Source organism: Salmo salar, chromosome 25 (genome assembly GCF_965601325.2).
Source record: "Salmo salar chromosome 25, fSalSal1, whole genome shotgun sequence".
NCBI lineage: Eukaryota > Metazoa > Chordata > Actinopteri > Salmoniformes > Salmonidae > Salmo > Salmo salar.
Genome location: NC_138315.1, coordinates 21,185,294 through 21,329,472, shown reverse-complemented (window position 1 = coordinate 21,329,472; position 144,179 = coordinate 21,185,294). Strand labels below are relative to the sequence as shown.

General features: G+C 46.1%; 1 protein-coding gene across 1 annotated transcript; it reads right to left on the bottom strand.

The window, feature by feature from the left end:
* Window positions 1-47,546: 47,546 nt before the first annotated feature.
* On the bottom strand, window positions 47,547-115,863 carry LOC106586293 (Krueppel-like factor 7). Its single transcript, XM_014173427.3, has 4 exons — window positions 115,344-115,863; window positions 66,348-66,990; window positions 60,869-60,992; window positions 47,547-54,186 (listed from the first exon to the last, which is right to left on the bottom strand). The coding sequence occupies exons 1-4, from the start codon at window positions 115,443-115,445 to the stop codon at window positions 54,135-54,137; spliced, it is 921 nt and encodes a 306-aa protein (XP_014028902.3). The 5' UTR covers window positions 115,446-115,863; the 3' UTR covers window positions 47,547-54,134.
* Between the last annotated feature and the right edge of the window lie 28,316 nt (window positions 115,864-144,179).

The following is a 144,179-nucleotide window of genomic DNA, read 5'->3' as shown; positions in this document are numbered from 1 at the left end:
TGGAGGTAATAGAAACTGTTCAACAGTCTGATGGTCTGGTGATAGAAGCTGATCAACAGTCTGATGGTCTGGTAATAGAAGCTGTCAACAGTCTGATGGTCTGGTGATAGAAGCTGTTCAACAGTCTGATGGTCTGGTAATAGAAGCTGTTCAACAGTCTGATGGTCTGGTAATAGAAGGTGTTCAAAGTCTGATGGTCTGGTAATAGAAGGTGTTCAAAGTCGGATGGTCTGGTAATAGAAGTTGTACAACAGTCTGATGGTCTGGTAATAGAAGCTGTTCAACAGCCTGATGGTCTGGTAATAGAAGCTGTTCAACAGTCTGGTGGTAATAGAAGCTGTTCAACAGTCTGATGGTCTGGTGATAGAAGCTTTTCAACAGTCTGGTGGTAATAGAAGCTGTTCAAAAGTCTGATGGTCTGGTGATAGAAGCTGTTCAACAGTCTGGTGGTCTAGTAATAGAAGCTGTTCAACAGTCTGGTGGTAATAGAAGCTGTTCAACAGTCTGATTGTCTGGTGATAGAAGCTGTTCAAAAGTCTGGAGGTAATAGAAGGTGTTCAACAGTCTGGAGGTAATAGAAACTGTTTAACAGTCTGATGGTGATAGAAGCTGTTCAACAGTCTGGTGGTAATAGAAGCTGTTCAACAGTCTGGTGGTAATGGAAGTTGTTCAACAGTCTGGAGGTAATAGAAGCTGTTCAACAGTCTCATGGTAATAGAAGCTGTTCAACAGTCTGGTGGCAATAGAAGCTGTTCAATAGTCTGGTGGTGAAAGAAGCTGTTCAACAGTCTGATGGTATGGTAATAGAAGCTGTTCTACAGTCTGCTGGTAATAGAAGCTGTTCAACATTCTGATGGTCTGGTAATAAAAGCTGTTCAACAGTCTGGTGGTAGTAGAAGCTGTTCAACAGTCTGGTGGTAAAATAAGCTGTTCAACAGTCTGATGGTCTGGTAAAAGAAGCTGTTCAACAGTCTGATGGTAATAGAAGCTGTTCAACAGTCTGATGGTCTGGTAATAGAAACTGTTCAACAGTCTGATGGTCTTGTGATAGAAGCTGTTCAACAGTCTGATGGTCTGGTGATAGAAGCTGATCAACAGTCTGATGGTCTGGTAATAGAAGCTGTCAACAGTCTGATGGTCTGGTGATAGAAGCTGTTCAACAGTCTGATGGTAATAGAAGCTGTTCAACAGTCTGGTGGTAATTGAAGCTGTACAACAGTCTGATGGTCTGGTGATAGAAGCTGTTCAACAATCTGATGGTCTGGTAATAGAAGCTGTTCAACAGTCTGATGGTCTGGTAATAGAAGGTGTTCAACAGCCTGATGGTAATAGAAGCTGTTCAACAGTCTGAGGGTAATAGAAGCTGTTCAGCAGTCTGATGGTCTGGTAATAGAAGGTGTTCAAAGTCTGATGGTCTGGTAATAGAAGGTGTTCAAAGTCGGATGGTCTGGTAATAGAAGTTGTACAACAGTCTGATGGTCTGGTAATAGAAGCTGTTCAACAGCCTGATGGTAATAGAAGCTGTTCAACAGTCTGAGGGTAATAGAAGCTGTTCAGCAGTCTGATGGTCTGGTAATAGAAGGTGTTCAAAGTCTGATGGTCTGGTAATAGAAGGTGTGTACAACAGTCTGATGGTCTGGTAATAGAAGCTGTTCAACAGCCTGATGGTAATAGAAGCTGTTCAACAGTCTGGAGGTAATAGAAGGTGTTCAACAGTCTGGAGGTAATAGAAACTGTTTAACAGTCTCATGGTAATGGAAGCTGTTCAACAGTCTGGTGGTAATAGAAGCTGTTCAACAGTCTGGTGGTAATGGAAGTTGTTCAACAGTCTGGAGGTAATAGAAGCTGTTCAACAGTCTCATGGTAATAGAAGCTGTTCAACAGTCTGGTGGTAATAGAAGCTGTTCAATAGTCTGGTGGTGAAAGAAGCTGTTCAACAGTCTGATGGTATGGTAATAGAAGCTGTTCTACAGTCTGGTGGTAATAGAAGCTGTTCAACATTCTGATGGTCTGGTAATAGAAGCTGTTCAAAAGTCTGGTGGTAGTAGAAGCTGTTCAACAGTCTGGTGGTAAAATAAGCTGTTCAACAGTCTGATGGTCTGGTAAAAGAAGCTGTTCAACAGTCTGATGGTAATAGAAGCTGTTCAACAGTCTGATGGTCTGGTAATAGAAACTGTTCAACAGTCTGATGGTCTTGTGATAGAAGCTGTTCAACAGTCTGATGGTCTGGTGATAGAAGCTGATCAACAGTCTGATGGTCTGGTAATAGAAGCTGTCAACAGTCTGATGGTCTGGTGATAGAAGCTGTTCAACAGTCTGATGGTCTGGTAATTGAAGCTGTACAACAGTCTGATGGTCTGGTGATAGAAGCTGTTCAACAATCTGATGGTCTGGTAATAGAAGCTGTCCCACAGTCTGATTGTCTGGTGATAGAAGCTGTTCAACAGTCTGGTGGTAATAGAAGCTGTTCAACAGTCTGGAGGTAATAGAAGGTGTCAACAGTCTGGAGGTAATAGAAGCTGTTCAACAGTCTGATGGTCTGGTAATAGAAATTGTTCAACAGTCTGATGGTCTTGTGATAGAAGCTGTTCAACAGTCTGATGGTCTGGTGATAGAAGCTGATCAACAGTCTGATGGTCTGGTAATAGAAGCTGTCAACAGTCTGATGGTCTGGTGATAGAAGCTGTTCAACAGTCTGATGGTCTGGTAATAGAAGCTGTTCAACAGTCTGATGGTCTGGTAATAGAAGGTGTTCAAAGTCTGATGGTCTGGTAATAGAAGGTGTTCAAAGTCGGATGGTCTGGTAATAGAAGTTGTACAACAGTCTGATGGTCTGGTAATAGAAGCTGTTCAACAGCCTGATGGTCTGGTAATAGAAGCTGTTCAACAGTCTGGTGGTAATAGAAGCTGTTCAACAGTCTGATGGTCTGGTGATAGAAGCTTTTCAACAGTCTGGTGGTAATAGAAGCTGTTCAAAAGTCTGATGGTCTGGTGATAGAAGCTGTTCAACAGTCTGGTGGTCTAGTAATAGAAGCTGTTCAACAGTCTGGTGGTAATAGAAGCTGTTCAACAGTCTGATTGTCTGGTGATAGAAGCTGTTCAAAAGTCTGGAGGTAATAGAAGGTGTTCAACAGTCTGGAGGTAATAGAAACTGTTTAACAGTCTGATGGTGATAGAAGCTGTTCAACAGTCTGGTGGTAATAGAAGCTGTTCAACAGTCTGGTGGTAATGGAAGTTGTTCAACAGTCTGGAGGTAATAGAAGCTGTTCAACAGTCTCATGGTAATAGAAGCTGTTCAACAGTCTGGTGGCAATAGAAGCTGTTCAATAGTCTGGTGGTGAAAGAAGCTGTTCAACAGTCTGATGGTATGGTAATAGAAGCTGTTCTACAGTCTGCTGGTAATAGAAGCTGTTCAACATTCTGATGGTCTGGTAATAAAAGCTGTTCAACAGTCTGGTGGTAGTAGAAGCTGTTCAACAGTCTGGTGGTAAAATAAGCTGTTCAACAGTCTGATGGTCTGGTAAAAGAAGCTGTTCAACAGTCTGATGGTAATAGAAGCTGTTCAACAGTCTGATGGTCTGGTAATAGAAACTGTTCAACAGTCTGATGGTCTTGTGATAGAAGCTGTTCAACAGTCTGATGGTCTGGTGATAGAAGCTGATCAACAGTCTGATGGTCTGGTAATAGAAGCTGTCAACAGTCTGATGGTCTGGTGATAGAAGCTGTTCAACAGTCTGATGGTAATAGAAGCTGTTCAACAGTCTGGTGGTAATTGAAGCTGTACAACAGTCTGATGGTCTGGTGATAGAAGCTGTTCAACAATCTGATGGTCTGGTAATAGAAGCTGTTCAACAGTCTGATGGTCTGGTAATAGAAGGTGTTCAACAGCCTGATGGTAATAGAAGCTGTTCAACAGTCTGAGGGTAATAGAAGCTGTTCAGCAGTCTGATGGTCTGGTAATAGAAGGTGTTCAAAGTCTGATGGTCTGGTAATAGAAGGTGTTCAAAGTCGGATGGTCTGGTAATAGAAGTTGTACAACAGTCTGATGGTCTGGTAATAGAAGCTGTTCAACAGCCTGATGGTAATAGAAGCTGTTCAACAGTCTGAGGGTAATAGAAGCTGTTCAGCAGTCTGATGGTCTGGTAATAGAAGGTGTTCAAAGTCTGATGGTCTGGTAATAGAAGGTGTTCAAAGTCTGATGGTCTGGTAATAGAAGTTGTACAACAGTCTGATGGTCTGGTAATAGAAGCTGTTCAACAGCCTGATGGTAATAGAAGCTGTTCAACAGTCTGAGGGTAATAGAAGCTGTTCAGCAGTCTGATGGTCTGGTAATAGAAGGTGTTCAAAGTCTGATGGTCTGGTAATAGAAGGTGTTCAAAGTCTGATGGTCTGGTAATAGAAGTTGTACAACAGTCTGATGGTCTGGTAATAGAAGCTGTTCAACAGTCTGGTGGTAATAGAAGCTGTTCAACAGTCTGATGGTCTGGTGATAGAAGCTTTTCAACAGTCTGATGGTCTGGTAATAGAAGCTGTTCAACAGTCTGGTGGTAATAGAAGCTGTTCAACAGTCTGATGGTAATAGAAGCTGTTCAACAGTCTGACGGTAATAGAAGCTGTTCAACAGTCTGATGGTCTGGTGATAGAAGCTTTTCAACAGTCTGATGGTCTGGTAATAGAAGCTCTTCAACAGTCTGGTGGTAATAGAAGCTGTTCAACAGTATGATGGTAATAGAAGCTGTTCAACAGTCTGATGGTAATAGAAGCTGTTCAACAGTCTGATGGTCTGGTAATAGAAGCTGTTCAACAGTCTGATGGTCTGGTAATAGAAGCTGTTCAACAGTCTGGTGGTAATAGAAGCTGTTCAACAGTCTGATGGTAATAGAAGCTGTTCAACAGTCTGATGGTAATAGAAGCTGTTCAACAGTCTGATGGTCTGGTAATAGAAGCTGTCAACAGTCTGATGGTCTGGTGATAGAAGCTGTTCAACAGTCTGATGGTCTGGTAATTGAAGCTGTACAACAGTCTGATGGTCTGGTGATAGAAGCTGTTCAACAATCTGATTGTCTGGTAATAGAAGCTGTCCCACAGTCTGATGGTCTGGTGATAGAAGCTGTTCAACAGTCTGGTGGTAATAGAAGCTGTCAACAGTCTGGAGGTAATAGAAGGTGTCAACAGTCTGATGGTAATAGAAGCTTTTCAACAGCCTGATGGTCTGGTAATAGAAGCTGTTCAACAGTCTGGTGGTAATAGAAGCTGTTCAACAGTCTGATGGTAATAGAAGCTGTTCAGCAGTCTGATGGTCTGGTAATAGAAGGTGTTCAAAGTCTGATGGTCTGGTAATAGAAGTTGTACAACAGTCTGATGGTCTGGTAATAGAAGCTGTTCAACAGTCTGGTGGTAATAGAAGCTGTTCAACAGTCTGATGGTCTGGTGATAGAAGCTTTTCAACAGTCTGATGGTCTGGTAATAGAAGCTGTTCAACAGTCTGGTGGTAATAGAAGCTGTTCAACAGTCTGATGGTAATAGAAGCTGTTCAACAGTCTGATGGTCTGGTAATAGAAGCTGTTCAACAGTCTGATGGTCTGGTAATAGAAGGTGTTCAAAGTCTGATGGTCTGGTAATAGAAGGTGTTCAAAGTCGGATGGTCTGGTAATAGAAGTTGTATAACAGTCTGATGGTCTGGTAATAGAAGCTGTTCAACAGCCTGATGGTCTGGTAATAGAAGCTGTTCAACAGTCTGGTGGTAATAGAAGCTGTTCAACAGTCTGAGGGTAATAGAAGCTGTTCAGCAGTCTGATGGTCTGGTAATAGAAGGTGTTCAAAGTCTGATGGTCTGGTAATAGAAGGTGTTCAAAGTCTGATGGTCTGGTAATAGAAGTTGTACAACAGTCTGATGGTCTGGTAATAGAAGCTGTTCAACAGTCTGGTGGTAATAGAAGCTGTTCAACAGTCTGATGGTAATAGAAGCTGTTCAACAGTCTGATGGTCTGGTGATAGAAGCTTTTCAACAGTCTGATGGTCTGGTAATAGAAGCTGTTCAACAGTCTGGTGTTAATAGAAGCTGTTCAACAGTCTGATGGTAATAGAAGCTGTTCAACAGTCTGATGGTAATAGAAGCTGTTCAACAGTCTGATGGTCTGGTGATAGAAGCTGTTCAACAGTCTGATGGTCTGGTAATAGAAGCTGTTCAACAGTCTGATGGTAATAGAAGCTGTTCAACAGTCTGATGGTCTGGTGATAGAAGCTTTTCAACAGTCTGATGGTCTGGTAATAGAAGCTCTTCAACAGTCTGGTGGTAATAGAAGCTGTTCAACAGTCTGATGGTAATAGAAGCTGTTCAACAGTCTGATGGTAATAGAAGCTGTTCAACAGTCTGATGGTCTGGTAATAGAAGCTGTTCAACAGTCTGATGGTCTGGTAATAGAAGCTGTTCAACAGTCTGGTGGTAATAGAAGCTGTTCAACAGTCTGATGGTAATAGAAGCTGTTCAACAGTCTGATGGTAATAGAAGCTGTTCAACAGTCTGATGGTCTGGTAATAGAAGCTGTCAACAGTCTGATGGTCTGGTGATAGAAGCTGTTCAACAGTCTGATGGTCTGGTAATTGAAGCTGTACAACAGTCTGATGGTCTGGTGATAGAAGCTGTTCAACAATCTGATTGTCTGGTAATAGAAGCTGTCCCACAGTCTGATGGTCTGGTGATAGAAGCTGTTCAACAGTCTGGTGGTAATAGAAGCTGTTCAACAGTCTGATGGTAATAGAAGCTGTTCAACAGTCTGATGGTAATAGAAGCTGTTCAACAGTCTGATGGTCTGGTAATAGAAGCTGTTCAACAGCCTGATGGTCTGGTAATAGAAGCTGTTCAACAGCCTGATGGTAATAGAAGCTGTTCAACAGTCTGAGGGTAATAGAAGCTGTTCAGCAGTCTGATGGTCTGGTAATAGAAGGTGTTCAAAGTCTGATGGTCTGGTAATAGAAGGTGTTCAAAGTCTGATGGTCTGGTAATAGAAGTTGTACAACAGTCTGATGGTCTGGTAATAGAAGCTGTTCAACAGTCTGGTGGTAATAGAAGCTGTTCAACAGTCTGATGGTCTGGTGATAGAAGCTTTTCAACAGTCTGATGGTCTGGTAATAGAAGCTGTTCAACAGTCTGGTGGTAATAGAAGCTGTTCAACAGTCTGATGGTAATAGAAGCTGTTCAACAGTCTGACGGTAATAGAAGCTGTTCAACAGTCTGATGGTCTGGTGATAGAAGCTTTTCAACAGTCTGATGGTCTGGTAATAGAAGCTCTTCAACAGTCTGGTGGTAATAGAAGCTGTTCAACAGTATGATGGTAATAGAAGCTGTTCAACAGTCTGATGGTAATAGAAGCTGTTCAACAGTCTGATGGTCTGGTAATAGAAGCTGTTCAACAGTCTGATGGTCTGGTAATAGAAGCTGTTCAACAGTCTGGTGGTAATAGAAGCTGTTCAACAGTCTGATGGTAATAGAAGCTGTTCAACAGTCTGATGGTAATAGAAGCTGTTCAACAGTCTGATGGTCTGGTAATAGAAGCTGTCAACAGTCTGATGGTCTGGTGATAGAAGCTGTTCAACAGTCTGATGGTCTGGTAATTGAAGCTGTACAACAGTCTGATGGTCTGGTGATAGAAGCTGTTCAACAATCTGATTGTCTGGTAATAGAAGCTGTCCCACAGTCTGATGGTCTGGTGATAGAAGCTGTTCAACAGTCTGGTGGTAATAGAAGCTGTCAACAGTCTGGAGGTAATAGAAGGTGTCAACAGTCTGATGGTAATAGAAGCTGTTCAACAGCCTGATGGTCTGGTAATAGAAGCTGTTCAACAGTCTGGTGGTAATAGAAGCTGTTCAACAGTCTGATGGTAATAGAAGCTGTTCAGCAGTCTGATGGTCTGGTAATAGAAGGTGTTCAAAGTCTGATGGTCTGGTAATAGAAGTTGTACAACAGTCTGATGGTCTGGTAATAGAAGCTGTTCAACAGTCTGGTGGTAATAGAAGCTGTTCAACAGTCTGATGGTCTGGTGATAGAAGCTTTTCAACAGTCTGATGGTCTGGTAATAGAAGCTGTTCAACAGTCTGGCGGTAATAGAAGCTGTTCAACAGTCTGATGGTAATAGAAGCTGTTCAACAGTCTGATGGTAATAGAAGCTGTTCAACAGTCTGATGGTCTGGTAATAGAAGGTGTTCAAAGTCTGATGGTCTGGTAATAGAAGGTGTTCAAAGTCGGATGGTCTGGTAATAGAAGTTGTATAACAGTCCGATGGTCTGGTAATAGAAGCTGTTCAACAGCCTGATGGTCTGGTAATAGAAGCTGTTCAACAGTCTGGTGGTAATAGAAGCTGTTCAACAGTCTGAGGGTAATAGAAGCTGTTCAGCAGTCTGATGGTCTGGTAATAGAAGGTGTTCAAAGTCTGATGGTCTGGTAATAGAAGGTGTTCAAAGTCTGATGGTCTGGTAATAGAAGTTGTACAACAGTCTGATGGTCTGGTAATAGAAGCTGTTCAACAGTCTGGTGGTAATAGAAGCTGTTCAACAGTCTGATGGTAATAGAAGCTGTTCAACAGTCTGATGGTCTGGTGATAGAAGCTTTTCAACAGTCTGATGGTCTGGTAATAGAAGCTGTTCAACAGTCTGGTGTTAATAGAAGCTGTTCAACAGTCTGATGGTAATAGAAGCTGTTCAACAGTCTGATGGTAATAGAAGCTGTTCAACAGTCTGATGGTCTGGTGATAGAAGCTGTTCAACAGTCTGATGGTCTGGTAATAGAAGCTGTTCAACAGTCTGATGGTAATAGAAGCTGTTCAACAGTCTGATGGTCTGGTGATAGAAGCTTTTCAACAGTCTGATGGTCTGGTAATAGAAGCTCTTCAACAGTCTGGTGGTAATAGAAGCTGTTCAACAGTCTGATGGTAATAGAAGCTGTTCAACAGTCTGATGGTAATAGAAGCTGTTCAACAGTCTGATGGTCTGGTAATAGAAGCTGTTCAACAGTCTGATGGTCTGGTAATAGAAGCTGTTCAACAGTCTGGTGGTAATAGAAGCTGTTCAACAGTCTGATGGTAATAGAAGCTGTTCAACAGTCTGATGGTAATAGAAGCTGTTCAACAGTCTGATGGTCTGGTAATAGAAGCTGTCAACAGTCTGATGGTCTGGTGATAGAAGCTGTTCAACAGTCTGATGGTCTGGTAATTGAAGCTGTACAACAGTCTGATGGTCTGGTGATAGAAGCTGTTCAACAATCTGATTGTCTGGTAATAGAAGCTGTCCCACAGTCTGATGGTCTGGTGATAGAAGCTGTTCAACAGTCTGGTGGTAATAGAAGCTGTTCAACAGTCTGATGGTAATAGAAGCTGTTCAACAGTCTGATGGTAATAGAAGCTGTTCAACAGTCTGATGGTCTGGTAATAGAAGCTGTTCAACAGCCTGATGGTCTGGTAATAGAAGCTGTTCAACAGTCTGGTGGTAATAGAAGCTGTTCAACAGTCTGATGGTAATAGAAGCTGTTCAGCAGTCTGATGGTCTGGTAATAGAAGGTGTTCAAAGTCTGATGGTCTGGTAATAGAAGTTGTACAACAGTCTGATGGTCTGGTAATAGAAGCTGTTCAACAGTCTGGTGGTAATAGAAGCTGTTCAACAGTCTGATGGTCTGGTGATAGAAGTTTTTCAACAGTCTGATGGTCTGGTAATAGAAGCTGTTCAACAGTCTGGTGGTAATAGAAGCTGTTCAACAGTCTGATGGTAATAGAAGCTGTTCAACAGCCTGATGGTCTGGTAATAGAAGCTGTTCAACAGTCTGGTGGTAATAGAAGCTGTTCAACAGTCTGATGGTAATAGAAGCTGTTCAACAGTCTGATGGTAATAGAAGCTGTTCAACAGTCTGATGGTCTGGTAATAGAAGCTGTTCAACAGTCTGATGGTCTGGTGATAGAAGCTGTTCAAAAGTCTGGTGGTAATAGAAGCTGTTCAACAGTCTGGTGGTAATAGAAGCTGTTCAACAGTCTGATGGTCTGGTGATAGAAGCTGTTCAACAGTCTGATGGTAATAGAAGCTGTTCAACAGTCTGATGGTCTGGTGATAGAAGCTTTTCAACAGTCTGGTGGTAATAGAAGCTGTTCAACAGTCTGATGGTCTGGTGATAGAAGCTGTTCAACAGTCTGGTGGTAATAGAAGCTGTTCAACAGTCTGGTGGTCTAGTAATAGAAGCTGTTCAACAGTCTTGTGGTAATAGAAGCTGTTCAACAGTCTGATGGTAATAGAAGCTGTTCAACAGTCTGATGGTCTGGTAATAGAAGCTGTTCAACAGTCTGATGGTCTGGTAATAGAAGCTGTTCAACAGTCTGGTTGTAATAGAAGCTGTTCAACAGTCTGATGGTAATAGAAGCTGTTCAACAGTCTGATGGCAATAGAAGCTGTTCAACAGTCTGATGGTCTGGTAATAGAAGCTGTTCAACAGTCTGATGGTCTGGTGATAGAAGCTGTTCAAAAGTCTGGTGGTAATAGAAGCTGTTCAACAGTCTGGTGGTAATAGAAGCAGTTCAACAGACTGATGGTCTGGTGATAGAAGCTGTTCAACAGTCTGATGGTAATAGAAGCTGTTCAACAGTCTGATGGTCTGGTGATAGAAGCTTTTCAACAGTCTGGTGGTAATAGAAGCTGTTCAACAGTCTGATGGTCTGGTGATAGAAGCTGTTCAACAGTCTGGTGGTAATAGAAGCTGTTCAACAGTCTGGTGGTCTAGTGATAGAAGCTGTTCAACAGTCTTGTGGTAATAGAAGCTGTTCAACAGTCTGATGGTAATAGAAGCTGTTCAACAGTCTGGTGGTAATAGAAGCTGTTCAACAGTGTGATGGTCTGGTGATTGAAGCTGTTCATCAGTCTGATGGTCTGGTAATTGAAGCTGTACAACAGTCTTATTGTCTGGTAATTGAAGCTGTACAACAGTCTGATGGTCTGGTGATAGAAGCTGTACAACAGTCTGATGTTCTGGTGATAAAAGCTGTTCAACAGTCTGATGGTCTGGTAATAGAAGCTGTTCAACAGCCTGATGGTCTGGTAATAGAAGCTGTTCAACAGTCTGGTGGTAATAGAAGCTGTTCAACAGTCTGAGGGTAATAGAAGCTGTTCAGCAGTCTGATGGTCTGGTAATAGAAGGTGTTCAAAGTCTGATGGTCTGGTAATAGAAGGTGTTCAAAGTCTGATGGTCTGGTAATAGAAGTTGTACAACAGTCTGATGGTCTGGTAATAGAAGCTGTTCAACAGTCTGGTGGTAATAGAAGCTGTTCAACAGTCTGATGGTAATAGAAGCTGTTCAACAGTCTGATGGTCTGGTGATAGAAGCTTTTCAACAGTCTGATGGTCTGGTAATAGAAGCTGTTCAACAGTCTGGTGTTAATAGAAGCTGTTCAACAGTCTGATGGTAATAGAAGCTGTTCAACAGTCTGATGGTAATAGAAGCTGTTCAACAGTCTGATGGTCTGGTGATAGAAGCTGTTCAACAGTCTGATGGTCTGGTAATAGAAGCTGTTCAACAGTCTGATGGTAATAGAAGCTGTTCAACAGTCTGATGGTCTGGTGATAGAAGCTTTTCAACAGTCTGATGGTCTGGTAATAGAAGCTCTTCAACAGTCTGGTGGTAATAGAAGCTGTTCAACAGTCTGATGGTAATAGAAGCTGTTCAACAGTCTGATGGTAATAGAAGCTGTTCAACAGTCTGATGGTCTGGTAATAGAAGCTGTTCAACAGTCTGATGGTCTGGTAATAGAAGCTGTTCAACAGTCTGGTGGTAATAGAAGCTGTTCAACAGTCTGATGGTAATAGAAGCTGTTCAACAGTCTGATGGTAATAGAAGCTGTTCAACAGTCTGATGGTCTGGTAATAGAAGCTGTCAACAGTCTGATGGTCTGGTGATAGAAGCTGTTCAACAGTCTGATGGTCTGGTAATTGAAGCTGTACAACAGTCTGATGGTCTGGTGATAGAAGATGTTCAACAATCTGATTGTCTGGTAATAGAAGCTGTCCCACAGTCTGATGGTCTGGTGATAGAAGCTGTTCAACAGTCTGGTGGTAATAGAAGCTGTCAACAGTCTGGAGGTAATAGAAGGTGTCAACAGTCTGCAGGTAATAGAAGCTGTCAACAGTCTGATGGTAATAGAAGCTGTTCAACAGCCTGATGGTCTGGTAATAGAAGCTGTTCAACAGTCTGGTGGTAATAGAAGCTGTTCAACAGTCTGGTGGTAATAGAAGCTGTTCAACAGTCTGATGGTCTGGTGATAGAAGCTTTTCAACAGTCTGATGGTCTGGTAATAGAAGCTGTTCAACAGTCTGGTGGTAATAGAAGCTGTTCAACAGTCTGATGGTAATAGAAGCTGTTCAACAGTCTGATGGTAATAGAAGCTGTTCAACAGTCTGATGGTCTGGTAATAGAAGCTGTTCAACAGTCTGATGGTCTGGTAATAGAAGCTGTTCAACAGTCTGGTGGTAATAGAAGCTGTTCAACAGTCTGATGGTAATAGAAGCTGTTCAGCAGTCTGATGGTAATAGAAGCTGTTCAACAGTCTGATGGTCTGGTAATAGAAGCTGTTCAACAGTCTGATGGTCTGGTGATAGAAGCTGTTCAAAAGTCTGGTGGTAATAGAAGCTGTTCAACAGTCTGGTGGTAATAGAAGCTGTTCAACAGTCTGATGGTCTGGTGATAGAAGCTGTTCAACAGTCTGATGGTAATAGAAGCTGTTCAACAGTCTGATGGTCTGGTGATAGAAGCTTTTCAACAGTCTGGTGGTAATAGAAGCTGTTCAACAGTCTGATGGTCTGGTGATAGAAGCTGTTCAACAGTCTGGTGGTAATAGAAGCTGTTCAACAGTCTGGTGGTCTAGTAATAGAAGCTGTTCAACAGTCTTGTGGTAATAGAAGCTGTTCAACAGTCTGATGGTAATAGAAGCTGTTCAACAGTCTGATGGTCTGGTAATAGAAGCTGTTCAACAGTCTGATGGTCTGGTAATAGAAGCTGTTCAACAGTCTGGTTGTAATAGAAGCTGTTCAACAGTCTGATGGTAATAGAAGCTGTTCAACAGTCTGATGGCAATAGAAGCTGTTCAACAGTCTGATGGTCTGGTAATAGAAGCTGTTCAACAGTCTGATGGTCTGGTGATAGAAGCTGTTCAAAAGTCTGGTGGTAATAGAAGCTGTTCAACAGTCTGGTGGTAATAGAAGCAGTTCAACAGACTGATGGTCTGGTGATAGAAGCTGTTCAACAGTCTGATGGTAATAGAAGCTGTTCAACAGTCTGATGGTCTGGTGATAGAAGCTTTTCAACAGTCTGGTGGTAATAGAAGCTGTTCAACAGTCTGATGGTCTGGTGATAGAAGCTGTTCAACAGTCTGGTGGTAATAGAAGCTGTTCAACAGTCTGGTGGTCTAGTGATAGAAGCTGTTCAACAGTCTTGTGGTAATAGAAGCTGTTCAACAGTCTGATGGTAATAGAAGCTGTTCAACAGTCTGGTGGTAATAGAAGCTGTTCAACAGTGTGATGGTCTGGTGATTGAAGCTGTTCATCAGTCTGATGGTCTGGTAATTGAAGCTGTACAACAGTCTTATTGTCTGGTAATTGAAGCTGTACAACAGTCTGATGGTCTGGTGATAGAAGCTGTACAACAGTCTGATGTTCTGGTGATAAAAGCTGTTCAACAGTCTGATGGTCTGGTGATAGAAGCTGTACAACAGTCTGATGGTCTGGTAATAGAAGCTGTTCAACAGTCTGGTGGTCTGGTAATAGAAGCTGTTCAACAGTCTGATGGTAATAGAAGCTGTTCAACAGTCTGGTGGTAATAGAAGTTGTTCAACAGTCTGGAGGTAATAGAAGCTGTTCAACAGTCTGGTGGTAATAGAAGCTGTTCAACAGTCTGGTGGTAATAGAAGCTGTTCAACAGTCTGGTGGTAATAGAAGCTGTTCAACACTCTGATGGTCTGGTAATTGAAGCTGTACAACAGTCTTATTGTCTGGTAATTGAAGCTGTACAACAGTCTGATGGTCTGGTGATAAAAGCTGTTCAACAGTCTGATGGTCTGGTGATAGAAGCTGTACAACAGTCTGATGGTCTGGTAATAGAAGCTGTTCAACAGTCTGGTGGTCTGGTAATAGAAGCTGTTCAACCGTCTGATGGTAGTAGAAGCTGTTCAACAGTCTGATGGTAATAGAAGCTGTTCAACAGTCTGGTAATAGAAGCTGTTCAACAGTCTGGTGGTAATAGAAGCTGTTCAACAGTTTGGTTGTAATAGAAGCTGTTCAACAATCTGGTGGTAATAGAAGCTGTTCAACAGTCTGGTGGTAATAGAAGCTGTTCAACACTCTGATGGTCTGGTAACAGATTTTTAGCTCTGATGCACCTGAGCTTTCTCTGTAGAAGTTTGTGAGGGTCTTAGGGACCATTTCTTTAGCCTCCTTGGGTTGTGGAGGTGCTGTTTTGCTCTTTCTTCACCACAATGTTGTTGTGGCGAGACCATTTCAGGACCTCAGTGATGTGCATGCCGAGGAACTTGAAGCATTTGACCCTCTCCACTGCGGCCCCGTCGATGAGGATTGGGTGTTCTCTCTTCTCTCCTGTAGTCAGTCCATGATAAGCTCTTTCGTTTTGGTGACGTTTAGGGAGAGGTTATTTTCCTGGCACCACTCCGCCAGGGCTTTAACCACCTTCCTGTAGGCTATCTCATCGTTGTTAATAATCAGGCCTACCACTGTTATGTCGTCAGCAAACTTGATGATTGAGTTGCAGTTGTGTTTAGTCACACAGTCATGGGTGAACGGGGAGTACAGGGTACATAAGAGTATCAAGGGTACCATGGCAACATTAATTAAAGACAGGAGGACTGGTAAGACATCCCACAGAAACAGACATATTGTGACTACTAGGTTCAGTGCTGTGCTCTCCTCTCCTCCAGCAGTATGTAGAAATAGAACAGTAACATCGGAGCTGAAGCTAGGGGATGGGTGGCTGGATGGATGGGAGGATGGACTGTTGGGCTGGTGGGCGGATATATGGAAGGCTGAATGGATGGGCGGATGGACTGTTGTGCGATTGAATGGACGGAAAGAACGACGGACAGGCTGCCGGGCGGACAGATGTATGGATGGATGGATGGAGTGATGCTGATTGGTTGTGGCAGCAAGTAGACATGTGACGTATAGAAGGTTCCGTGCCTCCCCCCTCCATCTCTGTGATGACTAGGCTTTAATTACCAACTCCTCTATCTGACGCTTTCCCAATAATTAGAAATATTCAACCTCCTTCCTCCGAGCCTGGTAGAAAGGAATACATTAGAGTCAACAATGAAATAGAAAGTGACCTTCAGGGCTGAAGGGGACAGTTGGCTTTTAAAAAGGAAGCAAAAAAGGCTATTGTCCAATACTGCTGCTTTGCTTTATTAGGGAATTGGAAAGTTAGAAATGTATTCAAAAACTTCCAGTAGCGATTGTAGGAGCCATTTTAGTGTCTGTGAGATACTGCAGTATCGGACTTTTCACTCTTTATGAAAGAATACGTTTTTGTTAAAATGTGAGTATTTCTGAATTTGTTTGCAAAAAGTTAAAGGTTTTCATCCAAGGACCCTTAATGGCCTGAAAAGACTCCGTAGGCAAAAGGTACTGTAAGTTCGTCGACATTAAAACGCTGACCATATCACAATTATACATTGTGCCCTGAGATGTGTGCCATACTGCCTTTTGCTTGTATAATGAGAATAATTCCTATAATCAAATGTCTCTCATGGTGAACTCAGGCATTCCGTTTAGGTTCATTTTAAAGTGGACATGACTTGCATTACACACACAACGTCAAATCAATCACGGCTCCTGCATCATAATCTCCACGTGTTCTAATCTCAATCAGGTCCCTCCTTGTCTCGTCCCACCTGGAGGATAAATCCATGTTTAATCCATGTTAGGGAGAGTTCCTGAATAAATGAAGTGATTAGTGAGATTAGCAGTGAACTAGTAGTAGGAGTGTGGTCGCTTTGGAAACCCTTCACTAGAGGGTTGAATGGCGGGAACCCGGTTACCGAGATTTACCGCCCAAAACCACTCCTTTTTCCCGGGATAAATAACTGCGAGAAACCTCTAAATTATAATAAATTATTTATATGAACAGCATGATGTGAAATGGAACTGTTAAATGATATGCCATGTCTAAATCTGGCTTCTCTAAGGCCTTCTCTCTGCTTTCTGAATGATGAATCATCAACGTTCAGGGTGGGGACAGACAGCTCATCTCAGTATGGAGCGCAGTTCAAAATGCATATAGACCTATCATCTCATCATGGTAAATGTTTTTCTTGTGACAGGTAGGCCTACATTTGCTGCAGCATAGCCTATGCTACAATAATATAAAGACCGAATATGCATCTAATTTACCCATCTCCATCTGGCTTTCACCTTGGTTTTTAATTGTAAAGTTTACATTTTTTAATGCAGCTGCAATGTTTTAAAACAGCCTATCACTTGAATATCATTGCTTTAAATCAGTGCACGGGAGAGCACTCTCTCACAGTCTTTCTCAAATCCATTCAAATTGCATCGCAATAGATAATCCTGTTCAAGATTGATATAGGCATATATACTGTATAGATATCCTAGCCTACCTCTTTCAGGTAATATTCAATGCAGTATTAGCCTTATATTTAACTAATTAATGATGGGTTAAGCATAATAAGCTTCTAATTTATAGCCTCGGTCTCTTGCACAATACGCATGAACCTGTGCTCCGCTGGCCTCTCTCCTTAAAAAACGCTCCTTAGTTCTTAAAAAAAAAAGATATATATATATATATATATTTACCTTTAATTAACTAGGCAAGTCAGTTAAGAACAAATTCTTATTTACAATGACAGCCTACCCTGGCCAAACCTGGGCCAATTGTGCGCCACCCTATGGGACTCCCAATCACTGCCGGATGTGATACAGCCTGGATTCAAACCAGGGATTGTAGTGATGCCTCTTGTACTGAGATGCAATGCCTTAGACCGCTGTGCCACTCAGGAGCCCAAATTAGATGCAGATGGCTTTCACTTCTCTTCAGGAGATTGAATGGTTATGGGTCTGAATAAATAACTGCTTTAGCTGACCGCCATTGCGTGTTCGCTCTTCTTTCAAACTACCAGTGTTCTATTGGCTTATTTATTTAACATTCAGCAAACAAGAGCTTACGTCCCTCTTCGAATATTTTATTGGTAAAAGAAATGCAATGAAAAAATGTCCAGTAAACTATTCTAGTCTAGCCTTTCCTGCATGGGACTCCAAATCCAGGCTGTATCACATCCGGCCATGATTGGGAGTCCCATAGGCCGGCGCACAATTGGCCCAGCGTCGTCTGAGTTAGGGTTTGGCCGGGGTAGGCCTTCATTGTATATAAAAATGTGTTCTTAACTGACTTGCCTAGTTAAATAAAGGTAAAATAAATAAAATATATATTATTGTCCTATATTATGCAAGCGTGTCATTAGAATGATAAAGATAAGGACAATTAAACATATTTTATTGAAATGTTTTTATTTTTAATTTTATTTAACCTTTATTTAACTAGGCAAGTCAGTTACGAACAAATTCTTATTTACAATGACGGCCTACCAAAAGGCAAAAGCCCCCATGTAGGGATGGGGGCTGGGATTAAACATTTAAATAAATTAAATTAAAATATAGGACAAAGCACACATCACAACAAGAGAGACAACACAACACTACATAAAGAGAGACCTAAGACGACAACATAGCATGGCAGCAACACATGAAAACGCAGCATGGTAGCAACACAACATGACAACAACATGGTAGCAACACAACATGGCAGCAGCACAACATGATAGCAGCACAAAACAGGGTACAAACATTGTTGGGCACAGACAAAAGCACAAAGGGCAAGAAGGTAGAGACAACAATACATCACGCAATGCAGCCACAACTGTCAGTAAGAGGGTCCATGACTGAGTCTTTGAATGAAGAGATTGAGATAAAACTGTTCAGTCTGAGTGTTTGTTGCAGCTCGTTCCAGTCGCTAGATGCAGCGAACTGAAAAGAGGAACGACTCAGGGATGTGTGTGCTTTGGGGACCTTTAACAGAATGTGACTGGCAGAAAGGGTGTTGTACGTGGAGGATGAGGGCTGCAGTAGATATCTCACATAGGGGGGAGTGAGGCCTAAGAGGGTTTTATAAATAAGCATCAACCAGTGGGTCTTGAAGCATCAATAGAGAGCAACAACAGAGAGAGAAAGAGGAGGTAGGCCAACAACATTAGGATAAATATTATGAAAGGTATGTCAACCACTAATTATACAAATAGGCCCTATTATATTTCAAAATTAAAATCAGGTTTTCTCCCTGCATGTTCTCTCCCTGCTTTATCATGATTTGAAGGAGGTGCATAATTCCAGTCCTTATAATACAGTATAATACAGTACAGTAATACAGTTCACACTCAAAAAGATTAGCCATAGATATAGCTAGCTACATCTATGGGCTTTTATGTTTTTATGTTGGGCGTAATGTGTAGTAGCCTATATATCATAAATGTATTGGATAACGGCACAATCATTTTGGCTTTTTTGGGCTTGGGCTCATAAAATGTCTTTAATGTAGGGCTTATAAAATGTATTTAATTACATCTCATCAGGCTCAGGTAGCATCAGACCAGAATTGTTGTTCAAATCTCTCATCAAATCCAGACATAGGCCTATTTATATGCTAAAGTGGCTTCCGGTTTGGAGCGAGCAGCCGCACCACGCTTCGCTCCACAGGTAATATTACACTTCACTACATTACAACGGCTTGATTTGTTTGATCTGAGCAATTCTTCTTAGCTAGCTACATAGCCGTCTTTGTATCAAAGATAATTGTGTAGTTTAGAGTAACTGAGTAATTATCGAGGCTAGCTATCTTCGTCCTCCTAACGTAGTCAACACTGCTAGCTGCTAGCTAGCTAGTCATCACTGCTAGCTAGCCAACTTCTACCGACTAGCAGCACTGCAGAAACTATTACATCGTAACGACTTGATTAGTGTGGTGTTAGTGTTAGTTAGCCAGCTACATAGTTGTCTTTGCTGTCTCTGTATCTAAGATAATTGTGTAGTTTGAGTTTGAGTATTATCGAGGTGAGCCAGCCAGCCGCGACGCGGCGCCAGACTTACTCAACACACCTAGTCATCATTAACCCACTGCCAGCTAGCCAACCGTTACCGACTAGCAGCGCTGTAGATACTAATACTTTACAACGGAACGATTTGACTAGTGCAGTGTTACCTAGCTAGCTACTTAGTTGTCTTTGTCATAGCTTGATAATTGTTAGCTAGCCAGCCATCGAGGTTAGCTAGCCAGCTATTTCCGTCCCCCGCGACGCCATTTTTCCTAACCCAGCCAACTATTACCGACGAGCAGCATTGTTGAAACTAAATACACTACAAGGAACGTCTTGATTAGTGTTATGTTAGCTAGCTAGCTACAAAGTTGCTTTGTATCATGACAAGGTGTAGTACTGAAACTACCGAGGTTACCTAGCCAGCTACACGTTCAAAGTCAACAACGCAGCCACTGCTAGCTAGCCTACTCCACCAGCCAGCAGTACTGTATCATTTTAGTCAATAAGATTTTTGCAACGTAAGCTTAACTTCCTGAACATTCGAGACGTGTAGTCCACTTGTCATTCCAATCTCCTTTGCATTAGCGTAGCCTCTTCTGTAGCTTGTCTACTATGTGTCTGTCTATCCCTGTTCTCTCTCCTCTGCACAGGCCATACAAACGCTCCACACCGGGTGGCCGCTGCCACTCTAACCTGGTGGTCCCAGCGCGCACGACCCACGTGGAGTTCCAGGTCTCCGGCAGCCTCTGGAACTGCCGGTCTGCGGCCAACAAGGCTGAGTTCATCTCAGCCTATGCTACCCTCCAGTCCCTAGACTTCCTGGCGCTGACGGAAACATGGATTACCACAGATAACACTGCTACTCCTACTGCTCTCTCCTCGTCTGACTACGTGTTCTCGCATACCCCTAGAGCATCGAGCCAGCGGGGTGGTGGCACTGGAATCCTCATCTCTCCCAAGTGGACATTCTCTCTTTCTCCCCTGACCCATCTGTCTATCTCCTCATTTGAATTCCATGCTGTCACAGTTACCAGCCCTTTCAAGCTTAACATCCTTATCATTTATCGCCCTCCAGGTTCCCTTGGAGAGTTCATCAATGAGCTTGACACCTTGATAAGTTCCTTTCCTGAGGATGGCTCACCTCTCACAGTTCTGGGTGACTTTAACCTCCCCACGTCTACCTTCGACTCATTCCTCTCTGCCTCCTTCTTTCCACTCCTCTCCTCTTTCGACCTCACCCTCTCACCTCCCCCCCCTACTCACAAGGCAGGCAATACGCTTGACCTCATCTTTACTAGATGCTGTTCTTCCACTAATCTCATTGCAACTCCCGTCCAAGTCTCCGACCACTACCTTGTATCCTTTTCCCTCTCGCTCTCATCCAACACTTCTCACTCTGCCCCTACTCGGATGGTATTGCGCCGTCCCAACCTTCGCTCTCTCTCTCCCGCTACTCTCTCCTCTTCCATCCTATCATCTCTTCCCTCTGCTCAAACCTTCTCCAACCTATCTCCTGATTCTGCCTCCTCAACCCTCCTCTCCTCCCTCTCTGCATCCTTTGATTTCCTCTGTCCCCTATCCTCCAGGCCGGCTCGGTCCTCCCCTCCTGCTCCGTGGCTCGACGACTCACTGCAAGCTCACAGAACAGGGCTCCGGGCAGCCGAGCGGAAATGGAGGAAAACTCGCCTCCCTGCGGACCTGGCATCCTTTCACTCCCTCCTCTCTACATTTTCCTCTTCTGTCTCTGCTGCTAAAGCCACTTTCTACCACTCTAAACTCCAAGCATCTGCCTCTAACCCTAGGAAGCTCTTTGCTACCTTCTCCTCCCTCCTGAATCCTCCTCCCCCTCCCCCCCCCCTCCTCCCTCTCTGCGGATGACTTCGTCAACCATTTTGAAAAGAAGGTTGACGACATCCGATCCTCGTTTGCTAAGTCAAACGACACTGCTGGTCCTGCTCACACTGCCCTACCCTGTGCTTTGACCTCTTTCTCCCCTCTCTCTCCAGATGAAATCTCGCGTCTTGTGACGGCCGGCCGCCCAACAACCTGCCCACTTGACCCTATCCCCTCCTCTCTTCTCCAGACCATTTCCGGAGACCTTCTCCCCTACCTCACCTCGCTCATCAACTCATCCTTGACCGCTGGCTACGTCCCTTCCGTCTTCAAGAGAGCGAGAGTTGCACCCCTTCTGAAAAAACCTACACTCGATCCCTCCGATGTCAACAACTACAGACCAGTATCCCTTCTTTCCTTTCTCTCCAAAACTCTTGAACGCGCCGTCCTTGGCCAGCTCTCTTGCTATCTCTCTCAGAATGACCTTCTTGATCCTAATCAGTCAGGTTTCAAGACTGGGCATTCAACTGAGACTGCTCTTCTCTGTGTCACGGAGGCTCTCCGCACTGCTAAAGCTAACTCTCTCTCCTCTGCTCTCATCCTTCTAGACCTATCTGCTGCCTTTGATACCGTGAACCATCAGATCCTCCTCTCCACCCTCTCCGAGCTGGGCATCTCCGGCACCGCGCACGCTTGGATTGCGTCCTACCTGACAGGTCGCTCCTACCAGGTGGCGTGGCGAGAATCTGTCTCCGCACCACGTGCTCTCACCACTGGTGTCCCCCAGGGCTCTGTTCTTGGCCCACTCCTATTCTCGCTATACACCAAGTCACTTGGCTCTGTCATATCCTCACATGGTCTCTCATATCATTGCTATGCAGATGACACACAATTAATCTTCTCCTTTCCCCCTTCTGACAACCAGGTGGCGAATCGCATCTCTGCATGTCTTGCAGACATATCAGTGTGGATGACGGATCACCACCTCAAGCTGAACCTCGGCAAGACGGAGCTGCTCTTCCTCCTGGGGAAGGACTGCCCGTTCCATGATCTCGCCATCACGGTTGACAACTCCATTGTGTCCTCCTCCCAGAGTGCTAAGAGCCTTGGCGTGACCCTGGACAACACCCTGTCGTTCTCCACCAACATCAAGGCGGTGACCCGATCCTGTAGGTTCATGCTCTACAACATTCGCAGAGTACGACCCTGCCTCACACAGGAAGCGGCGCAGGTCCTAATCCAGGCACTTGTCATCTCCCGTCTGGATCATTGCAACTCGCTGTTGGCTGGGCTCCCTGCCTGTGCCATTAAACCCCTACAACTCATCCAGAACGCCGCAGCCCGTCTGGTGTTCAACCTTCCCAAGTTCTCTCACGTCACCCCGCTCCTCCGCTCTCTCCACTGGCTTCCAGTCGAAGCTCGCATCCGCTACAAGACCATGGTGCTTGCCTACGGAGCTGTGAGGGGAACGGCACCTCTGTACCTTCAGGCTCTGATCAGGCCCTACACCCAAACAAGGGCACTCCGTTCATCCACCTCTGGCCTGCTCGCCTCCCTACCTCTGAGGAAGCACAGTTCCCGCTCAGCCCAGTCAAAACTGTTCGCTGCTCTGGCACCCCAATGGTGGAACAAGCTCCCTCACGACGCCAGGACAGCGGAGTCAATCACCACCTTCCGGAGACACCTGAAACCCCACCTCTTCAAGGAATACCTGGGATAGGATAAAGTAATCCTTCTAACCCCCCCCTTAAAAGATTTAGATGCACTATTGTAAAGTGGTTGTTCCACTGGATATTATAAGGTGAATGCACCAATTTGTAAGTCGCTCTGGATAAGAGCGTCTGCTAAATGACTTAAATGTAAATGTAAATGTTTATATGCTTTTGAATGACATTTCCGGTATTGGTGGGAAATATCGGGTTACCCGGGAGAAAAGTGATGTATTCTGGGGATGGAACATTTGTAAAATACCTGGAAAATATTCAACCCTAGTCTGAACACATCTGAAATGATGTCCTATTCCTATATACTGTAGGGTGCCATTTAGGACCAGCCTGGTTATTTCTCTCTCCTCACACTGCTCCATACGTCCTGTCTCAGACCAGTAGTGGTATAGCTCCTCACACTGCTCCATACGTCCTGTCTCAGACCAGTAGTGGTATAGCTCCTCACACTGCTCCATACGTTCTGTCTCAGACCAGTAGTGGTATAGCTCCTCACACTGCTCCATACGTCCTGTCTCAGACCAGTAGTGGTATAGCTCCTCACACTGCTCCATACGTCCTGTCTCAGACCAGTAGTGGTATAGCTCCTCACACTGCTCCATACGTCCTGTCTCAGACCAGTAGTGGTATAGCTCCTCACACTGCTCCATACGTCCTGTCTCAGACCAGTAGTGGTATAGCTCCTCACACTGCTCCATACGTCCTGTCTCAGACAAGTAGTGGTATAGCTCCTCACACTGCTCCATACGTCCTGTCTCAGACCAGTAGGGGGATAGCTCCTCACACTGCTCCATACGTCCTGTCTCAGACCAGTAGTGGTATAGCTCCTCACACTGCTCCATACGTCCTGTCTCAGACCAGTACTGGTATAGCTCCTCACACTGCTCCATACGTCCTGTCTCAGACCAGTAGTGGTATAGCTCCTCACACTGCTCCATACGTCCTGTCTCAGACCAGTAGTGGTATAGCTCCTCACACTGCTCCATACGTCCTGTCTCAGACCAGTAGTGGTATAGCTCCTCACACTGCTCCATACGTCCTGTCTCAGACCAGTAGTGGTATAGCTCCTCACACTGCTCCATACGTCCTGTCTCAGAACAGTAGGGGTATAGCTCCTCACACTGCTCCATACGTCCTGTCTCAGACCAGTACTGGTATAGCTCCTCACACTGCTCCATACGTCCTGTCTCAGACCAGTAGTGGTATAGCTCCTCACACTGCTCCATACGTCCTGTCTCAGACCAGTACTGGTATAGCTCCTCACACTGCTCCATACGTCCTGTCTCAGACCAGTAGTGGTATAGCTCCTCACACTGCTCCATACGTCCTGTCTCAGACCAGTAGTAGTATAGCTCCTCACACTGCTCCATATGTCCTGTCTCAGACCAGTAGTGGTATAGCTCCTCACACTGCTCCATACGTCCTGTCTCAGACCAGTAGTAGTATAACATCAGATCAGGACAGGCAGATTGGATCTGGAGGAGATAAATGAGAGTAGGTCTCTAATGTGCTTCCACTGGGTGATGCTTGGCGTGTAGACATGGCCAGATGTAGAGATACTGTCCTTAATCACTCACACACACACACACACACACACACACACACACACACACACACACACACACACACACACACACACACACACACACACACACACACACACACACACACACACACACTGATGCTGTTGTTAATCTGGCCAAGACAGCCTGCCACAGATCTGACAGCACATAGTGATTTTTGTGTTACCTGAAAGGCAATAAATAGGGTCTGTTCAGGCCAGCTACCTACGTTGAGTTTAGACACCGCCGTTGACTAGCTCTTCTCCCATCTCGCTTGCTCTCTCTCAATCTCTCTCTCTGCCTGCACCCCTCCCTCTCTCTCTCGCACTCGTTGCCTTGGCTAAGGCAGCAGTTTCTCCAATAAAATGATTCAACACTGACTCTGTATGACCCGCAGTGGAATTGAGCAGCAACAACCTCACAGCTGCATCGCCAAAGCCATAGGCCAGGGAGATGCTTGGTGTCCTGTATGCTATTGTAGGCAGGTACACCATTAGTGGCATCAGTGGAGTAGTGATATTCATGTGGAGTCACGTGACAGGCTGATAAATGTTGTAACGAGATGAGGGCGTTGGGAAGTGACCCTGTGCATGTGTGATGTTTATCCTCCCACACCATCTCCTGCATCACAACAAGCTGAGTGGAAAAGAAAGAGAGGGGGGGGTTAAGGTTGTAGACAGGCCAGGTAAACAGACATTATTATTGCATGTGGTGCTCTCTGGTGCATTACAACCCACTGCAGTGCAGGGAACCTTCTTCCTGGCACACTGGTGAGGAAGAGCTGGCACGAGGGACACTTGGGGCATACGGAGAAAGGGGGGATAAAGCCCAAGCTGGACTCTCAAGGCTTTTACCACACACACGCACACACACACACACACACACACACACACACACACACACACACACACACACACACACACACACACACACACACACACACACACACACACACACACACACACACACACACACACACACACACACACACACACACACACACATACATACGTACATACATGAAATTAAGCATAATTGCAACTGACAATCCGGCCCCCCTCCACTACCCTTCACCACCCAATCTGTCCTGGGTGTCTGACTTGAAAGAATAGCAGGTGGGTTGTTTTGGTTGAGCCCCATATGTGGGATGTTGAGAGGAAGAGATGTCTCCTCTTCCTCTAATCAAGTGTGCCTGAGCACACACAACAACAACATCCACTCTGCAGGCAGGCAGGCAGGGGCCCGTGTGGGCCATCTGTGGGACTGGGAAGGGAGCAGGAGTAGAGCGGGAGGGGGGACGGGGTTGCCCGTTCAAGGCCTGACACAGACACGCTGCATGGTGGCAGGGGACGGCCTGGTCTCCACCTGTCCCACTGGCGGGGCCTGAGAGGTGACGGAGAAGAGAGCGAGGAGGAGGGATAAACAGAAAGAGAGAGAGGGAGGGATAAACAGAGAGAGACAGAGAGAGGGAGGGCTAGGAGGGATGAGGAGAGGCTTGTAGGAAGAAGCCTGAGGCGGGTGTTGAATAGGATATGTAGAAATAGGAGTGAGAGTGGAGGCTTCAGATAATAAAGAATAGAATCATTTGGAGACATTGTATAATTATTTTCTTAAAAGGATCAAATGGAAACTGCAGAGCTGGAAAATGTGCACAGAGAAGAGGAAATGGTATGTTTGTTATCAAACACAGAGCTACATATAATACACCACATGGCACCGCATGGCAGACCTACATTGTACTTCCATGATGCAAAGCGGGCAAGCTCGACTGCAGTGATGGAGCATATGAGTAAGGGAGGGGTGTTTGTTTTCGCTCAGCCTCGTGAAGCCGTAGCCTAAGCCCCTTTGTCTTGGCAGTCAGGAGTCACAGGGTTAAACCCACTTGCCAAGTCCCTGCAAGCCTGGGCTGGGCGGTGCTGGGCGGTGCTGGGCGGTGCTGGGCGGTGTGGGCCCCCCTGCTACTCCCCTCCACTGCGCCTCCCCCTGCGTCTCCTCATCCCTCCTCTGCTCAGCCCAATTCAGATGTCATGTGTGTATTCTCCCCGGATCAAAGGGAGGTCACGTTAATTAACAGATTTCACACTCCTCTGCCAGCAAACACCCCCGTCTGTCCTCTCCTCCTTTCCTTCCCTCCCCTTCCTCCCCTCCCTTCTTTCTCTACGCCTCAGATTCGACGCAGTGTCAGAGAGGCATAAGACATGTTAATTACTGGCTCTTAATAAGCAAAAAAGGAAGAGCCAATCAGAGCACTCGGCTAGGGGTCGTAGATGAAGGTCACGGCGGGGCCTGGCCAGTAGGGGTGATCCAGGAGTGACAGAGGTGATCCCCTGCTTTCATCCATATCCTCCAGTGAGGGTGTTGGGTCAGGGATCCGATCACCTGGTGGCGATTATGAAAGGAAACTCTTGACTCTTGCCTCTGGGGGGGTATGTGTGGTGAGCAGTGTGTGTGTGCATGTGTGTATGTGTGCGTGCACGCATATGTGTTTGTGTGTGTCTATGGAACCGATAAGTGGTCGAGGAATGTGTAATTTCGGAAGATGGTCCTCCCCTCCTCGATAGCCTCCTTTTGACGATAAAGCACAAGTGTATCCTGCCGCGGAAGATGTCTGCCACACCACCTTTGAATCAGATGTTGTATTGTAAGAGGAGAAAAGCATGCACACATTTAAAACTATATTCTACTTATCCTTTTATCTATATGATGTCTTGCACAACTAACTTCATTTGTTTTATCAATTTACACATTTATTTTGGGATCCACCCATGTAAACAGAATTTGCCTGATGATGCACGAGTGGAGAAAGAGCTTCTCATTTCATACAAGAGCATTTTCGTCCATGTTCACTCTCCTCGCCGCCTCTCCTCAATTACATTTGACCTTTTTCAAAAAGAGGCGAGGGAGGACAGAGGAGAGAAGACGCAAGAGTTGAGCAAATCTAATTGAGAAAAGGCCTATGATCTGCACCTGGTGCTCCTCTCCTCCAGATGCTGCCTGGGCTGGGAGACACCTTTGAAGGCACACCAACTTTGGACCCCAGCCCAAATCACTGGAGTGGCTGGATGCCTTTTGAAGAGTTCCCTCTCAGTCCCATCACTCTTGATGAGTGCACACAGAAGAGTCTCCAGTCTCCCATCGCTTCTAGACGTCCCAGGGTCCCAGCGTTTGGCATGGGCAGTAATCGTTTGTTATTAGTGACACGCCATGTCCCACGCATACACAATCAGCAGAAGGCAAGGGCAGAGGACACAGAGGACGCGAGGAAAGTGAGGTCTTGCATATTACTGACTGTCTGTCTAGCTGGCTGGGCAATAGACACGAAACCAGACATTGTGGGGCGTGTTGTTCACAGGCACCCAGTCTGCATGATAATGGAGAAAGTTTGGACTAGAGAGGAGAGGAAGCGGGGGAGGAAAGGAGCGAAGACGAGGGGGTGTAGAGGGGAGGACAGAAGAGGAGGCGGGGTAGAGGGGAGGACAGAAGAGGAGGCGGGGGGAGGAAAGGAGAGGAGAGGAGGGGGGAAGTAGAGGAGAGGACAGGAGAGGAGGCAGGGGGAGGAAAGGAGAGGAGAAGAGAGGAGGGGGAGGAAAGGAGAGGAGAAGAGAGGAGGGGGAGGAAAGGAGAGGAGAAGAGAGGAGGCGGAGGAAAGGAGAGGAGAAGAGAGGAGGTGAAGGAAAGGAAAGGAGAGGAGGGGGGAAGTAGAGGAGAGGACAGGAGAGGAGGCAGGGGGAGGAAAGGAGAGGAGAAGAGAGGAGGGGGAGGAAAGGAGAGGAGAAGAGAGGAGGCGGAGGAAAGGAAAGGAGAGGAGAGCTAGCAGTCAGTCCTGTTTCCTGCATAAGTATAAGGCCTCCATCTCCACCCTCTGGGCACATAGGCCTTTACATGCCTAATAGTATTCCACCTCTGCCAGAAAGAGAGAAACATAAAAATATATTCTAGGAATTTGGCTCCTGCTTGGATTGTGTTGATAACAATCAAATGTTGTCATCAGATGTGATATATTATGTTTTCACCAATTCATGGAGGATAGGCATGCATAGCTGGAAAGTGATGAGCATTATCTAAATATCTACTCCTCATCGCCATGTATTTCACAGGATGTTGGCATGCCATTGGCTGGAGCTACATAATCCCTCTCCCTCCCTCCACCCAATCCAGTGTGGAATCTGAGGTCAGAGATCACATTATTTTTACCAGGGTTCAGCCTAGAGGACTATGGGACGGAAAGGCTGTCCCCCCATAAACACATTCCATTCCATTGATTCCATAGCCGGCAACATTCATTTGGACCATAGAAACTGTATATTTCTATGAGTATATTTAAATGCACAATAATAATTTGATGTTAAACTGATTATGGCAGTAGGCTGAGTATGGCAATAGTCATGTAAACACCTTACTCTGCTTATCTTAATCAGGTCAAAATCAATGTAAGCATACACCGATTAGAAACACCTGGTTTTCTGAGCAATCTTTGTAATTATTAGGACCTGTAAAACAGCTTAATCGGCATTCAAGCGGTGTATTTGATCTGTGCGTGTGCCAGCCCCGGTATGCGCGGGAGAAGTAAGTCTGGAAAATCTGAAAGTATGTATCTTAGAAATAGTTTTCACATACAAAATTTATGTTTGAACTCAGAATCAAATAGGCTTCGCAAAAATAACATGGCCACTGTGGTAGGATGTTTATTTTGATTGGCATTCATCAAAAGTCCCATCGAGTAGCCTGATTTCAGATGTGTCCGTGTAAACAGGATTATAGGGAAATACTTATTCTTGCAAAGCATGTCAACTTTTTAAATGAACTATATATGAATCTGACTATCCATGTAACCGTGCTCAGGGATTTGGATCTCTCTAGGGTTGAATATGAACCAACATGAATGGAAATTGGTGACGGATGCAGTAAAGTGTTTCAGAACCATAAATGACTTACAAGAGGGTGGGACTGACTTATTTGTCTGTAGAAACTTCAACCAATGAATTCAAATGCATGCTTCTCTGTTATTGATCCGGAAATATCCTGTCTGTAATTAACTCACAATAAATCAATGGTAACTTTGTTCAGCAGCAGGCTAGCAGCACAGAGGTCAGTGTATTCAACCAGCAGGTTCACACCTGCCCTTCAGACAACCAATCACCAATCCATGCCTTCCACAATCCTTAGAAAGAGAGAAGAAGAAGAAGAAGAAGAAGAAGAAGAAGAAGAAGAAGAAGAAGAAGAAGAAGAAGAAGAATGGAATGGAAGATGGAGAGAGAATAAACAACAGAGAGAAGTAGTAAAATTGAAAGAGTTCTGTAGGGAACACATTAATACCCCTGGACCTGGATTACCCATCACCCCCCAGGATGGAAGGTTGGTGATGGGCATAGATCATGACTGCAGCTTCATTAGTGTTACACTCCCTACTGCTGTGTGTGTTACACTCCCTACTGCTGTGTCTGTGTTACACTCCCTACTGCTGTGTTTCTGTGTTACACTCCCTACTGCTGTGTTTCTGGGTTACACTCCCTACTGCTGTGTCTGTGTTACACCCCCTACTGCTGTGTGTGTTACACTCCTTACTGCTGTGTGTGTTACACTCCCTACTGCTGTGTGTGTGTTACACTCCCTACTGCTGTGTGTGTGTTAAACTCCCTACTGCTGTGTCTGTGTTACAACCCCTACTGCTGTGTGTGTGTTACACTCCCTACTGCTGTGTGTGTGTTAAACTCCCTACTGCTGTGTCTGTGTTACACTCCCTACTGCTGTGTGTGTTACACTCCCTACTGCTGTGTCTGTGTTACACTCCCTACTGCTGTGTGTGTTACACTCCCTACTGCTGTGTGTGTTACACTCCCTACTGCTGTGTGTGTTACACTCCCTACTGCTGTCTGTGTAACACTCCCTACTGCTGTGTGTGTTACACTCCCTACTGCTGTGTGTGTTACACTCCCTACTGCTGTGTGTGTTACACTCCCTACTGCTGTGTGTGTTACACTCCATACTACTGTCTGTGTGTTACACTCCCTACTGCTGTGTCTGTGTTACACTCCCTACTGCTGTGTGTGTTACACTCCCTACTGCTGTGTGTGTTACACTCCCTACTGCTGTGTGTGTTACACTCGATACTGCTGTGTGTGTTACACTCCATACTACTGTCTGTGTGTTACACTCCCTACTGCTGTGTCTGTGTTACACTCCCTACTGCTGTGTGTGTTACACTCCCTACTGCTTTGTGTGTTACACTCCCTACTGCTGTGTGTGTTACACTCGATACTGCTGTGTGTGTTACACTCCATACTACTGTCTGTGTGTTACACTCCCTACTGCTGTGTCTGTGTTACACTCCCTACTGCTGTGTGTGTTACACTCCGTACTGCTGTGTGTGTGTGTGTTACACTCCCTACTGCTGTGTGTGTTACACTCCCTACTGCTGTGTGTGTGTGTGTGTTACACTCCAAACTGCTGTGTGTGTTACACTCCCTACTGCTGTGTTACACTCCCTACTGCTGTGTGTGTTACACTCCCTACTACTGTCTGTGTGTTACACTCCCTACTGCTGTGTCTGTGTTACACTCCCTACTGCTGTGTGTGTTACACTCCCTACTGCTGTGTGTGTTACACTCCCTACTGCTGTGTGTGTTACACTCGATACTGATGTGTGTGTTACACTCCATACTACTGTCTGTGTGTTACACTCCCTACTGCTGTGTCTGTGTTACACTCCCTACTGCTGTGTGTGTTACACTCCCTACTGCTGTGTGTGTTACACTCCCTACTGCTGTGTGTGTGTGTTACACTCCCTACTGCTGTGTGTGTTACACTCCCTACTGCTGTGTGTGTGTGTGTTACACTCCAAACTGTTGTGTGTGTTACACTCCCTACTGCTGTGTTACACTCCCTACTGCTATGTCTGTGTTACACTCCCTACTGCTGTGTGTCTGTGTTACACTCCCTACTGCTGTGTGTGTTACACTCCCTACTGCTGTGTCTGTGTTACACTCCCTACTGTGCAGTGTGTGTTACACTCCCTACTGCTGTGTCTGTGTTAAACTCCCTACTGCTGTGTCTGTGTTACACTCCCTACAGCTGTGTCTGTGTTACACTCCCTACTGCTGTGTCTGTGTTACACTCCCTACTGCTGTGTGTGTGTTACACTCCCTACTGCTGTGTCTGTGTTACACTCCCTACTTCTGTGTCTGTGTTACACTCCCTACTGCTGTGTCTGTGTTACACTCCCTACTGCTGTGTGTGTTACACTCCCTACTGCTGTCTGTGTTACACTCCCTACTGCTGTCTGTGTTACACTCCCTACAGCTGTGTGTGTGTTACACTCCCTACTGCTGTGTGTGTGTGTGTGTGTGTGTGTGTGTGTGTGTGTGTGTGTGTGTGTGTGTGTGTGTTACACTCCGTACTGCTGTGTGTGTGTGTGTGTGTGTGTGTGTGTGTGTGTGTGTGTGTGTGTGTGTGTGTGTGTGTGTGTGTGTGTGTGTGTGTGTGTGTGTGTGTGTGTGTGTTACACTCCATACTGCTGTGTGTGTGTTACACTCCGTACTGCTGTGTGTGTGTTACACTCCCTACTGCGCTGTGTGTGTTACACTCCCTACTGCTGTGTGTGTTACACTTCCTACTGCTGTGTCTGTGTTACACTCCCTACTGCTGTGTGTGTGTTACACTCCCTACTGCTGTGTGTGTTACACTCCCTACTGCTGTGTCTGTATTACACCCCCTACTGCTGTGTCTGTGTTACACTCCCTTCTGCGCTGTGTGTGTTACACTCCCTACTGTGCTGTGTGTGTTACACTCCCTACTGCTGTGTCTGTGTTACACTCCGTACTGCTGTGTGTGTGTTACACTCCCTACTGCGCTGTGTGTGTTACACTCCCTACTGCTGTGTGTGTGTTACACTCTCTACTGCGCTGTGTGTGTTACACTCCCTACTGCTGTGTGTGTTACACTTCCTACTGCTGTGTCTGTGTTACACTCCCTACTGCTGTGTGTGTGTTACACTCCTTACTGCGCTGTGTGTGTTACACTCCCTACTGCTGTGTGTGTTACACTCCCTACTGCGCTGTGTGTTACACTCCCTACTGCTGTGTGTGTTACACTTCCTACTGCTGTGTCTGTGTTACACTCCCTACTGCTGTGTGTGTGTTACACTCCCTACTGCTGTGTGTGTGTTACACTCCCTACTGCTGTGTCTGTGTTACACTCCCTACTGCTGTGTGTGTGTTACACTCCCTACTGCTGTGTCTGTGTTACACTCCCTACTGCTGTGTGTGTTACACTCCCTACTGCTGTGTGTGTGTTACACTCCCTACTGCTGTGTGTGTGTGTGTGTGTGTGTGTGTGTGTGTGTGTGTGTGTGTGTGTGTGTGTGTGTGTGTGTGTGTGTGTGTGTGTGTGTGTGTTTGTGTGTGTGTGTGTGTGTGTGTGTGTTACACTCCATTCTGCTGTGTGTGTGTGTGTGTGTGTGTGTGTGTGTGTGTGTGTGTGTGTGTGTGTGTGTGTGTGTGTGTGTGTGTGTGTGTGTGGTGTTACACTCCGTACTGCTGTGTGTGTGTGTGTGTATGTGTGTTACACTCCATTCTGCTGTGTGTGTGTGTGTGTGTGTGTTACACTCCGTACTGCTGTGTGTGTGTTACACTCCCTACTGCTGTGTGTGTGTGTGTGTGTGTGTGTGTGTGTGTGTGTGTGTGTGTGTGTGTGTGTGTGTGTGTGTGTGTGTGTGTGTGTGTGTGTGTGTGTGTGTGTGTGTGTGTGTGTTACACTCCATTCTGCTGTGTGTGTGTGTGTGTGTGTGTGTGTGTGTGTGTGTGTGTGTGTGTGTGTGTGTGTGTGTGTGTGTGTGTGTGTGTGTGTGTGTGTGTGTGTGTGTGGTGTTACACTCCGTACTGCTGTGTGTGTGTGTGTGTGTGTATGTGTGTTACACTCCATTCTGCTGTGTGTGTGTGTGTGTGTGTGTGTGTTACACTCCGTACTGCTGTGTGTGTGTTACACTCCCTACTGCTGTGTGTGTGTGTGTGTGTGTGTGTGTGTGTGTGTGTGTGTGTGTGTGTGTGTGTGTGTGTGTGTGTGTGTGTGGTGTGTGTGTGTGTGTGTGTGTGTGTGTGTGTGTGTGTGTGTGTGTGTGTGTGTGTGTGTGCATCTGCTATGTACCCCAGCTCCATACTGTACTATGGAGCCAGAGAGCGGATAGTCCGGCAGGAGAGAGTTGGGGAGACGAGGAGAGAGAGGCCCAGGAATCTATCTGCCTAGCTGCCATGGATGGAGCTCCAGGTGTATCAGCCTGGTTGCCTGGGAATTATGGAGGCAATTAGGCCGGCTCACATCTCCAGGCAACTGGAACCGGATCAGCAGCCAGCCGCCCACTAATTGGACCATTGTCTCTAAAGAAAAAAGAAAAAGGGGAGAGGCAGGGAAGATAAGTGTGGGAGATTAATGTTTGGATAAAAACAGATCTCAGAAGGCTGCTCAGTGCCCAGTCACTGCTTGGGCTTTTATTTATTTAATAAAGGGTGGGATCTGTTGATTAGTGTTTGGATGATAATGGGTCTGCGTCCAAAATGGCATCCTATTCCCTATACAGTGCACTACTTTTGACCAGGGCCCGGATGGACAAGTGCACTATGAAGTGCACGTCATGATTTTGGATGCAGACTGGGTGTCCTGAAACTGTGCTGTGGGTCCTGATTTTGAATGAGTGTTACAACGTCCCAGAAGGTTGGTCTGTATTCCCAGCCTTCCCATTCCCTGTCTGAAACAACACATAGTCTGACAATGGAATAATGGAAAGAGCCTCTCCCTCGCACTCTGCTCTAATACCCTCCTCTCACTCCTCCAGCTTTGGAAAATTCCTCAATGGGCAACAGACAGCTCCTTTATTTAGGTTCACATTCTGCCCATAGGCCAACATCCTAAAGTTGTCCTGCTTTGCTTTTGTGGTGAATGGAAAGTCAGAGGATGAGTCATTCTGGGACACACTGAACTCTCCAGAGAGAGCAACTGGGGAATATCTGTGTGTGTGTGTGTTGTGTGTGTCACAGAGAGTGTCTGTTTCTCTCTCTGTGTGTGTGTGTGTCTGTGTGTGTTTGTGTGTCTTCTTGTGTCTGCATGCCCACTCACGTCCATGCGCGTGTATAAGTGTTGGTGAGGGAATGTCACAGCGAACCAGGGGGAGGAAACCAGGCCAACTGTCATGGGAGAGGGGGCGGTCAGACTTGACGTTTTGTCAGTGTACCGCTCTCTCTCTCTCTCTCCTCTCTCTCTCTCTCCTCTCTCTCTCTCTCTCTCTCTCTCTCTCTCTCTCCCCCACTCCTTCCCTCCTCCTCCTCATCTCCTGGGCTGGATGATAACAGACACATGCCCCTCCCAGGCCACTCTGAGGCCACCACACTGCCACGTCTGCTTTGGTCACTGACTACAGCCTACAGTTAACTGCAGCTCGTCTGGTTATAAACCCACAACATGGACATTTTGTGTGTGTGTGTGTCATCCATCCCTATGAGGCCAATGACCATGTCGACAGCCCTGTAAGCTTTCCTAAAAATCGGGACAACCTCTAAACACGGGGGGAAATGACTGCCACAAGCGAGCCACATCAGAACCAATGCTTTGTGGTTTCACAGTGCAGGTGAAAGAATAATGTTTGCAGGGAATGATTTAGACAGACGTGCCCTTTAAAAGTGTTTACAAAAGATGTATATTCTGAGCTTATAGTACTTGTCCAGCCTTGTTGTTTTGGTTTCATATTCAGTCATTACTATGACATCACTCCAAATGCAGTGTTAAAAGGCAAGGATGGTATTTTTCTCATTACATAGGATTATAAGCATTTTCAAGGTCCTCCCCAGCAAACCGGGAACATTCCCACTTCGTTTTCTTTCCAACATTAAGATGATAAAGTCCCATGTTTTTGATAACAAAGTTTATAATAAAAAAATAATAATGAAATATCCTTGGAATGTTCTCCTTGCATTCACTAAAATGTTGTGCAAAACATCTTGAACAACCACCACATAACATTCCCCAAAGTTAGGTTTCCAGGTAATGGTTTCCAGGTAATGTAATAAAAATTTACCAGCAATGTTTCCCAGCAAACCAAAATTGAAATGTCAATAATGTGCAAAGCTGTCATCAAGGCAAAGGGTGGCTACTTTGAAGAATCTCAAATATAAAATATATTTAGATTTGTTTATCACTTTTTTGGTTACTACATGATTCCATTTGTGTTATTTCATAGTGCCTTCACTATTATTCTACAATGTGTAAAAACAGTAAAAAATAAAGAAAAACCCTGCAATGAGTAGGTGTGTCCAAACTTTTGACTGGTAGTGTATTTTCTGATGTTCCCACATTGTTTTCACGAGGCTGTTCCCGACACCTAATGAAACATTCTGGGAACGTTTAAAGAACAGATTAAATGTGTTCTGGGAACGTTCTTGTAACATCAGTCGAATGTTCTTTTGCACCCTAAAAGAAATATTGTTGAATCATCTGCACAACTGGAAAGTTTTGTGTTTTGGGAACATATATTTTGTGATGTCCCCACATTGTTCCCACCAGACTGTTCCCACAACCTAATGAAACATTTTGGGAACCTTTAAGGAACAGATTAACTGTGTTCTAGGAACGTTCTCGCAACATCAGGCACATGTTTCTATAATTCTATAATCATCATCACGACTGGACAGTTTTGGTGTTATGAGAACATTTTGCTTATATAATCAAGCATGGGTAGCTGCAGCCAGATATGGCGACCGGGGTATGGGTGAGTGAGTGTGTCGAAAGGAGTGGGTAAATGGAAAGTGTATCATCTAATTGGGCAGATTTGTTGCCTCTCAAGACCGTTTTGCGTGGCTGATTGGGCTGCACTACGAGTCGATAGTCAGCCGACTGGCAACAACACCGGGACACAGCGCCCTTCGCTCTGTCTTGACAGGAAATACTGTCTGGCAGCTGTGTGGGAAGTAGCTACCTAGTAGCCAATATTAAGGCGATAGTCACAGTAAGCACACGCATACAACGCATGAAGCAACACTACACCCATCATCAGTACTTTTAATCTAAAATTATAACTGAAAATGTCAAATGATTTGTGTAAAACTTACAGTGAAATACAACTCAGACTCATCCTCTGGCTTAAAAACACAAGTCCAAACTCTGGCAGTATTGTAGCTCAATGTACGGTAGTTGCATGGTAAGAAACAAAAAAATAAACACAGCTCAATAAAAACCGTCTAACCTATAGAAGAGAGCCTTCGACACTCCTTTCCACACACCCACTACTTTCCTTTCCACACAAATAATCCCAAACTGCTCAAATATACATGTCACACTGTGTGGAGTGGTCGAGTTGTGATTAGCCATTGTGTAGAACTCCTTCCCTCAGCTGCACACCTGTTTTAATGAGACCCCAATCAGGACCTTGAACAATGCCATTTGAGCCAGAGGCCTTGAGTCAGAGGAAACACGTGCAGTCATCCCCACGTCTGTGTGTAGTCATCCCAATGTGTGTTCCCCCTCTTCCTCTTCCCCTTCCTCTTCCTCTCGGCTCAGGGCCTGATAAGAGAGAGAGAGGAAAAACACAGGATGAAAGACAAGGCAGCCAGCCATGGGGGTGCAAGGTTTTCCAGCCACGTGGACTACAACCTCTATGGAGCACAAAGGCATATTGTTCTCCTCAGAAACTCAAGGAAGCTGCTTTTGTGATTTTGTCAGGACATTTTCCTTAGCTGAGGAGAAACGGGGCCCTAGGTAGAGGTAGAGTGCCTGTGCAGTTTTATTGGTCTTGTTTAATGTTTTATGATTACGAGCTTGGAGCATGGGAATAGAGGGAGGGAGAGAGGTCTCAGCCTTTTACAATTATTTGCATGGGATGGGGGGCACACGACGGCCTTTCAAGTGCTGCATCAAAGGAGTGTGGAACATTTGAAACTTGCCTTTGAGTAAAGTTGATAGACCCAGAACCACTCTCTGTTTGATTATACAGTATAAGGGACCCAAATAAGAACAATTTCAGTTAAACTCGGAAGTGACGTGGTACAATAATACAGACTGAAAACTCCCTCAAATGAAAAGATGTGTTTAAATTCAGGTCAAATACATTTACACAACAACTTTTGATCCTGTATGTAAATGCTGATGATTACTATCAATGAGGAAACACAGGAGGGAGAGAGGGATGGAGAGTAAGAGAGAGGGGAGAGTGAGAGGGGAGAGCAAGAGAGAGGGGAGCGTGAGAGGGGAGAGCAAGAGAGAGGGGAGAGTGAGAGTGAGAGGGGAGAGCAAGAGAGAAGAGAGAGGGGGAGAGTGAGAGGGGAGAGCAAGAGAGGAAGGGAGAGTGAGAGGGGAGAGTGAGAGGGGAGAGCAAGAGAGAGGGGAGAGTGAGAGGGGAGAGCAAGAGAGAGGGGAGAGCAAGAGCAAAAGCCAAAGAAGCAGAGCGATAGAGAGAGAGAGAGAGAGAGACACAGTGACACAAAGAGAGAGGCAGGCAGAAAGAGGCTGATTCCAGTAAACAGTGAGCCTGAATTGATGTTCAGTGAGATGGAAGAAGAGAAAAACAAGAGGCTGCCATTCGAGATAAGCCACTGGGTTCCTCCTCAGACCTCTGTATGTTTACACTGAATTATTTAAGGCCTACAGTACAGCCAGCTGCTATAACAGCAGCCAAATCACGTGAATGTGGACCAGCCACAAAGAGATAGCCATGCAAGCACCACTATTGGCTTTTTGAATCTCAATGATAGCGCTATAGCGCTCGTCAGCAATATCACAAGTTGGCTATTTCATAGAATGTGTTGATGATAATGTTACAATGTACCGGATTAGATGTCAGTCCGAAGAAGATGTTGTTTTAAAATGAGAGGCCGTGGAGTGTTGCTTGAGGGCTTCTCTGTTTGGTAAGAGGATTGTGAAAACAATATGTGTGGGTTGTGAGTAGCCTATAGTGTATTGTCAGGGAGAGAGAAGGGAGAGGGGCGGAATAAATGGTTGAACTACCTTTCACCCATAAGATTCTTAACTTTGAATATTGAAATTCGCTTCATGGAGCCTGTGGTAATTTTGTATTTTCACTGACTTTTAATAAAATACATTTCCTTATTGTTGTTGTCGATGGGGCATCACTAAACCACTAAAGAGTATGGGGTTGAACATAAACAAGACAATGGTCATTACAGAATATTTCAACCATTCCTGCTAGTGCTCGATCTTATATTCTCCACTACAGAGGGAAGGGTCAGAATGCGGCTACAGTTCATCCCTAGACCAGTGTGGGAAGCCTGTACATACTTCCTACTTTTCAGCCATCGTCCAATGATCCTCCGCAGCCCACATCCCACAGCCATATTGTTACTACTCTAACAGTTTAGGAAATGGAAGATTGAGCAGCTGGTTTCGTAAAAAGGTTCCTAGAGGGAAGAGGCAGGAAGCATATGTGGGAGAGAGGGTAGGATGTGTGTGTGAGAGAGAGGGAGGGAGGGAGGGAGATATTGTTAGAGAGGGAGGATAGAGAGATAGGATTGGTAGAGAGAGAGTAGAAACACAGAGGTAGAGATAGCCATGCAGAGTGTGCTAGAGTGTGTGTATTTTACCATTTGACCCTTTGAGTACCTGTAACAGGGAGATAAGGTAAATAGAGCATTGTCTCTGGCCCTGTAGATAGCCACTGTAATTGCCTCATTTATCTGTGTGAGTTAGACTGGATTTACACAGGGAACTTTTTCCCAATGCTCTCCAGCTTAGTGTGACCCTTCACTGGCCCTTGGTCCTCTGGAGGTCTGACCTCTGACCCCTGGATAAATAGGCCAGTCTTTAGAGCAAACAAACCTTTACAGATAATACCCTTTCCTCACTATCTAGCCAAGCCGTACCATGTTGTGTGATCTTCACTACTCTTTCCAGCACATATTTTTTACTATAATGTTCAGCATTTCCAGCAATAATTTTACACAAACCGTGCTATATATATATGCCAGTGGACTATACTGTATGTACACAATAAAACAAGCTGAGCTGGCCCAATAACATAGATTCCCAAGATTTTCCTCTTGTTGGGCAATAACCGTGATTCTGATATCTGCTACAGACCACTTCTTTGTAAGCAGGCTGAGGGGTAGAAACTTGAGACAAGGATTCAACATATGAATAAGCGAACGAGCCCTGACCACCTCACTAAGGAGGCTGTTTGGTCGTTTAGGAGGCTCACTGCTGGAACCGGCTCAGAGTTCCTCTCAGACAGAACATGCATTTGTTGAATAGCTCAGCAGCTAAACAGCCATTTAAATTTGTTCAGCACAGTCTCTCCCTTTGTCTCCCTGCTTGTGGGCTTCAGTTTTACATTGGCTTGTTACAGGCTGCTGCCAAACTCAACATGGACGCCGCAGCCAAGGGTTTGTGCAGAGGGACTCAGATTAAAGGAGAGGAGACACAGCCTTACCCAGTTTACCACTACTCTGGGGTATGAAAACATAATCATATAGCCACAGTGGATTGTAACCATCCCTTTGTAAAGAGCTGTGTGTGTGTTCAACATTTTGTATGTGTGTACGCAGGACGAGTGTGCGTACGGTATGTGTTTATAGGTTTGCGTGAACTGTTCTATGCGTGTGGGATGACCAGATGGTTAAATGTTTACGGGGCAGTATGCTCCTGGCTGTAGTGGGATCAGGACATTACATCCTGCCATTCTTAGGAGGGTCAGGGGAAGTCACAGTGGAAGGGACAGGGGGGCCTGTTGTGTGTGTGAGCAACTGAGTATGAGTAATCCACACCTGGTGCCATCCATGCCTGTTGGCTTGAATCAAAGAGAGTACATTTTGTACATTGTCATTCTGAAACATACATTTTTTTGAGTGAGAAATGTGCGTCTGAATCTACCAAAATGTTCCAGTTTTTTGTTGTTGTGTTAGTTGATTTGCTGTCCACTGACCTCCAGAATCAAAGGGTCTGGTGCAGAAGCACATCCCACAGCACTGTAGAGGAAGTGAAGTTCAGGATGTATTTAGTTTCCCTCTCATTCATACCCAACTAGCGAATGGCAATGGGAATGGGGGATGAGCACACCGGGCATCCTCCTCAGTAGAAGGCAGAGGGATGTGGAGTGTTGTTGGAGCAAACAGTAACTAAAATAACACATTTGCACTCATTTCCTGTTGCCAGAGGGGCCACTTCCTGTGTCAAGCCACATATGACACATGAACCTCTCAACCCTCATAACCCTCCATGCGCCCCCCCCATACTCCATACCCCATACCGCCCCACCTCCCCCTCGCAGCTTGCTCCCTATGTAGTGAATATTATCTTCCTGTGTTTAATGCATCTGCCTCCTCCTTATTGTGTCACTATTTTTTACCCAGCTTGCTGTAATATTTAGAGAAAGCAGAAGGGGGAAGGTCAGCAAAATACAACTATCCATCTTGCTGGGACTGAACATAGCAGCATGGCAGGAAGACTGACTACTGTATGGATTGTGGTGTGCTCATTTTTTCTCAAATGGAATTGGAATTTTACAGTACAGTGGAATACAATATAGAGCACATGGAAGTTCTACTATGGAATCAAAATGCCAGGAAGATATCAGTAGGGAATTTCATATTTTATATTAGAACTAAAACGATAGCTGAGTCTGCATCAAAAATAACCTCCCATAACTACATGATAAGTAATCTCTGCAAGTAGACCTATATGATGAATGCCTCTCCTCCTACTATGATTCCCTTTTCCGTCTATTCCCCCTTTCCTAGCTATATCCCCCCTTTCCTAGCTCTATCCCCCTTTCCTAGCTCTAACCCCCCTTTCCTAGCTCTAACCCCACTCTCCTAGCTCTATCCCCCCTTTCCTAGCTCTATCCCCCCTTTCCTAGCTATATCCCCCCTTTCCTAGCTATATCCCCCTTTCCTAGCTATATCCCCCCTTTCCTAGCTATATCCCCCCTTTCCTAGCTATATCCCCCCTTTCCTAGCTCTAACCCCCCTTTCCTAGCTCTAACCCCCCTTTCCTAGCTATATCCCCCTTTCCTAGCTATATCCCCCCTTTCCTAGCTCTAACCCCCCTTTCCTAGCTCTAACCACCCTTTCCTAGCTCTATCCCCCCTTTCCTAGCTATATCCCCCCTTTCCTAGCTCTAACCCCCCTTTCCTAGCTCTAACCCCCCTTTCCTAGCTCTAACCCCCCTTTCCTAGCTCTAACCCCCCTTTCCTAGCTCTAACCACCCTTTCCTAGCTCTAACCCCCCTTTCCTAGCTCTAACCACCCTTTCCTAGCTCTAACCCCCCTTTCCTAGCTCTAACCCCCCTTTCCTAGCTCTAACCACCCTTTCCTAGCTCTAACCCCCCTTTCCTAGCTCTAACCCCCTTTCCTAGCTCTATTCCCGCCTTTACTAGCTCTATTCCCCTTTTCCCAGAGATGAGCTCAAATTTTTGCAGACCTCATATATTCTACGGTTTCTCATGGGGAATTTTCTTACTCCCATCTTCACTGTTTTGTGTTTTATTTCCACCATTCTCTGGATGAAGTCTTGTGGGAGGAGCGCCTGGAAATGTTTACAACTTCTAGCAGCAGACGCAGATAGCTCTGGGAGTTGTGTACACACACACACACACACACACACACACACACACACACACACACACACACACACACACACACACACACACACACACACCACACACACACACACACACATACACACACACCGCATCAGTCTAACACATAAAGGCCTAGGAGGTCTCTTTACTGCGAATTATGGATTATCTCCTTCTATCATCTTGCTTAATTAAATTACCTGTTTTTTTAATCAGCCATCCACCACAGGGCTTAGGCATGTTAAAATAATAACCGCTGTGTCGTAATTTCACTTTAACCAACACACTAATTTTAGGAGTGTTATTAAGCTGTAAAAAAGGCATGGGGAACATATTTCATGAACTAATTTAGCTGTGGTCATCATCCTACTGCCATCCATTTCCATTGTTGTGTTAGGGGGGCTATAACATGTTGAACTTTAATCGATGCAAGGTGTATTTTTTAAATAGAATGATGATGATTCAATGCATGAAATGCTTCAGCTTAGGTTTGGTACATTTTCTTGTTCAAATAAATAATTAATACATTCCAAAAGTCTTGATACAGTGTTTGCATTCAAGGTCAGGATTTGATATAAGGAATTATACCGTGACATAGTGGGGGTCAAATGTTTTTTTAAGGGACCTCCAACAGTAAGTGTGCACACACTATTACAAACACCATAAGTGAAATGACATTCATCCTACAAAGTGACATGTATTCATGGCTGCCAAGGGAAGCCAGCCAGACTTCCTAAAAAAAATGTCACAATAAAAAAAGAAACAAACTTATTTGGGTCTATCTGTCCTTCCTTCAATTGGTAAGAGGCTGAACCTATTTCACCAGAGAAAGCATCCGAACGAGGCAAACAGTGCCCCTCTGTCTTAGTATCTGTAGCCCATGTATCTCGTACTCTCTGGCCAAAAAGTGTATGACATGTCATATTCTTTTTGGCCAGACAGCATCAGACACATGGGCTACACATACTAAGACAGAGGGGCACTGTTCACTCACTTTGATGTTTTCTTCGGTGAGATTGATGGTCAAAACTATCTATATATTCAGAGACCACCTACCAGATCTCAGAATGTCTGTGGGGGGGGGGCATTACAGTTTATGCTAGACATTACAGTTTATTTCGCCTGCATAGTGGACACTACAGGCCTGTACTGGACAATGAGGTTTTGTGGGTCAGGGGAAGTTGCTGACATGGACCTCCAGAGAGATATCTGGGAATATGCAGCCAGCCAATTCATCACATTTCTGTTTATTCCTGGTGGGAGAGATGATGAGTCAGTAGCAATAGGTTTCTGTATTACAGTCACAACACAGCAGCTGTGTTGAGCAGTGATGAATAAGATTAGAACCTGCTTCTTCACTTCGTTTTATCGCTCACTGTAGCTGGACAAGTTTGGATTAGTATGCTTGGAAATGTCACACCCGATCAGCGATGACCATTCATTGTTTTGGATCAGAACCATGTTATGCCAAGCAGCTCTTAGCTCTCCTAAATGTATATTTCAAGTTAAATGCGTGCAGGATGTTTTAATATGCACATACAGTTGAAGTCGGAAGTTTACATACACCTTATCCAAATACATTTAAACTCAGTTTTTCACAATTCCTGACATTTAATCCTAGTAAAAATTCCCTGTCGTTGGTCAGTTAGGATCACCACTTTATTTTAAGAATGTGAAATGTCAGAATAATAGTAGAGAGAATGATTTACAGTGGGGGAAAAAAGTATTTGATCCCCTGCTGATTTTCTACGTTTGCCCACTGATAAAGAAATGATCAGTCTATAATTTTAATGGTAGGTTTATTTGAACAGTGAGAGACAGAATAACAACAAAAATATCCAGAAAAACGCATGTCAAAAATGTTATAAATTGATTTGCATTTTAATGAGGGAAATAAGTATTTGACCCCCTCTCAATCAGAAAGATTTCTGGCTCCCAGGTGTCTTTTATACAGGTTAGGAGCTTGAGATTAGGAGCACACTCTTAAAGAGAGTGCTCCTAACTGCAGCTTGTTACCTGTAAAAAAGACACCTGTCCACAGAAGCAATCAATCAATCAGATTCCAAAATCTCCACCATGGCCAAGACCAAAGAGCTCTCCAAGGATGTCAGGGACAAAATTGTAGACCTATACAAGGCTGGAATGGGCTACAAGACCATCGCCAAGCAGCTTGGTGAGAAGGTGACAACATTTGGTGCGATTATTCGCAAATGGAAGAAACACAAAAGAACTGTCAATCTCCCTCGGCCTGTGGCTCCATGCAGGATCTCACCTCGTGGGGTTGCAATGATCATGAGAACGGTGAGGAATCAGCCCAGAACTACACGGGAGGATCTTGTCAATGATCTCAAGGCAGCTGGGACCATAGTCACCAAGAAAACAATTGGTAACACACTACGCCATGAAGGACTGAAATCCTGCAGCGCCCGCAAAGTCCCCCTGCTCAAGAAAGCACATATACATGCCAGTCTGAAATTTGCCAATGAACATCTGAATGATTCAGAGGACAACTGGTGAGTGTTGAGACCAAAATGGAGCTCTTTGGCATCAACTCAACTCGCCGTGTTTGGAGGAGGAGGAATGCTGCCTATGACCCCAAGAACATCATCCCCACCGTCAAACATGGAGGTGAAAACTTTATGCTTTGGGGGTGTTTTCTGCTAAGGGGACAGGACAACTTCACCGCATCAAAGGGACCATGGACGGGGCCATGTACCGTCAAATCTTGGGTGAGAACCTCCTTCCCTCAGCCAGGGCATTGAAAATGGGTCGTGGATGGGTATTCCAGCATGACAATGACCCAAAACACATGGCCAAGGCAACAAAGGAGTGGCTCAATAAGAAGCACATTAAGGTCCTGGAATGGCCTAGCCAGTCTCCAGACCTTAATCCCATAGAAAATCTGTGGAGGGAGCTGAAGGTTCGAGTTGCCAAACGTCAGCCTCGAAACCTTAATGACTTGGAGAAGATCTGCAAAGAGGAGTGGGACAAAATACCTCCTGAGATGTGTGCAAACTTGGTGGCCAACTACAAGAAACGTCTGGCTTCTGTGATTGCCAACAAGGGTTTTGCCACCAAGTACTAAGTCATGTTTTGCAGAGGGGTCAAATACTTATTTCCCTCATTAAAATGCAAATCATTTTATAACATTTTCGACATGCGTTTTTCTGGATTTTTTTGTTGTTACTCTGTCTCTCACTGTTCAAATAAACCTACCATTAAAATTGTAGACTGATCATTTCTTTGTCAGTGGGCAAACGTACAAAATCAGCAGGGGATCAAATAATTTTTCCCCCCACTGTATTTCAGCTTTTATTTCTTTCATCACATTCTGAGTGGGTCAGAAGTTTACATACACTCAATTAGTATTTGGTAGTATTGCCTTTAAACTTTTTAACTTGGGTCAAATGTTTCAGGTAGCCTTCCACAAGCTTCCCATAATAAGTTGGGTGAATTTTGGCCCATTCCTCCTGACAGAGCTGGTGTAACTGAGTCAGGTTTGTAGGCCTCCTTGCTCGCACATGCTTTTTCAGTTCTGCCCACAAATTTTCTATAGGATGGGGTCAGGGCTTTGTGATGGCCACTCCAAAACCTTGACTTTGTTGTCCTTAAGTCATTTTGCCACAAGTTTGGAAGTATGCTTGGGGTCATTGTCCATTTTGAAGACCAAGCTTTAACTTCCTGACTGATGTCCTGAGATGTTGCTTCAATATATCCACATCATTTTCCTCCCTCATGATGCCATCTATTTTGTGAAGTGCACCAGTCCCTCCTGCAGCAAAGCACCCCCACAACATGATGCTGCCACACCCGTGCTTCACGGTTGGGATGGTGTTCTTCGGCTTGCAAGCCTCCCCCTTTTTCCTCCAAACATAACAATGGTCATTATGGCCAAACAGTCCTATTTTTGTTTCATCAGACCAGAGGACATTTCTCCAAAAAGTACGATTTTTGTCCCCATGTGCAGTTGCAAACCGTAGTCTGGCTTTTTTATGGCGGTTTTGGAGCAGTGGCTTCTTCCTTGCTGAGTGGCCTTTCAGGTTATGTCGATATATGACTCGTTTTAATGTGGATATAGATACTTTTGTACCTGTTTCCTCCAGCATCTTCATAAGGTCCTTTGCTGATGTTCTGGGATTGATTTGTACTTTTCGCACCAAAGTACATTCCTCTCTAGGAGACAGAACGCATCTCCTTCCTGAGCGGTATGACAGCTGCGTGGTCCCATGGTGTTTATACTTGCGTACTATTGTTTGTACAGATGAAGGTGGTACATTCAGGCGTTTGGAAATTGCTCCCAAGGATGAACCAGACTTGTGAAGGTCTACAATTTATTTTCTGAGGTCTTGGCTGATTTCTTTAGATTTTCCCATGATGTCAAGCAAAGAGACACTGAGTTTAAAGGTAGGCCTTGAAATACATCCACAGGTACACCTCCAATTGACTCAAATTATGTAAATTAGCCTAGCAGAAGCTTCTAAAGCCATGACATCATTTTCTGGAATTTTCCAAGCTGTTTAAAGGCACAGTCAACTTAGTGTATGTAAACTTCTGACCCACTGGATTTGTGATACAGTGAATTATAAGTAAAATAATCTGTCTGTAAACAATTGTTGGAAAAATTACTTATGTCATGCACAAAGTAGATGTCCTAACCGACTGGCGGAGTGGTTGAAAAACGAGTTTTAATGACTCCAACCTAAGTGTATGTAAACTTCCGACTTCAACTGTATTTCCCCTCCATAGGCAAAGGGAAGTGGCATTGGAAAATGTTTTTTTAATGGCTGGCTGTAAAAGAATGTCAAGTGGGCGGTTGATGCGTAAGCAACATCATAAACCATGTGGTCATGGCACTTAACAGGAAGACAACGGCGTAGCTAGAATGTCAGAGACGTGAAGACCTGACCTAGGGTGCCTCCCAAATGGCACCCTATTCCCTATATAGAGCACTTCTTTTGACCAGGGCCCATAGGCCTATTTGGGATGCAGACCTACTGTTGAAACAGCCGGCTTGATGACAGTGTCCATTTCAATTAGGGAAATTAGCAATGACTGAGAAATCTGACAGCAAAATCTCCTCTCTCACCAAGGGACATTTACTGAATTGATATGCTGTATAAGGCCCCTTTTCTTCTACATAATTGCTCCCTAATTATCCATTAGTTATTCGATTACCCCTTTTAATCTGTAAGTCATGGGAGCGGGATGGGCTGGCTCTGTAAATGGCAGCTCAGGCTCAGTCATTGACGAGTTAGTAACTGCCCTAATGAAGGAATATGCTACTCACACACTGAACCCCTGAGAGACATTTTACATGTTGGCGGGCCATAGATATTCATGAGATTCTCTAATTTGTAATAATAAAGCTTGGAATTGCCACCAAAGTGGGGGAAATGGTTCTATGGTTATGGCGGTCGCTCTCTCTCTCTCTCTAACGACTAAACCTTATTTCTCAGTCAGCCATTAGCTAGTCAGAATAATGTGCTGCTCTGCACAATGGAAGTGGCTTCAGCACCGGTGCAAGGAGCCATTGTTAGGCTGTATTACTCATTCTTAGATATAGTCAGAGGTCTTAATAATGAGACTCCGCTCTCAGAGAAGATATTGGACAAAGGTTAGGAGTTATACTGTATGGGAGCAGTGAGGTGTCTCTACACTAAAGTATATTAATGATTATTTGTTGTCGGTCGTAAACGCATGCAGCAGAAACACAAAATGCCAGCCAGAACCAGATTCTACCATTTATTACACATACTGTATTACATTCTTAAATAAAAATGCTCCACTGAACAGTTCTTGCATAGATATCTTACAATACCAATTTAAAAAAGAATTATGAAACAGACCAGTAACAAAAATAAAGTTTTCTTCTTCCTTAATAAAGAACATTACCATACTAACATCATATAATACAAATAATAATATTTTTCAACACTTTGTACAGCAAAAATAAAAACAAGGAGAAAAAGAACCCAAGAGAAAACTGAAAAGGAAATGACCATGACAATGACAGGAGGAAGGGAGGCAGGAGGGGTGAGGAGGGAGGGAGGGAAGGAGGAGGGGTGAGGGAAGGAGGAGGGGTGAGGGAGGGAGGTAAGGAGCAGGGGTGAGGAAGGGAGGGAGGGAGGGAGGGAGGGAGGGAGGGAGGGAGGGAGGGAGGGAGGGAGGGAGGGAGGGAGGGAGGGAGGGAGGGAGGGAGGGAGGGAGGGAAGGAGGAAGGGAAGGCGGGCGGGTGGGAGGGAGGGAGGGGTGGAAGAGCAGAGGGTGAGGGGTCAGGGTCTGGTAGGAAGGAGAGGTGATGCTGTTGTTGGCATTATAGGGCCCCTGCAGAAGGAGTAAATGACAGAGAGGTGACGATGGAAAAGGTGTTCCCACTGTGTCACTGGGCTTCCATAGACTTACCAGGTGTAGAGGCTGGACTGGGACTAGACTACCTTGTGGAGGCTCAGCCGTACTGTAGACGGTCTGAGAAAAGCACTGGTGGGTTTAGTTCTGCTCTACAGGCTGAGGTGTGTTGTTGGCTGGGTGGGTGCCCCAATAGAAATATAATTAGATTGGAATTTGAGTAATTCTATTTCTATGTGTGGCCCCTTGACTGAGGATAGTTATTTCAGCTGCACATCCTGGTTCTGTCTGTCTGGCCATGAGACTCTCCACTTAGCAGATGGTAAATAGAATATAAAGTAAAGTACACTAACTCACCTCCTGAACTTGACACATGTCCAACACCTCAGGAAGACAAAGCCATAGAGATGAATCAACATTTATCAAGATGTACCCTCCTCTAACAGCACATGTCAGAGTGTGATGCCTGGGCCCCAGAGTTGGATGGATAAGGATTGGGGGACAAAGGGAAAGAAGGGGTGAGGTGGAGGGATACAGAGACAGGGGGGAAGAGTTTTGTCAATCCCTTATATACTGACATATCAAATATGGACAAACACAGCAGATACAGACACACTCCCTGATGCAGATGTACAACAAAAAGAACCATGAGTTTGGACATCCCAAACAGGACCAAATGAGGCACCTGCTACATGGCAATGAACAGAACCCCTTGAACCATCAAAACAACTGTCCAACATTATCTTACCATGCCCAGTTGCCATTGGCTGTTTAATGACAGTAGAAGGCCTAAATCATGCTAATAACCTATTAGTTTGATTGGCTAAAAACTAAAAATGAGCTACCTTATTGGTTCTTGTGGTTAAGTGCATCAGGAAGTGTCACAACATGTTATGTGGATATTTGACATTTGAGTGCTCCAACAGACTATGCTAGCATTAAGTAAGTAGGTACACTATGGAGTGTGCGCAGTAAGTTCATGTAGTGAAATGGTATGCTTGAGAAGATAGAACAACAGGAACATTAAAAGAGTGTGTGAAATGTATGTAGGAGTCGAAATGCTTAAGCACTGTTGCCTAGTAGTGCACAATACCCTTTAAGTTCCACCTAAAGTGTTGTGGTTAAAATGGGTCTACAGTAGGTCTAACGACTAATGTCTAATGTCTATGGACATTCTAGTGGCCTACAGAACTGTTATCAGACCTACTGTAAACCAGTCACTACCCATACGAGCTCATTGAGTTGAAGAGCTACTAATGTATCTATCTACAAAGCTGCCAGAAGCCTCACCAAAGTGACAACCCTACCTCATGGGGACCGAACGTGTGAGGCTTCAAGTTTCGGGAATGCTTAAGGTAGGTGTATGATGCAATCGTTCTTGGGATGGTTTTCGCAGGCAACAGTTAACCTAACATAGACTCGACGGTCCACCTCAGACATGACAGTTTGAAATATTACACTCCACTGTACTATTTTGCACTGTACTAAGAAGCTAATTGAACTAAGTCTACATTAGAATTGGTAGGCTGCTAGTTAAGTCACCCTTGAATTGGGCACCCTAAAGAGACTACCCAACCATATTTTACAACCATGAATGGACCATGAGATCGGCCACACTGAACATCAGACAAGAGATTGTAATGCAGGAAGAAGTTGGGTCAGGGTTGGGGAAGGGGGGGAATAATGGTGGAATAGTAGTGGACAGTAAAACGAGGTCATTCTTTCTCTCGCTCTCTCTTACTCTCTCTCTATTTTCATTCACAGCAGTTTACTTGTGAATCTGCAAATCTTTGGGCGAAAGTGTATACGTGTGCATTCAGCGTTCCTGCAGTTGATTGTGCATGGATCACTTCTCTGGGGGTTATAGAGAGAGGGAGAGACGGAGAGAGGGATAGAGGGCTATTAGAATGGCACGTGTAGAGTGCAGAAGGAGGGGGTGTGGGGGGTTGAGGGGATCTGTGTTGTAAATAGCTATAAGGGCCTGTAGGATTAATCATAATCTCATTTTAATCGCTAATCCATGAGATAAAAAGCACAGCTAATTTCATCATCATTTGGTTAATCCCTGGGGTAAACATTTTTTTTCTCTTTGTCAAAAAATATCTCTTCAATTTCGATCACTTTCTCAAATAAATATATATCTCTCTGGCTTTACGATAAGCTGCTGCTAATGTATTCTTGTTTGTTCTGTGGCAGATTCCACACTGGTTTCGTAACAGTACTTTGGACCGTTGAAATTAAACCATTTTGGCTCGCGGTCCCTGATGTTTTTTCCCCCAGATCTGTTTCCCTGTGACCAAAAGTCTTTCTCATTAGTGGAGTGCGACTGGAGAGACTAAAGGAGCCTCCACAGAGTAGCCTGCAGCGCTAATGCTAATCAGAGCTGTGGGATACTAGTGGCCAGGAAACTATACAGAGGAGCATATCCATGTCAGCAAGCAGTGTTTTACCAGGCGAGGGAAAGGGAAAGGGGCCTAGCTAGCTTCTTCTGGTGAGAATGCCACAGGACTGAAATAGAATAGGACTTTTCATTTGAAGTGGGGTTTTAGATTTGTCAGTGTGTACGCAAGAGGACTAAAGTTGGGCTAATTTGGATTTAAACTGTGTGCTGCTATCTTTTTAGCATGCAGGCCTGTTACGGGCTAAATTACCATGACCATTGTGTCTATTTCCTGTTACCCAGCAGGCTTTGCTGCAGTGGAAGCCGTAGAAACGGCTACAACCAGAAGTGAACGTCTACTAGAACGTAAGAGTGCTTGAAGAGTTTTCATTTTTTTGAACCTATTTGAAGTGCCAGTGAAGTGCATGGTGTATGGTTTTTGAGTTTGAGTGTTTGTTTTTACATCATTCAGCTCTATGATCCCAAATGAATGTGATTTGAGTGGTTCGTAAAGAAAATAAAATGTCAGAAACAAAACTAAAACGAATACATTATTGTCAGCTAATGTTAGACAGATTATAAGCTCCCCTAAAGTGAATGAATCAACCAACATACAGTACAATCCCAGTCTCCCACACTGTTAGTTTCAAACTTGTCCACCAGTCTACTGGTAGTAGTATTCTTTCTCACAATGCAGATTAGATTCACAATGTACCCTAAGGATGTGCCGTGCTATAGCTCGCATTGGGACACACACAGACATACCATTGCAATTCCGGCAAAAAGTGCCACAAACAAACCCCATATGATTGTACGTTGAAAGGGGGGTGTGGGGGGGGGGGGCGTAATAAAAACAAATCCCCCTGCATTTCTCAAATTTTGGCATTACCTTGCATCATCCACCGTGGCAATAAAAAAATAATCACTGTAGCGTTAAAACAAAACAAAACAAGAAGAAAGAAGTTCCAACTAAAAAGTGGAAGCAAAACACAAAGATCATCGTAATCTCTTGTTTCACTTCGTCTTTTTGTTGCCGAGACACTGTTTTTGTGTTGGTAGAGAAAGAGCTGCTGCTGCGCCAGTGGTGCCAATAGGCCTGGTATGGAGGCGGCCAGCTTCCCAGATACCGGTGTGTTCTGTTCCAGACCCTGCCTGGCTCGAGGGTAGTTCCATGCTGGATGTTTTTGGTATTGATTGTTCGGAGCTCCACCGGCCCACCTGAGGGCAGCTCTGGGATCGTCTGTTAGATTCTGGCATGGCTGATACATAAACGTTACTATAGAGACAGTAATGGCATCTTCTCTGATAAAGCAGCCATTACAACTGATGTGAGGAGGCCAGGGTGGGTATGTATGCAAGAGGGGAAGGAAGTCGTACAGTAATAGTGATAGTATTAGTGATAGTGGTGTTGGTATTAATGCCCTGATTGCAAGGCTATGTAGGACTTCATAGATCTGGGGCATACAGGTGAGGAATCTGGTCCCATGGTGTAGAAGCTGATTGTTAACATACAGAGACTGAGAGACCTAGGCCTGATTTGTGGTGATTGATTGAACATGAGAACAAGCTTGTTTTCTCATTTCAAAGCCATTACCTCCAGCGGAATAAGATCGTCTTTTACAAAACAACAATTGCAAAAAAATCTTACTGAGAAAAATTTGGAGCAGAACAAATAATTCCGGGAAGCGATCTGAGTGTGTGTGTGAGAGGCTGCCATGCAGTGTTTTGTTTTCCAACTCCAACTGTTCATTAACTAAATCATTATTTGAGTCTTATCTCAAAGAGGAGACATGAGCAAAGAGACTGTTCTGTGTGTCGGTGTATTTGTGTCTGTATGGTGTGAGTGTGTGAGAGACAGATTTTTTTGATTTTTTATTCAGTATTTTATGCCGTTTTTTTTTCCTTTGTATTCTTTTTTTCAGTTTTTGTTGTATACTTTATGAAAAAAAAGCACAGATAACATTGAAAAAGTCAGTGCAGACAATGGATACGAAACAGGCAAGTCTCTCTGGGCTGATGAGGCCATGTTGTCCTTTCTACTACCCAGAGAGTTGGGTGTCTTTAGTCCCAGGTTCATGTTCAGTAGCCTATCAGGTTCCTAGTCTCCCAAATAGGGTGTGTGGTCACAGCAGACCAGCCTCCCAGGCCCCTCCCCCGCCATACTGGAGGAGATAGGGGGTTCCAAGGTGTATTTCCAGAATCCACACAAACAAAGCAAAAATACAATTTCCAGTTTTATGTTGTGTTTTGGCCCTGGCTTGGTGCTGATGCCTCGAAGGTCACGCCAAGGTTAGTTTTTAGTATCACACAGGAGAAAAACACAGAGTGGAAAACAGAGGTCCTTCTCTTTCATTTCAGGCCAACAATACAAATCCTTTTTCTTTCAGAGTTTCTTGTCATTTCTTTTTCTTACATTTTTATCTCCTTAACTGTCAGTGCTAAATAGCAGGTACTGAGTTTAGCCTGTGTTTATGGGCCGGGGTGCGTTCGTTCGATGTTCCTCCCTTCCTGCCATATGTGCACATTCTTTCTCGTTTGTACTTAAAATGTTTTCGTTTTTTTCATTCAGTGAATTTTTAAGAAATTTCAGCTGAAAGAAAACAGACCATCATTCTTAATAATAATAATAATAATTAATTGTCTTTAAAAAACAAAGGCAAGAAAGTGTCGCTGCGCATTTGTTAGTTGTTGCCTGTGAGGTGGCAGGAGTGAAGCTGAGAGAGAAGAGCAGAGCGCCTCCTACAGGAGAGCCTGAGAGATCCACAGCAAGGTGCCTGTGGGTCACAGAGCTCACTCATTATCAGCAAGTGTCAGACCCTACTCCCACAGACACTGGCGGATTGCCCACTAGTTCCATTGGTCTCCCTCGTCTCGCTATTTTGGCATTGTTGTTATTTCACACGGTATAGCTTGCTGAGGGTTGACATATAGCTGCAGTTTGTGGGTTCTTATACAAGAGACAAAAAATTGGGATGGGATTGGGAAACAGCACACCAGAATAAAATGGTCAATAGTTATTGTTGGTTTGTGAAGCCCATTGTTACTTCTGCAAGTCACTGACGTTTGGCGTGTCAAAGTAAAGCAGTTCATAATTCTGGGTGAACCATTTCCTTTCCCAAGTTGCTCCATAGTTTAAATGTACAGAAAAGAAACAGTGGAGTGTAAATGGGTCGTAACTGGATCAGCGGATTGGTTTGGCAGTGTGTGAGTTCCCAACCCTGATTGGACAAGGCGTGGCTAATCGGATGATGTGATAAAAGAGAATTGGTTGTAGACTGTTGAGTAGAAGTGTGAATCATGGAAGTGTGAATAAAAAACAAGCTGCTCCTCGACTCTTTCACTCCATCACTCCATCCGTCCTCGGCTACCATCCGTCCGTCTGGAGTCGTGGCGTCCGTCTCTCCAGCGTGTCATCTCCCATAGTGCTTTGCTCCTGGTGTCAGGTCTTAGGTGGGTCTCTGCGGGCAGGGGCAGCCTCTGGATGGTGAGAGCCGAAGCTGCTGTGTGGTTCGTCTTCCATCCTGCCTACTTATTCTCTCCTTCTATCTCTCCTTCTCCCTCTCTTCTTCCTCGCTCTCCTCCTCCCGCTCCCTTAGATGTGCCTCTTCATGTGCAGGGCCAAGTGGTCCGACCTGGAGAAACACCTGGAGAGAATGAAAAAAAGAGAGGTTGTCAAAATCTACTCAATAACAGTTGGCATGTTAAATGCATGTTACATGTGCAACCAGAGGAAAACAAACTCTAGACCACCTTTACTCCACACACAGAGACTCATACAAAGCTCTCCCTTGCCCTCCATTTGGCAAATCTGACCATAACTCTATCCTCCTGATTCCTGCTTCACAAGCAAAAACTAAAGCAGGAAGTACCAGTGACTCGCTCAATAAGGAAGTGGTCAGATGACACAGATGCTACACTACAGGACTGTTTTGCTAGCACAGACTGGAATATGTTCTGGGATTCTTCTGATGGCATTGAGGAGTATATCACATCAGTCACTGGCTTCATCAATAAGTGCATCGATAATGTCGTCCCCATAGTGACCATATGTACACACCCCAACCAGAAACCATGGATTACAGGCAACATCCGCACTGAGATAAAGGGTAGAGCTGCTGCTTTCAAGGAGCGAGACTCTAACCCGGATGCTTATAAGAAATTCTGCTATACCTTCCTGATGAACCATCAAACAGGCAAAGGATCCATACAGGACTAACATCGAATCGTACTACACCGGCTCCGATGCTCGACGGATGTGGCAGGTCTTGCAAACTATTACGGACTACAAAGGGAAGAACAGCCATGAGCTGCCCAGTGACATGAGCCTACCAGACGGGCTAAATAACTTCTATGCTCGCTTCGAGGCAAGCAACACTGAAGCATGCATGAGAGCATCAGCTGCTCCAGACGACTGTGTGATCACTCTCTCCGTAACCGATGTGAGTAAGACCTTTAAACAGGTCAACATTCACAAGGCCGCAGGGCCAGACGGATTACCAGGACGTGTACTCCGAACATGCGCTGACCAACTGGTAAGTGTCTTCACTGACATTTTCAACCTCTCCCTGACTGAGTCTGTAATACCTACATGTTCCAAGCAGACCACCATAGTCCCTGTGCCCAAGAACACCAAGGTAACCTGCCTAAATGACTACCAACCCGTAGCACTCACGTCTATAGCCATGAAGTGCTTTGAAAGGGTGGTCATGGCTCACATCAACACCATTATCCCAGAAACCCTAGACCCACTCCAATTTACATACTGCCCCAACAGATTCACAGATGACGCAATCTCTATTGAACTCCACACTGCCCTTTCCCACCTGGACAAAAATAACACCTATGTGAGAATGCTATTCATTGACCCAAGTTCCTTGGTGTCCACACCACCAACAAACTATCATGGTCCAAACACACCAAGACAGTCATGAAGAGGGCACAACAAAGCTTATTCCCCCTCGAGAGACTGAAAGGATTTGCCATGGGTCCTCAGATCTTGAAAAAGTTCTACAGCTACACTATCGAGAGCATCCTGACCGGTTGCATCACCACCTGAGATGGTAACTGCTCGGCCTCCGACCGCAATGCACTACAGAGGGTAGTGCATACGGCCCAGTACAAGGGGCCAAGCTTCCTGCCATCCAGGACCTCTATACCAGGTGGTGTCAGAGGAAGGCCCAAAAAATGTCCAAAGACTCCAGCCACCCTAGTCATAGACTGTTCTCTCTGCTACCACACAGCAAGCGGTACCGGAACACCAAGTCTAGGTCCAAAAGGCTTTTTAACAGCTTCTACTCCCAAACCATAAGACTCCTGAACAGCTAATCAAATGGCTACCCGGACTATTTGCATTGTCACCCCCACCCCCATTTTTACGCTGCTGCTACTCTCTGTTTATTACCCATGCATAGTCGTGTTTACCTCTACCTACATGTAGATATTACCTCAATTACCTCGACTAATCTGTGCCCCCACACATTGACTCTGTACCGGTACCTCCTGTATATAGCCTCGCTACTGTTATTTTATTGTTGCTCCTTAATTATTTATTATTTTTCTATTTGTCTCATTTTATTTAAAAATGTTATATTACATTTTCTTTTTTTTTTTTACTTCAGTTTAGTTAGTAAATACTTTCTTAACACTTTTTTTCTTAAAACTTCATTGTTGGTTAGGGCTTGTAAGTAAGCATTTCACTGTAAGATCTACACCTGTTGTATTTGGCACATGTGCCAAATCAAATTTGATTTAATTTTGATCAATAGACAGTAGGTACAAATGGTTACGCATTCAGATAGGTAATCGGAAGTCTGAAAGTTCCATTTCTGCATGACTGATCTGTGCCTTTAGCAAGATGGATGCCCAGATTTGAAACAGTACAGGACATCCAGATGTTGGCTGGATCACTGTTGAGGTTGGAATGGACACTCAGATAATCTCTGTAAAAATCAGTGATAAGTTACCATGCTAGAATAGACTGTGCTCTCCTGCTGCTGATCTGAAATGACAAACACTTGCAGAGGTGTATATGAAACAGAAAAAAATGTGGATAATAATCAGTGTTTAGTGATTCTAGATCAGCAGCTAGTGTATGTGTGAGAAAACAAGGCGCTGTGTAACACAGACGGAGTGAGGATCAGACACACAATGACAAAAAACAACATTTATCCCTTAAAAATAACAAATAATAAACGACATCTCGCTTCATTTTTCTCACATTAGCGACTGAACGCTATAAAATGAGGACATGCCAAATCAGCAACAGGATTGCTCCTTCTCTTTCGTTTATTAAAGAGCATGAGCGATAATTCTCCAAAACGCAGCCACAAATCAAGATCCCTGATTTATGCAGTTCTGCGACTTATACCACAGCTAGAGGTGAAATACTATCGCAGAAACCCAAGCCCTTATTAGTTATGCAGCGTTTGAGTCATGGCAGAAGAGGAGGGTGGAGGGAGCAACGGCCCGTAGGCCTGTTTCGGTACTAATCGATTAAGCTCACTGGTTACTGCTACTGTTGAGGGTGATACATAACAGCAGACAGGGCGAATATACGCCACATGTCCTTTACTTTTACGGGGCTGTAAGGGTCGATTATCGTATTACACTCATGCAAAGCAATAAAATGAATCACAACAGATGTGAATAAAGCAAGCTGGAAAACAAAATGCGGGAGAGTGAACTGAGGAATGAAAAATTCAATTTGCCGACGGCTGTATCCATTATTAATTTGTCCACAGACAGCTCTACAATGTAAATCCAAAGGAGGTGTCTCTCTCTCCAGACAGCCATAACTAAGACGCGTTATTCCACCAGCTAGCCGTGGTGTAGACAGGTGGTGGGAGAACACAACACAAGATTTGGTTATAAAAGAGAAAGCTGCACTTCAGTCCTTCTCTCTCTCTCTATCTGTCCACCTCGTCTATACCTTTCCATCAACCATTATAAGTGACACTTTGGGATCATAGGGCAGACCAGATGCAGGTTGCAATTCAAGACTTCTGACAAAATCTTTCATTTACTGTCTTCTCTTTTTCAACATCTCTCTCTCCTTCCCTCACACCTTCCTGTATTAGCTCTCCCTTCTTCCCTTTGAACTGTCTATGTTGTACCTGTCTAGTCTATGTGTGTGTCTGCTAGAGAGGGCCAGTGGGGGCTGAGTAAGTTCCGCTGGACAGATGGCCGTCCGAGTCACTGTCAGGGGCCGCCACACCAGCTGGTACGCCCCTGTTTCCCCCTGCCGTACCCCTCCGCCCCTCTACCCCTGTGCCTCGCCCTGCAGGGGGTCCCAGCTTGATTAGGCAGGATTAATGACGTGCCTGTCTGTGAGTGTGTGCGTGTGTGCACACGCAATCATGTGTGTGTATGCGTGTGTGTGTGTATCAGAAAGGCTCCGAGAGAGGCTGAGAGCTCAACACACTGTATTTACTGTTAAACTTCCTCCCATTCTGATGGAAATGTGGTAACACAGCAGTGAGTTCCTCCTGGCCCATCTACTATAGCCAGGCATTCCCTAAGGTGCCTGAACAGGCTGCCTCACAGAGGGGAGATCAACGTGCCTGTTTAATGGTCGCGTCACTCACAAAACGCTTCAAAGGCCTAGCAGAAGACTGGGTTGAGTTAACCTCTGTGTCAGCCTGCGTCCCAAACGGCGCCCTATTACCTTTATAGTGCACTCCTTTTGACCAGGGCCCATGGGGCTCTAGGCCAAAGTAGTGCACTATGTAGGGGATATGGTGCCATTTGGGACTCAACCCCAGTCTACAGTTTGAATAAAACTGTTGACTGAGACAGAAGAGGGACAGATGCTTAATGCATTATCATCCATATTTATCTTATTCTGTTTCAGAGAACAATGTAAACAAGGAAATCCTTTGGATGGGATTTTAAGATCAGGGCTTTATCAATCATAAAGACTTCACAGTTAGTGTTCCAAATCCAATGCATGTTTCCTTTGAGCCTGATGGTTCAGCCTCAAACACTGGATGTGTCCAAAATGACACCATATTTCCTATATCGTGCACTACTTTTGACCAGAGTCCTATGGGCCCAGATCAAAAGTAATGCACTATATTGGGAATAGGGTGCCATTTGGGATGCACACACTGTCATCTCATTCACACTCAATGTTTTGGCAGCCATTTTACAGCAGTGTCCCAGTGTGTGTGTGTGAAATACTACTAAGACATAATCAGCAGATGAGTTATAGATATTGATCCAGCCAGCACCACTCCTGGTGTTCTTTATCACACACACACACACACACACACACACACACACACACACACACACACACACACACACACACACACACACACACACACACACACACACACACACACACACACACACACACACAGCAGTGCTGCTCCTTGCATTTCCTTCCTTCCTTCCCTGCTTTAATTTATGTCTCTTCGTTTCTGTGCCAGAGCCGTGTGTGTGGGAGTATTTGTGGGTGTGTGTGTGCATGCGTGTGAATATACAGTGTGTGTGTGTGTGTGTGTGTGTGTGTGTGTGTGTGTGTGTGTGTGTGTGTGTGTGTGTGTGCCAGCAGAACATGCATAATACACTCCAGTAAGATTAGTAGACTCCAGCAGTGTTCTGGAAGGGGTTAGGTATAAAACCCAAACTAGAGGAACCAGGAGGGTCCAATTAGAGTCCCCTTGGGCCTGAGGAAGCACGTTTGAGTGTGTGTGTGTGTGTATGTGTGTGTTTGCAGTGGGCGTGTGTGTGTGAGAGAGAGAGTGAATGTTTGTGTTTGTGTGTGTGTGTGTGTGTGTGTGTGTATATATGTGTGTGTGTGTGTGTGTATATATATGTGTGTGTGTGTGTGTGTGTGTGTGTGTGTGTGAGTGAACTGGTTGCCTGCCTGAATGGCTGGCTTAGCTCACATCCAAGAGGCTGGAGGCTGTGTGTGTCTAAAGTAGGCCTGGCATCTGGACCTGTCAATTATCCTAACAATAGCAGGCCTGCTCCAAATAGCCCCATTGTTAGCCAATAGCCAGGATACATTCTGGTAATGAGTGTTGGAACACGGATTTGATGATGCACTCCCCCTGGTTAGTCAGTGTTGTGGGCTTGATTGGGGCTATGGTGCATTATGCACAGTGGCTATGGCTGGTCTTGGATCAGTGTTTAGGCTTATAGTGGGGTGGATTTGCGGAGTGTGCGTGTGCGTGTGCGTGTGTGTGTGTGTGTGTGTGGAGGAGGAGGAAGGGAGGTGGTGGGCTGTGTAAAGCGGTCCCCTTCTGCAGGGGGATTGCAGCTTGCGTGTGGAAAAACCGGGGTATCTGTCCCAAATAGCACCCTATTCCCTATACAGTGCACTACTTTTGACTAGGACTCTGGTCAAAAGTAGTGCACTATAAAGGAATAGGGTGTCATTTGGGATTCAGTCAGGGTGACGGCTTCCCGCTATTGTCACCTGACAGCTTATCACTCAGAGCTCCACGTTAATATACATGTGCCCTCACACACACACACTGCTGTCTTCAGACAAAGGGCTGCCTTTGTGTCTCCAGCAGGACAGAGAGGTCTGATGAGTGTCACACTGTGGTTGCTGTTTGAAAATTAAAGAGTGCCTCTGTATGCCCAAGCTGGTTCATGTTTGGTCGATGTCTCTCTCTCTCTCTCTCTCTCTCTCTCTCTCTCTCTCTCTCTCTCTCTCTCTCTCTCTCTCTCTCTCTCTCTCTCTCTCTCTCTCTCTCTCTCTCTCTCTCTCTCTCTCTCTCTCTCCTCTCTCTCTCAAGTTACTTTTTTATTCTATTACATAATCATCTCCCTTTTAGGCCACTATGTTTAATTTGTGATTTGAATGGGAGTGCCATCAGCAGCCTGGCTGGGGCTAGGGCAGCAGGGGAGAGCAGAGAATGGCCTATTCACAGTAGTCATTTGGTAATGGGCATCACAGGACTGGCCTGTGACTGAGTTATTCAGCAGAGACTGGAGCAGAGCTGGTGCTAACTGCTAGCTGCCAGGGAGGAGAGGAGAGCCAGTCTGTAGACTAGAGTGCACATGCACATGATGAAGACAGAGAGTGAGGGAGCGCTGGGGCTGTCCAAGGGGACATTACAGTAATGACTTTCATTTATGTAGCTAGTTTTTTCTCCAACTCAAAGTACTTTGCATTCTATGGGAGTAATTCATCTCGTCTTTCCTTCCACCATCAATACTGTTCAATGTGCACAACTCACAACTTGAGAGATAATTTGTTTGAACATACACGTGTGCATGTGATTGATCGTGCGAGAGCCACGTTGTCATATCTTCTCTACTGGGTCAGTGATGTGAGTGCTTGTGTGTGTATGTAATGGATGTGGTACTTACCTGTCGCAGTGGGTACACTTGAAGGGCTTGGCCCCGGTGTGTTTGCGGTAGTGCCTCGTCAGCTCGTCGCTCCGGGCGAAACGCCACTCACAGCCCTCCCAGGAGCACTTGTACGGTTTCTCACCTGACAAGACAGACAGACAGAGAATGGAAAAAAAATATGATTACTTTTGCAGTTACATTGACTTTCTGTTTTTGTGGTAGCAATAGTGGATACCATTAAGTTGCTCTTATACAATACCTGTGTAGTTATACTGTAATGGAACATAATTGTGCAGCTTTCTAAATGACATGTAGGCTACTGATAAGTAAAGCGGTGCTGTCTGTATGATTGACACACCTGAGTGTATTACATCATCACCAGTGTGAGATGAGATCCTCCCAACTCATTTGCTGGTGTTACCCAGTGTGAGATGGGATCCTCCCAACTCATTTGCTGGTGTTACCCAGTGTGAGATGGGATCCTCCCAACTCATTTGCTGGTGTTACCCAGTGTGAGATCCTCCCAACTCATTTGCTGGTGTTACCCAGTGTGAGATGGGATCCTCCCAACTCATTTGCTGGTGTTACCCAGTGTGAGATGGGATCCTCCCAACTCATTTGCTGGTGTTACCCAGTGTGAGATGGGATCCTCCCAACTCATTTGCTGGTGTTACCCAGTGTGAGATGGGATCCTCCCAACTCATTTGCTGGTGTTACCCAGTGTGAGATGGGATCCTCCCAACTCATTTGCTGGTGTTACCCAGTGTGAGATGAGATCCTCCCAACTCATTTGCTGGTGTTACCCAGTGTGAGATGGGATCCTCCCAACTCATTTGCTGGTGTTACCCAGTGTGAGATGGGATCCTCCCAACTCATTTGCTGGTGTTACCCAGTGTGAGATGGGATCCTCCCAACTCATTTGCTGGTGTTACCCAGTGTGAGATGGGATCCTCCCAACTCATTTGCTGGTGTTACCCAGTGTGAGATCCTACTAACTCATTTGCTGGTGTTACCCAGTGTGAGATCCTACTAACTAGTTAATGTACCTGTGTTACCCAACCCAGGATTACACACCAAGGGTTTTGCATCAACCAATCATAGACTCCCAGAGCTCGCTAAACAAATTCTTTCAGCGATGCCGTGTTAATTCATAATCCTAAAACTAAAATCACCCAGAAAAATTAAACAGTTTTCTCCCCTCCCCTCCCCGCCCCGCCCACGCTTCTCCTCTTCCCTTCTCCTCTTCCCTTCTCCTCTTCCCCCTTGGACCCCCTGTGGAGAGATCTGAAATTCAAATGAAGTTTCTCTCCAGTTGAACAGATGGGAGAGGGAGATATCTATTGTTCACAAGCTGTAGTTTTATCTCCCTGATAGAAAGGCCCTCCGGCAGGGGTTCTTTTACTTTTTGGGATGGGAAAGGGGGGGCTGTAGCGGGTTGCGGAGGGGGTGCCCGGACCCTGAGGACCAGGTTGTGTTTGGATGGGCCTGGACCTGGCTGGTGGAGGGTAGGAGGGGGCTGAATCCCGCCCCGGTGCTGCCGAGTGCTGCTGCTGTGGTTGATTCAGATCTGGGAGTGGTAACGATAATTGGGGTCTTAATGACGCTTAATGGGAAGTAATACCGTACTTCCAGTCAGCCAGCTGCGACCGTCTTCCCATATCACCGTGTCCACCAATCTTCCTAACTAGACTAAAGTACCATTAGAGTGAAATGTACGCGTCTCAAACAGTAGAGCAGCGGTACGTTCAAATCAGCGGCGACAGTGGAAGACAGAGGGCACAGAGGGTGAGGATAACGGAGGGTACCGTAGGGTCAGAGAGGCTGTGCGTGGAGGGGTGAATGGTGGGGATGGTACTCCACAGGACTTGTTGACTCAAGTCATTTATTCTGCTACAAAAAACCTGCTACAAAAAGTGTTGATTAGCAGAAGAATGTCTGATTTCATTGGCAAAAGTATATTGGAGGTGACCCCAGCAGTAGACGGTAAAGGATGATGTGGTTTTGTTTGACATAATCTCAAAGCGATGTGGAATCTGCGGAGACCACGATGATGCAACTGAAAGTAAAGGATGACGTGGCGGAGGAGAGAACTGAGTGATGTGAGATGATGCAACGCACCTCCCTTCATCTCCTCGATTTCGCCCCTTCATCCCCCACTCCCCCCATCGTCCATGTTGTAAGATGAGAGGGAAGAGAAAAGGCAAATGGTCTGTGAATGATACCTCCAATCCCGTTTTATTTCACATGATCTTTTCTTATTCTGTTTCCTTTTTCTTATTTGATCCATTGTCTGTGGTGAGATTGTGGAAGTGTGACAGATTGCAGGGCAGAAACACCTCAGGATCACTTGCTGTGCTTTTCTTTCCGTGTTTTGAATATTATTCAAATCAGCAGAGGGCATTTTGGGTACTGTCTAATGACCCAGTACTGGCTGCTGTTAGAGAGAGAGTGTGCATCCAGAATGGCACCCTATTCCCTATATATTGTATACTTTTGATCAGAGTCCTATGCGTAGTGCACTATATAGGGAAAGGGTGCTATTTCGGAGATAGCCTGGGAGAAGGCAACACCTCAGCACTGTATCAGCAAACACCACTTTACAGCCAGATTCCACTCAACACACTCCATATCACACTCTTCTACCTCTGGGGTGAACACATGAATGCAACACATTCTGAACATCTGTCTGCCTTTTCCCCTTGATACACTCATAAACATTTTGCCAAAAGACCTGAGGCTTTTTATTTGCTCATTCTCCCCCACTGTGTAAAACCTGTAGCAGATGATATCCCTAGACAGTGTTGCCTTGTCATGAGAGCCTGTTAGGCAGGCAGGCAGACAGGCAGGGATGAAGGCAGGCAGACAGGCAGGCAGACAGGGAGGTAGGCAGGGAGGCAGACAGTCAGGCATGGATGGAGGCAGGCAGGCTGGCTTCAAGGACCACTCTCTGTCATTTTGGAGTCTTGAGGCCACAGGTGCAAGACAGCAAACGTTTCACACCCCTTCCTCAGTAATTGGCCAAAGCTCCCCCTCCTCTCCTCCTCTCCACTACCATCAGCTCCTCCTCTTTGCATTAACCCCCCTCCTCCCTATACCTCCCTCCCCCTCTCCAGACTTGACAGAATGAAGCAGGGTCGGCTTGGACCCACCATCACGGCAACTACGCCAGCCAATTATAACTTGCCGAGGCGAGGATGCATGATGGAGTCGCCTAGCAACCGGCCGAGAGAGAGAGAGTTTGTGTGAGAGAGACAGAAAGAGAGAGAGTAAGACAGAGAGAGAGAGAGTTTGTGTGAGAGAGACAGAAAGAGAGAGAGTAAGACAGAGAGAGAGAGAGAGGCGTGCAGCCGCCTGAATCCGCTAGTCATGGACACTCAGCGCCACCAGCCAATTATGGCTCTGCTCTGGATGAGTGTAATACAGTTGCCAGGCAACCCAAACCCCCAAAAAGGGAGCAGGTTGGGCTGGGTGGTAGCTTTTTTGGGGGGTGGGGGAAGAGTGTATTTGGGGGGTGGGTGGTGTTAGGGGCAGGGGTAGTTGGAATGGGCAGTACTGTGTTAAAACAGGCTGAGACTGATACCAGGAGCTGCAAATAATCAGCCATTTACGAACTCTCCTCTCGCCTGTTCTGATATGGTCTCCTAGCAACGCACCCCCCACCTCATCACCCACCTCTCCCTCCCATCAGCATCACAGGTGCCTGTGTGCTGCAGTTAATTACATTTCCTTAGTCAACTGGAGATAGAGTGTAGAGCCTATTATGATCTCTCAGCTGAAGTTACAGCAGACAGACAAACAGACTGACTCAGACAATTATGGCCCATTTCACATTTACTAGAGTTTCATCCATGCAGCAGCTCCCGTCTCCCTAAAACAAAGAATCCATTCCCAACACCAGAGGAGTGAAGATAGGAAAATAGTGGGTGGGTTTCTGTTCTGACTGCTCACATTCTAGAACAATGTTCAACCTATAGAATTAGAATCACTAGAATTAACATTTGTTTAAGTCATTCTAATTCTATAGTTATTCTAGTCATTCTAATTCTATGGTTATTCTAGTCATTCCAATTCTATGGTTATTCTAGTCATTCTAATTCTATGGTTATTCTAGTCATTCTAATTCTATAGTTATTCTAGTCATTCTAATTCTATGGTTATTAAACCTCAGTGAAAGGCTGTGTGTTTCCTTACCAACTGTTATTGATGGGGCCATCCAGGAGCATGTCATCCTCATGAAGCAAGGGCCCCCCTTAAATCCTGCACTAATCTTAATCTCCCTCCCTGTGTGTCACTGATGTATGGACATAATAACCAAAAAGAAGGATTAGGCTAATTACTGTACTGTGCCGCTCTTGTCTTGTAATGAACATATCGGGGCTGGGGCTACACAGCAGCATGCTGCAGCATGTCTTAAGGGTGTTGTTTTCTCTTCTACCCTTCTCTTTTTTTCCCCTTTCCCTCCTCTAATTTTTTTGGGTGGTGGAGGAGGAGGGGGGGGGGGGGGGGTGAATGAATGGCTTGCATCAGCTCGCTGGTGATTAGCATCGCTAGCGCTCTAGTGGCAGCGGTGAAACCTGCCGAGTCAACAGCAGGCCTCAGGAAAGGATTAGCGTCGCTAACACTGATGCTAACGCTACGGCTAGCGCTAACCTGATGCCAACACTTCTCTCTCTCTCTCTCTGAGGTTCACTGGGAGGGCAGCGGTGGTTAGATACTCCAGGCTGCAGTAGACATGGCTGAATTAGCCATTTAGACCTGTCAGTCTATCAATCCATTGGCAATTACCGTACCACTCCCCCCGCTAGCAGCTTGTGGATGGAGAGACTGGACTGGTTTCAGTAAGAGACTCAGAGTCACTGAGGTGAATGAGAGAAAGAGAGAGAGGCTGCACTGCAGAGCTAAGACCTATGTATTTTTAGCCCATTGGAAGGATCTCACAGGGGGATGTAGAGCGATAGATCAAGACTGCTTCTGTGTTTCTACTTCACAACACTGGATTGCAATCCTTGCACTCACACATATCAAGCTGAGCACTTATACTGAAACAGAAGATGTTTTCAGGCAAAGTTGAAACCTAAACCTATATTCTCCCAGGGTCTTGTGTTAGGTGCATGGTGCACCTGTATAATTGTAGATGCATGGTCCTTGGTCAGGTTAGACAGTGTGTTTTCAGGCAGTGTGTTTAGTGCATGACCTGGCCTTATTGGCTGTGTACCCTTGTAATCTCCACCCGGCCACCTCTCAGAGCCTGAGAGTTCCTCTCTAGGTTTCTTCCTAGGTCCCAGCCATTCTAGGGAGTTTTTACTAGCCACTGCGTTTCTACATCTGCATTGCTTGCTCTTTGGGATGTTTGGGGTTTTAGGCTGGGTTTCTGTATAAGAACTTTGTGACTGCTGATGTAAAAAGGGCTTTAGAAATACATTTGATTGATTGCATGGTGCATGGTGCATGGTGCATGGCACATAGTGCCCATGGTCAGGCATAGGTTCTGTCTCACCTGTGTGTGTCCTCTGGTGTGCCTTCAGGTGGGAACTCTTGGTGTAAACCTTCCTGCAGCCGTTGAACTGACAGCGATGGACCCTCTTCTTGTTCTCTGGGATATCTCCCCCCTGCGACCCAGCCCCCTGCTCGCTGTCGCTGTGCCCCCCCCTGCTGGGCGGCGAGGGTAGAGTGGAGTGTGTGGCCACCAGCTTGGCCGCATTCAGACCAACCTTCTTGGCCACCAGTTTGAGCGTGAGCGTGCCGTCGGCTGTGGCGGTGAGCGTCTGCATGGGCTTGACCAGGTGGCGGCCCAGCTCCGGCGAGGAGGGCGGTGTGAGGGAGGTGACGGCACTCAGCTGGGCAGCGTTGACCCCGTTGACCCCCTCCTTGGTGGTCTTCGCTCCAGACTCTTTTCCGGGGGCCTTGGTGTTGTGGGGCTGTGGGGCCTGTAGCACCTTGGGGAGGGAGACGAGGAGGGGAGGGGTGCTGGGCTGGTCGGGGAGGCTGGGGAGGAGGGGGTCCAGTGGGTCCATCAGGTCCTCGTCACTGTCAGCACCCTGCATGAAGGTGGGCGTCAGGAGACAGTCGAGCTCCTCGTCAAACAGCTCTGATAGACGCTTGGGCTCCGTCTGCAGGTACCGCTCCAACTCCAGACAGGTCTGTAAGGGTGAGAGAGACACGGTCAGAAACAGTAACAGTACAGGAGAGAACACTCATCCCTAATCTACACATATTATTCAGAGACGCTCCGTCTGCAGGTACCGCTCCAACTCCAGACACTCAGTCAGAGACACACGGTCGGCACGGCCACAACAGCCCCACCACACTCATCTCTAATCAATACATACTGTTTCAGACCTCATACAAAAGTACCGATTTGATTAGCCTCATATGAAACAACTGATCCTATCAACCATATACACTCTTAGAAAAAAGGGTTCCAAAATGGTTCCCAAAAGGATAACCCTTTTTGGTTCTAGATAGCACCTTTTTTTCTAAGAGTGTATGATAACCTGTCAGTGACTCAGCAGAACTCAAACAATCTGACACAGCCACACACTCTATATCATAAAACCACTGACTAGATACACATCCAGCTCTGCTAATCTATCCACCATCACACATCATCATAATCCCAGCATCCTATCATCCCTCCACCCAGTATGGTCGAGTGGTCCAGCCTCTCCAGTGTTGACCATGTCACCTGCCCCTAGCTGAACCCAGAGAGGGGGATTATTCTCTGATTGAACTGTGCTGGCCTTACTCTTTCCCTCCGCTCTGCTTTACAAGGGGGAGAAATTAACCAGCCATGGAATTTTTATCATGAGAAAGAGGAAGGGAGGGAAGGGAGGGGGATACATGCAGAGAGGGGGGTAGAGAGAGAGGGAGAGAGATAGGGATATGTTCAGAGACAGGGGTAGGGAGAGGGGGAGAGAGATAGGGATATGTTCAGAGACAGGGGTAGAGAGAGAGGGAGAGAGATAGGGATATGTTCAGAGACAGGGGTAGAGAGAGAGGGAGAGAGATAGGGATATGTTCAGAGAGAGGGGTAGAGAGAGAGGGAGAGAGATAGGGATATGTTCAGAGAGAGGGGTAGAGAGAGAGGGAGAGAGATAGGGATATGTTCAGAGAGAGGGGTAGAGAGAGAGGGAGCGATATAGGGATATGTTCAGAGAGAGGGGTAGAGAGGGAGAGAGATAGGAATATGTTCAGAGAGAGGGGTAGAGAGAGAGGGAGAGAGATAGGGATATGTTCAGAGAGAGGGGTAGAGAGAGAGGGAGAGAGATAGGGATATGTTCAGAGAGAGAGGTAGAGAGAGAGGGAGAGATATAGGGATATCTTCAGAGAGAGGGGTAGAGAGAGAGGGAGAGAGAGGGATATGTTCAGGGAGAGGGGTAGAGAGAGAGGGAGAGATATAGGGATATGTTCAGAGAGAGGGGTAGAGAGAGAGGGAGAGATATAGGGATATGTTCAGAGAGAGGGGTAGAGAGAGAGGGAGAGATATAGGGATATGTTCAGAGAGAGGGGTAGAGAGAGAGGGAGAGATATAGGGATATGTTCAGAGAGAGGGGTAGAGAGAGAGGGAGAGAGAGGGATATGTTCAGAGAGAGGGGTAGAGAGAGAGGGAGAGAGATAGGGATATGTTCAGAGACAGGGGTAGAGAGAGAGGGAGAGATATAGGGATATGTTCAGAGAGAGAGGTAGAGAGAGAGGGAGAGAGATAGGGATATGTTCAGAGAGAGGGGTAGAGAGAGAGGGAGAGAGATAGGGATATGTTCAGAGAGAGAGGTAGAGAGAGAGGGAGAGAGATAGGGATATGTTCAGAGAGAGGGGTAGAGAGAGAGGGAGAGAGATAGGGATATGTTCAGAGAGAGGGGTAGAGAGAGAGGGAGAGAGATAGGGATATGTTCAGAGGGCACAGTGTATACCAAACCCTCACCTCTCTCTTAAACCATACCCTACCAGAAAATCTCATCTTCAACACACACATACTTTCTCTCTCTAGTGTTTATTTTCTGCTATGGCTTCATTAGAATGAGCAAACCTTGCCATGAGGGAAGAGAGAGAGAGAGAGAGAGAGAGAGAGAGAGAGAGAGAGAGAGAGAGAGAGAGAGAGAGAGAGAGAGAGAGAGAGAGAGAGAGAGAGAGAGAGAGAGAACACGACTCACTAACTGTCCACTCAGCACATTCTTCATACTGGTTCTACAATTCTGTTGAGCAGTCACAGTGGTCAGTTTAGATATTAGATTGTTCCGTTTGGCATGTCACAGCTAAAACACTTGGGCAGAGGGAGAGGGGAGCAGTGGAATGGAGTCAAACCTTCCAGCACTTTAATCCATGTCATCAGTGCAAATTATAGCTGCCTTACCTCTATTATGTTAACTTCAGAAACACTGTGACATGGTGTATCTAAAGGCATGCTGCACTTCTGGCTGCTCTGTTCCCCTGTGTTTATAGTCAGACACATTTTTGTTGGGCATCTGTTGCAGGATGATAAGCTTTGCTTTGCTAGTTTTACTTCTTAAAACGTCTTCTTTTTTCCTACGGAGGCACATTTGCATATGAGCATATATCAAAGAGATTTCTTCGGGGGGTGTGAATGTGTTCCAAACTCATTTTGTCTGATAAGCATTGTGTAGATATAGTGCGACGACGCACTAAAAAAAGTCCTTTGTTAACGCTGCCTGACAGTTGTGCTAAGACAAGGCTTTGGGCGATTCCTTTGACCAGCTCCTTGCTATGATTTGTGAACACTTTTATTCTTTCTTAGTAATTCTAGTGTAATACAATCTGCAGTCAAGCATGGCCAAGGAGGGCCATTGTATTTATTCCCCTTTAAATTGGATCAATCATCACTAATGCATGGTAAAAGCAACACTGCAGGTAAGCCTAGCTGTGGTCCTGCTTGCCAAATGACCATTGAGTCAGTTGGAATAGCTCTTTAAACATTGTGCTGCCTTCTGAGTACATATTATCCTCAACTGTGACTAGGCCCACAGTATGGTCAGTGGCAGACACCTCAGGGGCTGGACAGGGGGAGGTGATATCACACACAGTAGGCGTGTCCAGTAGGAGAATACACTACCTATGACATTTCATGTATGACCTTTACGTTTTTTTTTCATATGCGATAGGAAAGGTAACACACACACACACACACACACACACACACACACACACACACACACACACACACACACACACACACACACACACACACACACACACACACACCACACACACACACACACACACACACACACACACACACACACACACACACACACCCTGCAGGGGGATAGATCAGTGCAGTGTGGGAGCATGCTGGCTCATGGCTTTGGCAGCTAGCGTGAGTAGAGGGGGCTCAGTCACCTCCATTCCCCAGTTCCGTCCCACAACATACGGATAAAGGTCATATCATACCGTACTGCTCTCACCGTGCTGCTGCTCAAAGGACATTAAACCCTGCATGGCCATGTACTAAACCAGGCTGAGAATTCATAGCACTATACACTCCTTAAAAAAGGGTACCAAAAGGGTTCTGCGGCTGTCCCAGGTATAACCTTTTTTGGTTCCAGGTAGAACCATTTTGGGTTCCATGTAGATCCCTCTGTGGAAAGGGTTCTACATGAAACCCCAAATTGTTCTACATGGAACCAAAAGGGTTCTACCTGGAATCAAAATGGTTTATCAAAGGTTTATCCTATAGGAACAGCTGAATATCCCTTTTAGCTTCTAGATAGCACCTTTTTTTCTAAGAGTGTAAAAATGTATAGATCTAATATGATAAGATTTATATAGAACTGGATCAATCATTATAATACTATTTATTGGGAGAATAAAGTGGGTGGTTAGGTATAGGCTACATTGTTGTAGATATTGCTGAGAAGTATGCTAACTGTCTCTATAGACTTCCAGTCATTGCTCTAACGCTAGTTAACAATGGCTCCAGAAACTACCTTCAACTTCCTTCAAACTGCACACAGAGACAACCTGCACGGAGAGGCTTAATTGCCAAAATGTCACACTATCCCTTTAACAGTGACAATGTTATGTTAAATAGGTGTGCCATGTTTTACAAGGCTGCATTAGTCACATACAGTATTCTCAGAAAACACCAGTCAGAGGAAATACAATGACCAGAGGTTGTGTGTGTGTGTGTGTGAGTAACCATCCCCTAAAAGATTAAGCTACCACCTAAAGCACATACAATACAATACAATATAATACAATACACATAGAACAACAATATAGTTGGAGGTTTTATCTGGTCACACTGCCATGGGGTTGTTAATAGTTAATAGTTAAATACACTACAGGAGAATATAATTGGTGGGAAAAGAACCCAATTGCCATACTTGAGTAAAATTTAAGACACCTTAATAGAAAATGACTCAAGTAAAAGTGAAAGTCACACAGTAAAATACTACTTGAGTAAAAATCTAAAAGTATTTGGTTTTAAATATACTTAAGTATCAAAAGTAAATGTAATTGCTAAAATGTACTTAAGTATCAAAAGTAAAAATAATATAATAAATCATTTTAATTCCTTATATTAAGCAAAGCAGCTGGCCACATTTTCTAGTTTTTTATTTATTCACGGATAGCGAGGGGCACGCTCCAACGAGGACATCATTTACAAACCAAGCATGTGTTTAGTGAGTCCGCCAGATCAGAGGCAGTAGGGACGACCAGGGATGTTCTCTTGATAAGTGTGTGAATTAGACCATATTCCTGTCCTGGTAAGCATTCAAAATGTAACGAGTACTTTTGGGTGTCAGGAAAATGTATGGAGTAAAAAGTACATCATTCTCTTTAGGAATGTAATGAAGTACAAGTAAAAGTTGTCAAAAATATTAATAGTAAAGTAAAGTACAGATACTCCAAAAAACTACATAAGTAGTACTTGAAAGTATTTTTACTTAATTACTTTACACCACTGGAGAATAGCAGCGTGAGGACTACATTTCTACTGTTAACATTAGTTTTATATGAAGCACCTGTTAAAAGTGTATTGAATGTGTGAACAGGTCTATGTTTTCTCTCCTCTCACACTGTGACTGGGCCATAGCTCCCACAACGTTTGAAGCTCTATCTCTTGATGCTAAACTGATCTCTCTCCTCCGCTTTCTCTCTCTCTCTCTCTCTCTCTCTCTCTCTCTCTCTCTCTCTCTCTCTCTCTCTCTCTCTCTCTCTCTCTCTCTCTCTCTCTCTCTCTCTCTCTCTCTCTCTCTCTCTCTCTCTCTCTCTCTCTCTCTCTCTCTCTCTCTCTCTCTCTCTCTCTCTCTCTCTCTCTCTCTCTCTCTCTCTCTCTCTCTCTCTCTCTCTCTCTCTCTCTCTCTCTCTCTCTCTCTCTCTCTCTCTCTCTCTCTCTCTCTCTCTCTCTCTTTCTCTCTTTCTTCTCTGCTCTCCCCTCTCCCCATCTCCCCTCTCTCTCTTTTCTCTCTCCCTACACAGCATGCGTTGATGAGTAATTAGCCACTCAAACGACCCAGCGAAGAGATACTCTTTATTCAGCTAATTTGCTGATGGGAAGCCTGTGTGTGTGTGTGTGTGTGTGTGTGTGTGTGGGTTTTCATCTGTGTATGTATAAGAGAGAGAGTGTGTGCAGAGACTGGTAGCCTACGTGCCAAGAGTTTTGATTTCACTGCAGAAAACCTCCTCATTGTGCCTTGAGGGGCTATGCTGTATAACTTAGAGAGAGGTGCCATCTCAGAGAATACAGTTTGTCCCCTCAACCCCCTTCTTCTATTTAGCCTGTACTGTATCATACAGCCTTCAGTGCAACTGGCTGTTTTCAATGAGCCGGAATGGAGTCTGTCCGTAACGGGCCATCTCCCCTCCCCTCTGGTGTTCATAACAATAACCAAGGGTGCTGTAACTCCGCCACAGCTATTATCCACCCCCTCCCAACAAACACACACACACGCTCCGAACATCATAACCATTCCTCTGTAAAATTGGGACTGCACCCTTGATTCATTGCTGTTTATTTTGTCGGGAGCGTTAGGGAAAGCGTTAGGAGGGGTTTGAGTGTTTCTGTGGGAGCCTGCGGTACCTGCTGCACCATTAGCTCTGTAACGACACCACAATTACTGAGGCTGAGGCAGCCCTGCCTGTCAGAGGAGAGGAGCGCTATCAGGATGGGAGGAGTGACAGATGCTTGCCATCAACACAGGAGACGTTTCAAATCTCTATCGCTTTGCCTTCTCCCATCCTCTATTCCCCAAATGACCTAACCTCATCAGAGACTTCTGTCCATCTTTACTAAGACAGAAGGAGATATAGAAAGAGGGAGGGAGAGAAATGGGACAGCGAAAGGGTGGACAGAGAGAGATGGAGAGAGGAGAGAGTGAGAAAAGAGGGTGGAAGGATAGAGAAAGACACAGAGAAAGGGTAGAGTAAGGGATAGGGCTTTACTCTCCCAGTAAGAGGTAGATGCTATCTGTCCCAATGACATTTAGAGCATCTCTGTAGCAGAATAACATCCCAGTCATCTGGTCTGGAGCCCACACGTCTCTGAAAGGATTTCATGGATTTGTTACCCTCCCTCCCCTCTCCTTCTCTAGCAGGGGATCGGTTTACTATGGAGCGCCTGTGTGTGTGTGTGTGTGTGTGTGTGTGTGTGTGTGTGAGTGTGAGTAGGAGTGTGGCTTGTCATGGCCCTGCCTGACGACCAGCGGTGTGGCTCTTGCCTGCTGTTTGATGATGTGTGCGAGATGTGATGTGTGCGTGTCTGTGATGCTGGAGAGAGTGACAGTGGAGGGGCCATCAAATCAAATCAAAATTTTATTTGTCACATGCGCTGAATACAACAGGTGTAGACCATACAGGGAAATGCTTACTTACAGGCCCTTAACCAACAATGCAGTTCAAGAAATAGAGTTAAGAAAATATTTACTAAATAAACTAAAGTAAAAGATAAAATAAAAATACAATAAAATAACAATAATGAGTCGAGGTAATATGTACATGTAGGTAGTGGTAAAGTGACAATGTATAGATAATAAACAGTGAGTAGCAGCTGTGTAAAAACAAAGATGGGGGGGGGGTGGGTACAATGTAAATAGTCCTGGTAGCCATTGATTAGCTGTTCAGGAGTCTTATGGCTTGGGAGTAGAAGCTGTTAAGAAGCCTTTTGGACCTAGACTTGGTGTTCTGGTACCTCCTGCTGTGTGGTAGCAGAGAGAACAGTCTATGACTTGGGTGACTGGAGTCTTTCACAATTTTTTGGGCCTTCCCATGACAGCGCCTAGTATATAGGTCCTGGATGACAGGAAGCTTGGCCCCAGTGATGTACTGGGCCGTACGCACTACCCTCTGTCGCACATCATGGTCAGATGCCAAGCAGTTGCCATACCAGGCGGTGATGAAACCGGTCAGGATGCTCTCAATGGTGAAGCTGTTGAACTTTTTGAGGATCTGAGGACCCATGCCAAATCTTTTCAGTCTTCTGAGGGGGAAAAGGTTTTGTCGTGCCCTCTTCACAACTGTCTTGGTGTGTTTGGACCACGATAGTTCGTTGGTGATGTGGACACCAAGTAACTTGAAACTCTCGACCCGCTCCACTACAGCCCCGTTGATGTTAATGGGGGTCTGTTTCGACCCTCCTTTTCCTGTATTCCACGATCAGTTCCCTTGTCTTTTTCCCATTGAGGGAGAGGTTGTTGTCCTGGCACCACACTGCCAGGTCTCTGACCTCCTCCTTATAGGCTGTCTCATCATTGTCTGTGATCAGCCCTACGTCTGTTGTGTCGTCAGCAAACTTAATGATGGTGTTGGAGTCATGCTTGTCCACACAGTCGTGGGTGAACAGGGAGTACAGGAGGGGTCTAAGCATGTACCCCTGAGGGGCCCCAGTGTTGAGGATCAGCGTGGCAGATGTGTTGTTGCTTACTCTTACCACCGGGAGGCGGCCCGTCACAAAGTCTAGGATCCAGTTGCAGAGGGAGGTGTTTAGTCCCAGGGTCATTAGGGATGAGATTATGGCACTATGGTGTTGAAAGCTGAGCTGTAGCCAATAAACAGCATTCTCACTAGAGGTCGACCGATTATGATTTTTCAACGCCGATACCGATACCGATTATTGGAGGAGCAAAAAAAAAACTGCCGATACCGATTAATCGGTCGATTTATATATATATATATATATATATATATTATATATATATATATATATATATATATATTTGTAATAATGACAATTACAACAATACTGAAGGAACAATGAACACTTATTTGAACTTAATATAATACATAAATAAAATCTATCTAGTCTCAAAAAAATAATGAAACATGCTCAATTTGGTTTAAATAATGCAAAAACAAAGTGTTGGAGAAGAAAGTAAAAGTGCAATATGTGCCATGTAAAAAAGCTAACGTTTAAGTTCCTTGCTCAGTACATATGAAAGCTGGTGGTTCAATATTCTCAGTTCTTCAATATTCCCAGTTAAGAACTTTTAGGTTGTTGTTATTATAGGAATTATGACGCGTCGACTATTTCTCTCTATACAATTTGTATTTCATATACCTTTGACTATTGGATGTTCTAATAGGCACTTTAGTATTGCCAGACTAATCTCAGGAGTTGATAGGCTTGAAGTCATAAAGAGCGCTGTGATTAAAGCATTGCTAAGAGCTGCTGGCAAAAGCAGTAAAGTTTGAATGAATGCTTACGAGCCTGCTGTTGCCTACCACCGCTCAGTCAGACTGCTCTATCATATATCAAATCATAGACTTAATTATAATTTAATAAACACAGAAATACGAGCCTTTGGTCATTAATATGGTCAAATCTGGAAATATCATTTCGAAAACAAAATGTTTATTCTTTCAGTGAAATAGGGAACCGTTCTGTCTAAACATAAGTCTAAATATTGCTGTTACATTGCACAACCTTCAATGTTATGTCCATAATTATGTAAAATTCTGGCAAATTAGTTGGCAATGAGCCAGGCGGCCCAAACTGTTGCATATACCCTGACTCTGCGTGCAATGAACGCAAGAGAAGTGACACAATTTCTCTAGTTAATATTGCCTGCTAACCTGGATCATCCAGTTTATTTTCCAGTGATTGCACATTGGCCAATAGAACAGATGGTAGAGGTAGTTTGCCGACGAATTCTCACAAGGCACCCCCTGTATATCTGTCTTTTATTCACACGAATGACGGGGATTTGGGCCTGGTTTAGGTGAAGCAGTATATCCTTCGCGTCAGACTCATTAAAGAAAAAATCCTCGTCCAGTTTGAGGTGAGTAATCGCTGTTCTGATTTCCAGGAGCTCTTTTCGGTCATAAGAGACGGTAGCAGCAACAATATGTACAAAATAAGTAACAAACAAACAAACAAACAAACAAACAGAATAGCACAGTAGGTTAGGAGCCGGTAAAACGACAACCATCCCCTCCGGCGCCATTGTATGGTGAAGAGGTTGTGTTGAAGCTGGGATACTATGTCAGTCAAGGAGGCCAAAGGGGAGACGACAGCTGAAACACACACACACACACACACACCACACACACACACACACACGGTCTCCCCATCCAACTTCATCAAAGCCCTGGGGTTTCTGACATTTAGAAGATCCAGTTACAGGGAGAGGCAGTAGACACAGTGCTTTAGTGTGTGAGCTGAGCGCATGGTGTGTGTGTGTGTGTGTGTGTGTGTGTGTGTGTGTGTGTGTGTGTGTGTGTGTGTGTGTGTGTGTGTGTGTGTGTGTGTGTGTGTGAGCGTGTGTGTGTGTGTGTGTGTGTGTGTGAGCGTGTGTACTTTTGCTGCTTTAATTGAAAAGCTGGTCGTAAAACCAGTGAACTGGAGGCCCTTGGAGGCTGATTTCTTACACAAGACAACAAAAGAGTAGAAGGAGCTCAATAAAGAGGTGAATGGCAAATGGAAAGACACGTGTGTGAAAAGTCAACACACATCAGCTCTGTACAATGCTGAGTGGCAAAAGAGATTCCCTTTGATCTGAAACAAGACTCCCTGACCACGTCCCGAATGGCACCCTATTCCCTATAGTACACTACTTTTGTTCACAGCCCTGGTCTAAAGTAGTGCGCTCTGAAGGAAATAAGGTGCTATTTGGGATGCAGAACTTCTTTCAGGGGAGACCAAGGCCTGGCAATGGAAGAGTTTGTTCTGTCAGAACATCAATCTCAACAAAGAGATTTGGTTCTGTGTTCAGGAGGGTCGAGAGAGCAGACAAAACAAGAGATAAGCATCTGAACAGGACGTACGTTACTCCCCAGACCTTTCAATGTCTGTTACCTTTCTCGTTTTATACACCAAATAGGTTTTAGAGCCCCTTCTCTCCGCAGCTACTGTTGGAACTGAAACAGCCCTGGGATGGATGAGGAACATTCTTCATATAAAGCAGTAACACAGAAAATATTACATTTAGACCACAAAACCCAAGCCTTCTTAATGTCCTGAGGCACAGCTAGCTTTTATTGCTTGGGATATGTCCCTGAAATGGCCCCCCTGATCTGCCCAGGCCACAACCCTCCCCTATGCCCAATCCCCCTACCCCACTGGCCTCCTCCAATGAAATTTTAATCAACAGTCTATGATGGAGCGGGGCCACTCAGACACTCCCGCTGTGTGATTGCTCTGCCCCCCCCCCCCCTCCATCATCTCTGCACCTGTGTCAACCCCCTCCCCCACTCCTTCTCTGCCTCCCTCCTTACAATACATACAGTAGCCCCTCATTTCCCCCCCCCCCCCTGCCTCCCCTAGCTCGCCCCCCCCCCCCCCCTGCACACGTCCTGACACATTCTCTCACAGCAAAGCAATTAGCATGCGAACGTCACCCCCCCCCCCCCCACACACACACTCTGCCCTCACCCCCCACCTCTACTCCTGCCCTGATCCACTGCCACCTGGGCAGACTAATAAACATAGGTTATAAAACTAATGAATAGCGCAGGCAGCAGCAGATAGACGCATCATAGTGCAGAATAAGGAACATTTAAACAGCTGTTAGTGGAGACAAGGCAGATATGCCCTTTTAATTTGGGGGATAATTTAATCTCGTTTCTCTTGGCCCCTGGCCACTGGTGCGTGGTTTGTGCATGCACGGGGAGCGGGGATTGGGTGGGATACGGAGTGATACGATGGCTGGTTGGAAATGAACGTCTCCTCTGCCGTCACGCGCCAGACGGCCCTTCGCCAGGGTCATTTGTCAAGTCATGCGCTTGTCCTCCAACATGCAGCATTTATCGAGGGTGTAAAAATTATGTGCTTACTTTCCACAATCCATTGCTGCAATTCCCACTGACAGCAGAATTGGCTGCAGAGCCAGAGCAGAGCACTCACTACTACCACAATACATGGTGTGAGTCCCACATGGCACGCCATTCCCAATAGTGCCATAGTAGTGCATCATGTATGGAATAAGGTTCCATTTGGGGTGCAGATTAGGAGTCCATCTCCTGTTTGAGTGTGTTTCTGGGTTAAAACCAGAGAGCAAGGCCTCGTTCAACCCACCAACCACACATTCACTACCTCCGCATTGGACAATTCTGAGTGCCCTAACAGAATAAAAGAATGAATACTTGACTTTTTGAATGTTGTTGACTTCTACAATACATATTTCCGATGTTTAATGAAATCTCTTGGAGAGGCCACTTGTGAATATACTAGCCTACAGCACTTATGGCAGAGGTTTAATAAAAGCTATTTAACATTACTCTAATATACACAGAGAACACCCAGATGTAGGATTGCATGGCATATCAGCATTACATCAATGCAAAGGCAGCAGATATCATTTCTAATCCTAACCCCAAATTATATAGAATTTACACACAGAAATATTCTGAAAGATCAACATCTTGATCAAGTGACAAACAAACAACCACCTGTCAAGGTCTTTGCCTCCTGATATATTATGCCGTTCTGCCTGGCCTGCACTGTGTACTGTAAGACAATCACGCCATCATGCATGGCCCCAGCCAAATCAATAGGAGGAAGAGAGAAAGAGAGGGAGAAAAAAAAGTGGCGTGGTCCCAGTTACCAGGATGAGAGAGGAAGAGAGGAGGGGAGTGAAGAGGAGAGATAAGGGTAAGATGAGGGACAGCAGCCTGGTCTCATAGACTAGACGTAACATAGTAAATGAAATTCCGGGACACTCAAACTACTATGATATGTTATGTTTGGTATGGTTACATAAGACAGATGGTTACTGAAGGCAAACAACCGAAGTAGGGTGATTGGTCAAGGTGGATGGGTGGGCGTATAACGCAAACATCTAGCAATCCAAAGGTTACGAGTTCGAATCTCATCCCGGACTTTTTCATTTTAGCTAATTAGCAACATTTCAACTACTTACTACTTTTTAGCTACTTTGCAACTACTTAGCATTTTAGCTAACCCTTCCCCTAAACTTAACCCTTTAAGCTAATCCTTCCCCTGACCCTAACCTTTAACCTAACTCCTAAACTTAATCCAAGTTAATTTGGGGCTCCCGAGTGATGCAGCGGTTTAAGGCACTGCATCTCAGTGCTAGGGGTGTCACAACAGACCCTGGTTCGATTCCAGGCTGTATCACAACCGGCCGTGATTGGGAGTCCCATAGGGCAGCGCACAATTGGCCCAGCGTCGTCCGGGTTTGGCCGGGGTAGGCTGTCAATGTAAATAAGAATTTTTTCTTAACTGGCTTGCCTAGTTAAATAAAGGTTCATTTTCATTTATTTTTATAAACCCTAACCTTAACCCTAACCCCTAGCCTAGCTAATGTTAGCCACCTAGCTAGAATTCATAACATATAATACGAAATGGGTGATGGAATCCACAAATTAATACAAACAGTACCATATGAAACGTAACATATCATACTAAATGGAGTGTCTTGGATTTACCTATAGAATAATACGAAATGCTCTGAGATGAGGTTGGGGAGAGAGGAGAAAAGCACCTGACTGTGAGTGAAAATCAGGAATTCACAGCCACATTTGGCAACACCTAAAAATATCCCACTGCTGACACCACCTGCTGCAAGCCAGGCCTCTCTCAGGCAATACACAGAGGTGTGTGTGTATGTGCAAGCCAGGCCTCTCTCAGGCAATACACAGAGGTGTGTGTGTATGTGCAAGCCAGGCCTCTCTCAGGCAATACACAGAGGTGTGTGTGTATGTGCAAGCCAGGCCTCTCTCAGGCAATAGACAGAGGTGTGTGTGGGTGTATGTGCAAGCCAGGCCTCTCTCAGGCAATACACAGAGGTGTGTGTGTATGTGCAAGCCAGGCCTCTCTCAGGCAATACACAGAGGTGTGTGTGTATGTGCAAGCCAGGCCTCTCTCAGGCAATACACAGAGGTGTGTGTGTATGTGCAAGCCTGCGTGTGTGCGTGGGTGTGTGATTCTGTGTGTGTTCACGATTCCGTGTGAAAATGTTTGATATTGCGTGTTTGTGTGTGCATGCATGCATGCATTATTCCATGTGCGTGTGCATGCGTGCAATTGTGTGTGTCTTATTACACGTGTGTGTTATTTCCTATTGCCTGCCCTGCAGCCAGTGCATAAGAGGGGAAGTCAAATGGCCCGGCCACTGAGAGAGCAGAGGGTTGTGGGGGACACAGGAGAAATAAGGAAGAGCGATTGCACTCAGAGGACTTCGCCCTATTAGTGGGCTAGCATGAGCTCTGGGTGAATTATGGCCAAGCAGCAAATAACCCCCAGGCCATTCCAGTGTGTGTGTGTGTGTGTATGTGTGCTTCAGTCATATTGGCTTAGCTAGTGGGCTCAGTGTGACCATGCTTAGAGGGGGAATCAGGAATCAATACATCACTGTTATCCCCCCAATTCACTACGGCTGGGCCTGGGTTCATTTCTTTTGGATTCGCTAGTTATCTAAATGGTATTGTGAATTGTCTGGCAGTGGCAGCCATGCTTGGGTTGTGATTCCGAGTAAGGAATGTCTGGTGTCTGGTGTAGTGTGTGTTAGCGATGTGATCAAAGTGTTGTAGGTATGTAGGAGGACAACGGTTGGAATTTGAAATGCCACAGAGTAGGATGTAAAAAAAATATATATATATTTTACAAATCGATATTTGGAGTCAAATATCAATATAATATTATCCAAAAATGTAACTGTATCGATTTCCCCCCCCCCCCCATCACTACCACCGAGTAGGAACTGGTCTCATCTGGCGTGACATAAATGATGTCTGACCTGTTTCATCTCTCCAGATTACTCCTTTGTCTGGCAAACATGCAAAACATGATAAAGCACATTCATTCTATTCTCTCATTCAAATGATCAACCTCAGATCATTGTCCATTCATTTCTGTCCACCCATAGTACATACAGCTTCAGTAAGACTGTCTGATACATAGATATATTGTCTACGGTCTAATATCTGCCATCCAGATCAGCTCCGCATTCCAAATGTCTGTTTACAACATCAGTGATGTTGTGTGTGCCTGGCCAGTACAGTCAGTGGACTAGAGTTCAGTTTAAACACAGGGCTTCATCCCTCCTTAGATGTGTGTGTGTGAGTTTCTCTGTACAGTCATGTGGACCAGAGTTCAGTCTACACACAGGGTGCTGATCCCTCCTCAGCCTGGATGTGGATGTGGCGAGGGGTGGCTAAGGATCAGGTCTGCTCTACATCTGTATCCTATCCCAGCTGTAGGTCTGAATGGGAATCCCCCTATTCCATCCTTTATCTGAGTGACTGGTTGAAGACTATGCACTATGCACACAACCCTTATTTAGTCACTCACTATCTGCATTAATTGACCATGAAAGTACCCAATAAATACACAGTTAGTGTTCTTGTAATCTGGCTAAGTACTTTACTCGTAGGCAGATAGTTAAACTCAGCTCTGGGGTTGAAGATTAGGGAGGACAGCAATGCATTCATTACTGTGCTTCAATATTTACTTTTGCTTTCTTGCTGTCTATCAACACCAAGAGGGAGATATTATTTTAGTCCCTCATGGACCCTCCTCCATTCCTCCTTTCCTCCTCTCTTCTCCTCCTATCCTCTCCTGTCAAATCTGTCTTTCTTTGTCTCCCTCCTGCACATTGCCACCAGGCTTCTGTCTGCTCTCCCCTCCTCCTCTTCCTCCTCCTCCTCTTCCTCTCTAGTCTTTGTCCCACGTACACACGTGCACCCACCCACCCACCCACCCACCCACACACCCACACACACACACACACACCACTAGGCTAGCTCCTCTGGGAGCGGGGAGAAAACAGACGGACAACAGCTCACACAGAGATGAGGAAAACACAGTGTCACCATCGCAGCGTGTTGGTTAAAGCCATTCACATTTTTAAGAGAAACAAGAGACAACGTCTTGACTTTGTGACGTTGTGAATGTGGGTGTTCTATCAGCCTTTGTTTTAGAGGAAACTGAGGAGATGCGTTGATATCCAAGATGATTGCAGGGTCAAGTGAAACAGTAGTGGGTGTGGAAAGGGTTGACATATTGATGAAATGAGTAAATTGTACATTATCCTTGTTGTACAATACTTAAAATATTGGAATAACCAGGTGTAAAAGGCTCCTTTTTTCCTTCTTTAAACACACCGAGTTGTTAGAAGTGGTGGTGAGATCCCGTGTTAGTGAGAGTGGTAGTGAGATCCCGTGTTAGTGAGAGTGGTAGTGAGATCCCGTGTTAGTGAGAGTGGTGGTGGGATCCCGTGTTAGTGAGAGTGGTGGTGAGATCCCGTGTTAGTGAGAGTGGTGGTGAGATCCCGTGTTAGTGAGAGTGGTAGTGAGATCCCGTGTTAGTGAGAGTGGTGGTGAGATCCCGTGTTAGTGAGAGTGGTAGTGAGATCCCGTGTTAGTGAGAGTGGTAGTGAGATCCCGTGTTAGTGAGAGTGGTGGTGAGATCCCGTGTTAGTGAGAGTGGTAGTGAGATCCCGTGTTAGTGAGAGTGGTGGTGAGATCCCGTGTTAGTGAGAGTGGTAGTGAGATCCCGTGTTAGTGAGAGTGGTGGTGAGATCCCGTGTTAGTGAGAGTGGTGGTGAGATCCCGTGTTAGTGAGAGTGGTGGTGAGATCCCGTGTTAGTGAGAGTGGTGGTGAGATCCCGTGTTAGTGAGAGTAGTGGTGAGATCCCGTGTTAGTGAGAGTGGTGGTGAGATCCCGTGTTAGTGAGAGTGGTGGTGAAGTTAGTTGTGGCTGAGCTGATGTCTTGTGACACATCTTGGCAGGACATACGGGCTGCAGCGTTCAGGTTCATGAAATAAACCAGGCAGGTTTATTATGACATCAGCACTTATCAAGCCAGGGGGAGAGCAGGGCTGAAACACACACACCTCAACCTAAATGTTAATGACACAGCACAGCACAGCACAGCACAGCACAGACACAGACACACACACACACACACACACACACAAACACACACAAACACACACACACACACAAACATTTATCGAGATAGCGCTGCCATAAAAGTCATTTCTAGATATTACATTTTCCTGGAAAACCTCACAGACCCCTGCATAACCCCACCATCCCACCATCTGTATAACCTACACCATCTGTAGTCTATAATAATTCTACCCCATGGAGAAAAAGGATAATAAAGATGATTATTTTCAATATTGTGCTTCTATAAAATTCATCCCCTCCCAGGGCAGAGGAACAAAGCAAGGCTGATTCTATTCTGTGGTTGTCTGATAACTTTCTGTCTGACATAACCATAACCCCAGCCGTGAAAATTGTATTTTCTAACTCCCCACAGGAACACGCCAAACTGAATAAGAAACTTCATGTATCAGACAGTATCCCGGCTTCCCCTCCTGAATGAGGCCTAATGAAAACCCTCTGCTCTGGGCTCTGATGGGGAGCTGAAGGAGAGCATTTATGTATAGTCAATAATGAGGTGTGTGTGTGTGTGTGTGTGCGTGTGCGTGTGTGTAAAGCAGTGAAATATGTAGTTAATAGTGAGATATAAGGCAGCATTCCAGCTAGGGGCCAGCTAGTCAGATCTCAGATCTCTGAAGGGACAGGCCTACAGCTACATCAGGGTGGAGATGGTGCTGGGAACACAACGGCCTGCTCTGTAGTCTGTAATGTGACTGGACTGAAGGCTCTTTGATCAGTGGGACAACAACATGTGTTATCATACACAGAGGGATTATTGTATACAATACATTTATACTGTATATCTAAGACATTGTTATCAATTTCCTTGTTGAGCTTCCTGATTTTAGACAGCGGAAGCATCATTTTCAATGTACCCCAGTCACTACACAACCCTCCCCTCCACACACATAGAAACCTAATTCTTACCGATAATAGATTGTCTGAGAGAGAGAGGGTTTCCAATGCTGAGGTAAAACAGTAAAACAGGCCAGAGGCGACAGCCTGCCAGCCACACTGTTCTCTGATCCTGATCCATAGCCCCTTCTCCTCTTCCCAGTCTCAGCCAGTCTGTCCAGCCAAGGGTCAGGGGTCAGCCTGCTACCACCCAATTAAACCCAGCAGGACAGGGCAGAGCCGCTCTGGACCTTGGAGAGGGGTGTGCCCTCCTGGCCTCCAGGGCCCATGTGATCACAGGGTCACCCAGAGTCCACCAACCAGTGGGGGAGCTCCTCGCTCAACGCTCGCTGCCTGCCGCATCGTTAATGAACTGCCCGGAGGCGTCCGTGTGTGTGTGTGTGTGACACTGTGTCATCGGGAAGGTGGGCCAGCACAACACAGCGGAACATTTCAAAGAACTGAACAGTGAGTCAGAGTATTGTGGTGGACGACCGTGTCTGGGTCCAGACAGGATTAGCTTTCCTTTCCAAGTTGACTCGACTGAGTAAAGGAAAGTAGATTAGTGGGTGATAAAGGGTGGCTTTTTAAATGAGTGTGTGTGTGTGTGTGTGTGAGATGTGTGGGTGTTTGAATGGTAACACTGAAGGACAGTGTGTGCGACCCTTCCATCTGTGTCCCCAAGACACAGTGACTTCTAAGCCCTGACAGCGTGCAGCTGCAGCTAATGAATACATTCAGTTAATGGAAGGGGGGCTGTGACTGTGTGTGTGTCTGTGTGTGTGTGTGTGTGTGTGTGTGTGTGTGTGTGTGTGTGTGTGTGTGTGTGTGTGTGTGTGTGTGTGTGTGTGTGTGTGTGTGTGTGTGTGTGTGTGTGTGTGTGTGTGTGTGTGTGTCAATCAACCTTTGCCTATGTTTGTGTGGGCTAGCCAACAGAGAGAGAGAGAGAGAGCTATTTCTGTTTGTGTACACACAAAACACACAAATACCCACTCAGTTGTGCTCGGGTCACCAGATCCATGGTTTGACGGTCAGAGCCGGGACAAAGCAGGGGAGAGTTAAGCCCACTCAGACGCTTTATCAGCAAACACGTGTCAGTCCAACAATGACCTCTTGATCCTTTCTGTCCCCCACCCACACAGCCAGCCATCACAGCCATCACCCCCCCCCCCCCCCCCCCCGTCAATACAGCTGTCACTCACAAACACACTCATAAAACTATACACACACACACAAACGCATGTACACACATACTTGACATACTTGACATCTGAGACTACAGATTACCTCACTATAGAGCGAGAGAGAGACAGAGAAAGAGACTGAGAGAAAGAGAGTGAGAGAAAGACAGAGAAAGAGACTGAGAGAAAGAGAGTGAGAGAAAAAGACAGAGAGAAAAAGACTGAGAGAAAGAGAGAGAGAAAGAGTGAGAGAAAGAGAGTGAGAGAAAGAGAGTGAGAGAAAGAGAGTGAGAGAAAGAGAGTGAGAGTAGTAAACAGCCCGCTGACAGAAGCAAAGCCTTTGTGCCATGTCATATTTTGGCCCAAACAAACGAGGGATTGAGAGCCAGTCAAAAGAGCATTCACTGCTCAACATAAACGAGCATCTGATTCACTCTTTTCTCTGAGATCGTTTACAGCCGCCTCCACAGTATATCCTCTTTTCTTTTCGTAATGTTTGGGTAAATGCATTTGTTCTGCTGGCAGGTAAGGGCACAACAGAGGTCCCTCGACATAATGGGAGTAGTGGATAAAAAAGCAAGCAACCTTTCATTGACAGAACAGTAAGCAAGCACACTCACAACAACCCAGCATTACAGTATTGTGTTGGGACATGGTGTAAGGTTCTCCTTACACAAGCTGAAGGAATGGCTTTGTGATGACCATTCTCGCGGTGCTTCCGCATAGAACTCCACTGACTCACTGAGCTGACTGACCCATCCACAGGACTGAAGAGTCATGGTGGTGGTGTTGTAGTTGAACTAAAGGCAGGGGATTGTTTGGGGTGGGGGGGAAGCATTAGTGGGGAGCACCTCAAACATAGGTTAATCCAGAAGAGGCTGGTAGTGATCTGAGCCCAGTCAGTAAACTGGGAAGGAGAGAAGGAGAGACAGAGAGATTGAGCGATTGAGAGAAGGAGAGACCAAGAACGAGAGAGAGAGTGAGAGAGAGAGAGAGAGAGAGGAGAGAGATCAGTTTAGCATCAAGAGATAGAGCTTCAAACAGCAGGGAGAAAGTCAGATCCCTGAGAGTCAGATCCCTGTCTTCCTTTAAAGGGATTTAGTGGGGGTGGGGGAGCTTCAGCCTCTGTTTATCTTTGTATGGTAGCAGCTAATGTTCTAATGTGGGCCAGCCTGGCAGCTCTGGGGTAATCTAATCAGGATACAGCCATTTTCATTAAACCGCCCAGCCGGGATTACTCCCCCTCACAAGCCGATTGAAAGGGGACCCAGGGTTAACGGCTTGTTATAGGATTGGGGTGTGGGGGGGGACACTGAGCTGAGTGAGGGATGCTAGGCTAGCTAATAGTGTGGCTGTTGTGATGGTGTGTGTGGCTGTGGTGGTGGTGTTGGTGTGGCGGGGGGTCCTATGCCAGGCTAATCTTCATTAGGCACTGCTATGAGAGGAGGAGAGAAAGGGGCCAGACAGAGGATACAACACTCAGACAAAGACAAAACAAGAGGGGGGAGTGGCTTAAAACAAACAAAGAGCAGGGAGGACTGAGGTAGAGACAAAGGGAGAGAGATGGATAGGGAGAAGGAGAGAGGGAGAGGAAGGAAGGGACAGCAGGGGAGAGGATAGGAGAGGGAGAGAGAGAGGGAAAGAGATGGAGGGGATTGAGAGATGGAGAGAAGAGGAAGATAGATAGGGAGAGGAGAAACGAAGAGAGGGAAGCGTTTTGTTTCACGGGGACGAGGTGGGTCGGTCGGTATCGGTTGGTCCTCTGGGCTCTGGTTGTATTGAGATCTCAGGTTACAACACTGTTCTGTTCCAGTCAGTGGGCGTGTGACTGATAGGCCCTGTTCAGCCTTGTTCAACCAATCACTGAGTCCATTTCCCTGTCAGCAGTCTTATCAGCCCGCTGGCGCTGGGCCACAGCAACACACCACACAGCCCAGCACTGGGACAAATGACTTCAGTAAAGCCTCAGCTATAGTGTACATACAGGACAGACAGGATGGTTAGTTACCTCCCATTCCCTCTAGAAGAGCTGACAGCTCAACATGCTGTAGTCCCAGTAACCTGATTAACCGTAAGAAGAATACATCTAAATTCAATGGTCTTCATTTAGATCGTAGTCTAAATGCTGAGTAATACTGATGGCGGTAAAACATGATTCACAGCATTACTGCAGTACAGCCCGGATCAGTTGTAAAATGTCACTGACTCACTGAGTTCATTGGAGGACCAGGTCCATGAACCAGGAATGTCCTTTCTTTTGGTTCAGGTCCCAGGGACAATGAATGACAGTCCAGCCTGCTAGTGTGTCTCTGAGTAACGCTGTGAGGCTGTGAGGCTGTGAGCACAAAGCTACTTGAGAACTAGCTACTATAATTACACCGCACTGACTGACTGACTGCAGTACGAGACAGCCAGTACGAGACAGCCATACCGTAGGTTGACGAGGGAGTCAGCTTTCCCCTGTGCTCTCTGTTATGTCGCAGTACTGCGTGAGTGTGTGCATTCGGAGTAGTTTAGGTTACACATTTCTGAACACATCCATGTGGGCCAGCCAAAATGCTCAGCAGTCAGTGAGAGGAACCAAGGCGTTTTCCACTGAATATTGCTGATCTGTATCAGGCCAGATCCTATTTGTTCACAGCAAGCATGGATGTTGAGTAATTTGTTTGGAGATTGTTTTAGAACAAAACACATGTTTCTGTAAACGGAGTACTAAAATGGATTCATCTGTAATCTGTAACCTCAGCGATGACATAGAATACAAACGTGCAGGGGCCTTGATGTGATGCAGTGACACAGCTCCTCCATTGTGGGGCCCAGCTCAGTGACACAGCTCCTCCATTGTGGGGCCCAGCTCAGTGACACAGCTCCTCCATTGTGGGGCCCAACTCAGTGACACAGGTCCATTGTGGAGCCCACTACCTCAGTGCTGCTCAGTGCTCATCTATAAATACAATCTGGCGTTCCCTTGTCCCCCTGACGCAGGATTCAGCAGGATGGGAGAGTGAGACAACATCAAGTCCAACCAGTAGAAAAAGGAAATGCATTTTTTCTCCATGCGGGTTGTGGTGGACGCAGCTTTTTGCCTGGCGGACTGACAGGAAATGGGACCGGAAATTATCCAGGTATGATGGTCAAACTTGAACAGGACAGGATGCGTTGGCCCCTGTGTGTGTGTGTGTGTGTGTGTGTGTGTGTGTGTGTGTGTGTGTGTGTGTGTGTGTGTGTGTGTGTGTGTGTGTGTGTAGGTGGTGGATGGCATGCTTGGGCCCTGACTCAGACTAACATACCTCTATTATTCGCAACACACCACCCCCTGGCCTGTCCTGGCCTCCACACACACACACACCTCTGTAGATTCCAGACTGGGGTCACCATGGGCGAGTGTGGGCACGCCAGCCAGCCTGAGGGGGAGTCAGCAGGAGTGAGACAGCAGGGGAGGTTGGATCAACCTGACTCTATGCAATCTCCATCTTACATGTCAAGATACGGCTATTCTAATGAACAAAAGGTACCAGGGATAACAAAAATTCCTCCCCTCCATCCCCCTATTCCCTCACTATCAAAAGTATTTGTGCAGCAGGGATTTTTAATGCCCGAAAACCCTCCAAAACAAAATGAAGAACACAGATTAGGAAAGCTGCTTAAAATGTTTTAACAACTTGTGTTCGGTGTTCCGAGGGCTCACATCCAAAGAAAAAGATAAGGAGGGAGGGGAGATGGGCCCTGCCATCTCTGTTTGGTGTGATAACTGCACGGCACGCACACCGAGGCCGATCCGACCCAATTTCACAGCACCAGGTTTGCCGTCCCAGTTAATTGCGGCGGCTAACTTAAGTGAAATAACTTTTTGGGGGCAGGATTGACTGTTTTAATTGTCTTCCAGCGAGGTGCAGGGTGATTACACATGCAGAGCACAGCTGCACTTTAACAGGCTGATGACAACAGAACACTCCTTTTTCTCACACTGTTAGAGAGAGAGAGAGAGAGAGAGAGAGAGAGAGAGAGAGAGAGAGAGAGAGAGAGAGAGAGAGAGAGAGAGAGAGAGAGAGAGAGAGAGAGAGAGAGAGAGAGAGAGAGAGAGAGAGAGAGAGAGAGATATGCCTGCCTTCACAATCTGCCGCCTGAGGCAGTTTCCTACCTGGCATTCACTAAGAAATATCTCAAGATATTTTCCCAGATATTTCTGTAAATTCTATCCTGGTATGTGTTGTAAATGTTCTGCTCCAATAGGGAATCACTTAACCGTACATTTCTTCTACCTCTTTGACAGTGATCTAGTCTCCTAGGGTTGCACTACTGGGGTATGAAGCTTAGGTCTGATTCAACCAAAGAGAAACATGCAGATGTTTTGAAGACAGAGTGCTCACGTGCAAAGAGCTTGGTACATTCTCAGCTGTAAGAAATGTTGGTTCACTCACCTCTCCTCTCTAAATAACTGGGTTGCTACAGTAATCAATGCAGCAGAACATACACAGGAGAAAAATAAATCACAGCAGTGAAGTTAGTGACATTGGACTGAAAACAGACTCCACTAAAACAAAGGCTTTTTGGCCAAAATGCACCATTGTGACTTCTACTGTATATGTATAATGATCTGCATAATACTTTATTTTTGAGCCCTGGCTGTCATTTTCATTCAAGTTTATCTGAAAGTCTTTTACAGAACAATCCAGTTCAGCCTGGGGACACAGAGTGGTAGACCAAGGTGGTTGAGCCTCTTGCCGAGACTGAGACACAGTGACGTCTCAATCTGTATGTCTGCCTCTGCCTCTGCCTCTGCGTCTCTCTCTGTCTCTCTCTGTCTCTCTCTCTGTCTGTCTCTGTCTGTCTCTGTCTCTGTCTGCCTCTGCGTCTCTCTCTGTCTCTCTCTGTCTCTCTCTCTGTCTGTCTCTGCCTCTGCCTCTGCGTCTGTCTCTGTCTCTCTCTGTCCTCTGTCTGCCTCTGCCTCTGCCTCTGTCTCTGCCTCTGTCTCTGTCTCTGCCTCTGTCTCTGCCTCTGTGTCTCTCTCTGTCTCTCTCTCTGTCTGTCTCTGTCTCTGTCTGCCTCTGCCTCTGCGTCTCTCTCTGTCTCTCTCTGTCTCTCTCTCTGTCTCTGTCTGTCTGCCTCTGCGTCTGTCTCTGTCTCTCTCTGTCTCTCTCTCTGTCTGTCTCTGTCTCTGTCTGCCTCTGCCTCTGCGTCTCTCTCTGTCTCTCTCTCTGTCTCTGTCTCTGTCTGCCTCTGCCTCTGCGTCTGTCTCTGTCTCTCTCTGTCTCTCTCTCTGTCTGTCTCTGTCTCTGTCTGCCTCTGCCTCTGCCTCTGTCTCTGACTCTGTCTCTGTCTCTGTCTCTGTCTCTGTCTCTGTCTCTGTCTCTGTCTCTGCCAGGGTATCAGCCCATCTCATCTGTCACAGCAATGAACAAACACAGAGCCACACCATGTTCTGCCCTGCTCTGGCCACACACACTGGTCCGGATTGGGAGGTGCATACGGGGGAGACTATTACGGAATGAAACACTAAAGCTCCCCTGTACTGTGTCCTAACTACAAATTAAAAAGAGATCACAGATACACACACAGTGATCACTCATCTGTCACGTACACACACACACACACGCACGCACGCACTTTTAGCCACGCATTAATAAATGCATAACAATAAATGTCTGCCCTCCAGTCACACATTTCATGTCTTAGTCTCTCTCTCTGTTTTCTCTCTCGCTCTTCCACCCACACACCCACACACCCGCACACCCACACGCAAAGACACATCCATGTGCTCCACTGCATGTACGCTCACATCATCAAATCAAATTTATTTTTATATAGCCCTTCGTACATCAGCTGATATTCTCAAAGTGCTGTACAGAAACCCAGCCTAAAACCCCAAACAGCAAGCAAAGCATGTGAAAGAAGCACGGTGGCTAGGAAAAACTCCCTAGGAAAAACTCCCTAGAAAGGCCAAAAACCTAGGAAGAAACCTAGAGAGGAACCAGGCTATGAGGGGTGGCCAGTCCTAACAATGACCTCATCCCTCCCCCTCTCCCCCTCTCCTCCCAGTCCTTCCCCTCAACAGCTTGCCCAGAGAGAGTGAGGTCACCTGAGAAAGAAGTGGCGGGGGGGGGGGGGGGGGGGTCCCCATTCCTACCAACCTCTCCCTACCTCCCTCCCACACAGGTTCTTCCAGCTCTCTTCCAGCTCTTCCTGGGAAGGCACTTTGATCCCAATTACCATCTCCAGGCACCCTGGCCAACAACAGACAACGGTAGACTCGTCAAGCCCCTAACAGGGATCTGATGAATGCCGCTGCACTCCATTAATTCCTGACTACAGCGGAGTTTGCCGACGGGGCCGAAGGGGTAATACTGTACCTCTGCCGGTGGCATGATGGTTCTGTAGCCACCATGTGACACTGGTGTTAAAATGGGCTGGTGTGTTGACCCAAGGCGGCCCAACCTGTTAGACAGGGGTACCAGTATATCTCTCTGCCTCTGTGGTGAGCCAGCCCGGCAAGTTGCGATAGTTCCTGATAGTTCTGTGACGCACCAGGTGTTAATATCACCTCTTCTGTGGGCTGGTGTGTGGAGCTGGTCACCCGGGTCCGACCAACCTGTTAGTACAGAGGTACCAGCTCCAGTACAGTAGCTCTCTCATAGAGAGTTTTCTAAAGCCATCTGAACTTCCCCACTGTCAGTTGGCATGAGGCGACAGGAATCCCCGCTGGCACCACACCTGTCTGCATCACGGGTGGCCCAGACGGTCATACCTATCCAACTCCTCCTCCTCAAACACCATTCTCCCTCTTCCTCCTCTTCTCTCTCTCTCCCTTCTCCTACCCTCTACCTCCAGACTCCTGTTTATCTGACAAGGTCACAGAACGTGGCTATGGCCTCGTTGCCAGGAACTCTGCCTGGTAGGGAAATATCTACATGACCTCATCTGTGGGTTAGCGCACACGCACGCAGGCACGCAGGCACACACACACACACACACACACACACACACACACACACACACACCACAACTCCTCTTTACACTCTGTGCTCAGCACCTGTGACTCATGGGTCCATTCCCCTCTACTTTTCAGTAGCATCACCAGACCAGTGAGATCACTGTCAGCTTCTTGAAAATGCAGTCAGTCGCCTCTACGGGAGATAGAGAGATACAGGGATGCACCCTGCCTTGTGTGTGCGTGTGTGTGTGTGTGTGCGTGTGCGTGCGTGTGTGGATGGACAGTCAGGCAAGACTGCTCTGTGCTGGGAAGTCCTCAGGAGGGAGAAGAGAACACTCTCCCTCCCTCCATCCATCTATTCTGTTAAGTCTGTGTGCTGCAGCTCACGCTTAAATAATTCATATGTGTGGAGAATCAGTGAGTGAGTGCACACGGACTGCTGTACTGAACCAACACACATATACACACACACACACACACACACAAAACACAGGCCGACACATTTTTAGAACAATACTTTATATAGCTACGGCACACACACACACACGCGCACACGCACACGCACACACACACACACACCGACGACCCCCATTCCTGCAGCACTTGGCTATTCCCCCAGGTATTCCAAGCAACATCAAAGATTAAAATAGCTTCCGACCCACATTGCATGACAATGGCTCAAGCTCTCCTGTCTGAAAACTCCCTCTAACTACCCCTCCAACTACCTCTCAACTACCTCTCCAACTACCTCTCCAACTACCTCCCAGCTACCCTTCTAACTACCCTTCCAACTACCTTTCCAACTATCTCTCCAACTACCCATCCAACTACCTATCCAACTACCTTTCCAACTACCCCTCCAACTACCCCTGTAACTACCCCTGTAACTACCCCTCCAACTACCTCTCCAACTACCTCTCCAACTACCCTTCTAACTACCCTTCTAACTACCCTTCTACCTCTCCAACTACCCCTCCAACAACCCATCTAACTACCTTTCCAACTAACTCTCCAACTACCCTCTCCAACTACCCTTCCAACTACCCATCCAACTACCTTTCCAACTACCCCTCCAACTACCCCTCCAACTACCCCTGTAACTACCTCTCCAACTACTTCTCCAGCTACCTCTCCATCCCCCACTAACTACCTTTACAACTCCCAATCCAACTACCCCTCCAACTACCCCTCCAACTACCACTCCAACTACCACTCCAACTACCCATCTATCTACCCCGCCAACTACCCCTCTAACTACCTTTCCAACTACCCCTCTAACTACCTTTCCAACTACCCCTCTAACTACCTTTCCAACTACCCCTCTAACTACCTTTCCAACTACCCCTCTAACTACCTTTCCAACTACCCCCTCCAACTACCCCTCCAACTACCTTTCCAACTACCTTTCCAACTACCCCTCCAACTACCCTCCAACTACCCCTCCATGCCATGTCATGATGCTGATGTCACCGTGCCAAAACAACCTCTGCTCACTTTGGCCCTATTGTAATACTATAAAAAATACCCCCTTCCATCTTTCAATCCTTCCTTCAGCGTTACCACTGATTTGACTTGACAGAAATGGGTTGGTGCAGGCTAAGCATTGTACTGGAATCCTTGGGTTCACCTAAATAACAATGTTAGATCAGTGAATACTTCAAGAAAGGGAAGGATGAATAGTCAAACAGCATTCCTATATGAAATATTCCAACAAGGTCCTGATTTGTTACTGAAATGGTGCAGGTGTTGAATTCACAAGTACAAAACCAGGAGCATCAAGAGAACATGACACTTCTCACAGCATTAGCAGCCTCCCAGCCTCCTCATCACTTTTCAAGAAGTGACATGATAGGAAAAAGAGCACAAGATTGAAAACGACTCTCTCTATCTCCCTACAATCTAGTCTCTGACAAAGAAACATTCTCTCCCTGCGTCTCGACGAGCACAGGACACATTTCCAAGGTCGTTGTGCTCTACATGTGACCCATTTACTGGGCTGGCTGCTCCTCTCCTTGCTCGCAGACCGCATGGGATCGACCGTGTCAGTAACACACAGACCATACACACATTAACACACACTATTTGTCATTAGTCGCAGGTAAAGGTGGTTCATGCTTACAGCTCATTAGAACAGGCCTGGATCTGAGCGAGAGAGAGCGAGAGAGAGGAGAGAGAGAGAGAGAGAGAGAGAGAGAGAGAGAGAGAGAGGTTCCACACTAGAGCCAAGTCTATATATGGAGTACAGTACAGTATGCCACCTGCCGTAACAGCATACACACAATGCCAGGACGAAGGGCTTCAAATAGAGCCCCAAAAACAACATGGAGCTCCCTAACGACTCGACAACCGTCGCCATGGCGCCGTAACCACAGCAACTGTAAAAGCAGCAGCATCCAGGGGGTTGATGAATGAGAGAAAGGAGGGTGAGGGAGGGGGTAAGGAGGGCTGGGTTTTCTGAAATGAGGGGGGAGGACGGAGGATGAGGGAGGAGCCTAGAGGGTGAAGGGGGGTCAGTGGGTATCACAGGAAATAATGTGGATACCCTCAATGTCAGACTCACAACCTTGTGAACCCGCTCAGCACACATACTTCCTGTAGCTCAGTCAACATCCTCTACTCTGCAGATGATGTCATACAGACACACACCATAACTCATGCACGCACGCACACACACGTGCTCATCACTCTGCAGATGATGTCATTTGAATCTCCAGTTCACCCTTGAGACTCATCTTTCTAATGTGATTAAAAAACAAATATATATATATATATATATATATATTATTTTTTTTAGGGGGTAGATCAGCTTTAATATTGCAGATAGATGGTAGCTTACATCAATGTAATTGTCTGCATCATTTCCAATCCCCCATTTCTATATCTTTATTATATATTTTTTATTTTCCTTTATTATTTTCCCCTAACACTACCACCCCTCCCCTAATTGGAGAAAACGAATGGACACCAACACTTAGGCTTCTACTTCCAGTTTATACATACTATATACATTTTACGGACACAGTGTAGTTTACAATAGTTATCTCTTGTTTGTTTTTACTTCCACCCTTCAGTTCCACTCAACCCCTCCCATCTATCTCTGAACACCATACAGTTTGATTTCTATTTGCCATATATTTCTGAACCTAAAGTTCTGAACCTATATACATTTTACAGACACAGTATATTTTAAATGAATTATCTTGTTGTTTTTAGTCTCATCCTTCTTTCTAATGTGAGTTAACACTAGTGGGAAGTGGCAGTGGAACAGCTCTGTTTCTCCCCACTACAGTGAGCTGTGCCAAAATGAACAACGACAGGCTCCACGGGCCGGGAGTTTCACAAAAAGCACCAGTCCCTTGACTGCCGGCCAGAGGGGCATCTGCCCTTTTTATTTTCTCGCCATCCATTTGCTGGGTAGAGCAGCTAAACTCGGGCTCAGGGCTGTGAGAGCAAACTGTGCCAAGCTTTGTGCAGAGTACAGAAGGAGAAAGAGAGAGGGGGGGGGGAGTAGTGGGAGAGAGAGAAAAAGAAGAAGCGAGAGAGGGAGAGAAAAGAGAGACAGCGAGAGAGAGGAAGCAAGCAGCCAGAACCAAACCAGGCTCTGACACAATGGGTGTCTGGAGCTCAGCCAGGTCACTAGGCCATCAGTAACACAAAACAAAGCATGAACAAATACTGCTCTCTCTTTCCCTCTCGCTCTCGCTCACACACACACACTAGGCTAGCCCTCTACCACACACACACTAGGCTAGCCCTCTACCACACACACACTAGGCTAGCCCTCTACCACACACACACTAGGCTAGCCCTCTACCACACACACACACCATATGCATATTCTACGCTCTCTTTCTCATAACTGCCTTCATGAACACACGCACAAGCAATCACTGCACATACACCCATTATGCTTTTAAAGTTAAACAACCAGTGTATGTGTTCTTATGTGTGTATGTGTGTATGTGTGTGTGTGTGTGTGTCCGTCCAGCAGGCGCTTTTCATCATCCACCTGATATGAAAACAAACAAATGAGCTCAGCCCTGCCCGCCCTGCAGCCTAGCAACAGGTGCACGACTACGTCTGTTGTGAGTTAGCATAATCAGCTTTACTCCATCTGACTCTGCACTGACTGGAAACACTGTGTGTGTGTGTGTGTGTGTGTGTGTGTGTGTGTGTGTGTGTGTGTGTGTGTGTGTGTGTGTGTGTGTGTGTGTGTGTGTGTGTGTGTGTGTGTGTGTGTGTGTGTGTTTTTGTCTGTATACTGTTGCTACAGAGTAATTCGGGTAAGAAAATACATCCTGACTATTGAATCTAAAGAGTACTTCAGGACAGAGCAAGAACAATCTCTTTTGGTGAAAATGTTTGCTGTCAACATTGACTCTCAAATAAAATAAAATAAAATAGTATTTGTCACATGCACCAAATACAACATTTCACCTTACAGTGAAATGCTTACTTACAAACCCTTAACCAACAATGCAGTTTTAAGAAAATACAACAAAAAAGATAAGAATAACAAATCCTTAAAGAGCAGCAGTAAATAACAATAGCGCGGCTATATGCAGGGGGTACCGGTACAGAGTCAATGTGGAGGCTATATACAGGGGGTACCGGTACAGAGTCAATGTGGAGGCTATATACAGGGTGTTACGGTACAGAGTCAATGTGGAGGCTATATACAGGGGGTACCGGTACAGAGTCAATGTGGAGGCTATATACAGGGTGTTACGGTACAGAGTCAATGTGGAGGCTATATACAGGGGGTACCGGTACAGAGTCAATGTGGAGGCTATATGCAGGTGGTACCGGTACAGAGTCAATGTGGAGGCTATATGCAGGGGTACCGGTACAGAGTCAATGTCAATGTGCGGGGGCACCGGTGTGGTGTTGAGGTAATTGAGGTAATATGTATATGTAGGTAGTGTTATTAAAGTGACTATGCATAGATAATAACAGAGAGTAGCAGCAGTGTTCCGGGGGGGGGGGTAATGCAGAAAGTCTGGTAGCCATTTGATTAGCTGTTCAGGAGTCTAATGGCTTAGGGAAAGAAGCTATTTAGGAGCCTAGACTTGGCGCTCCGGTACCGCTTCCTGTGCGTTAGCAGAGAGAACAGTCTATGACTAGGGGTGCTGGAGTCATTGAACATTTTTAGGGCCTTCCTCTTACACCGCCTGGTATAGAGGTCCTGGATGGCAGGAAGCTTGGCCCCGGTGATGTACTGGGCCGTACGCACTACCCTCTGTAGTGCCTTGCGGTCGGAGGCCAAGCAGTTGCCACACCAGGTAGTGATGCAACCCGTCAGGATGCTCTCGATGGTGCAGCTGTAAAACCTTTTGAGGATCTGAGGACCCATGCCAAATATTTTCAGTCTCCTGAGGGGGAATAGGTTTTGTCGCACCCTCTTCACGACTGTCTTGGTGTGCTTGGACCATGTTAGTTTGTTGGTGATGGAGGAACTTGAAGCGCTCAACCTGCTCCACTACAGCCCCGTCGATGAGAAATGGGGCGTGCTCGGTCCTCCTTTTCCTGTAGTCCACAATCATCTCCTTTGTCTTGATCACGTTGAGGAAGAGGTTGTTGTCCTTCCACCACACGGTCAGGTCTCTGACCTCCTCCATATAGGCTGTCTCATCGCTGTCAGTGATCAGGCCTACCACTGTTGTGTCATCTGCAAACTTAATGATGGTGTTGGAGTTCTGTCTGTCTGTAACAGTGTAGGTTCCGTCCCTCTCTTCGCCCCAACCTGGGCTCGAACCAGGGACCCTTGCACACATCAACAACTGACACCCATGAAGCATTGTTACCCATCGCGCCACAAAAGCCACGGCCCTTGCAACGCAAGGGGAAACCCTACTTCAAGTCTCAGAGCAAGTGACGACACTGATTGAAACGCTATTAGCGCGCACCACCGCTAACTAACTAGCCATTTCACATCGGTTACATGTCCATGCAGTCATGAGTGAACAGGGAGTACAGGAGGGGGCTGAGCACGCACCCCTGAGGGGCCCCCATGCTGGGGATCAGCGTGGTGGATGTGTTGTTACCTACCCTTACCGCCTGGGGGCGGCCTGTCAGGAAGAACAGGATCCAGATGCTGAGGGAGGTGTTTAGTCCCAGGGTCCTTAGCTTAGTGATGAGCTTTGAGGGCACTATGGTGTTGAACGCTGAGCTGTAGTCAATGAATAGCATTCTCACATAGGTGTTCCTTTTGTACAGGTGTGAAAGGGCAGTGGATCTGTTGGTGTGGTATGCAAATTAGGGTGGGTCTAAAGTTTCTGGGATAATGGTGTTGATGTGAGCCATGACCAGCCTTTCAAAGCACTTCATGGCTACAGACGTGAGTGCTACGGGTTGGTAGTCATTTAGGCAGGTTACGTTCAGGTTATGTTATGTTCTTGGTTACGTTCAGGTTATGTTACGTTCAGGTTACGTACAGGTTATGTTCTTGGGCACAGGGACTATGGTGATCGTCTTAAAACATGTAGGTATTACAGACTCAGTCAGGGAGAGGTTGAAAATGTCAGGGAAGACACTTGCCAGTTGGTCAGCGGATGCTCGGAGTACACATCCTGGTAATCCGTCTGGCCCTGCGTTCTTGTGAACGTTGACCTGTTTAAAAGTCTTACTCACATCGGCTGCAGAGAGCGTGATCACACAGTCGTCCAGAACAGCTGATGCTCTCACGCATGTTTCAGTGTTACTTGCCTTGAAGCGAGCATAAAAGTTATTTAGCTAATCTGGTAGGCTTGTGTCACTGGGCGCAGCATAGTCTGAGGCGAGCATTAGTGTGTATGGAGGTAGATCTACATGGACATTTCTATGATCATATTTACATATGGAGGTTGTCAAGAATGGCCTTTATAGAGAGGGAAACTCCAGAAAGTCAAGTTCAGAGAGAATAAAAGAGAAAGAGAGAATTATAGAAAAGGGGGAGTGAAAGAGAGAGCAAGCAAGAGAGAGTTTGAAAATAGAGGGAGACGGAGAGAGTGGTTAAAGAGAGAGTGAGCGACTGAGTTAAAGAGAGAGAGCGATAGAGAGAGAGAAAGAAAGAAAGAGAAAAGGAGAGAGATGCAGATGGAGAAAGACAGAGAAAGCAGCGTGGGAGGCCAAAGCACCCCTCCCAACCCCATGAGCTGTTGAATAAACATGAGACTTCTCTCTCTATCTCTCTCTCTATGCAGAAATGCCCTTCAGTTCTTTGTCTCTCCCACTCTCTCAGCTCTCTAAGACACCTCTGAAGCTCAGCTTAGAGCTGTTTAAAAACAACAAGGACACCATTATCTATTATTTATGAGTAGCAACGCTAACGCTCGCCTGCTCTTTATGTACATGGTGCTCAGGTGTGGAATACAGAGTGGTGGATTCTGTTAAACTACATAAAGCATACCCGAGGAGAGGGAGAGGGAGGTAGTGTGGGGGTATGAGAGAGAGGCAGAGCACCAATGAGGATTCTGGAACGAAAGGGAGAGTAATGCCGTGACTTTCCTTGGTTTCCCCAAATGGCACTCACTGGGTGTGGATTGTTTTCTATTTCTTTGTGTGAGTTTGTGAGTTGTGTGTGAGTTTGTGAGTTGGGTGTATGTGAGTTTGTGAGTTGGATGTATGTGTGTGTATGTGAGTTTGTGAGTTTGTGAGTTGGGTGTACTGTGTGTGTGTGTGTGTGTGTGTGTGTGTGTGTGTGTGTGTGTGTGTGTGTGTGTGTGTGGTGTGTGTGTGTGTGTGTGTGTGTGTGTGTGTAGTTTGTGAGTTGGGTGTACTGTATGTGTGTGTGAGTTTGTGAGTTGGGTGTGGTGAGTTTGTGAGTTGGGTGTGTGTGAGTTTGTGAGTTGAGTGTATGTGTGTGTGAGTTTGTGAGTTGGGTGTATGTGTGTGTGAGTTTGTGGGTTGGGTGTATGTGTGTGAGTTTGTGAGTTGGGTGTATGTGTGTGTGAGTTTGTGAGTTGGGTGTACTGTATGTGTGTATGAGTTTGTGAGTTGGGTGTGTGGGAGTTTGTGAGTTGGGTGTATGTGTGTGTGAGTTTGTGGGTTGGGTGTATGTGTGTGAGTTTGTGAGTTGGGTGCATGTGTGTGAGTTTGTGAGACAGCGAAGAAAAGGTGTGTGCGTGTGTGTGTCTGCCAGTGTGTAGGAAGGAAAAATGACTGGCTCCTCTGTGGTTGTTAATCAAAGCCTTGAGTGGAGCAGCAGAGCAACCTCTCTCTCCATGGACTGAGGAGAGACACACAGCACAGCCTCATGCATAAAGATGTAGCTGCCGCCGTGCTCATCTTTCTCGCTTTCCTCTCTCTTTCACTTCCTCTCTCTCTCTCTCCATCCTTGTCTCTCTCTCTCTCGACTCCTCACACCCACTCTCCTCCATTCCCCCTCTCCGTCTCCTCTCCTCCTCTCAATGAGCCCAGAGGGCTGACAGTCACTTGAGAAGCTCCCAGACAAATGAACCACCCTCATCTCCAACATCACCTCTCCCCTCATCCCTCTCTACTCTCCTCCTCCTCACCCTGCTCTCCCACTCTCTCTCCATCTGAGGCTGTGAAAACCTCTTGATCTCCCATCAGTGTGCAGACGTCCATATGCAATCATATGTAGAGGGCACAGTGTACCTGCTACTCCCTGAGTTATAACAGCTCACAGTGTGTGTGTGTGTGTGTGTGTGTGTGTGTGTGTGTGTGTGTGTGTGTGTGTGTGTGTGTGTGTGTGTGTGTGTGTGTGTGTGTGTGTGTGTGTGTGTGTGTGTGTGCGCGTGTGTGTGTGTGCCGGTGTATGAGTCACGTTATGTGTGTGTAGGTGTGTGTGTGTCAAGTGTGCATGCGAGCATGTGTGTCTGTAGTGTGTGTGGAAGTCTGTGTTCTCTCCCAGTGAGCAGCAGGCTGTAGACCTGGACTGTCCTTGGTCCTGTATGTGTGATGTCATGTCAGGTGTAGATACTGTGTAGCTTCACATCTACTACAGTTACACTGTATACCTCAACACCTTTAGCTCCATTTTGCTGTTCCAAGGAGGGCTAGGGTCCATTCTACTTCAATTCAGTCGATCGCAGGGTCAGGGTTGATTCCACTTGCATTCAGGATTTGAAATTCCAACTCAATGAAAACATTAAATGCTGTAGATGTCACTTTCAATTCTTGTATTGCTGTTGACTGAATTGAAAAATGAATTGACCTCAACCCTGGCTAAACCCTGTTTTTTAAAGTCACTTTGCACCTACAGAGTGAAGTAGTTTCAACACCACAACATTGTGTTGTTTGCCCTTAAACAAAACCTCAGCAGTCAGCCAGCCATTACCGTAGCTTCCTGGCAGTGATGCTGGCTGCGTCCCAAATGTCACCTTATCCCCTAAATGGTGCACTACTTCTGACCAGAGCTCTATGGGCCCTGGTCAAAAGTAGTGCAGTAGATAGGAATAGCGACCATTTGGGCCGATACCGCTGTCCTCGCAGCCCTACCCTAACAGAGGTTCCAGCCGGGCTCACGTGGCTTGTTTGGATTGCAAATTGATCTGTGTGCTCTCTCTCCTTCTCCAATGTGCTAATGATTAAATATGGCCCCTGTATAGCCCCTGAGCCTGACACATACAGTACAGTACAGGCCAGGGCTAGCCTCCCTCTCACCCCTGCACCGTTTGGGAAGTTTAATGACCTTCCCTGTCTAGTCTGTCACCGAACAAAATAGATTTCAGACGCAAAAGTAGAACTGTTTGGAACCATCAGATCCATATACAACCCTATATGTAGAGATAGCAGAGTGAAGCAACCATCCAAACATCCATTTGATATAAAGAAAGGTAAATCCCCTCTAAAGTGTGTAATCTAATCCTCCAGAGCAAGCAGCGAGCTCTCCAATCCGTCACCTCTATACGGCACACCATTCACCCTTGAAGATCAAGCCTATAGCTTTACACACTAAGCTGTGGCTCTGGGAGACCAGAGTCAGACTACCCATCTACATCAAGTTCATTTGTTTCATTTTCCGAGAGCCAGTGTACTTATTGTGCTGTTTCATAACTAATATACGCTCCGTTCTTAGCGAATGGCTCATTCAGTCTGTCTGCGTCCCAAATGGCCGGCCCTGGTCCAAAGTAGTGCACTATGTAGGGAATAGGGTGCCATCTGGGACGGAACCTGGGTCTGTGGGCTGGGCTAACCTGCCTGCTGAATTATGTGCTCTCATGAGCTTGTCTGATTTGAATGGTTTCTGATTAAGAAGCCAATATGAATTAACTCAAAGGGAAAAGGAAATGAGAGAACATGAATACATTGATAACAATAACTAATAATAACTAATTAGCTGTTGGAGGATATATCTCCACTCTATGAGAATTGATTTTAATCGGTCTTACTGAGTACTTCTCATTTTAATGCAGAGTATTGTTTGTTTTACAATTTCCTTTCTCTCTGTCTGTCTGTCTCTCTCTCTCTCTCTCTCACTCGTTGTCTATTCAGCTAAAAAGTCTTCAAACAGATTTTATGGTGTGACTGTCACATTTCATAGCGCCGGTATAGTGGTGGGGTCAGGTGAGATGTGCGATCTAACCAGCGCAACATGAACTTAACCACACACACACAGCGGTGCTTCAGTAAAAAGGGTCCCCACTTCAAAGGGAAACCTGCCTCTCTCCCCCAGAACATGAAAGGGCCTATTCCCTCCCTCAGACTGGAGCCTAATTGCAGTCAGCTGCTGATGGTGTGTTGGCTGTGTTTTGCTGAGAGAGATGGGTGTGTGTTTGTGGATGATGGGTGGATCCATCCAGGCTTAGGATGAGTCCAGAATGGCACTAGATGTCCAATATACAGTAGTGCACTACTTTTGGGCTTTGGTCATAGGGCCCTGATCAAATGTAGTTCACTATAAAGGGAATAGGGTGCCATTAAGGATGCACACCTAGTATGCACACCTAGTATGCACACCCAATACAGAAACGCCCAGCCAGCACAAAAAGCCATTACACCACAGAAGGATTCCACAGGGCCAAAGTGTACTGTGTGAAAGCGTACCTCACACCCACATGTACCCAGTTCATTTTATGTCCCAAATGGCACCCTTTTAGGATGCAACCACTGAGTCATCCCTCGTCACAGGAAGTGAGGAGATCCCCTATGGCCGTGTGTGTGTGTGTGTGTGTGTGTGTGTGTGTGTGTGTGTGTGTGTGTGTGTGTGTGTGTGTGTGTGTCTGTAATAATGCTGATCTCTTTTATAGGGAAACAGCAGGGGAGAGGTGCTTGCTCACACAGGAAATGTGCAGTACAATAGGCCTGGCTTTATGGCATTATTATGGTATTACACAGCTCCCTGCCAGCCCCAGCTGATAACAACAACAAGCTAGGGGGGTTGATAGAAGGATGACTCAATAGTGTCTGCCCTACCCTACCCTGCCCATCCCTGGCTGGGCCCACATGGTAAAGCCTGGCATTGCTCAACAACTCCATATAAATGCAACAGCCCAACAAGCTGAGAAGGAATCAATTGTAAGGTTCTTTAATCAGATCAGAAGTGGCCAATATAACTCCTGTCTGTTTGGGGCTGGGCCATAAAGTGCATCAGTGATAGATAATAATAATGCATAGCATGTTTATAGTGCTTTCTTTAAACCCAGAGATGCTGACCAGTCAGTAATTTGACTGGAATCAGTCTGTGGGAATAGAGGTGGTGGTATTACTGTAGTTCTGTCTGTGTAGGTTAAGTTGAGTAATGCAGACCTTAATTCACCCCCCACAGACACTGTGACATGTGAATTACAGGGCACTGATGATGACTCAGTGACAGCTGGGTTGTTGCGGTAATATTCCACAGAGGAGCGCTGAGCTCCGCCCTCAACTTCTGACCACTTATCAGCAGTGCAGTAATGAGAGAGCTCTTTTTCAAAGAGGCATTATCATGTTTTAAAATGAGATGGAACTTGTCTGACTGGTTTCGTGGTAAACTAGCCTCCTGCCTGGTCCTCAGACAGCTACTCAGTGGAGTGGGGAGTGGAGTGGAGTGTGGAGTTTGAGTGTGGAACTGTTGATTGAGCCATAAGAGTGCAGTTTCACAGTGAAGAGAAGAGTAGTAGAGGAAGTACGCTAAGTGGTTACAACAGGGGGGAAAAGCAGTGCGCATGTGTGTGTGTGTGTGTGTGTGTGTGTGTGTGTGTGTGTGTGTGTGTGTGTGTGTGTGTGTGTGTGTGTGTGTGTGTGTGTGTGTGTGTGTGTGTGTGTGTGTGTGTGTGTGTGTGTGTGAATGCATCGTTGCATGTCTAACCCCTTCACACACAGCTGTGGAAATATAAAAACGTATCAAAACAGAACCAAAACACAGCACAATATGGCTCCAGCACTTAAGCAATCCAGGTGTTTCCACTCTCTCTCTCCCCGCCGCCGTCCCTATTGCTAGGGGATTCCACGGGCTTCCCGCCCCACCTCCCCCTGCCTCTCCCTGGGCTCCTTAGCACAGCAAGCCAGCCTCCTGTGATCATAATCCTGCAGCTTTCCCCGGAGCGATCCCCCGTCAGAGATCAGGGGGCTGGTTGGGAATGGGATGTGATGTTATGGGGGCCCCCTCTTCCCCTCTTCCTCCCCTCTTCCTTCCCCTCTTCCCTCTCCAGTGCTTAGCCTCTCTGCTGTGAGAAACCAGCTGCACTCCACTGTGGATTACATAACTGTAAGTGTAGTTCTGGCAGACATAGCCCAGAGGAAAGGAGAGGAGAGGAAGGGAGAGGAGGGGACGGGAGGAGGGAAGGAGAGCTCAACACATCACAGACTGGACCGGACAGGCAGGCAGGCAGGGACGGCAATAAAAGCTGAAATTTAAAGCAGGCTGCTCACATAGTTCACTGTTCACAGGGATGCTGGGAGGTAGTAGTGGGGGGAAGGATTCTGGGGGGCTGGGGGTGGTGAGTGGGGTTCAAATAGGCCTCCGATACACATACGTAGTCCAAATCCATCTGAATCCATTTTGAATGGTATTGTGCTTTCTCTACTCCATTACCCTCCCTCTCTCACTCTCCCCTCTACCACTGCCACTGTTCTGAGAGTTACTGGGCTGTGAAATGTGAAAAACTGCTGCGGCGAATATGCATGCATAGCAATTCATTATCTTGTCAAACTTGGCTTCCCCAGGCGGCCGGGCCGGGCTCAAATCCCTGTGTTAGGGAAGAGAGAGTCAGGCATGCTGCACCGGCTGTGGCTCTGGCTGTGCTGTGGATGGCTGGCTGGCTGCCTGCAGCCTTTACTCTGGAGGACAGAATTGGGGGAGAATAAGGGGGAGGAGGACCAGTTCACAAAGCTGCTGGGATCTGGTCTGTAGGTCAACCAGCTGCCTGGGAGAGAGAGGGCAGAGAGGAGGGAGAGGGATGGAGGGAGAGGGCAGAGAGGAGGGAGAGGAGGGAGAGGGATGGAGGGAGAGGGCAGAGAGGAGGGAGAGGAATGAAGAGAGAGGGCAGAGAGGAGGGAGAGGAATGGAGGGAGAGGGCAGAGAGGAGGGAGAGGAATGGAGAGAGAGGGCAAAGAGGAGTGAGAGGGCAGAGAGGAGGGAGAGGAATGAAGAGAGAGGGCAGAGAGGAGGGAGAGGGATAGAGGGAGAGGGCAGAGAGGAGGGAGAGGAATTGAGAGAGAGGGCAAAGAGGAGGGAGAGGGATGGAGGGAGAGGGCAGAGAGGAGGGAGAGGGATGGAGGGAGAGGGCAGAAAGGAGGGAGAGGGATGAGGGAGAGGGCAGAGAGGAGGGAGAGGAATGGAGAGAGAGGGCAGAGAGGAGGGAGAGGAATGGAGAAAGAAGGCAGAGAGGAGGGAGAGGGCAGAGAGGAGGGAGAGGAATGGAGAGAGAAGGCAGAGAGGAGGGAGAGGGCAGAGAGGAGGGAGAGGAATGGAGAGAGAAGGCAGAGAGGAGGGAGAGGGATAGAGGGAGAGGAGGGAGATGGATGGAGAGAGAGGGCAGAGGAGGGAGAGGAATGGAGAGAGAGGAGAGAGAGGGCAGAGAGGAGGGAGAGGAATGGAGAGGGAGGGCAAAGAGGAGGGAGAGGGAGGAGAGAGGAGGGAGAGGGATGGAGAGAGAGGGCAGAGAGGAGGGAGAGGAATGGAGAGAGAGGGCAGAGAGGAATGGAGAGAGAGGGCAGAGAGGAGAGAGAGGAATGAAGAGAGAGGGCAGAGGAGGGAGAGGGATGGAGAGAGAGGGCAGAGAGGAGGGAGAGGGATGGAGAGAGAGGAGAGAGAGGGCAGAGAGGAGGGAGAGGGATGGAGAGAGAGGGCAGAGGAGGGAGAGGAATGGAGAGAGAGGAGAGAGAGGGCAGAGAGGAGGGAGAGGAATAGAGAGAGAGGGCAAAGAGGAGGGAGAGGGATGGAGAGAGGGCAGAGAGGAGGGAGAGGGATGAAGAGAGAGGGCAGAGGAGGGAGAGGAATGGAGAGAGAGGGCAGACGAGGGAGAGGAATGGAGAGAGAAGAGAGAGAGGGCAGAGAGGAGGGAGAGGAATGGAGAGAGAGGGCAAAGAGGAGGGAGAGGGATAGAGGGAGAGGGCAGATGGGAGGGAGAGGGAGGGAGAGAGGACAGAGAGGAGGGAGAGGGATAGAGAGAGAGAGAGAGAGAGAGAGAGAGAGAGAGAGAGAGAGAGGAGGGGGAGAGGGAGGGAGGGAGATGGCAGCGAGGAGGGAGAGCGATAGAGAGAGAGGGCAGAGAGGGGGGGGAAGGGATGGAGAGAGAGGGCAGGGGGGGCAAAAGGCAGGCAGAATGGAGGGAGGGCAGAGGTAGGATAGGGATGGAGGCAGAACACTAATGTACTTGTCCTCTTGCTCAGTTGTGCACCAGGGCCTCCCACTCCTCTTTCTATTCTGGTTAGAGCCAGTATGCACTGTTCTGTGAAGGGAGTAGTACACAGCGTTGTACAAGATCTTCAGTTTCTTGGCAATTTCTTGCATGGAATAGCCTTCATTTCTCAGAACAGGAATAGACAGGAGTTTCAGGAGAATAGTTATTTGTTTCTGGCCATTTTGAGCCTGTAATTGAACCCACAAATGCTGATGCTCCAGATACTCAACAAGTCTAAAGAAGACCAGTTTTATTGCTTCTTTAATCAGGACAACAGTTTTCAGCTCTTTTAAAATGATAAACTTGGATTAGCTAACACAACATGCCATTGGAACACAGGAGTGATAGTTGCTGATAATGGGCCTCTGTACGCCTATGTAGATATTCCATAAAATGTTTCCAGCTACAATAGTCATTTACAACATTAACAATGTCTACACTGTATTTCTGATCAATTTGATGTTATTTTAATGGAAAAAATGTGCTTTTCTTTCCAGAAACAAAGACATTTCTAAGTTACCCCAAACTTTTGAACAGTAGTGTATATTTTTTATTTAACTAGGCAAGTCCATTAAGAACAAATTCTCATTTACAATGACAGCCTACACCGGCCAAACCTGGACAACGCTGGGCCAATTGTGCTCCACCGTGTGCGACTCCCAACCACGGCCGGTTGTGAAACAGCCTGGATTTGAACCAGGGTGTCTGTAGTGACGCCTCAACCACTGAGATGCAGTGCCTTAGACCGCTGCGCCACTCAGGACTCCCCTTGTACTAGGGAATTGGGGGCTTACAATACCAAGACCGGCTTGTCACACTTTCACGTCATTATAAAGAGTTATTTATGATTATTTGGGGTACATTTACTAATCTTTTCCCTCAATTTCTCAGGCCAAACCTGTATTTCTGCCACTGCTCAAAGGGTTTTACTCACAGTGCAGGACTAGCTACACATGTAGGATCTTGATTTGACCAGTTTCTCACAGCAGGAAAATAGTCCTGCAGCAACAGGAAATGTGAATTATTGTGTGTATTATAATTAATGGACATTTTTGTAGGCCTTGATACATTTTTAGTTAGGGCAAATCAAGTCTAAAATGTTGAAGTGGAAATTGAAGACTTTAGAAGTCTTTTTAAACGTAGAATACACTAGCTACAAGTTTGCGTTCCTGCTGTGAAGGACATTTCCTACAACAACAGGGTGATCAAAGTAAGATTCTATATCTGTATTTGCATTTCAATCGAACACATACGGCCTGTGATCTAAAAATACGTCCCAGTGAAAACAAATAAATTAAAGAGCATGCTTCAAACTCCTGAAGGTACTGAAATAGAAGCTCTGAAAACAAATCAATTAGAGAGCATGCTTCAAACTCCTGAAGGTAATGAAATAGAAACTCTGAAAACAAATCAATTAGACAGCATGCTTCAAACTCCTGAAGGTACTGAAATAGAAGCTCTGAAAACAAATCAATTAGACAGCATGCTTCAAACTCCTGAAGGTAATGAAATAGAAGCTCTGAAAACAAATCAATTAAAGAGCATGCTTCAAACTCCTGAAGGTACTGAAATAGAAGCTCTGAAAACAAATCAATTAGACAGCATGCTTCAAACTCCTGAAGGTACTGAAATAGAAGCTCTGAAAACAAATCAATTAGACAGCATGCTTCAAACTCCTGAAGGTAATGAAATAGAAACTCTGAAAACAAATCAATTAGAGAGCATGCTTCAAACTCCTGAAGGTACTGAAATAGAAGCTCTGAAAACAAAAAGGAGGAGATAAAAAAGAACGCTGCAGCCCAAAATGTGAGAGACGGGACTGCAAGGCATGGTGGAGAGAGGGAGAGGGAGAGAGGCACAGGGTGACCCATTTTCACTGCAGCCCACAAATATATGGGTGCTGTCTGAGAAGGAGAGGACACTTACCGCCTGAGTGGCAAAGAAAAACAGACAGACACAGACACTGACAAACAACCAGACTTACAGCCAGCCAGACAAACAGACAGACACTCATACAGACTGAGAGCCAGACGGATAGACAGACACACAGCCAGCCATCCAGCCAGTCAGACAGACAGACAGGCAGACAAACACAAACAGACATCATGCCTCCCCCTCTCTCTAACTCTCTCTCTCTCTCTGTCTCCACACTGTCTCAGGTGAGGCTGGTTAATTGGACGAGGTGTCTCACCTGGTTTTAATGGTGTTGTTTACTTCTCCTCCTGTCTCAATCCCCAGGCAGACCCACCTGCTCTCCAACCTGCTCTCTGCCCTCCCCTTCCCATCACAACCTACTCTGCAGCCAAAGACAAAGATGTGTGCGTGTGTGTGTGTGTGGTTGGTTAGTGGAGGGAGACGGAGACAACAGGGACCCTCTTGGTGCACAAACATACGCTCTTTAAATTAACCCCCCTCACGGGTCACTGCTGAAATAATCCCTCCCTTTCTACAGAGGACGAACAGAAGAGCGATGATTACAGTGGGCCGCTCTCTCTCTCTGGTCTCCTCTTTCTATTTCTCCAGTCCCCTCTCCCCCCCTCTCTCTCCCCCTCTCCCTTTCTTTCCCGTCCCTTCTCTCTCTTCCCCCCCTCTTTCTCTCCAGTCCCCTCTCTTTCCAGCCACCCCTCTCTCTTTTACCTCTGTCTCCTGGTGACAGTGAGAGATAGTGTCTTTGTTCAAGCCAGGTGAGAGAGACAGCAGCCCAGCCAGCAGCAGTGTGTTGTCTCCACAGGGACTCAGAAGAGAGAGAGGAGAGAGGGAGCCCCATCTTCAGCCTCAGCCCTGGCCCCAGCCTAAGAGCACTGAAACTCAATTCACCCATATCATATCCATTAAGGCCTGATTCATGCTCTGCTCACCGGGGGCCTGCAACGGCCATCCATCTTGTCTCCGGTAGGAGCAAGGGAGGGAGGGAAGGGTGCCTGTCGTTTACCTTCTCCTGCCTGCCTGGCAGATCTAGGGCCACGCTAGACAGAGTAGACGTTATCCTATCCTATCAAGACATCCTACTGCACCAGTAAAAATATTAGGCAGTTTTAACGGCGTCGAGCAGAGTACGCCGGTCACACTAGAAAAAACTATTTTATCCACCTGTCCACCCAGGCAGGACAAGGATTTTATCAACTCTCACTCATTTGCTTTCCCCCCTCCTTTCCTCTCTCGCTCATACCATTAAATAGGACTTTTATGGTTTGTCCTTCCAAGTGATGTTTTTTCTCTCTGGCTCTGTTTCAAATGGCACAATATTCCCTACATAGTGCACTACTTATGGGTCTGGTCAAAAGTAATACATTTTATAGGGAATATAGTGCCATTTGGGAGCAGCCTCTCTCTCTCTGGCTGCTGGCGGTGGCCTAGTCGCTCCATTTCCTCTGGACAACAATGAGTAAACACATCTAGCAGAAAAGCGGTCGACCGGGTCAGAGCCACCCAACCCCCCCCCCAACCATCTCTTTATTTACTTTTCCTCTCTCTCTATTCATCTTACTCTACAAACGTAGGATCTTAATTTGATCACTCTTTTGTTGCTGAGAATTTTCCTGCACAGCAAGAAATGCAAACTTGTAGTGTATTCAAAGTTCAAAAAGGCTTCTAACATTTGTAGTTTCCACTTTAAAATGTCAGACTTGAAAGAAAAATGTATCAACCCCATACAAAAATAATATATGTAATAATTCACATTTCCTGTTGTTGCAGGATTATTTTCCTGCTGTAGCAAATTGGCACAAATGAAGATCCTACATATGTAATCCTCTCTCTATTTCTCTCTTTTCTATTCCTTTCTTTCTTCTCCTCTCACTCTACATTCTGAAAAATTACTCAGGTGGTTAGAAAATTATACTTATAACTGTAAAAATATAATTATTTTTACAGCTAAAAACATGTGTTGTCATCTTTACTTGAATATAATGAGTTTTTTTACTCAACTTCACTTGTTCAACCAAGCCACCCCCCAATGAATTCAACATAAGATAAATGCATAATCTAAACAACTATTTGTGTGTAAAAACAACTACAAGAAAAAATGGGTTTAACTTACACAATTTTCATATCTCCTTTCAACTTAAGAATTTTAAATTCTTCCAACAACTTGCCATGTGGCTCAGTTTCAGAGGATTGTGGGTAATTTTTTAATGTATTTTTTTACAATACTTTTACACAATGTTGTATGCATGTTTGAAGAATAAAAAGCACATTTCTATATTAGTATCAAACAGTTTGTTATGCTATGAGGTGTAATGGATCATGATGAACGGATATCAAAATCGTTGTTCAAATTGACGTTCAATGACGAGACCATCCATTCTCATTCTCACCATTAGTAAGATCACACGTGCCACTCTTGACAAATGCAAATACATCAAGCTACAATGCTTGCAGCTTTACCTCCAGTTAGTGCTAGTGTAGTGAGCACTGCACTCAACAATTCCTGCTTAAGTGGATAATAATGTCAAGAGATTAAATACATAAAGCCATGTTTAACACCAAAACACGATTAATGAAAGTAACTAATCAGAAGGATTAGGTACATCTAATGAACAATAACAGTTCATGTTTTAATGCTGAACTTAATATGTTAGTGTTTGTGAAACACTAAAAGTTAAGTATATTATAAGTCAAAATACATCATATTGGAAATATGTAGAACTAGCACAATATTTTTTACTGAGTATTCCTCTCTCTCTTTGGGCATGGTTCTGCAGTCTAATGGAAGAAAGACTTGGAGCAGGTCACTGCTAGGTTTGGAGAAGGCTACAGTAGGTGTCTGGCTACGTGTCTGGGCTCCCTGTACTGTTCCTGCAGACCCCTGGTGCTCACAAACCTATCAGGAGGCCGGCCTGGCAGCCATTACTAACAACATGGCACCATGCTGTCGGAGCCAGCTAGGCAAACACACATGACACACAGATGACAAACACACTTTACCATGGACATATACAGTTTACATACACTTAGGTTGGAGTCATTAAAACTCATTTTTCAACCACTCCACAAATGTCTTGTTAACAAACTAGAGTTTTGGCAGATCAGTTAGGACATCTACTTTGTGCATGACACAAGTAATTTTTCCAACAATTGTTTACAGACAATTCACTGTATCACAATTCCAGTGGGTCAGAAGTTTACATACACTAAGTTGACTTTGCCTTTAAAAAGCTTGGAAAATTCCAGAAAATGATGTCATGGCTTTAGAAGCTTCTGATAGGCAAATTGACATCATTTGAGTCAATTGGAGGTGTACCTGTGGATGTATTTCAAGGCCTACCTTCAAACTCAGTGCCTCTGCTTGACATCATGGGAAAATCAAAAGAAATCAGCCAAGACCTCAGAAAACGATTGTAGACCTCCACAAGTCTGGTTCATCCTTGGGAGAAATTTCCAAACGCCTGAAAGTACCACGTTCATCTGTACAAACAATAGTATGCAAGTATAAACACCATGGGACCACGCTGCTGTCATACCGCTCAGGAAGGAGACACGTTCTGTCTCCTAGAGATTAACATACTTTGGTGTGAAAAGTGCAAATCAATCCCAGAACAACAGCAAAGGACCTTGTGAAGATGCGGAGGAAACAGGTACAATAGTATCTATATCCACAGTAAAACGAGTCCTATATCGACATAACCTGAAAGGCCACTGCTTCAAAACCACCATTAAAAAAAGCCAGACTACGGTTTGCAACTGCACATGGGGACAAAGATCGTACTTTTTGGAGAAATGTCCTTTGGTCTGATGAAACAAAAATAGAACTGTTTGACCATAATGACCATTGTTATGTTTGGAGGAAAAAGGAGGAGGCTTGCAAGCCGGAGAACACCATCCCAACCGTGAAGCACAGGGGTGGCAGCATCATGTTGTGGTGGTGCTTTGCTACAGGAGGGACTGGTGCACTTCACAAAATAGATGGCATTATGAGGGAGGAAAATTATGTGGATATACTGAGGCAACATCTCAAGACATCAGTCAGGAAGTTAAAGCTTGGTCGCAAATGGGTCTTCAAAATGGACAATGACCCCAAGCATACTTCCAAAGTTGTGGCAAAATGGTTTAAGGACAACAAAGTCAAGGTATTGGAGTGGCCATCACGAAGCCCTGACCTCAATCCTATAGAAAATTTGTGGGCAGAACTGAAAAAACGTGTGCGAGCAAGGAGGCCTACAAACTTGACTCAATTACACCAGTTCTGTCAGGAGGAGTGGGCCAAAATTCACCCAACTTATTGTGGGAAGCTAGTGGAAGGCTACCCAAAACGTTTGACCCAAGTCAAACAATTTAAAGGCAATGCTTCCAAATACTAATTGAGTGTATGTAAACTTCTGACCCACTGGGAATGTGATGAAAGAAATAAAAACTGAAATAAATAATTCTCTCTACTATTATTCTGACATTTCACATTCTTAAAATAAATTGGTGATCCTAACTGACCTGAGACAGGGAATTTTTACTAGGATTAATTGTCAGGAATTGTGAAAAATTGAGTTTAAATGTATTTGGCTAAGGTGTATGTAAACTTCCGACTTCAACTGTATGATGTGCAACAGCATTGTGACAAAAAGGCAATGGTCCCTGTGTTTGTCAAGGCTGTTAATTGACACAAAAAGTGAGTAGGTTATGTAAGACAACAAAGAGGGGGAATGATTGAGAGACAGCCAGGAAAGATAGATGGAGCAGACCCCTCTGTCTGTCTGACAGCAAGCAGCCAATTACTGCTGAAAGTGGCGGGATGGGCCCTGCCAGACCACAGCTTTCCATTAGCACATGCCAGCCAACCGTGTGTGTGTGTTTTGTGTGTGTGTGTGCAAGAGAGAGAGGGAGAGAGGCTGTGTGAGGGGGGCTCAGGGGTTATGCTGGATCCTTTTCACGCTCACACACCAGCGATTAATAACCAGCCGATCTATTCCTGCAGTTGAGCACATGGAATGGCAATGAGTTGGGGGAGACAACCAGTCAGCCCGAGCCCAGCCGGTAAGTGCAGCCGTGCGCACAGCAGCGTGGACCTCTAGTGCAGACTCATAAGCGCTCATCTCACCACGCGCACCGAATAAGTAACACTGGCTGAGCACTCAAAAGCACACCAGTTTCCATCTTTAAAAAAATATTATTCTATGAAATGACACACCTATTACTATATCACAACCACCCCTTTCCTATAAACTGGTAGCATCATTCGACAAAATGGAATAGTCAAGTCGTGAATCAGTGTCAGTAGTATTTGGTGATAGCGTTGGCACGGGTGACTGCTTGGCCATGTGCATGCCCTGTGTGCTCACTGTGCCAGTGACTTCGTTCTAATAAACGAGTGGTTAGCCTATGTTGAGCGCGACATGTCACAACGCCACAGAGACAAATACAGGTGGATCTTCTTTTACGTCTATCCAGCAACATCACAGGCTTCACTCGGCACATTGGTGTGATTGGATGTGTAGTTTTGTTCCAACCCAAAAGCCCCGTGCTTTTTGTATAGGCTACTATTACACGCGCACACGCACGCGCGCGCACACACACACACACACACACACACACACAAACACAATTCCCCCCATGCAGTCTAGCTGCTAATCTTCCTTACGCACATATTCTCGCGGCTCAGTGGTGATAATATATTATGGATCACTATAGGGAGTCGGTTCTCGTACCAACCCGCTGAAAACACCAAGTAATCTAACAGATGCGGATGCATTATTTAAGAACAAGTCTCTTGTTATTAGTCAAGTGTTCATCTTCGATGCCCAAATTGCCCTGCGCTTTCCCAAATCGCATCTGACAGACGTGTAATTAGTGTATGTGTGCCACGAGCTCTCTCTCTCTCTCTCAGGTTGGTTTCCATTATTTATGAATAAAACAAATAGAACGGCTGACAGACGGCCGTATCGATCCGCGCTCTGCATTCTCTAATCAATAGCCTACACTAAAAACGACGGCAATTAGAAAACATCACAATGTTATTAAAACAGTGTCTTGTGCTTAAAACCAAATTATAGCACTATTTACTATGTAAATAACAAGAAGAATGCAGACTTGTCTGCAACAAGCCATTGCTTGTCATTCATTGCAGAATAACACTATCACAATCGGCAAGCGAGATGCAATCAAGAGCCGTCAGAATAACAGAGCACAGCCAGACAAAGTAGATAGTATATTAGGGGCTTGGAAAATAGCGTACTTTAGTGGAATGATGGACACAGAGGCGTCCATAGCAGTCTTATCCACACTATATTGCATGCGGATGTGATCAAGTTGAAATTGTTTTCGTGACAGGCAGCATGCGCTGGTATGGCATGTAAGCGCCGCGCGCGACTCGACAGCTCTCTATCTCCGGAGCGTAACCACAGCGTATAAGTGATGATTTACAAATACTAAGCTACTACAGTAAAAGTAAAGACAGTTATACAGTGAAGAAAAAGCAGTAAGTCACCTGCTGCCAGTTCTCCTCCAGCGAAGGCATCGCAGAGAAATAGCCAGTGTCATGCACGAGTTGGAGTTCCTGAAAAATACTGTAATTCGCCAACACGTCCATGTTGATGCGCGATTTGAAAACAATTTACTTTGATCCACTGGAGAAAAAAAACCCTACTTGTGTATGGTAGGTCTAAGGGGTTAACAAAAAAATGTTATTCAGATACTCCGCGTGCGTCTGTCCGTGCACCAGAAAGTATAGCTCTATATGCCACTGGAACCAAATAATACGTACAATAACCACTATAAAGAAATATGAAAATAATAGTTGAATACTGTGTCACTGAATTGCAATCCTTTTTCTCTGGTGCTAACTATCAGGTCTTCAGTCCAGGAGTGGGATGCCAACTCGGTGACTTGAAACGTCCATCTATTTCCGCATTACCAGATTGCAATCTTCGCTCTATAAATTCCAGGTTGCTTTTTCCCCTGGCTGCCGTGGCTTCAGCAGGCGACTAGCTCGGGCTAGCTGTCTAGTGAGCGGATCGAGCCAAGGGACTCGAAGGGGGGAGTGGTTTGTTGTCAATCAATTCCGTGCGTGACCATGTAAGGTAAATAGGGTTGACGGACCTCACTGGCGTCCAATTAAGGCGGCGCTAAAATAGGTAAAAAGGAGGAGTTAGAACGAATGGCGAGCCGGTATTGGCTCTGTGTAGCTGTCAGTCTGGCCAAACATGGCAGTGAAAGGTGAGCTATTTTTAGATGTCTATATAAATGCAGCAGCATTTTTCCTTCACTCAGTTGAAGTCCGTGGCCGAAGAGGAAGCACATGCGAACCTTTCAGACGTCAAAATACCTCATTTTAAACACATTTAAATATTCCTAAAGCATGTTTTCAGTGTAGCCTAATGAATTACATTTTTTTTTCTTCGAAATATTCATCTTAAAAGACGGTTTTAGTGGAAGATACGTTCGGACATAAGACCAACAGGGACTTTGAGGTTGTGATGTAACAGCTTTCCCAACACGACGCCGCTCCTAGGCGACTTCTCTTGTTGTTTGAGGTTGCAGGCTTTTACTGGAAACCCGCTGTGTAATACTGAACTCAGCGTGTGGACTATTTGTCTGTAGCTTGAAGGAGAAACTAATACAAGTCCAATAGCCTACACGTTTTTCTGCCCCTTAAAATACACACTAAACCTTATCAAAACTAATCGTAAACGTTTTTATTATTATACAGTACTTCTTGGTCATGTGGATTGTGAATACTTTCACTATGAATATCAAAAGTGTTAACTGTTGATTGGGGCTGTAAATGTATAATTTGGCCATATTAAGGCATGCATCAACTCTAGCCTAATAAAGATTACAAATAAAAACATTACATTCATGTGCAATTATATAACCCTTACAATATAATGATAACAGCATGTATCACATTTACTGTCTGGTAGAACATAACTATTGAATCAGACATTATTTTAACCTGACAGGGATATTTTGTCCTCATATTGTCCACAGAGCCAGGTGAAAAGAGAGAGGCTGACAGTTTTAAAGAAACATAACATTTCAGGGGAAAGTGAGCAATCAACTTTGGCTACTTTACATTTTTACAACGGTTATGCAAATGTGTAGGTATACATACAAGGATTTGAAAATAAAATGAGCAGTCTAAGTAATACCAAAGGTTAAGGAGAGATTTAATCACAATTCATTTCCATTTGTTAACATAGCACATGCATATACATTGAAATGTGAGTACACAAACCGCAAACAAGTGTCATAGTTGTAAGTACTGTACCTGTTATATGTAACAATGCTTCCCTGGACTGTAATAACACTGTGCCTATGTGTATAATGTAAATACAAAGGTTTAATAGGCTACCTAATGTAAATAACCTAAGAAACATGAAGTCTCTCCTAGGTTAGTAAGCCACATAGGCAGTCTTAGGTCCAAATGCAGTGGCATTTGTAAACATACAGGTTTGCAATGAATGTATGGCTCACCGCTTTTCTCCTTTCACTGTGAACCTTTCACAACATATCTGTATCCATGATATGTACGCCTGCATGCCTATGTAGGCCACTCATATACACTATAAACAATGTGCATCGAGGCCATTGTTAGGCTACAGTCCACCTCTGACTGTAATCAGACAGGAATATTCTGACAAACTAGCCAATTCGTCTTGCAAACACGTATACAAACCATGTAATCAGATTCACCATAGTATATAATAGTAATCACGACAGTTATTGTGACACATATTGTGCCATGACATGGCCTGGCTGTGGCTGTGTCCCGAATGGCGCCCTATTCTCAAGTGCACTACTGTCGACCAGAGCCTCTCGTCAAAAGTAGTGCACTATAAAGGGAATAGGGTGCTATTTAGGATTAAACCTACTGCTGTGCAGCCTGCAGTATGTGTTTACAGCATCCGGATTCATCATTATATTGATAATCAGACAGCATCCGCTTAGTAACCATTTACAATGTAGGCCAAAGCCATCAATATGGTAAGAGAGGATACAGTGGAGGGGACGACCCAGTCAGCACAGCAAGCCAAGACAGCGGGATTGAATTACTATTTCAGTAGGCATAGGACAGGTTTCCATGCAATAACCATTATGTATTGTGACACATTATGAAGTTGCACACCCAGTGTTAACATGTGATGAAGATTACATGTGTTGCACTGAGGATATTAAGCAATGCTCTAGAAGTTAGTATGTTGCTCCATCTTTTCTCTCCAGTGACTTAGGTTGTGAATAGGCGATATTGTTATTTAGTTCTGTCACAATGAGATCGCAATACTTGGTTATGCTCTTTATTTGGCGGCCTTTGGTAGTGAACATGATGTAATTACTATGTAGTTACAATGTAATAACAATATAATAGTGAATAGGAAATAAATAGCCAATATGTTTCCAACCTGCATTTAGTGTCTATCTTTACAGTAGTAATTTCTAGAGTATTTTAGTGTTAGTGAGTAATTGAGTTTGTACCATGTGTTGTGCTTTCTCCTGCTCCCTCTCCTCTCCCCGGGGACTGGGAGCTTGGTCTCAGTGGAGTACGGGGGCAGATGGTTGCTAGATTGGCTGTTTCAGGACATTTTCCCTATTGATTTTTACAGGTCTCTCTGCCAGAGGGAATTAGCTAGAGTAAAGGAAGGAGGATGACTGAGGGCTGGAGAGGTGGGTGGGGGGTGGGATAAGGGATAAGGAATGAGAATGTGTGTGTGTACTGTGTATGTTTGCGAGTTTGCGTGTGAGAGTGCGCATACAAGTATGAGTGTGTGTGTTTGTGTGTGTGTGGTGAATGAGCCCTCCTGGTCTTTGACTGCGACTGAAACACCCAGGAGATGATACCAGCTGTTTGCAGCTGGGCGCCTGGTCGCTCCGGGCCGTTATTTTTTTCTTCTCGCTGCTACACCCGCTTGAGGGGGGTCAGATGTAGCTGCTGCAGGCTGTGGTGTGTATGCACCCACGTAGCAACGCTTCTCACTGGGAATGGCCAGAGGGCAGGGATGGGAAGGAGTGGAGGATGGGGGGGGGGGGGGGGGGGGGGGTAGAGGAGGGTGTGTTAAGTCCAGGTGTGTGTGTGTGTGTGTGTGTGTGTGTGTGTGTGTGTGTGTGTGTGTGTGTGTGTGTGTGTGTGTGTGTGTGTGTGTGTGTGTGTGTGTGTGTGTGTGGAGAATCAGCCGGGCTGTGTGTGTGTTAAGTACAGGTGTGTGTGTGTGTGTGTGTGTGTGTGTGGTGTGTGTGAGAATCAGCCAGGCTGTGGCCCACAGCTGGGCCCTCTTACCCTTGATGGTGGGTACGCTCCTCCCCCTGCTGGTAACCCTCTGCCCACCATGTCTGGAACAGCTGCTTCTCAGCCAGCCTGAGCCTCACAGCCTCCCAGGCCCAACACAACCCAGAGCAGCAAACTGCAGTACACACAGACACACAGATACCCGCAGCACTGCCAGCCTGCCTCCTAGGCCCAGAGCAGCACAGCACTGCAGCAGCCACACATCCACAGCAGATATACTAGCTCTGTAGTAGTAACTCTGCACACAATAAGATAGACAATAGTGGTCAATAGTGCTAGGATTTTATCCTGCATAAAGCTTCTTAGTTTTTCTTAGTTGTAGCCTATGACTATCCTGGCCAGGTGATGTGGTTAAGGAAAACTTCTGGGCCAAGGGAAAAAGTAACGCTTCCAAAAGCCTTTATGGGAGGAATAGCTGGTTAATTGTTGAAGTCGGGTCACAAAGACACAGGCTGGTGCAAACAAAGATAACAACTCCATCTCTTTCAGTGGAGAGGATAATCCAGTGCTCCGTTAGTTGTAATTGGCTGCGTAAGCTGTTATGGTTGTGGTTGACATCATGTGGACTTGGCTGTGCATGGATAGTCATGGTAACTGACCCGTGGGTTAAACACATGGGACTTCCTCCCCACTCCATCCTTCCATCTCTCTGTCTCTACATACCCTCCCCATGGTCCATGTCCCCTGGTGAGGCAGCATAACCCTGGTAGGGCCAGCCCTGTACACACACACACACACACACACACACACACACACACACACACACACACACACACACACTGCATATACGCACGGTACACACACAGCCGTGTACAAACACACAGCTTTACACTAGGGAGCAGGAGGAGTGTGAGTATGCTCATTTCTCACTGCTACATTCATCTCTCTAAAGTCTAGCTCTGTCCCTAGACGTGTGCTACCTACCAAGACCAAGGGACTGTCTTCCCAAAAACACCCTCATCATATGTCACTCTCTCTGTGACTCATAGGCACATGCACCTCAATGTAGTCACTACTGGGAATGTTGACACAGATATCAACATCTGCTGAGTATCGCTGCTGATGATTATATACTATAACAGGCCAGATGCATCTCCACAATCTGGTTGCATCCACCACAAGGCAAGCAGGCATCAATAATGGCATTGAAATGAACGGATAACAAACCCCATAGCTTACAGTATTCATAAGACAACATCAGCACTGCAGTATCTATTCTCTCCGGGCTGACTTCTATTTAGAGATTCCACCTTATGTTCAGTCAGTGTGGCAGGTCCTTATTTTTATCTGTAAGCACAGAATAGAATCTTGAAATACGTATGTGGACTCAGTGTATAAATCATGTATTGAAGTCAATGGCAGATTTGTGCTGTAATATTAAGTGAAGTGAGCAGATCCTCTGTTTTTCTTCCTTTAGAGTGCATCTCAGTTCGCTAGCTGTGACCCGGCTGCCGACACAGCAGTGTGTCTACTGTAGGGGAAGAGAGGAGAGAAGAGGGGAAGAGTGGAAAAGAGGAGAGGGGGATGGGGATGAGGTAGAAGCATGAGATCATAAGAGTCAAGCTGAGGTAAGAAGGAAATTATATCACAAGTGGGAATTGTCCCAATTAAGTTGGACTGGAGTGCCACTGCAGAGATGAAAACGTCCACTCGCATTAGACTTCCCCTCTGCCTGATATGCTGAGATGCGCTCCCTCGCTCCCTCTTTCTGTTTTTCCCTTTATCCTTTTCCCCCCATATCTCCCTCAATCCCTCACTCCTCCCACATCTCTCCTTTTTGCTTCTACCCCATATCTCCCTCAATCCCTCTCGTTTGCTTCCTATTTCTCTTTCTATCTCTCCCTTTATTCCTCTTTCTTTGGCACCCTTCCGGTCATTCGCAACTTCGGAGTGAGTAATGACCCTGACCTCCAGAAGCATTTGGATGACAGGACACCTTTAACTGGACAAGGAGGGACAGGGAGAAAGAGAGAGATGGAGAGAGGGATCACTGCCCTACCAATCACCCCACCACCATCTATTTTATTGTACACTTTTACTCTCTCTCCCCAATAAAGTGTAAAAGGCCTTTGAGCAAAAGGGTTTTGGGTTGGGAGACCTCAAAAGAACAGAATTATTAATTTAGCGCGAGGAATGATACTTTGAATGATAAAGGGAATACATTTATCTCCTCTCTTTCATCTGGCGTCTCCCACTGTATGAAAGGGTCAGGAACCAGCGATAGTGTGGATCTCATGAATTCAATCATGATTAAATGTAGAGAGAGGCAAAGCAAGGCTTCTCTCTCTCCTTTACTGTACCACCAGCTCCTCGCATTACTCCACTCTCTCTTCGCTGTCTCTCTCTCTCTCGCTCTCTCGCTCTCTGGGTGCTGGAGAAACTGTGTTATTCCCCGGCCTTCCCCATGCATTTACTACTAGCATTTCCTTTAAAAAATACATCCCACACTCAGAGAGATAGAAAGAGGGAGGGATAGAGAGAGAGAGAGAGAGAGAGAGAGAGAGAGAGAGGGGGGGGGAGGGAGAAAGAGAGAGGAGATTTCACACTATAAAGTGGATCTGTTGGGTAATTCCGTGTTAGCCTTGTCTCCGCTAAAAACACAGCAAACAGGATAAGAGAGAAGACACAGGTTATCCTATCCCATATATAAAACCTTGCCTAGCCGTCTATGGGGAAGCACATGGGACCGACTCCCTTCTCTAGTAAGCCTGTTTCAAATTGGTCTTTCTCCTCTCCTCTCTTGTCCTCCTCCTCTCCTCTCCTTTGGCACACAGAGCTGTAATCTTATTATCCTGCTGTGGGAGGCTGGAGGACAGCCCTCCCCTCACTCTCTCTCTCCCTCCCTCCCTCCCTCCCTCCCTCCCTCCCTCCCTCCCTCCCTCCCTCCCTCCCTCCCTCCCTACATGGCATTACAAGTAGGAGGAGGAGGCTGAGCCAACTGGCCATTCACCGACGCAGTGCCCTGCAAACATCAATCCATTTGACACATCCCTGGACTCTCTCTTTCCCTCCCCTCTCTTTCTCGCTTGCTTTTGCTTCCGTTTTTCTCTCTCTGGCTTGCACTTGTTCTCTCCTCCTCTGCTGCGTTCCATCTCCTCTCCTGTGGTCGTGTGCGGATCTAGATAAGCTCAGTAGGGCACAAGGAAAGCCAAGCTAACACACTCATGCACACACGCAGTAGCACAAACCCAAAATCCCAAACCAAGATAAAGTAGCACAGAACGGCTCTGTCCAGGCTTCCCCTGGCCTTATCTCCACATGGCTGAGCCGAGTGTAAATATTTAAAAAGAGGGCCGTGGGTGGTGCTTGTGGCGTCTCGGAAGACCTCCCCCTCTGCCCCCCTCCCTCCCCCTTTGTCCCCCTCCTCCTCTGCCCCCCCTCCACGTCTCCTCCACTCTGAGACCCTCGGTTACCACAGGCAATATAGGGGAAGGACCCAATCATGACGACCCCTTGCTGTGTTAAATGGGTACAGAAGAAGACAGGGTGAGGGGGGCGGAAGGGGTATAGGCTTCTTCAAAGCCGGTCCTAACTGCGTCAAATTTCGAACCCCCTTTTATCACTCTGTTCCCAGATCCAGTTGCACCAGTCGGAGAGCTTCGAAATTGGAGCACATACACACACACGCATACACACGCACACACGCACAGACACACACAGACACACACACACACACACACACACACACACACACACCACACACACACACACACACACACACACACACACACACACACACACACACACACACACACACACACACACACACACACACACACACACACAACCTACAACTCTTAACCTTGCACACACACACTCACCATCACCAAATGAAGTGCAGCACCTCCCCCAAAGCCGTGGTAGCTCCTTAATATGTAACAGTGATATTGCTCTCCTCAAACCCCTCTGCAACCCATATTATTAATAATGGAAGGAAGGGAAGCAATATATCCTAGTGCTATGGGAGGTATAGGAGGTTAAGCATATTCTAAAGCTAATTGTGCATTCTGATTTTAATAAAGACAAATGTATGAGCTTGTGTCAAAGAGGCACCAGCCAAGCAAATACAGATGTAGGATCTGAATTTGAGCCGTTTGCTACAGCAGGAAAATAACATTGCAGCAACAGGAAATATGAATTATTATGTGAATTATAATTAATGGACATTTTTGTAGGGGTTGATACATTTTTTGTTAGGGCAAATCAAGTCTGAATTTTCAAAGTGGAAATTACAAACTTTAGAAGTCGTTTTAAAACTCAAATACACTACAAGTTTGCATTTCCTTCTGTGCAGGAAAATTCTCAGCAACAAAAGAGTGATCAAATTAAGATCCTACATCTGTAGTGAAAGCAAAGCCCCTTGGCTGAAAATGAATAATAATAGTAACAGTTACCGGTGGTATTTACATAGTATTAAAATGGATGGCAAGTGTCCAAGGGATATGAGTCTGCCTTAATTTGTCTTAGAAAGTGTACACTCCAATTTACCAGAAGGCATGTAATGGGTCTCCATGCTTGATTTTGTGTGTGTGTACTATTCTTCAACAGAGATAGATAAAAAAAGATAGTCAGTTTCTTTGTTGGTGATGTGAGGAATTCCACACGTAATGCATTTTTCTACAGGCGTATACAATACATTGTATGAAGTTTATGAATGTGTAGGTGTGCATGTGGACGTGTCTTGACAACAACCTCTCCCTCAATGTCAGCAAAACAAATGACTTGATTGCTGACTTCAGGAAGCAGAGGAGGGAACATGCTCAAATCCACATCAATGGGACTGTAGTAGAGAGAGTTTTAAGTTCCTCTGCATCCACATCACCGAGGACTTTTCGTGGACCAACGACACCACCACTCTTGTCAAGAGGGCGTAACAGCATCTCTACTTCCTAAGGCGGCTGAAGAATTTCGGCATGCCACTCTTGGTCCTCTCCAAATACTACCGCTGCCCCATCGAGAACGTCCTGACCGGTTGCATCATGGCCTGGTACGGGTATTGCTCGGTCCACGACCGCAAAGCCCTCCAGCTGGTGGTGAAGACGGCCCAGTATATCACTGGGACCGTGATTACACCCATCCAGGACATCTACTTGAAGTGGTGTCTGATACCAACAGGCTCAGAGACAGTTTCTATCTACAAGCCATCAGACTGCTGAACACTTGAACTCTACTGACCATCTGCTCTGATTCTCTGCACTTTTAGCACACATCACAACTGCTGCTACCAGACTCTTATTATATTGCTCAGTTTATACATCTGCACCCCATCTCCCCTTCCCCAATACAAATGTAAATATTGGGCTTTAAATTGTGCCTTCCTGTATTATACTTATGCTGAAATGTTTATTCTATTCTACTGCCATTTACTGTTCGTATTCGTCATTTTTATTATTTCATATTGTTGTTGTCGAGAAGGAACCGGCATGTAAGCATTTTGTTGGACAATGTATGCCATCCGTATCAGAGGAGGCTGGTGGGAGAGGCCATAGGAGGATGGGCTCATTATAATAACCAGAAAGGAATCAATGTCATGGAGTAAAACAGGTTGTTTCAATGTGTTTGGTACCATTCAATTGATTCCATTCCAGCCATTACAATGAGCATGTCTTCCTATAGCTCCTCCCACCAGCCTCCTCTGATGTATATCCCGTACATACGACTAATACAACTTTAAACTTGTGTGTGGGTGTGCACATATGCATTTGTGTGTATGTTCAGAATGGGCATGTGTGCCTGAGTGGGCTTGTGTGTGTGTGTGTTTATGTGTGTGCATTCATGCATGTGTATTTGTACAGACACATTGTTGTGTGTATATGTGTCTTTCTGTGACTGCATGTACGTGTGTATGTGTGTGTGGGTAGCCAGGTCAGTCACAGTGTGCTGGTCTCTGTGACACACACCCTGCAGTGGTGTCCCCTGCCTGCAGCAGGCTGTTGTTTGAGCCTGGGCCAGAGCTAAGCTGTGTCCTGGTGGACTGTCACTCCCACTTACATCTGCCCTCTGATCAAAGCCTCTACCACAACCCCCCTGTGGCCCGCCTGGCTCACCCCCTACCCTCCTCTCCCTCCTCTCCTCTCCCTCTCTCCCTCCTCTCTCTCCCTCTGTCCCTCCAACCTTGACTCCTGCCCCCTTCGCCTGGCTGGGCTGGCACACGGAGGATCGGACGCCAGGCTACTACCACAGCACAGACTGGCAGAGAGAGGGAGGTAGAGAGAAAGAGAGAGAGACAGGGAAGGAAGGAAGGAGGGCGAGAGAGAGAGAGAAGGGGGACATACTAAGGCATTGCATTATAGCTAGTGGGGACACACTGAGAGACAGAAAGAGGCTTGCTGGTTGGTTGACGACCCCGTTGAGACACCTTCTTTATGAAGTCATAAAGAGAAAGGCTATGGCCAGACTGCTCATCCATTAGATTGACCTTCCTTTTCATAATCAGCCCTTGTCAGCAGGCAGCCCCTTTTACAGCCCAGGTAATGGGTGTCTATACTGTATATACATGCTATATATGGCCAATGTAGCCATATATTTGACATAACCATATAATAATAATTATCGTCGCACAGGGGTAATCCCACCAGTTTGCACGTTTAACGTGCGGTGATTGACAGTTTGGAATAAATCTTCTCATTTGCTTGTACTCACTGGAATTAATTACCAGCCAATTGTGTCAGACATATTAATTTAAAAGATTATACATTACATTAACCAAGCGCCTTATTAGCTAGGGTTACATACGCTACGCTTGGGTTTCTGCATTGAAATGAAATCGCATCAGGCAGGAAATGTGGAACAATCTTCCATGGTTGGTTCGCCAAATAAGTTTGTGTGTGTGTGTGTGTGTGTGTGTGTGTGTGTGTGTGTGTGTGTGTGTGTGTGTGTGTGTGTGTGTGTGTGTGTGTGTGTGTGTGTGTGTGTATGTTTTTTTCCCCCATTTTTCCTAGGACATAGATAACTCACCCACCAATGCCTATCCATCCCTCATTAGAAGACCGGCCCAATCCCATAATAGTTCTCCCCCTGTTAAATCACCCGGCGAGAAGCTCACCACGCTATACTGTTGTACGCCATTACATTTCAGAGGTGGCTCGCATGTTTGACATAAAATAAATCGCAAATAGATGAATTCATAATTGGACACGCTGCTCATGCTGGGAGAAAAGCACTGCGTCACTGACTAAATGAGTTCTTCAGGGGTTGTTGCTATGGGGGGTGGGAGAGAGGCGAGGGAGAGAGGGTAGTGATGGAGGGTGGTGGAAATGAGGGATAGAGGATTTGTGGTGCAGCTAGGCAGCGCTTCGAGAGAGCGAGAGATAGAGAGAGAGCAAGAAGAAAGAGAGACAGGCAGAATAGAGAGAGAGGAGAAAGAAAATGGAGAGAGCAAGAAGAAAGAGAGACAGGCAGAAGAGAGAGAGAGGAGAAAGAAAATGGAGAGAGCAAGAAGAAAGAGAGACAGGCAGAAGAGAGAGAGAGGAGAAAGATAGAGGAGAGAGAAAGAGAGAACATTGGGGAGGGAAGGAGGAAGAGAGAAAGATGGAGTTCAGTCCCTGGTGGGGGTGGTAAAGCTCGGTGTGTTGCTCTAACAGGCTTGTCTCCCATTAGGAGGAGTAGCAGCGTAGTTTAGTGGGGGCTGCGGAGGTGGGGAAGCAGTCTGAGCTGTGGGGAGAGGTAGGGATGAGAAGGGGAGGGGGGATAGGGGAAGAGGAGAAAGAGAGGAGGAAAGGAAAGTGAGAGGGGGAGAGAGAGGAGAGGACAGAGAGAGAGAGTGGAGAGGAAAAGGAGAGAGAGGTGGTCGAGGAGAAAGGGTTAGCAGCAGCAGGGGTGAAGTCTGGCATGTCCCCTACCGCTGGGAGCCATCCTCAGAAAGAGGAAAGATGGAACATTTCCTTTAAGCTGCCTGCCATACTGGAATCAGCTGAGACTGGGTTAGGCTTTGGCTGTACTCAGCTTTTTTAAATGGAAGTGGTACATAGAAGCCCACAGGGGGTAGGTTACTAACAGCATCAACACAGCTAGACTAGATACAGGTTACTGGCAGAATCAACACAGCTAGACTAGGTGCAGGTTACTAACAGCATCAACACAGCTAGACTAGGTGCAGGTTACTGGCAGCATCAACACAGCTAGACTAGGTGCAGGTTACTGGCAGCATCAACACAGCTAGACTAGGTGCAGGTTACTGGCAGCATCAACACAGCTAGACTAGGTGCAGGTTACTAACAGCATCAACACAGCTAGACAGGGTGCAGGTTACTGGCAGAATCAACACAGCTTGACTAGGTGCAGGTTACTAACAGCATCAACACAGCTAGACTAGGTACAGGTTACTAACAGCATCAACACAGCTAGACTAGGTGCAGGTTACTAACAGCATCAACACAGCTAGACTAGGTGCAGGTTACTGGCAGAATCAACACAGCTAGACTAGGTGCAGGTTACTAACAGCATCAACACAGCTAGACTAGGTGCAGGTTACTGGCAGAATCAACACAGCTAGACTAGGTGCAGGTTACTAACAGCATCAACACAGCTAGACAGGGTGCAGGTTACTGGCAGCATCAACACAGCTAGACTAGGTGCAGGTTACTGGCTGCATCAACACAGCTAGACAGGGTGCAGGTTACTGGCAGAATCAACACAGCTAGACTAGGTGCAGGTTACTGGCAGAATCAACACAGCTAGACTAGGTGCAGGTTACTGGCAGAATCAACACAGCTAGACTAGGTGCAGGTTACTGGCAGCATCAACACAGCTAGACTAGGTGCAGGTTACTGGCAGCATCAACACAGCTAGACTAGGTGCAGGTTACTAACAGCATCAACACAGCTAGACTAGGTACAGGCTACTGGCAGCATCAACACAGCTAGACTAGGTGCAGGTTACTAACAGCATCAACACAGCTAGACTAGGTGCAGGTTACTGGCAGCATTAACACAGCTAGACTAGGTGCAGGTTACTGGCAGCATCAACACAGCTAGACTAGGTGCAGGTTACTGGCAGAATCAACACAGCTAGACTAGGTGCAGGTTACTGGCAGCATCAACACAGCTAGACTAGGTGCAGGTTACTGGCAGCATCAACACAGCTAGACTAGGTGCAGGTTACTGGCAGCATCAACACAGCTAGACAGGTTGCAGGTTACTGGCAGCATCAACACAGCTAGACTAGGTGCAGGTTACTGGCAGCATCAACACAGCTAGACTAGGTGCAGGTTACTGGCAGCATCAACACAGCTAGACTAGGTGCAGGTTACTAACAGCATCAACACAGCTAGACTAGGTACAGGCTACTGGCAGCATCAACACAGCTAGACTAGGTGCAGGTTACTAACAGCATCAACACAGCTAGACTAGGTGCAGGTTACTGGTAGCATTAACACAGCTAGACTAGGTGCAGGTAACTGGCATCATCAACACAGCTAGACTAGGTGCAGGTTACTGGCAGAATCAACACAGCTAGACTAGGTGCAGGTTACTAACAGCATCAACACAGCTAGACTAGGTGCAGGTTACTAACAGCATCAACACAGCTAGACTAGGTGCAGGTTACTGGCAGAATCAACACAGCTAGACTAGGTGCAGGTTACTAACAGCATCAACACAGCTAGACTAGGTGCAGGTTACTGGCAGAATCAACACAGCTAGACTAGGTGCAGGTTACTAACAGCATCAACACAGCTAGACTAGGTGCAGGTTACTGGCAGAATCAACACAGCTAGACTAGGTGCAGGTTACTAACAGCATCAACACAGCTAGACAGGGTGCAGGTTACTGGCAGCATCAACACAGCTAGACTAGGTGCAGGTTACTGGCTGCATCAACACAGCTAGACAGGGTGCAGGTTACTGGCAGAATCAACACAGCTAGACTAGGTGCAGGTTACTGGCAGAATCAACACAGCTAGACTAGGTGCAGGTTACTGGCAGAATCAACACAGCTAGACTAGGTGCAGGTTACTGGCAGCATCAACACAGCTAGACTAGGTGCAGGTTACTGGCAGCATCAACACAGCTAGACTAGGTGCAGGTTACTAACAGCATCAACACAGCTAGACTAGGTACAGGCTACTGGCAGCATCAACACAGCTAGACTAGGTGCAGGTTACTAACAGCATCAACACAGCTAGACTAGGTGCAGGTTACTGGCAGCATTAACACAGCTAGACTAGGTGCAGGTTACTGGCAGCATCAACACAGCTAGACTAGGTGCAGGTTACTGGCAGAATCAACACAGCTAGACTAGGTGCAGGTTACTGGCAGCATCAACACAGCTAGACTAGGTGCAGGTTACTGGCAGCATCAACACAGCTAGACTAGGTGCAGGTTACTGGCAGCATCAACACAGCTAGACAGGTTGCAGGTTACTGGCAGCATCAACACAGCTAGACTAGGTGCAGGTTACTGGCAGCATCAACACAGCTAGACTAGGTGCAGGTTACTGGCAGCATCAACACAGCTAGACTAGGTGCAGGTTACTAACAGCATCAACACAGCTAGACTAGGTACAGGCTACTGGCAGCATCAACACAGCTAGACTAGGTGCAGGTTACTAACAGCATCAACACAGCTAGACTAGGTGCAGGTTACTGGTAGCATTAACACAGCTAGACTAGGTGCAGGTAACTGGCATCATCAACACAGCTAGACTAGGTGCAGGTTACTGGCAGAATCAACACAGCTAGACTAGGTGCAGGTTACTAACAGCATCAACACAGCTAGACTAGGTGCAGGTTACTAACAGCATCAACACAGCTAGACTAGGTGCAGGTTACTGGCAGAATCAACACAGCTAGACTAGGTGCAGGTTACTAACAGCATCAACACAGCTAGACTAGGTGCAGGTTACTGGCAGAATCAACACAGCTAGACTAGGTGCAGGTTACTAACAGCATCAACACAGCTAGACAGGGTGCAGGTTACTGGCAGAATCAACACAGCTAGACTAGGTGCAGGTTACTGGCAGAGTCAACACAGCTAGACAGGGTGCAGGTTACTGGCAGAATCAACACAGCTAGACTAGGTGCAGGTTACTGGCAGAATCAACACAGCTAGACTAGGTGCAGGTTACTGGCAGAATCAACACAGCTAGACTAGGTGCAGGTTACTGGCAGCATCAACACAGCTAGACTAGGTGCAGGTTACTGGCAGCATCAACACAGCTAGACTAGGTGCAGGTTACTAACAGCATCAACACAGCTAGACTAGGTACAGTCTACTGGCAGCATCAACACAGCTAGACTAGGTGCAGGTTACTAACAGCATCAACACAGCTAGACTAGGTGCAGGTTACTGGCAGTATTAACACAGCTAGACTAGGTGCAGGTTACTGGCAGCATCAACACAGCTAGACTAGGTGCAGGTTACTGGCAGAATCAACACAGCTAGACTAGGTGCAGGTTACTGGCAGCATCAACACAGCTAGACTAGGTGCAGGTTACTGGCAGCATCAACACAGCTAGACTAGGTGCAGGTTACTGGCAGCATCAACACAGCTAGACAGGTTGCAGGTTACTGGCAGCATCAACACAGCTAGACTAGGTGCAGGTTACTGGCAGCATCAACACAGCTAGACTAGGTGCAGGTTACTGGCAGCATCAACACAGCTAGACTAGGTGCAGGTTACTAACAGCATCAACACAGCTAGACTAGGTACAGGCTACTGGGAGCATCAACACAGCTAGACTAGGTGCAGGTTACTAACAGCATCAACACAGCTAGACTAGGTGCAGGTTACTGGCAGCATTAACACAGCTAGACTAGGTGCAGGTTACTGGCAGCATCAACACAGCTAGACTAGGTGCAGGTTACTGGCAGAATCAACACAGCTAGACTAGGTGCAGGTTACTGGCAGCATCAACACAGCTAGACTAGGTGCAGGTTACTGGCAGCATCAACACAGCTAGACAAGGTGCAGGTTACTGGCAGCATCAACACAGCTAGACTAGGTGCAGGTTACTGGCAGAATCAACACAGCTAGACTAGGGGGCAGATTACTGACAGAATCAACACAGCTAAACAACTTTTTCAATTTATTTAACCTTTATTTAACTAGGCAAGTCAGTTAAGAACATTATTTCTTATTTACATATATTCTTATTTACAATGATGGCCTACCCCGGCCAAACCCTAAACCAGACAACCCTGGGCCAATCACAGCCGGTTGTGATACAGCCTGGAATCGAACCAGGGTCTGTAGTGACACTTCTATCAGTGAGATGCAGTGCCTTAGACCGCTGCGCCACTCGGGAGCCTGACTACACTCCCTGTTTCTGGAGGCAGAGCTGAATGGGTAATGAGTGGAGTAATCCTAAAACCCTCTACTACTGATGATTGGACTTGGTTTAATTGAAAGATATTGAACGGGTTCTTAGGCACTTGGAAATGCATAACATCATTTGTTTCTTTTTTGGGACGTAACATATCATCCGAAATGGTTAGCACGACTTTCAAAATCTGCAATAAGAAATGATAGAAAGCCTCTGTAGCATCACTTCTAAGCTACATGGCCCAGAGAGACATGTTTCCTAGTGATCCAGTGACTGACTGATACAGACTACCATGTACAGTAGCAGCAGCCAAAACAGCAATCAAGGCGTCAACAGAGATGCAGCCAGCGGTCACAGAGACAGTCATGTGGACAAAAGGAGACGTGTGTGTGTGTGTGTGTGTGTGTGTGTGTGTGTGTGTGTGTGTGTGTGTGTGTGTGTGTGTGTGTGTGTGTGTGTGTGTGTGTGTGTGTGTGTGTGTGTGTGTGTGTGTGTAGGGACAGTACGAGGAGATGTGTGTGTGCGTATGTGTGTGTGTGTGTGTGTGTGTGTGTGTGTGTGTGTGTGTGTGTGTGTGTGTGTGTGGGGACAGTACGAGGAGATGTGTGTGTGTGTGTGTGTGTGTGTGTGTGTGTGTGTGTGTGTGTGTGTGTGTGTGTGTGTGTGTGTGTGTGTGTGTGTGTGTGTGTGTGTGTGTGTGTGTGTGTAGGGACAGTACGAGTAGATGAGTGTGTGTGTGTGTGTGTGTGTGTGTTGTGTGTGTGTGTCTAGGGACAGTACGAGGAGATGAGTGTGTGTGTTTAGGGACAGTACGAGTAGATGAGTGTGTGTGTGTGTGTGTGTGTGTGTGTGTGTGTGTGTGTGTGTGTGTGTGTGTGTGTGTGTGTGTGTGTGTGTGTGTGTGTGTGCGTGCAGTGGCAGGGGGGATGGGGGGATAGAGACTAGAGTCTGCATCGTACGAGCAGATATTGCTCTGCTTGAGGGTTTTGCTGAGGTCGATAAGGCCTATATTTACTGACAGAGAGAGACATGCACTCGTTCATACTGCGGAGCGCAGGTCATCAGAGCATTATAGATACACTGACTTCGTTCTCTGCTAGGGGGTGGGGGACAGGGAGGACAGGGGGTAAGACTTTTATCCTCAGGGTGGCTGGGAGGTTGGGGTGGTGGTAGGGAGGGGTCATGTGCTGTGTTCTGATAGTGAGAGGCGAGGAGGAGGAGATTGGGAAGAGGAGGGGAGGGGGAAGATGGAGAGCGATCTTCAGGCAACTCAAAGAACATCAAGGAAAAGGGTAGAGAGAGAGAGTGACAGAGAAAGGGTGAGCGAGAGAGTGGCAGAGAAAGGGTAGGAGGGAGAGAGAGAGTGACAGAGAAAGGGTGAGAGAGAGAGTGACAGAGAAAGGGTAGGAGAGAGAGAGTGACAGAGAAAGGGTGAGAGAGAGTGACAGAGAAAGGGTGAGCGAGAGAGTGACAGAGAAAGGGTTGGAGAGAGAGAGTGACAGAGAAAGGGTGAGAGAGAGTGACAGAGAAAGGGTAGGAGAGAGAGAGTGACAGAGAAAGGGTGAGAGAGAGAGTGACAGAGAAAGGGTGAGCGAGAGAGTGACAGAGAAAGGGTGAGAGAGAGTGATGGAGAAAGGGTAGGAGAGAGAGAGTGACAGAGAAAGGGTAGGAGAGAGAGTGACAGAGAAAGGGTTGGAGAGAGAGAGTGACAGAGAAAGGGTGAGCGAGAGAGTGACAGAGAAAGGGTAGGAGAGAGAGAAAGTGCATTCTCAGCTGGGTCGGTATTAGTGCTGTGTTGGTGCTTCCTGTGCCAAGGAGAGGAATACATGTGGAAAAATGGAGGGGGAGGGAGAGAAATAGCTGGGACCAGGGAGGGGCATCCATTTAAAGGGAATTAAATAGGAATGAGCGAAAGAGAGGAAAAAGAGAAAGAGGAGTAGAGTTTGACCCTTTCTCCTCTAGCCCCTGCGCCTCTCCCTCTCCTCCTCCCATCCCAAAGGTTAATTTGATGCTAATATGGCCTATATTGAGAGGGCGATCACTATCTTGGGCTCCGGCTCTGAACTTCACCTGCAGGCCATTGGATGGAGGTGGATGGAGGTGGAGGGGGGAGCCATGGTGGAAAAAGCAATTTCTACGTGGAGCACATGAGCCATACATCATAGAGGCCAGTCTGTAATGGAATCGATGAGGTGCAGGAACACAGCGGCCCAAATGGTGACCTGAGCAATGGGGCCCATTCCTCTGAATAATGTTGGCCTCTGTTATTGCTTGCTTGGTTGGGCCTGGAGTGTGTCTGTACTGTAGTACAGTAAGGTGGGGGGTGTTTGCAGGTGAAGACAATCCTCATATTAGTGAGGAGGGTGACAGAAAGTGACAGAGACAGAAGAAGAGAGAGAGAATGAGAGAGGTCCATTCTCCGGTGTTTGCAGGTATAGAAGATCCTTTTGACAGAAATCGGCCATCAGAACCTTTTGACAGAACGGCCTGTGGTCATCGTGGTCACCATTTACGCCGGTGACGGGGCGGGGCCTGAGAGGTCAGAGGTCAGGTGTTTGATTGAATCCCTGTTGCTAGGGAGCCATGACAACAGCACACAGCATTCCAGCTGAGAGAGAGAAAGAGAGAGAGAGCAGATCAAAGCAGCACTCCATCAATAGCAACGTACTGCCAGCCCCACAAGCCCACAGGTAGATTCCCTCTCCACTAGGCTACATCTGTAGCTCTACTTCTGATCACAGACAAAACCATTGTCAGACAACGTCTGAATCACATTTGATTTCTGGGTTGAAATTTTTGTTTTAGTTTATATTTTGTGAAGAATCTTGATATTCTGCCAGAATACTATTTTCCTGATGAAGGGAAAATGTTCCAGTTAACTAGAATTCATTAGCTTCTCTCTCAGGGGGCGAAAGAACTCCCCATTGGTTTCGCCTTCAAATTCCAATAGATTTTTAGATCACTTGTACGTGCTGAATCTTAAAAGGTTCATTCCAAATGCCAATTAGATAAATACAGTGTAGGTCTTAAATAATGAATCGTTTCTACAAAAAAAAAAATCACAAGGATGGAGTGTTTGAGGGAGTAACCCCTCTAATATCCACATGTTCTTTATATCATGGCCTATCAAACGGGCATGACCAGGACTTGTATTCATTAAGCGTCTGAGAGTAGGAGTGCTGATCTAGAGTCAGCTCGTCCATTATGTTACAGTATGTCTAAAATGTCATATTGATCCTAGAACAGCACTGCTATTCTGAGTTGCTTTATGAATACGGGTCTATGGGGACTTTCTACTTCTAAGAAGCACTATTCTACATCTAACAGCACTAAAACGAAACAACTGTAGATAAGTTGAACTCGCTTGCTCACCCCTATGACTACCATCCCACCCGCTATCCCCATGTTATATACGAGTCAGTGAAGATCCATTCAGACCCAGTTGGACCCGCTCATGACAAGCCGCTCGCATCGACCACTAGTCTCCTGCATCAATAACTGCTGTGGTGTGGCTGATCATCCCTGTGATGTGTGTGATGTGTGTGTGTGTGTGTGTGTGTGTGAGCATCCCTGGCATGGCTCACCTCCTCTGTATCGGCCAAATGAGGCAGATGAAACTGCTGCTGTATCTATCTGCTCATCAAACACAGCTCCCATTCACTCCCACTGACACTTACATATTTCTGCCATTTCTCCCATAATGGTGGCTGGTGCTGATAGCAAATTATTCATGTGATTGTAAAAGAGGGTATTTCTTCACGCTGTAGTCGTTCACACACGCTTCTTCAGGAGATAAAATTTATGAGTACTGATCTAGGATCAGTTTTGCCTTTGAGATGAAAAATGAATAAGGTTACATGGACACGGGGGGACCAGATCTTAGATCAGCTCTCCTATTCTGATACACTCAGGAGCGCACATGGCTGAAAGTAAAAGAATGGAGGGAATTCAATAAACACAGTCTGTAGCCTGTCATTATCCTACCATGTTTTTGGAATGATTTGTATAATTTCTACTGATGAATACTGGGAAAAAACTGGCGGTGCATTAGACATAGCATGGTTGTGGAGTTGGATTCTACAGAGGATGGAGTTAACTATTTTCTCTGTATTATTACCCCCCTGGGGTGCTTCTAGAGGGTGTTTTCTCTGTGGAGCGCATCCTACCAAGGTCTCGTCTCACTCCTGCATGAGAGGCTGTGTGTTACATGATAATATATCCCCCTGACGTGTGCATGCAGACATGTGATGCTCACTGTGGAGACCACTGAGCAACACATTCCAGGATTCATCATGTGGAATATTGCTGGAATATTTGGTACGCACCCCAAAATAGCATTAGGGAAGATATGGAGGGAGGGGATTTGTCAGTGATCATGCGATAATTCTTTCGGCTCCACTGCGATAGAGAAGCATGAAGGTATCCAAATCTTTACAGAAAATCGAGAATTAATCAGAAGACAGATTATCCTCACAAACAGTAAATCATAATCAATTGATATTGCAGACCTGGTTCATGTAGCCTTTTCAAACCATTGGTCCACAGTGTCCCGCTGAAACAGATTGACGAGAGTTCCCTTATAAAAATTCTACAGGACGTCTAACCTTAACCAACCGAATCAAATCAATTCTACTCTAATGAAAGGCAGTTAGTTCATTCACATGAGCATCAGTTTTTATTTACAATAGAAAACGATAAAGACACTGAGCGCTAAAAAGACACTAACTGCCATTTTATCACCTATTGTAATCTCATCACCCTTCCTAAGTGTTAATGAATTCTACTCCCCCAGACGAGATCTGCTGCCTGAAAGTTCTCTAATTAACATGTTCCTGTAGCACCATGCTAGGCTGTTTTTTCTCCTTCATTGCATTCTCATTTGCCTAATGTGATGATCTCCCATTTGTATTTTGTGGGCAGTTAATTGAATCTCTTTTGATGTGTTTATATTTTTAGGGGGAGAGACCTGCAGTTAGCTTCATTGTGGGAGCTAGACGCTAATTGCTAAATAAGACCCGGTTAACGTCAGCTGTTCATTTATTTGGAGAGATCAGAGACAAACAGAAACAAATATGTTAACAGAAAATAGAAAACTGGGCTGGATCTACAGTAAATAACATTAAACACACCAAACACACTGAATAATGGAAAACTGCAGGAAAAGACAGGGAAAACTGCAGGAAAAGACAGGGAAAACTGCAGGAAGAGACAGGGGAAACTGCAGGAAGAGACAGGGAAAACTGCAGGAAAAGACAGGGAAAACTGCAGCAAAAGACAGGGAAAACTGCAGGAAAAGACAGGGGAAACTGCAGGAAGAGACAGGGAAAACTGCAGGAAGAGACAGGGGAAACTGCAGGAAGAGACAGGGAAAACTGCAGGAAAAGACAGGGGAAACTGCAGGAAGAGACAGGGAAAACTGCAGGAAAAGACAGGGGAAACTGCAGGAAGAGACAGGGAAAACTGCAGGAAAAGACAGGGGAAACTGCACGAAGAGACAGGGAAAACTGCAGGAAGAGACAGGGAAAACTGCAGGAAGAGACAGGGAAAACTGCAGGAAGAGACAGGGAAAACTGCAGGAAAAGACAGGGAAAACTGCAGGAAGAGACAGGGAAAACTGCAGGAAGAGACAGGGAAAACTGCAGGAAGATTTCATGACTCACAGAGTATAAGGCAAAGCAGATGAAAACGCTGTAGCAGGACTGTATGGCAGAGGTTCAGTTGGACTCCGGTTGGCAGCTCTTTTGTTGAAACCTGAAACCTGAACAGCGACCAAACTACTTAGAAGAAGATGGCTCTGTCCCAGATGGCACCCTATTCCCTATGTTGTGCACTACTTTTGAACAGGGCCTGTAGGGTTCTGGTTAAAAGTAGTGCACTATATAACGAATAGGGTACCAATTGGAAGAGAGAAGATATATTTCACATAGCAAGAGACAAGCGGGACATGTGTTGTGTTATGAGTGGTCTCAGTGGGTGGTGGCTGATCACATGTTTTTTGTCTGACCTTGTCTGTGTCTGTCACTTGACTCTAATACGCGTCCCTTCTCTCTCTTCTCTCTCTCCCTGCCACAGAGGCACCTAACGCTGGGGACCTTGGTGCGCTGGGCCCAGCAGGCAGGCAGGCATCACATGGCACCCTGTCTGAGGGTTGCTGCCTGAATGGAAGAAAGCATCTCTCTATGTTTCTCTCTCTCTCCCCGCCTTCTCTCTATCCCTCTTTGGATGAAAGAAAGCAAAAGCTCAGCTCATTCGTTCATTTCATCACTTCACTCTCCCTCTCCTCTCTCCTCCAGTTCTTTTTCAAGAAAAAGGGGCTTCCCACTACTGATCCCAGGGGCATCCGTTCTGGCTCCAATGCTAATTCCATGTCGACATCGTTGTTGATGGGAAGTATTTTTTTGTTGTTGGGCGCTGCTAGAACATGCTTTCTGCAACTCTGTGGTACTTTTCTGTGGTTTCTTTTTCTTCTTTGTTTTCTCTCTTCGTCTGTGGCGTGAATACATTCAGAAATGAGTGCGAAACAAACAAAGCTCCCCTATACACCCCGAATATGAAATGATGGCAATATTATCCAGAGCACCCCCTCATATTGCACCTCATCCTACCCCCTACTCCATCCCCCCATCCCACCCCCTACTCCATCCCCCCATCCCACCCCCTCCTCCATCCCACCTCATCATGTTTTGTGCTGTTCTTTTTAAGTGTGTTGACAGGCAGGGGAAGGAGGTTTGTGTCATTAGTGTTGACATTAGCAGATGCCACCGCAAGCCTCAGAACTACAAAGAATTGGGGGTTCAAAGCCGCCGTGCCTGGATAAACAGATCCCCTGGAAGAGAGAGAGAGAGAGAGGGGAGAAGAGGGGAGGAGGAGATACATTTTTTCTCGGTTAGCTAGCTACTGGGAATGGCTGCCTCGCATGCCTTGCGGTCTGATTATACAGTACATACATAGTACACTCTGCTAGCTCATACCCCTCTGCACAGCACACCCACCCCGGTCTCTCTCCAGCACCGTGTTTATTCATTTAGATAAAACCCCCTGCTGTTGTCTATTCCTTTCGGGAGGTTTGGGCTATGGAATTCTATTAAGATTTCACAACGCGTCCTCTGTTATTTAATCCGTGCAAAATCCATTCAAGTGAACAGTAGGACTAGGGGAAATCAGACGCGAGGAGATGGTTTAGTGGTGCGAACACACACACACGTGTGTGTGTGTGTTCAAAGTGTGTGAGAAGTTTGTCGCTGTTATTGCACTTATTTTCATGTTGAGTGGCTCAGGGTATTAGGCACTTTACTGGGGTACATGTTTTTCTTAACGCTTTCTAACAGTGATTTGGCAGACAGCTGCTATTTTAAAGACAGTTTTACTTGTGATCGTTTTACTTACTTTATTTGAATGCCCTGATGGTGAGTCACTCTGGATAAGAGCATCTGCTAAAATGACTAAAATGTGACATTAGTACTAGGAGCTTGCAAAAGGACGAGCAGGGTTCTTACATGGACACAGTAGTAGTTTGCTTTCCTCTTGAATGACACACAGAAATCCATCAATCTGATATGTCATCCTTTTGCAATTTCTCTTCTGGTAGTGTTTGTCCTTCAATGCCTTTTGACTTTCCTGGGGCTTATACAGAGTTAATGATATTCAGGAGTATTTCCTGATTTGCATAATGACATGTTAACTTGCACTTATCCAATGACGCGCTACTGCTATGATCTCAAAGTCTATTTGTACTGCAGAGCCCGATAAAAGGGCTTCTTCTGGAAGAGAAGTTACAGTCAAATCAATGCTAATTCTACACTCATGGTGACTCACCACAAAATCCCTTGATGGAAAGCTGAGGCTGAAGCTAGGGCAGAGAGAGTCGGAGGCAGGGGCTGAGGCTGGGGCTGGGGCAGAGAGAGTCGGAGGCAGGGGCTGAGGCTGGGGCTGGGGCAGAGAGAGTCGGAGGCAGGGGCTGAGGCTGGGGCTGGGGCAGAGAGAGTCGGAGGCAGGGGCTGAGGCTGGGGCTGGGGCAGAGAGAGTCGGAGACAGGGGCTGAGGCTGGGGCTGGGGCAGAGAGAGTCGGAGGCAGGGGCTGAGGCTGGGGCTGGGGTAGAGAGAGTCGGAGGCAGGGGCTGAGGCTGGGGCTGGGGCAGAGAGAGTCGGAGGCAGGGGCTGAGGCTGGGGCAGAGAAAGTCGGAAGCAGGGGCTGAGGCTGGGGCTGGGGCAGAGAGAGTCGGAGGCAGGGGCTGAGGCTGGGGCAGAGAGAGTCGGAGGCAGGGGCTGAGGCTGGGGCAGAGAGAGTCGGAAGCAGGGGCTGAGGCTGGGGCTGGGGCAGAGAGAGTCGGAGGCAGGGGCTGAGGCTGGGGCAGAGAGAGTCGGAGGCAGGGGCTGAGGCTGGGGCTGGGGCAGAGAAAGAGGCTGAGGCGGAGGTTGTGGAGAGTGCTGGCGGCGTTTAGGACAGAACAGAGTCAGACAGGCTTGTTGGCTAGAGCCACTGCTGCCTGCCATGCCAGTCCTCCCTCTACATCTCTCTCCCCTCCCTCTCACCTTCCCTCCCTCGCTCCCTCCCTCCACATCTTCTCTCTCTCCTGCCTGACTGTAAATGAAGAGTGGGCGGCTGTGTCTCTCATTTTGTCCAGGATCATTTGTGGTAATTAGTCCTACTGTATTTGTTGGAGGTTAATCAGGGCTGACACAGGCAGATGAAAAGTCTGGGCGGAGTGGACCTACGTAGGAACGGCAGGCAGGCGCTTGCTGCTGATGTAGCTGATGACCAGAGCCCGGGTCTGTGGACTGTGGAAGGTTCCACGGAATTTTACATCAGGGGCCTGACGTCCCTGTCCCTGCACGGCAGGAAAGGGGTCTGGAGGTCTGGAGGGCCCGAGGGGCTTGGAGGGCCACGGGGTTTGGAGGCTCGTGTAACTCAGGGGTTGGAGGGGCTGGGGCAGTGGGGGTCAGCAGTTTTTGAAAAATCAGCCCTTAACTAAAACATCTGGACGTACTGTGGTTTCCCTATGGAAGGCAGTGAACACGAGGCCACCTCTCCACAGCTGGATCACTCCATATGTGTCTGAAATGGCACCCTATTCCCTATATAGTGCACTACTTTTGGCAAGGGGCCATAAGAAATAGGGTGCCATTTTGGAGGCACATCTGTATTTGCTCCTGGCCTCTGGAGGTCTGGCCATCCTCAGGTTCATCCCTCCCATTGTCACGTATGGAGCTCTGCTCTGGCCCAGGAGCGCCATCCCAGCCCAGCCATCCAGCAGGCCTAATGGTCCACAGCGATCTACACAGTTTATCTTCTGCCTGGAAGATAATGAGTGAGGAGGGGAGGAGTAGCTCTATTGAGCCGGCCCTGCTGGTCCTTCTGGGCTAAGGGATTCCATTAGCAGGCAAATAGTCTACCGTGGGGTGTGAGTATGTGTGTGTGTCTGTCTATGTGCATGCGTGTGTGTGTGTGTGTGCGTGTGTGTGTGTGTGTGTGCCCTGTCCTATGGAGTGTTGTCAGTGATTGTTTACAGGCCAGCAAACAGCTGTTTACTTCTGTACTCATCTGCATCCCGTCCCTGGCGATAGTGAATACAGAGATACAGCTTCTCTCCTCTCAGGGTCAGCTGTTAATGTATAGATAGATGTATACAAAGCAGCACAATGTAGCCAGCACAGCGCAGTAGGCTGAAGCTCCCCTTTGAGGTTGTGTTTCACAGATCTTCATGGCTGCGTCCCAAATAGCACCCTATTCCCTAAAAATAAGCAACACATATTTAGTGCACTGTATAAGGAATAGATTGCCATTTGGTACACATCTCATATCTCCCTACTTTAATCTAATGCTCAAATAAAACAGAGACCCGTGATGGGATTGTTGGTGTTGCAGTTTCAATTTCGTTGTTAAAGTCCTTCCTCTGTGATGTGTGTTTTTATTTCTGCCCCTGACCCGCAAAGAAGTGCTCGATGTTCACCTTTTGGGGGCGGAAGGCTGCTGTGGATGGAGAGATGGAGGGATGGAGGGATGGAGATGAAGATGAAGATATATGACTTTTTATCACCGTGAGCGGCACGTCCCTGTCCGCTGATGAGGAACGCTCCCCCATCCAACACCTCTCTCTCTCTCTCTCTCTCTCTCTCTCTCTCTCTCTCTCTCTCTCTCTCTCTCTCTCACTCTCTCTCTCTCCTCTCCTAAGCTCCCTTACCTCCTCTGCTCCTTTCCTCTCTTCTCCCCCTCCCTTTCCTCTCCTCTCCTCTCCCTCCTCCTCTCCCTGCTCCCAGGACTCATAAATAAAGCCCTATGACCGTGCATTCATTCCCCCATGCAGCATTGATATTCATCAGTGGCAGGGCCTTTCCATTAGGTATCCAGCAGCATATTCAAACACTCATCAATGACCCCCCTCTCTCCCTCTCTCTCTCGCTCTCCCCCCTCCCCTGAAAGGGTTTGGGATGGGAGACTTAGGACCATGGTGTCCTCCACGGCCTGCTGCCAGAAGAGCTCTTTATTTAAGAGGGAAATTGCACCTGAAGGTACACTCTTAAAAAAACGGGTTCCAAAAAGGTTCCAAAAGGGTTCCTCAGCTGTCCTCATAAGATAACCCTTTTAGGATACAGGTATAACCCTTTTGGGTTCCATGTAGAACCCTCTATTCTACATGGAACCCAAAAGGATTCTTCTACCTGCAGCCAAAAATAGTTATTCAAAGGGTTCTCCTATGGGGACAGCCAAAGAACCCTTTAAGGTTCTAGATAGCACTTTTTTTTTCGAAGAGTGCAGCTAAAAGCTAGCGAAGAGGAGAGGCGAATGCATATTGACACCCACGTCATTTACCATTCTGCTTGGCAACTGAGAGATGGATGTGATGTTGCAGTGCTGGGGAATGGTGACATATGATGATAGGGATGAATATGCTTCTGTCTTCTCTATAAGAGCAGGATTTATCTATGATGCCTTACTGGGGCCTCTCCAAAGACCGTGCTGGGGTCATTTAAAACAATTGATTGTGTTGGTGTCGCCTATAATCCAGCTAGTTGATTTTAACAATCATTTCTTAATCCAGCCATACAGTAGACCACGACTTATGTTCATATTATGATAATGATGTGATGCAACCTTGAAGAAAGTTAATAATGAGCCAGTAGCCTTTTGATGAGGACGAGGGTGAGCTCATAACCTTGAATGTGGTGTATAAAACAACAAAGCAACCCTCCCTCCGCAATTACTTTGCATTTAAGCATGATGTCTCAATCTTTCTCTCTCTCTTTCTTTCTCTCTTTATCTTTCTCTCTTTCTCTCTCTCTCTTTCTTTCTCTCTCTCTCTCTCTCTCTCACTTTCTTTCTCTCTTTATCTCTCTTTCTCACTCTCTCTTTCTCTCTTTCTATCTCTCTCTCTCTCTCTCTCTCTCTTCCTTTCTCTCTGTCTCTCACTAACTCTGATGTTTGTGTCTCCCGGTGGGTGTGGTTTCGACAACTACAAATTGCAACCTGACACCCGTCTGTGCCTTCAACATTTGAGGTTGATGCCCGGGTGGGTCCCCCACGGTGAGGGAAGTAGAACAATGCTAATTAAGGAAGAACGTGATGCTGCACTTAGACAGCCAATGGGGGGGGGGGGGGGGGGGGGGGTCGGTGACGTGTGTGTGTGTGTGTTTCTGTGTGTGTCTCTATTTGTGTTTGTGTTTGTGTTTGGAGTGTGTGTGTGTGTACATGGGGGTGCAGCCGCTGGAAGAGGGGGATTTAAAAGGATTAGGGGGTCCCTTCTCCCACAGAAGGCATGGAGCAGCCAGAACCCCTGTCCCTGCACACACACACTGACGAGTACACACACTCTCACCCCTTAATCCTTTTCAAGTGCGCCATGGAATTGTGTTTCTCATAATCTGCTGGATTCAATCAATGGAACCCAATATACTTGACAGATACGGAGGGGGAGCGAGCAGAGAATAGAACAAACAATGGGAGGAAAATGGTGTTCAGCCAAAGCTGGATTATGACAGGAACAAGTGCTCCACTGTTGCTCACATTAGTTGAGGGTGGGATATACTGTACATGTAGCTACATGGCTGTTCGCTAGAAGAGTGTTGAGCTAAAAAGAATTGACCTCTCTCTCAATGTCTCTCTGTCTCTCTCTCTCTCTCTCTCTCTCTCTCTCAGTAGCCGTGGACTTTATTCCTGTCTGAAATGGCACCTTAGTCTCTGGTCAAAAGTAGTGCACTACATAGGGAATAGGGTGCCATTTTGGACAAAGCCTTTATTCCCCGTTTCCACATAGAATAAACATAATTGAAAGAGGGGGAAGATATCCCTCATCCTCATGCTAAGTAGAGAGAGAGAGAGAGAGAGGATCCAAGCTAATGTTCCTCATCCATCACATGGTTATTAAACGGCAATCGCTGCTTGCAAGAGGAGCCTCAATGTGTTTGCAGCCACTTACAAAACAAAGGGAAGTACACTGCCATCAAATATAATGGGTCGGAGCCACGTTGCCGTGTATTCACTGCAACTCTGCACAAAAGACACATTAGTGGTTATAATGGAGCTGAGAGGAGAGGAGAGGAGAGGAGAGGAGAGGAGAGGAGAGGAGAGGAGAGGAGAGGAGAGGAGAGGAGAGGAGAGGAGAGGAGAGGAGAGGAGAGGAGAGGAGAGGAGATGGTTTTTCTGGTTGAAGTGCGAGACAAGAGTAACGCTCAGACAGCAGCTTGATCTACCTACCATCCTACCATCCCCATTTGTGAAAAGAGAGGAGGGGGAAATTGAAAACCCTAGCAGATGGAGGATAATGAATTAGCCTGACTGCTGTC

Bases quoted from the DNA above. Each gene is read 5' to 3' on its own strand.
- LOC106586293 (XM_014173427.3), bottom strand. From the start codon at position 115,445: ATGGACGTGTTGGCGAATTACAGTATTTTTCAGGAACTCCAACTCGTG. The intron at 66,991-115,343 runs GTGACTTACTGC...TCACCCTTACAG, and splicing joins TGGAGGAGAACTGGCAGCAG to ACCTGTCTGGAGTTGGAGCG. The intron at 54,187-60,868 runs GTAAGTACCACA...CATTCTCTCCAG, and splicing joins AAGTGTACCCACTGCGACAG to GTGTTTCTCCAGGTCGGACC.